General features: G+C 39.2%; 1 protein-coding gene, 1 non-coding gene and 2 pseudogenes across 2 annotated transcripts; 3 read left to right on the top strand and 1 right to left on the bottom strand.

Moving 5' to 3' along the window:
* Positions 1 to 6,944, top strand: part of LOC144318226 (E3 ubiquitin-protein ligase RNFT1 pseudogene) — a 10,893-nt pseudogene extending 3,949 nt beyond the window's left edge.
* Positions 6,945 to 37,997: 31,053 nt separating this feature from the next.
* Positions 37,998 to 123,209, bottom strand: GIPC2 (GIPC PDZ domain containing family member 2). The gene is given in 7 exon segments (XM_077905148.1): positions 37,998 to 41,893; positions 52,526 to 52,607; positions 58,139 to 58,245; positions 77,174 to 77,354; positions 88,570 to 88,755; positions 122,932 to 123,096; positions 123,099 to 123,209. Coding segments are annotated over 7 exon segments (963 nt in total). The 5' UTR covers positions 123,195 to 123,209; the 3' UTR covers positions 37,998 to 41,747.
* LOC144319806 (U6 spliceosomal RNA) lies at positions 85,628 to 85,734 on the top strand. The gene has a single exon (XR_013385518.1). It is a non-coding gene; the product is annotated as a U6 spliceosomal RNA (small nuclear RNA).
* LOC144318006 (ubiquitin-conjugating enzyme E2 C pseudogene) lies at positions 92,573 to 92,980 on the top strand (annotated as a pseudogene).
* Positions 123,210 to 144,179: the final 20,970 nt, after the last annotated feature.

The raw sequence follows: 144,179 nt of genomic DNA, 5'->3' as shown, positions 1-144,179 counted from the left end.
CAGAAGCTTCAGAAAATATAGAGGAGGAAAGAAAGGGAAAAAGCCATCTACATGTATAAATAATAAGTGTGTTCATGTGCAAAATGCTACATTAGAATCTTCTGCATTTATCGGTGTAGACATCCACAGAATCATTTTGAATTGCTGCATCATTTCTAATTTTACAGCCATATCCTTTTAATCAACCCCATGTTTTTGGATATCCAAATTCTATCTTGCTGTTGTTCTTATTTCTTGGGGGTGTCAGGAAGCCCTGGCTCAATACTAACATCAGTAGGGAGGAATCAGACAGATAGAAAGCAAAATATCAGCCTTATTTTTTTATAGAAGTTGGACGGAAGACGTGGATCAGGTGTGCAGCCCATGAGATTCCTAACACAGTATCTGGAGTTAAAGAGTTTCCTAGACAGGCACAGGTAGAGGGAAAACTTCCCCAGGGCGGGAAGGCCTTCCCTATAAAGGCTGCACTTGGCGGGAAGCCTATGAAGGCCAACGCTCTGCAGGCCGGATGATCCCTGACCATGACCAAACCAGTTGCTCCTTCTCCCCTGGGGCCATGTGCCGTGCAAGAGGGGCTAGAAGTATCCCAGAAGCTGCCGTCCCTCCACACAGAAGTCAGGCCAAAGCAGATGCCCCAGCCAATGCCCTTTCAAACACAAGGCTGTGACAAATATGCTTAAATGTATGCCATTCTGCATTTATCCTTTTTTTTTTTTTCTTAGAATAAATTCCTAGAAGTGAGATTCCCAAGTCAAAGCTAAAAGCATTTTTAAAGCCTTTCACACATACCATCGGATTGCAGGGAAGACTACAGATTTACCCTCCCAACAGCAAAGGATGAAAATGCCCACATCTTCACACCCTTTGCTACGGAGATAGATTAAAATGGTGTCTCACGACTGTTCTGGTTTGCGTTTTGTTACTAATAAAGCTAACATCTTTCCATATATTTATTGGCCATTTTTACTTTTTCTTTTCTGACTCCTTTGATATGCCCTTTGCCCATTTCTTTAGTGAGACTTTCATATTCTTATTCATTTGTAAGATGCAAAAATATTTAAACAAGTCACTCTTCTTAATCTTACAATTGTGATGCACTGGATAGCAGTTAGAGTCATAAGCCTAACAAAGCATGATACTGATTTTGAGAGTGATCATTTGCATATTTATTAAAACGTTTCCTTATATCAAAGCAAGAACTTATTTGAGGGACAGGTTTTTGGAAAAGGTCAACATCTATAGCCCATAGAAGTGCTTAGATTTAATATCCTCTGATATTTAGTCTATGCACTGACATTTTTATTTCAAACTTTAAGAAACTTAATAATTATTGATCCAGAAAATTTTTTAAGATTTTTGTATTTATTTATTCATGAGATACAGAGAGAGAGAGAGAGAGAGAGAGAGAGAGGCAGAGACACAGGCAGAAGGAGAAGCAGGCTCCATGTGGGGAGCCCGACGCGAGACTCCATCCTAGGACTCCAGGATCATGTCCTGGGCTGAAAGCAGGTGCTAAATTTCTGAGCCACCCAGGGATCCCCTGATCCAGAAATTTAAAATTTTTTAAAAAATTCTTGGGGTGCCTGGTGGCTCAGTTGGTTAAGCATCTGCCTTTGACTCAGGTCATGATCCCAGGATCCTGGAATCGAGCCCCACATGGGGTTCCCTGCTCAGTGGGGAGTCTGCTTCTCCCTCTGCCCCTACCCCTGCTTGTGCTCTCTCATTCTCTGTGTCTAATAAATATTTATAAATAATAAAAATTTTAAAAATTAATTTTAGAATTTATAACAGATGTACTTCATATCAAGCAAGCATATCATATCAAGCATATTCAGCACATGGAAATTTGAAATTTTAAAGGAAAGAAACCCTCAGAGTATTACTTGTTCTCTTTATTAAAAGATTGCCATCAAAAACGCCAGGCATAATCTAATGACTGAGGCAAGATTCACTGTTAAAATTATTGAACTCGGACGCTTAGGTGGCTGTCAGTTAAGCATCTGACTTTGGCTCAGGGGATAATCTCGAGGTCCTGGAATTAAGCACTCCCCTAGGGCTCTGTGCTCAATGGTGAGTCTGCTACTTCTCCCTCCACCCCTCCCCCTACTTATGCTCTAGGTCTAATAAATAAATAAAATCTATTAAAAAAAAAAAAAGATTGAACTCATACAGACATTTTAGAATTAACAGGTATTTCCCAGGATTTTGGTCCATAGTTTGCCAAGGATAACTACTATATGCTTTTAGGTAATACAATTAACCACTGACAGAATATTTTTTAAAGAACTTTTAATATTTTGTTATTCAAATTCCAGTCAGGGGGCACCTGGGAGGCTCAATCAGTTATGGTTAAACATCAGACTCTTTTTTTTTTTTTCTGTGATTTCAAAGAGAAACATCAGACTCTTGGGCAGCCTGGGTGGCTCAGTGGTTTAGTGCCACCGTCAGCCCAGGGCATCATCCTGAAGACCTGGGATTGAGTCCCACATCAGGTTCCCTGCATGGAGCCTGCTTCTCCCTCTGCCTGTGTCTCTGCCTCTCTCTCTCTCTCTCTCTCTCTCTCATGAATAAATAAATAAAATCTTTAAAAAAAAATCGGACTTTAGATTTTGCTCAGGTCATGATCTCAGGGTTGTGGGATCAAGTCCTTCATAGGGCTCCATACTCAGCCACTCAGCACAGAGTCTGCTTATCCCTCTCCCTCTGTTCCTCCCCCACTCGAGCATACCCACACTCTCTCTCTAAAATAAATAAATAAATAAATAAATAAATAAATAAATAAATAAATCTGTTTTAAAACTTCCATTTAATTAATATCCAGTGTATATTAGTTTTAGGTGTGCCATATGGTGATTCAACATTTTCATACATCACCTGGTGCTCATCACAAGTGTATTCCTTAATCCCCATCACCTATTTTACCAATACCCCCACCCACCTCTCCTCTGATAACCATCAGTTTGTTCTCTGTAGTTAAGAGTCTGTTTTTTGGATCACTTCTCTCTTTTCTACCCCCTTTATTCATTTGTTTTGTTCCTTCAATTCCACATGAGTGACACCATATGGTATTTGACTTTCTCTAACTTATTTAACTTAGCTTAATGCTCTCTAGCTCCATGTTGTTGCAAGTGGCAAGATTTCATTCTTTTTATGGCTGAATAATATTCCATCATATATATACACCATGTCTTCTTTGTCCTTTCATCAATCAATGGACACTTGGGCTGCTTCCATAAATTGACTATTGTAGATAATGTAGCTATAAACATTGGGGTGCATGTATCCCTTTGAAATAGTATTTTTGTATTCTTTGCGTAAATAACCAGTAGCATGATTACTGGATCATAGGGTAGAGCTATTTTTAACTATTTTGAGGAAACTTCATACTGTTTTCCACAGTGGCTATACCAGCTTGTATTCCTATCAATAGCACCAGAGGGTTCCCCTTTCACCAATTTCTTGCCAACACCTGTTGTTTCCTGTGTTGTTGATTTTAGCCATTCTGACAGGTACTGAGGTGATATCTCATTGAAGTTTTGTTTTGTATTTCCCTGATGATGAGTGATGTTGAGCATCTTTGAGTGCATCTGTTGGCCATCTGTATGTCTTCTTTGGGAAAATGTCTATTTATATCTTCTGCCCATTTTTTAATTGGATTATTCATTTTGGGGTGTTACATTTTATAAGTTCTTTATAGATTCTGGATACTAATCTTTAAAAGATATGTCACTTGCAAATATCTTCTCCCACTCCATAGGTCGCCTTTTAGTTTTGTTAATGATTTCCTTCACTGTGCAAAAGCTTTTTATTTTGATGAAGCTCTAATAGTTTATTTTTGCCTTTTTTCCCCTTGCCTCAGGAGACGTATCTAGAAAGAAGTTGCACAGCTGATGTCAAAAAGGTTACTGCCCATGTTCTCCTCTAGGATATTTATGGTTTCAGGTCTCACATTTAGGTCTTCCATCCATTTTGATTTATTTTTGTGCATGGTATAAGAGAGTGGTCTGGTTTCATTCTTGTACATGTTGCTGTCCAGTTTTCCCAACACCATTTGTTGAATAGGCTCTTTTACTCACTGGATATTCTTTTCTGCTTTGTCAAAGATTAATTGGCCAGATAGTTGTGGATTTCAATGTCTTTGTAAGAGGTCTGAAAGTAATGGATATTGAGCAAATGGTAGTAAACAATGCCTTAACCAAAAAATGTCCTTAGTCATTCTTTGTGTTAAGAAACTTTCCATTATTTTTTTTTAATTTCAAGTCTTAACAGCAATATATATACTTTGAAATCTACCAACTCACTAAATTTTGGAATTCTAAAATTCTTGCTGTTATGCATTGTCCCAAAATACCCCATCATCTTTATATTTCTCCATAAAGTGTAACAATGCCTGCTAGACATCCCCATCATTCAATATTCATCGACTCAATAAACATTTTTAAGAATCTGCTAACAAACATTCTTAAAAACTTAGTGCTACATTAGGAGCTAAGGATACAAAGACAGGCAAAACAGTTCCTACCCTCAAGGAAAATGTGGTCTAGAGTTTACAGTCCAGCAGGGGAGAGAATCTATAATTTATAGTGGGAGAGACAGAGAAAAAGAATCCACTGTGGTACAATCAAGCACTGACACTGAGATAGCTCAAGGGAACCATCACTAATGGAGGCTGAAGGAATCAGAGGAGGCTGCCGGAAGGGAGTGATGAGTCACTGAGTCCTGGAGAATGAGCAGGTTCTAGTCAGAGGAAGAGAAAAAGGGTGAATCAGGTAATATGTGGAGGTACAGAAGCATGATGCATCACAATGAAGAGAACTAGTAGTATAGGAGTTAGGTTCGGATAAAGCATAGCGTGGGGGTGGGCCCTGCAATGGTGAGAGATTGTCCTATAGAAGGAATATTACATCTTTACATCTCAGTGAACGCTGACAAAAGTTGATGAGGAAAGGGCTGTTCTCATCCTCCTCCCCCATTTCACAGTTAAAGAAATAGAAGCCCAGGAAGATTAAGTGACCCACCCAAGGTCATATATTGTAGAAGTGGCTACCATAAAATTTCAACTTAGAAATTCTGATTCCAGGGCCTAGGCTCATCCACTAGTCATGAATGGATTTTATGCTACACTAAGGAATTTAAATTTTATCCTTTGTGGACACTTTCAGCAGATACCCCTCAAGCTCTGACTTGTCTACCACGCAGGTGCTTCAGAAGGACTGCTTAGTTACCTGCCTGCTTCACCAGCTCTCCTCTCCTCTCCTCTCCTCTCCTCTCCTCTCCTCTCTTCTCCTCTCCCCCCTCATCTCTCTCCTTTCTCTCTACCTTATTCTCCAGCTTCAGGCCCTGATTCCAAGAGGCTTTTTTGTAGCAGTTGAAAAGATTAGTCTGAAATTTATATAGAACTAAAAAGAACATATAATTGTCAAAACAGCTTTAGAAAAGAAAAAAGTTGGAGGACTTATGCTATTTGATGTCAAGATTTGTTATAAAAGAATCTATAACAGAGCCATAAAGATGGACACCCAAATTACACAGGGACAAAATATGTAGTATACTTGCCTGGGATAACTTGGCAAGCAGAGCACATGCCCGCTGAGACTGTAACTCTGGGGCAAGTGCTTGGCAGGAAAATAATTGTGGGTTCATTTTTACTTTGTATGTCAGGCAAAGTATTATAAGAAATGAACTCAGGAAACAATTAGCCAGTTTGCAAGCAGAAACTGAGGGTCCGGAAATTGGGGGCCTGACTAGGAAGGCCATATGAAAGCTACTAGAGCCCAAATTTTAAGACAATTACAAAAAAAAAATTGAACACAAAAGCCCATTAAAAAACCTAGCTTTGTTCCTGCCATTGCGGCTAACAAAGTTAGTTGTGTTGGGACTTGGGGGTGAAGGTCCTGACTGAAGACATAGGATTATCTCCCACTGTCCCTGATACCAATGTGAAACTTCCAACCACCCATCATCATTAGAGGAAACACAGTCCTGATGCAAAGGAATGTGGATCAGAGAAAAGGTATTCAAGGGCCATGCCACTCTCTGAACCGTGGACAGTGCAGCAGCATCAATCTCCCAAAGTGCTCATGCAACAAGATGGACAGAAAAAGGGCCTTGCTCTTGTTCTTGAAATGTTCATATCCAGGTGAACTTCATCCCTAAAGGATGTGCTGAAAATCCATGCTCCAGAAATATATGTAACTTCTCTTGGAACTGGGCTTCTAACAACTTTTATGTATGCCAACAAAAGCACTGTAAATCAGGCTTTTTCTAAGAAAAAGTGCCCAAAGGTTCAGTATGCTTGGTTACTAGTATTCTTGGCAGCATCTTCTGTTCTCTTTCATTTTCAGTCACTTTATTACAACTTAATCTTTGTAAATCCTACTTTGGGTCATTGGAGCTTCTGGGAAGTACTTTGGATTATTGGAATTACAGTCTTCATTCTGAAAGTCTTTTTCATAGGCTTGAAATGCCTTATTTTATTGGTACCTTCTTTTATGATGCCTTTTAAATCCAAGGATTACTGATATGCATTCTTAGAAGAATTGTGTCAGCATAAATGAATTTTGTTCCCATATCTATTTGGTTCTATTACCTTATTAACTACAGGGAGTCTGGCAATATAACTAGAGTCTTGGGATAATAGTAGCTTTTTTCTCCTTCATTCTCAAGTTTTTGGATTTTCTTTTGAAAATCTGAGGCCTTTCAGACAAGTTTTTGTGAATATTTTTTACATGACCAACCTACAAAGCGACTTATTAAGATGATATTTGACCAACATGTCAAGCAGAACTTCGTAAGATTATTTTTCCCATCTGTCAGTATATATTTTCCAAAGAGTGCATTACCTCATGGTTTCACCAAGAGAATGTCCACTGGTCAGAACTGTGATTTCAGACCACGTTACCAAACGGAAAGGTAAGGCTATTTCATCATACATTCAAATATAATCAGGTCCTATGAGCTATGAAGACTACAAGATATTAATTGCAGTTGGTTACAATGACTATTGCTAAAGTCATTGGGATAGACTTCAGCACTAAAAATTAAGAAAAACGTTTCCAGGGACACTTGAATGGTTCAGTCAGTTAAGCATCTGACTCTTGCTTTAGGCTCAGGTCATGATCTCAGGGTCATGAGATGGAACCCCAAATCCAGTGGGGAGTCCACCTGAGATTCTCTCTCTTCCTCTCCCTCCACTCCTCCCCACTATGTGCTCTCTCTCCGAAATAAATAAATAAATCTTTTTAAAAAATGTTTCCACGAACAAGGGGTGATAGAAAGGAAGGTGGGTGGGGGGTGGGGGTGACAGGGTGATGGGCACTGAGGGGGGCACTTGATGGGATGAGCACTGGGTGCTATTCTATATGTTGGCAAATTGAACACCAATAAAAAATAAAAATAAATAAATAAATAAAAGTATAAAAAATGTTTCCAAACATTTTTGGAGCACTAGAATTAGATTTAAGTATTTCATTTACTCAATTCAAATGAATGAAAGAATACTGTTCTTAAAAATACATAATATTCAACCTAATATCTACATCAACATTTATCCTATCCTAATTACTTGACATACTATTGCAGTATAAAACTGTAAATGCATTTTCTTACTAATGTTATTAAAAACTGAACAACTAAATAGAATTAGTGGTTTCAGATGAATTCAGGTATTCTTTTCTTTTTTTAAAGATTTTATTTATTTATTCATGAAAGACACATAGAGAAAAAAGAGGCAGAGAAAACAGGCAGACAGAGAAGCAGGCTCCATGCAGAGAGCCCGATGCAGGACTCGATCCCAGGACCCCAGCACCACGCCCTGGGCCAAAGACAGGTACCAAACCACTGAACTCCCCAGGAATCCCCAGGTATTCTTTTCTGACAATGTTTCAAAATGAGGAATATTTTCTATAATAAAATATATCTTTCTCCAAAATCTCAAAACTTCTTAAATTTTTCATATAATTTTTACTTGTAATAAGATTTTCTAAGTAAATATTAATTTACTGAGGATAAGTTTTAATATTAATTACTCTTTGAAATATGATTATCAATAAAAATAATATAAATTGTTTGAAATGTTCAGTGTTATTACAAAGATTACATTAATGGAATAGCCTCCACCCAAACCTATTGGCCTCAAGGTAACCACCATTAAATTGAGAAGGAAGGGCATGGCGACAAGAAAGTAAATAAGTAAGACTTGAGAAGGACATCTAAGCAAAACTTTGGATATATTTATTGGCATCTGGAACTAAGTAGACCCTACCAGATCAAAAGCCTTCTAAGTTTCTGAGTGAATTGTACTGCCAGATAAACATAATCCCAACCTGAAAAAAGCCTCAGATTATTTGAGCAGTAAAACAATCATTAGGACCTCACACATACACAAGCAGGAAGCAGGCTGTGCGAGTTGTATAGCCCTCGAGAAAAATATGCTCTGAAATGTCCTCTTCAGGTGTGGCCATGGAAAACAGGACATAGAAGACCCTCCCAGAGGATGTACCAAGGGCCTAGACAAGGGAGTTCCACCAGGAGGACAAAATTAGAATTAAGGAATTCCCTACCCCACCTTATGAAAACAGAATACCTTCACAATGCCTGTTCAGGATTTCATATATACTAGCAACTAGAAATTGCTGAGTGTCTTCCGTTCTTCTGTTTTCCAAAAGAGAGCTTCGACAGCAGAGGGGAGAGGGCATTTTGGTGTTTTGCATTATCCTGTCCCTGATTCACGACTGTACCTTGAACAGGAGAAAGGATGAATAACCTTTTCATTGACAGATCACCACGAGAGGCCCCATCCTGAACCCATGTCCATCATCTGATGATCTGAACTTCATGCCACTTCAATGATTTCATAGGTCTTTGGGTTGCCTCCTATGAGAAATAGGAATGGTCTATGAAAGAAAAGAGAAATGGAATAATTTGCTACCAGAAGGAAGGACTGGAGGATACTGGTTGGCAAGTCATCAAAAACCATTTCCTTTTTCTCCTGGGACACTGCTAGCTTATGCTTACCAATCTCCCTTGTGGCTAGACATGGCCATGTGTCAATTCTGACCAATAAAACGTGACAAGTAACATCTGTGGCTTCCAGGCCTGGCCTCTTTGGCCCCCTGACTCATGATCCTCATGCCTTTTGCTGCCAGCAGGCTAGACTGGAGATGATAAGGACAACCTTGGGAGTCATGGTATGAACATGGTGGGGGAGGGGGTTGCCCAGGATAGAAGAAACTTGGATGCCTGAACACATGTGGAGAAAGGACACCCTTTGTACTCTACGCTTACCTGAGCAAAAATAAATATACATTAATCCTATTAAGCCCCTGAGGTTGAGAAGTTTACTAATATACATACAGCAGAAGGAACAGCACAAAGATAGGAGGATTGAAAAAAATGACAGAGCCTGAGGAGGCTGAGGGCTTCTCTTTAGCTAAAATGCAGGCACATGAAGGAGAACAGCAAGAAACAAGAAGATCCTTTGAGCATATTGCTATGGGCCTTAGATGTCATACATTTATGATATAATGTCATTTATGAAGTCCATAAAACATGGACTTCATTCTGTAGAAATGGAGACGACCCCAAGTGGAGATATATATATATATATATATATATATATATATATATATATATATATATATATATATATCTTCTGTTTTAAATTTTTAGAGTGAATGCTGCCAGTAATCTGTCTTTTCTGAGGTAACTGAGAATCCAAATCTTTCACACACTGCTGCCCCCCAAAATTGAGAATATAAAATATATCACCAAGCTGACAACAGCTCTTCTAGTCTGTTAAAAACGGCAACTCCTATCAAAATGGATCCTGCCAAGTTCAGTGAGGAAATCGAGAATCAATAACCTTCAGAGGAAAAAGTCAACTTTCAAAATCTGCTTCTTTATGAAAGTAAAGGGGAGGGCGGACAGAGAAGGAGGGAGAAGTCTTTCCAGGTAATGAATGATACTCCCACAGCAAAACAAAACTTAGGATGGGATTCAATCAATTCCACATGTACTAAGCTCCTTCCATGTGGCAGGTGTCCTGCTAGGTGTCTACAATAAAAAGATAAATGACTCACAGAATAATACAATTAGTAGGCATATAAACATTAACCATATACATTAGTACACATGCTATGAGAAAAATAAGATCCAACAGAACTACAGGGCTTGGGGAAGAATCAAGGGTCACAGAACTTTCTTAGCCTCATATAAAGATTCTTTTTTTTTTTTTTAAGATTTTATTTATTCATGAGAGACACAGAGAGAGAGACAGAGACACAGGCAGAGGAAGAAGCAGGCTCCCTGTGGGGAACCTGATGTGGGACTCGATCCCAGGACCCCGGGATCACGCCCTGAGCCAAAGGCAGATGCTCAACCATTGAGCCACCCAGGTGCCCCTGAAGATCCTTCTTGATGAGACTCAACCTACCATTGCGGACTGAAATTTCAGTATTTTTTTTCACCCAGTCACTCTCATAGCTATCCTCCACCTTCCCACCTCCATACCTTGCCTTCTGCCTCAAATCTCTACCTGATCCACTGCTTCCACTGCTGGCCACTGTGTGAGGTGCTGCTATCTCTATTCATGAAGCCTTCCCTGGTTCCAGTGGGGTGGGTTCTCCCCCTTTTCAGAGTCCCCTCCCCGCCCCCCCGCCATGCCCTCTGTCTCTCAGGTTACCACTCTGCTTTGCATCGTAGCTGTTTTCTGACTGCTGCTCTTGTCTGATCTCACCTAAACTATAAGCCCCCTGAGGACCAGCAGTGTTGCTGGTATATATAGTACCTCGTATGTACACAATGGATGTTCAATAAGTATTATCTGAATATCAGAATTTTAAACCCAAAACCCACTCCCTGCAGATGCTGCCCCTGCACACCCCAGCAATCACTGCATTCTTTGGTCCAGAGCTAAACTGTGGGGTATACGGTGTTTTCTCATGGGAGGAGAACAGTCTTGAAAGGTTCAGTGAGGACAAATAGAGGAAATAAAAATAGCACTTATACCCCTGGTTCTAACTAGTGCCTAGTTATGTCACAAAAATTAAGATTGTCCAATGGGCCAAAATTTTTGCTTACTGATTAGGAGGGATTGAAATCTCCAACTTTTCTTTATGGTAAAACAATCTTTTATAGAAGAATCTCTATTAACTTTTAAAATGTCATGTCGGCATTTTCTCCCAAAACAATCCAAAGAGGAGAAAGCGGTTGCCTCCCTTTCTAATATCAATACCATTAGCAAATGGTATTGACATGAGGACAACTGGAAATATTGACTGTCTATAATATTCCCACACTGGTACCGTAAGAGAGCTGGAAGCTAAAATATGGGGACAAATCAGCACTATTCAGGATGGAATGGTCAAAGCCAAAAGTAGAAAAGATCAATGTCTATAAGATATTGAAGTATACTTAATGTGTTCACTAAGACCTGGAATGTAATAAAGGAAACATGCTTATTGTTTAAGTGGGGACAAATTTAGAGTAAATAGAAATATGTATAAGTTTTTTTTAAGATTTTATTTATTTATTCATGAGAGACACAGAGAGAGAGGCAGAGACATAGGCAGTGGGAGATTCTAATGAAATCTTTGCTTCTGTGTTTGCTTTTTCTTTTTGTTTTAAGAATTTTTTTTTTAAGTAATCTCCACATCCAGAGTAGAGCTCAAACTCACAATCCCCAAGAGTTGCATGCTCTACCGTCTGAGCCAGCCAGGTACTCCTGTATTTGCTTTTTTTTTTTTTTTTTCCTTTCCTCCTTTTTTGAGAAGTATTTTTTAATTTATTTATTTTTTACATTTTTTTATTTAAATTCAATTCACCAACATATAGTATAACACCCAGTATTTGCTTTCTAATGAGCTGACTCTGTGTCCACATGATTGCTGTGCCTATTCACTCAGATGGAGTACTGGAATTGGGAGGATCTCAAGGCGCTTTTCTCAGATGTAAAGCTCTGGACCCTGTGTTAATTTAGGCCAGACGTTCTAGTCTTGCTCTGAAAGCTTTGAGACAAGAGCTTTGTTGAACGGGAGCTTTACCAACTTTTATGGTTTATGAAACTTTTGGATTTCTTCCCAGGACATGTACTATACAAAGTGAAAAAGATTTTAGATAACCCTATATATATCTATGAAAGAATTCTCGTGGCTTTGAAGAATGTCTGACCTCTGATTGCATTGGAATTCCCATAATGCTGTACCTAAAGTAAAGCTGACTTTGCATTTCTAATCAGAACTGAGATTGACATAAATCCTAGTGTGTGTGTGTTTCAAAAAAAGATTTTTAAAGCTGAAAAGCAAAGCCCAAATATTTGAAGGTAGAAAGATTAGAAAGGAGAATTGGAAATGAAGATTCTTTTTTCCTAAGTAACCTAGAGAAGTTACTAGCTTTTTAAGAAAAATATAAAATTTTAAAAAAAGGTCAGGTAGGTGGGGGTGTAGTGGATATTTTTAAATGACTAAGGTTTGATATGTTTTATTGCCACAAGGAAGAATGTAAGTATTTCTTGAACTAAGTAAGCATATCAGGTCTTGGGAATGTGCCTTCATGTAAATCCTATTCCTTGGATAATCCAAAGAGGTCTTGGAATCTCAGCCTTTTTACCTAATAAGCCTATAACCAAACCACATCACATGCTTGGATAGCACATGCCCTTCTTTTTTCTTTTATTCCCTTCCGCTAAATTACTTTTCTCCAAATATCTTTCTTTTTTAACTTCAAAAGATTATTGAGCACCTATTATGCAAGGCCTGTATTACACGTCATGGTGGGTGGAGGGGGAGACATAAAGAGAGTATTCCTGCCCTAGGGAACCCTAATAGTGAGACCTAGCCCTGACCCTAGCCCTAATGCTGATTTCTGCACAGCAAGAGGTAGGACTCACTGTTGGTTCTAGATATCTTTCTCATAGCTCTGAAGATTTTTTTTTAAACCAGGCATTCTATTAATTGTTGTTTGTAATTTTGTCACTTCCTGATTTAAATCACCCTTTCTGCCTCCTGAGAACTTGTTTCCCTGACTGAGCCTTTCTTCCCCCTTATCTTTATCTCTGTAGTAAGTATGCAAAATAATAAAATTTACTTAAGTAAGATTTTTACCAGAAAGGAACTTAATTCTGAAAGCATTAATTTTGAATATGTGTTTTATTAAGTTTAGGAGCTCCCTGAGGACATAGCAATTGAAAGTCTACATTTAAAATCTAATTGAAAGCTTAAAAATAAGAGATACAAATGTAAATTATATCCCTAATTGCTATAAAGGGAATTGTGGATTCTTAAGTATTTGAGAGACTAAAAAGTACTTCTATTAAATTCCAGAATAATAAAGTATGTAAATTATAAAGGTACTTTAAGGATAAGAAAGGGTTGACAGAAAGTTCATTTTGAATTTAATTGTGATGGTTAATTTTATGTGTCAATGTGATCAGGCCACAGGGTGCCCAGAATTTGGTCAAACATTATTTTGAGTGTTTCTGCAAAGGTATTTTTTGATGAGATTAACATTTTAAGAGGTAAAGCTGGTTGCCTTCTATAATGTGGGTATCATCCAATGAGTCAAAGGTCTAAATAGAATAACAAGATTGATTTTCCCTGGAGTAAGAGGAAAAAATCTCCAGTAGCCGGACTTTGGCCTTCAGACTTCATCTGGACCATCAGCTTTTCTGGGCTTGCACCTGTTTCGGACTGGAACTACACTGTTGTCTCTCTTGGATTTCAAGATCACTGCAGATTTAGACTTGTCACCCTCCATACTTATGTGAACCAATCCCTATAATCTGTGTGTGTGTGTGTGTGTGTACACACACATCCTACTGGTTCTGTTTCTCTGGAGAACCCTGATACAGTAAAGTACATAAAATTTGCCAATTATATGCTTATTTTAGCACTTTGCACGGTGTAGATGTCCAATAAGTAGCTAATTATTATGCTTACAGCTTTCACAGCCAAAAAGATTTGGACTCTGGCTCTGCTATTTATTAGCTGTATGACCTTGGTCAATTCTGTGCCTCGATTTCTTCATCTTTAATATTAGGATAATAATGTTCACTTCCATGTAAGATTGTTATGTGGATTAAAGAAGATAGAGCAAGGAACGGAAAGCAGAAGGTTTCCTGTTTCCTGTGACCAGCATTTCTATTTATTAAACAGTACATGGAACTGGGATGTGGTCTGTAGGTGCTTTCAGAAAAGACAAGTGGCCTACGTGGCATTTCAGGGTTCCCCAGTGGACCCCGTTCAGCTTTCCCTCTGAAAAGCTTTTTCAGAGGGATCCTCTGTCAGCTTTTTCTCTGGTAAAGCTAACAACCTCATGTTCCTCTTGGCTTCCGTCATAACAGACCAGTACTCCGAAAACAGTGGGTCTGAACTCCTGTAGTGTATTTTTTTTTAATGGAAGACTTTTCTTTTCATTATTCCATTAACAGGGAAACACATAATGATGAAAAGCTTCTAAGTAGGGCACCTGGATGGCTCAGTGGTGGAGCATCTGCCTTTGGCTCAGGTCATAGTCCTGGGGTCCTGGGACCAAGTGCCTGCTTCTCTCTCTTCCTATGTCTCTATCTCTCTCTGTGTGTCTCTCATGAATAAATAAAATCGAAAGAAAGGAAGGAAGAAAGAAAGAAAGAAAGAAAGAAAGAAAGAAAGAAAGAAAGAAAGAAGGGAGGGAGGGAGGGAGGGAGGGAGGAAGGAAGGAAGGAAGGAAGGAAGGAAGGAAGGAAGGAAGGAAGGAAGGAAAAAGAGAGAGAGAGAAAGAAAGAAAGAAAGAAAGAAAGAAAGAAAGAAAGAAAGAAAGAAAGAAAGAAAGAAAGAAGAAAGAAAGAAAATCTTCTAGGGATTCAGGAACACTTTTAAGTGAATTTACGTAAGAAACTCAGATACTGCCCAAGGCCTCCACACCAGATTACATTAGGCTTGAGCTCCATTGTAGGGCCTGTAACAGGCACAGTGCTGCTCCTGTTTCCTTGAATTTCCCACTCTTTAATTCCTCAGGCATCCCTTTGTTTCCATTATTTGGCTATTTGGGATGAGCCCTGGGTCAAATCCAGAAGTTCAACCTCTTGACCATTTGCCACAAAAAAGTTTAACCATACAGAGTTTTATGAATGTGGTAATTTTCAAGAAAATCTGGGAGGTTCCTTTACTTGCTACACAGCCTACACCATCTTGCTGGCTCTGCCCTCTGTTTTCTGCTCAGGGCCTTTCAAAGTCCGTACTGTTGCCAGGATCCTTCCCAATGGTCATGTGCCCTGCCTCCATGAGTAGAGTTTTCCCTCCCTCTGACAGCTCTTCTCACAAGAGAGTGTCCCTACCAGATCAGCCTGCCTCGCTTTCCCCACCTGACATTTTGTTATTCGTCACTAAAAACATCTTTGTGGTTGTGTCATATGGTCATACATATGTGTTAGGCATATTGTTTATACAATACACAGATAGGGCTTGCAGTGTGTGTGTATTTAAGGTCTCCCTGGACTAATTACAGTGGCCAAGGGGCCCCAGCACCCAACAGACTGGGGACCACTGTCACAAACATCTACTATTAATATTTTATGGAGATAGTGCCCAAGGATTTATTTATATTTTCATTCTTATCTGCTCTTGTTTCTTAAAAAAAAAAAAAAAAAAAGAAAAGAAAAGAAAAGAAAAAAAACTAAATATATTCTGCTTAAAAAAAAACTTGTGGGACACCTGGATGGCTCAGCTGGTTGAGCGGCTGCCTTGGGCTCAGGTCATGATCCCAGGGTGCTCAGATCAAGTCCTGCATTGGGCTCCCTGCATAGAGCCTGCTTCTCTCTATCTCTGCCTCTCTCTGTCTCCCATAAATAAATAAATAAAATATTTTTTAAAAAAGAATGGAGGTGTGGTCAGAGAAGAATGAAAATTATTAACCCAAGTGTTAAAAGTCACACATTAATTTTTTAATCACTCTTATGAAATTATAGAATCTCTAGGATAGGAGAAGGTGTTAATATATGATCTAGAGTTCAGATAAAACACTGCATCAGACATATGACTACCCATACTTTACTAATTCAATTCTTATGCTTTGTGAAATGTATTTGGAAACAAGCAAAAAAAAAAAAAAAAAACGAACTTACTACTTTTTAAGTTATTGGCAATTTTACTTGCAAAAAAACAAAAAAAAAAATTTACTTGCAGCTTGAATTTAAAAAGAATGGCCTGCCAAAGGCCAATAAAGTATGAAATATTTAGCAAGATGGTTATTTAAATTTTTTAAGTTTTAACTATTTTTAGACTGATTTTAGACAACAGAGAAAAAGGCAAGATTAAAAATTGTAAGGAAGAAGGCTGAAAAAACTTTGTGTACGACTTCTGTATTAAATGTGAAAACATAGGGGATCCCTGGGTGGCTCAGTGGTTTAGCACCTGCCTTTGGCCCAGGGCATGATTCTGAAGTCCCAGGATTGAGTCCCATGTCAGGCTCCTGGCATGGAGCCTGCTTCTCCCTCTGCCTGTGTCTCTGCCTCTCTCTCTTTCTATGTCTATCGTGAATACATAAATAAAATCTTTAAAAAATAATAAAAATAAATGTGAAAACATGGTCATGACATATGTCCCTGCTGCTTCTAGTGCCCACAATAGGATCTCTCTCCTACTGACATAGGTCAGCTGCTTGATCCTTCAAGTTCTGCTAAGGCCAACAAATACAGTATTTTATTATAACATTTCTCCATTTCTTTACAATAGCTATATTTCAAACAATGACTTGCTTTTCCCCTGCAGTCCAACTAAGGCTTTGTTTAAATGAGGAGGTCATAGATGTTTAACACTTCTTAAACTTATTTCCACTAGACAGTCACTGGGTTCAATTATCTCAGCTTTTTTGTTTAACACTGGACAGAAATGGCCCTGATGAGATCTTTTGGAGAATAATGTGCTGTTTGCCCAGGAGAACTAGCTTTAAAAATTATGACCCCCTTTAGCTCTGAAAATTTATCACTTATGTCTCTGCAATAAAGCACAGCATGAAACAAAACACAAATGCTATCCATATAACCTAGATTTTCTGGGATAATCGAAATTTCATGTATTAAAATATAGTATTAAGTGTCAATAGAGGTTTGGTTAAATAATTTGTAATATATCATACAATGAGCAACTATATAGACATTTAAAAGATGTGTGGAAGAATAAGAAATGGAAAACATAATATGTGTTTAGGTTAGAAACTAGATTATAAAACATTATTAAAGTATTGTCCCAATTTTGTAGAGGAGACAAAGGAGAGGAGAGGACCAAAAACCGTACACCAAAATAATAATTATAGTTCTATTGGGATGATAAATTTATGTGTGATTTTTACTTTTTCTTTGAACTTTTCCATATTTGCTAACTTTTCTTTAGAAAATGTTGTCTTATTGAATAGCTTAAAAATAATTGTAAAAAGAAAACACAGTCACTATTATCCAGTCACTAAAAGATATCCAAAACAGTAAAAGTTGCAGTACTTTCTATTATCTTAAGATCTGCATCTTTTCCATGATCTTTGAATTTATTCCTGCCCCTTCTTTCTAATTAAATTTGTATTACTTTCTAATGCTATGTAACAACTTACCCCCAAACTAAGAAGTTTGCAACAATCCACATTTACTATCTCACAGTTTCTGTGGGTCATGAGTGTGGGCACCGCTTATCTGGATCCTGTGCTTCATGGTCTCTCAGTCAAGGGGCTGGCCCAGGATCTAGTCTCATCTGAAGGTTCAACTGGGAAAGCATCAACTTGCCAAGCTCATTCCGTGCTTGTGGGCAGCACCCAGTTCCTCACAGGCTGTTGGGCTAAAGGCCTCATTACCTTGCTGGCTGTTGGCCAGAGATTTCTTATTTCCTTGTCACATGTGCCTCTCCCACACTGCAGCTTACTTCATCAAAGTATGCATGCCAAGAAGACAACAAAAAGGATCTTCTAGCAAGATGGAAGTCACATATTTTGTAACTAAATCACAGAAATGACAGTGCACATCTTTGCCATAGCTGTTGCTTAGAACCAAGTTATTAAGTCCAGCCCCCACTCAGGGAGAGATTATACAAGGACATGAATACCAATAGGTGGGAATCATTGAAAATCAACTTAGAAGTCTGCTACCACATTATTCTAATTAACCTGTTTGCAGTTTCTCTAATATACCTTAGAATCAGTTCTCTCAAATATCTTCCTTCACAGACTATAAATTTATAAAAATATAACAAAAATCAAGTTTTCTCTTTTACAACTTAAGGTTCTTAGAGAAAATTTAAAAATCATATTTTTCTAATGATAAATTCATGGATTTTTTTTGTATGTGTTTGTCTTTCAGGGATTTTATATTCCTTTAACAGGAAAAAGAAAAACTCTATCACCATGTTATTTATAATACTGATAAGCTATTTTAAAAACCTCAATTTTCAGTGTATATAAATTATGACACGGTGATCAGAAGGAGAAATACTTAATTATTAGGACCATGTTGTGGAAAAATATTAATGACATTAGAAACACCTAGAAGGTGATATGGGATTGAGCCCTATATCAAGCTCCCCACTCAGCAGGGAGTCTGCTTCTCCCTCTGTCTGCTGCTCCCCCTGCTTGTACCACCCCCGTCTCTCTCTCTCTCTCCCTGTCAAATAAATAAATAAAATCTTAAAAAAAAGAAATGTAAAAAACACCTTCTATATTGTTAAATTAAAAAAATCAAGATCTAAAGCAATATAGAGAGCATGATCACAATTATTAAAATATATAAGTAAACACATTGGAATACTACTGGAAGTATGTACAATAAAATGTTAATGATGTTTATCTTTGAACATTAAAATCTCATTATTTTCCCTTTACAATATTTTCAGAATCTGAATATTTTATTAATGAATTTTATATTTATTAAACATTATTTAAAAGTAATAGTGTTTTCTTCTTCCCTCTCAACAAAGCAAACCCCAAAATTAATGTTTATTCCTAGTATTCAATACATGTGACCAATAGTATCCACTAATTCCTAACAGAATCTTTGAATAATCCTATAATATCAATCCTTATAATACCAAATTTTGAAACTCAAGTAATATAGATTTTTTTGAGAGAGAGAGAACAGGGTGGGTTGAGGCAGAGGGAGAGAGAAAGAGAAAATTTTTTTAAGATTTTTATTTATTTGAGGGCAGCCCAGGTGGCTCAGTGGTTTAGCGCCACGTTCAGCCCAGGGTGTGATCCTAGAGACGCAGGATCGAGTCCCACATCGGTCTCGCTGCATGGAGCCTGCTTCTCTCTCTGCCTGTCTCTCTCTCTCTCTCTCTCTCTGTGTGTGTGTGTGTGTGTGTGTGTGTCTCATGAATAAATAAATAAAATCTTTTTTAAAAAATTTTTTATTTATTTGAGAGACAGTTCAGACAATGTGAGTAGGGGAAGGGACGGAGGTGGAGGGAGGGAGAGAGAGAACCTCAAGCAGACTCTGCATTGAGCACAAAGCCCCAGCACAGGGCTCAATCTCATTACCCTGAGATCATAACCTGAGCTGAAAGCAATAGTCAGATGCTTAACCAATTGAGCCACCCAGGTGCCCCTGGGAGAGGGAGAATCAGAGCAGGCTGTGCCCAGTGAGGAACCCTACAAGGGGCTCAATATTGCAACCCTGAGACTGTGACCTGAGCTCAATCAACAGTTAGATACTTAACCAACTGAGGTGCCCTTCAAATAATATAGATTTTAAAAGTTGTAGAATACTGAAAAAGTTACAATGATCTTACACAGTAGAGAGAATGTTATCTGTTAATACTAAGAACAAAAAGGACAATAAATACTCTAGAATTCTTATGGATTAAATCTCTGGAGCATCAGGTAAGTGGAGTACAAATTAATATAGCTCTCAAACAAAATTTTTTCATGTACTATTTGAGTGTCTACTGTGTGCAAGCAGATACCTCTATAGCTCTATATTCAATTTGCTAGCTCAGAAACATAAAATCCAAGTTACATAAGAATTTTCTTGTTTGCTATATTAAATAATTTTAAATGTCTAACAATATATCCTAATTCAATTATTGAATGTATGTTCCTACCTAAAACTTTTGATAGAAGTTATTTGCTTTTCAATTTTAAATAAACCAGCCTTCTTCCTTTTTTGTCACTTTATGGGAAGCAGACCAAAAAATTAAAACAGAAAGCCCACTCATCACCTAGAGAACACTGTCAAATTCCAAATTCAGTTCCTCCACAACTTCAAACAGATCTGATTCATTTGCTTAAAAAATTCTTTTTAGGGGCGCCTGGGTGGCTAATCAGTTAAGCATTGGCCTTCGGCACAGGTCATAATCCCAGGGTCCTGGGATTGAGCCCCATGTGGGGCTCCCTGCTTCTCCATCTCCCTTTGCCACTCCTCCTGCTTGTGCTCTTTCTCTGTCAAATAAATAAATAAATTCTTTTTTTAATTTTTTTTTAATTTTTTAAGGTGCTAAATAGAAAATGAAGAAAAAAAATTAAAAGAGAAACCTCCCAAAGCTCTATGAGGACAAAGTTAACCATGTCAAATGTCCAACCAATCTTTCATAAATATTATCAGTTTTATTATATCTCTTATGACATTTTTATATAGCCACTGACTTCTTTTTAAATAATGTTCCTTTTCTAACTATATAAATATTACATAATCATTGTTAAGATTTGGAAAATAGACAAAGGTACAAGAAAGAACAACAAAATCACTCACACTTGTATTACCCAGAGTTTACTATTATTATTATTTATATTATTACCTTTGTTTTATATTTTTGCTCTCTGTAGCAACTTTTTTCTAGATATGTCTCCTGAGGCAAGAGAAACAAAAGCAAAAATAAACTATTGGGACTTCATCATAGAAGGAAACAATTAACAAAACTAAAAGGCAGCCTATGGAATGGGAGAAGATATTTGCAAATAACATATCTGTTAAAGAGTTAGTATCCAAAATTTATAAAGACCGTATAAAACTCAACACCCAAAAAACATATAATCCAATTTAAAAATTGACAGAAGACATGAATAGACATTTATCCAAAGAAGACATACAGACACATGAAAAGATGCTCAACATCACTCATCATCAGGAAAATACAAATCAAAACCACTGTGAGATACTATCTCACACCTGTTAGAATGGCTAAAATTAATGACACAAGAAACAACAGGTATTGGCAAGGACATGGAGAAAGGGGTACCTTCTTGTACTGTTGATGGGAATGCAAACTGGTACAGCCACTGTGGAAAACAGTCTGGAGGTTTCTTAAAAATTAAAAATAGAACTACCCTATGACCCAGCAATTCCACAACTGGGGGTTTACCCAATGAATACAAAATCACTAATTCAAAGGGATACATGCACCCCAACATGTAACAGCATTATCTACAATAGCCAAGATATGGAAGCAGCCCAAACATCCATCGATTAATGAATGGATAAAAAAGATGTGGTGTATACACACAATGGAATATTATTCAGCCATAAAAGAGAATGAAATCCTGCCATTTGCAACAACATGGATGGACCTAGAGAGTATTATGCTAAGCAAAATAAGAGAAAGACAAATACCAGAGACGGAGGAGCAGGGTCCTCACCCCACCCAGCCCCACCAACTTACCTGAATAACTTTCAAACCATCCTGAAAACCTACAAATTTGACCTGAAATTTAAAGAGAGAACAGCTGGAACGCTACAGAAAGAAGGGTTTTCACTTCTAACAAGGTTGGAAGGCGGAAAAAAAGAAAATAAAAAAGAATCCAGTGGGGAGGTCCTAACAACAAGGGTTAATGAGGCAGAAGAAAGAGTGAGTGGCATAGAAGAGAAATTGATGGCAAGGAAGGAAATTGGGGAAAAAAGAGAAAAACAAAAGACCATGAGGAAAGGTTAAGGGAAATAAATGACAGCCTCAGAAGGAAAAAATCTACATTTAATTGGGGTTCCAGAGGGCGCCGAAAGGGACAGAGGACCAGAAAGTGTATTTGAACGAATCTTAGCTGAGAACTTCCCTAATTTGGAGAGGGAAACAGGCATTCAGATCCAAGAGATAGAGAGGTTCCCACCCCCCCTAAAATCAATAAAAACTGTTCAACACCTCAACATTTAATAGTGAAACTTGCAAATTCCAAAGATAAAGAGAAAATCCTTAAAGCAGCAAGAGACAAGAGATTCCTAACTTATATGGGGAGAAGCATTAGACTAAGAGCAGACCTCTCCACAGAGACCAGGCAGGCCAGAAAGGGCTGGCAGGATATATTCAGGGTCCTAAATGAGAAGAACATGCAGCCAAGAATACTTTATCCAGCAAAGCTCTCATTCAGAATAGAAGGAGAGATAAAGAGCTTCCAAAATAGGCAGAAACTGAAAGAATTTGTGACCAACAAACCCGCTCTGCAAGAAAATATTAAGGGGGACCCTGTAAAAGAAAAACGAAGCCCAAAGAAATAATCCACAAAACAGGGACTGAATAAATATTACAATGACACTAAATTCATATCCTTCAATAGTAACTCTGAATGTGAATGAGCTAAATGATCCCATCAAAAGACACAGGGTTTCAGATTGGATAAAAAAGCAAGACCCATCTATTTGCTGTCTACAAGAGACTCATTTTAGACCTAAGGACACCTTAGATTTCAGACCTTTTCCAGCCTGAAAATGAAAGGTTGGAGAACCATTTACCATTCAAATGGTCCTCAAAAGAAAGCTGGGGTAGCAATCCTCATATCAGATAAATTAAAGTTTATCCCAAAGACTGCAGTAAGAGATGAAGAGGGACACCAGATCATACTTAAAGGGTCTATACAACAAGAAGACCTAAGAATCATGCATATTTATGCCCCTAATGTGGGAGCTGCTAAGTATATCAATTAATAACCAAAGTAAAGACATACTTAGATAATAATACATTAATAGTAAGAGACTTCAACATGGCGCTTTCTTTAAATGACAGATCTTCTAGCACAACATCACCAAAGAATCAAGGGCTTTAAATGATACACTGGACCAAATGGATTTCCCAGATATATACAGAACTTTCCATCTGAACGCAACTGAATACACATTCTTCTCAAGCGCACATAGAACTTTCTCCAGAATAGACCACATACAGGTCTCAACCAATACAAATCAGGTCATAAATCAGGTCTCAACTGATACAATAGATTGGGATTGTCCCCTGCATATTTCCAGACCACAGTGCTTTGAAACTAGAACTCAATCACAAGAAGAAATTTGGAAGAAACTCAAACATGTGGAGGTTAAAGAGCATCCTACTAAAAGATGAATGAATCAACCAGGAAATTAGAAAAGAATTTAAAAGATTCATGAAAACTAATGAAAATGAAGATACAACTATTCAAAATCTTTGGGATACAGCAAAAGCTGTTCTAAGAGGGAAGTACATCTCAATACAAGCCTCCCTCAAAAAATAGGAAAAAACTCAAATACACAAGCTAACCTCGCACCTAAAGGAACTGGAGAAAGAACAGCAAATAAAACCTACACCAAGCAGAAGAAGAGAGATAATAAAGATTCGAGCAGAACTCAATGAAATAGAGACCAGAAGAACTGTAGAACAGCAACAAAACCAGGAGTTGGTGCTTTGAAAGAATTAATAAGATTGACAAACCATTAGCCAGCCTTATTAAAAAGAAAAAAAGACTCAAATTAATAAAATCATGAATGAAAAAGGAGAGATCACAACCAATACCAAGGAAATACAAATGATTTTAAAAATGTATTATGAGCAGCTATACGCCAATAAATTAGGCAATTTAGGAGAAATGGAGCATTTCTGGAAAACCACAAATTACCAAAACTGAAACAGGAAGAAATAGAAAAACTGAATAGGCCAATAACCAGGGAGGAAATTGAAGCAGTCATCAAAAACCTCCCAAGACACAAAAGTTAAGGGCCAGATGGCTTCCCAGGGAACTCTATCAAAGGTTTAAAGAAGAAACAATACCTATTCTACTAAAGCTGTTCCAAAGGATAGAAAAGGACAAAATACTGCCAAACTCATTTTATGAGGTCAGCATCACCTTAATTCCAAAACCAGACATAGACCCCACCAAAAAAGGAGACTTTAGACCAATATCCCTGATGAACACTGATGCCAAAATTCTCAACAAGATACTAGCCCAATAGGATCCAACCGTACATTAAGAAGATTATTCACCATGACCAAGTGGTGATCCCCAGGATGCAAGGTTGGTTCAACACTCATAAAACAATCAATGGGATAGATCATACCAACAAGAGAAAAGACAAGAACCATATGATCCTCTCAATAGATGCAGAGAAAGCATTTGACAAAATATACCATCCATTCCTGATCAACTCTTCAGAGTGTAGGGATAGAGGGAACATTCCTCAGCATCTTAAAAGCCATCTACAAAAAGCCCACAGCAAATATCATTCTCCATGGGGAAGCACTGGGAGCCTTTCCCCTAAGATCAGGAACAAGACAGGGATGTCCACTCTCACCATTGCTATTCAACATGGTACTAGAAGTCCTAGCCTCAGCAATCAGGCAACAAAAAGAAATAAAAGGCATTCGAATTGGCAGAGAAGAAGTCAAACTCTCCTTCTTCACAGATGACATGATACTCTACATAGAAAACCCAAAAGTCTCCACCCCAAGATTGCTAGAACTCATACAGCAATTCGGCAGTGTGGCAGGATACAAAATCAATGCCCAGAAGTCAGTGGCATTTCTATACACTAACAATGAGACTGAAGAAAGGGAAATTAAGGAGTCAATCCCATTTACAATTGCACCCAAAAGCACCTAGGAATAAACCTAACCAAAGTGGTAAAGGATCTATACCCTAAAAACTACAGAACACTTCTGAAAGAAATTGAGGAAGACACAAAGAGATGGAAAAATATTCCATGCTCATGGATCGGAAGAATTAATACTGTGAAAGTGTCAATGCTACCCAGGGCAATTTACACACTCAATGCAATCCATATCAAAATACCATGGACTTTCTTCAGAGAGTTGGAACAAATCATCTTAAGATTTGTGTGGAATCAGAAAAGACCTCGAATAGCTAGGGGAATATTGAAAAAGAAAACCAGAGCCGAGGGCATCACAATGCCGGATTTCAGGTTGTACTACAAAGCTGTGATAATCAAGACAGTGTGGTCCTGGCACAAAAACAGACACATAGATCCATGGAACAGAATAGAGAACCCAGAAATGGGCCCTCAACTCTATGGTCAACTAATATTTGACAAAATAGGAAAGAATATCCACTGGAAAAAGGACAGTCTCTTCAATAAATGGTGCTGGGAAAATTGGACAGCCACGTGCAGAAGAATGAAACTAGACCATTCTCTTACACCAGACACAAAGATAAACTCAAAATGGATGAAAGATCTAAATGTGAGACAAGAATCCATCAAAATCCTAGAGGAGAACACAGGCAACACCCTTTTTGAACTTGGCCACAGCAACTTCTTGCAAGATACATCTGTGAAGGCAAGGGAAACAAAAGCAAAAATGAACTATTGGGACTTCATCAAGATAAAAAAAACTTCTGCCTGGCAAAAGAAACAGTCAACAAAACTAAAAGACAACCTTCAGAATGGGAGAAGATATTTGCAAATGACCTATCAGATAAAGGGCTAGTATCCAAGATCTATCAAGAACTTATTAAACTCAACACCCAAGAAACAAACAATTCAGTCATGAAATGGGCAGAAGACATGAACAGAAATTTCTCCAAGAAAGACATACACATGGCCAACAAGCACATGAGAAAATTCTCCACATCACTTGCCATCAGGGATATACATCAAAACCACAATGAGATACCACCTCACACCAGTGAGAATGTGGAAAATTAACAAGACAGGAAACAACAAATGCTGGAGACGATGTGGAGGGAATGCACTGTTGGTGGGAATGTGAACTGGTGCAGCCACTCCGGAAAACTGTGTGGAGATTCTCACAGAGTTAAAAATTAGGGCTACCCTATGACCCAGCAATTTCACTACTGGGGATTTACCCCAAAGATACAGATGCAGTGAAAAACCAAGACACCTGCACCCCAATGTTTATAGCAGCAATGTCCACAATAGCCAAATTATGGTAGAAGCCACAATGTCCTTTGACAGATGAATGGATAAAGAAGATGTGGTCTATACATACGCTGGAATATTCCTCAGCCATTAGAAACGACAAATACCCTCCATTTGCTTCGACATGGATAGAACTGGAGGGTATTATGCTGAGGGAAGTAAGTCAATCAGAGAAGGACAAACATATGGTTTCACTCATATGGGGAATATATAAATTAATGAAAGGGATTACAGGGGAAAGGAGAGAAAATGAGTGGAAAAAATCAGAGAGGGAGATAACAAAACATGAGAGACTCCTAACTCTGGGAAATGAACACGGAGTAGTGGAAGGGAAGGTGAGGGGGGCAGTATGGGTGACTGGGTGATGGGCACTGACGGGGGCACTTGATGGGATGAGCACTGGGTATTATACTATATGTTGGCAAATCGAACTCCAATAAAAAAATATACCAAAAAAAAAGACAAATACCATATAATTTCACTCATATTTGGAATTTAAGAAACAAAACAAATGCACAAAGCAAGAATGAGAGAGACACAAACCAAGAAACAGACTTTTAACTGTAGAGAACAAACTAACAGTTACAGTGGGGGTGGGTGCCGAGGGGCTGGGTGAAATAGGTGATAGGTGTTAAGGAGTGCACCTGTTGTGATGAACACCAGGTATTGTATGGAATTGTTGAGTCACTGTATTGTACACCTGAAACTAATATAACACTGTATTTTAACTGGAATTAAAACAAAAACTTAAGCTAAAATATGTATTTTTTAACAAAATGGATCCTGTTGAATATAAAGTTATGTGCCCTCCCTTTTAAATAAACATTTTATATTTTCTCATGACATTGCCTTTTGAATACAGTCTTTTAATGATATCCCATCTTTGTATCTAAATCTCTGTTCAAGTTCAAATCTTACCAAGTTTTGTACCAGCATTATGCTACACTTGTAACTGATAAAAATTTTAGCATGTCTCTATGCTCTGCAGTAGTTTCTATAAAATAGAAATTATCTTTTTCTAAAACAAAAAAAAAAACTCGCTTTTCTGTCTGCACAGAGTCATTTAGTAGGTGAAGAAAATTCCTCCAAAGTTATTGGACTATTCAGGTTTTCCACTCACATTGAATCAATCTGGGTAATTTCGTTTTCAGGAAATTATATATTTTATCTATGGTAGAAATTCCTTCTCAAGTAGAGATTGTTGCTGAATGTGCTGTTTTTCTTCCACATTCTTCAAGATCTAAATGGGAAGGTAGGAGAGGGCAAATCAGGCACTTCTAACCAGCTCCTATCTATTCAGAAACTCTCCACCAGGTTGTGAAAACTCTGCCTGGAGGTATAATAATAAATTAATTATTAAATATTTACTGTGTTCCAGATTATACGCTAAGCAACTTAGGTATATTATCTAATGTAATCCTTACAACAACCTCACAACAAGTATTATTATTCCCATTTAATACATGAAGAAACAGAATGTTAGAGAAGTAATTTATCCAACCTATAAGTGGTGGAGCTAGTCTAGCATCCAAGTCTATAAGACTTCAACCCATTTCCTTCTGGAATATTTCATTATGCAATATTGTCTCCTGTTATGAGCCATTTTCCTCTACTGTTCTTTAATATGTTGCTTAATTTGATATCTTTACAAGTATTAACTATTTCTCTATGTTACAGATGGTGAAAGAATCTGAACTGGAAAAGAAGGAAAAAGAATCTGATGCTATTAGATCCAAAAGATTCACCACCATGTTGCAAGAAGGATAGGCTTAGAAAACCCCAGACTTTTCTAAAAACTGAAAATGTTATACATTCTAAACATTTTCTAGCCAAAATTAAATTCTAAGTGCAGGGCTTGTTTGTAGCACATTAAAAGATATAATAATTATATTTTCTTTTTTTTTTTTTAATTTTTATTTATTTATGATAGTCACAGAGAGAGAGAGGCAGAGACACAGGCAGAGGGAGAAGCAGGCTCCATGCACCGGGAGCCTGACGTGAGATTTGATCCCGGGTCTCCAGGATCGCGCCCTGGGCCAAAGGCAGGCGCCAAACCGCTGCGCCACCCAGGGATCCCTAATGATTATATTTTCACTCACCTTTGTATCTCAGAGCCAAGAGATTTCCAGCAGCATGAACTTCTCAGTGTTGGGAACATTTAAAACATTAATCATCTACAATTTTTTCTAAAAATTGATTTATTCATTCTAGAGACAGAGGGGGAGAGAGAGAGAGGGAAGAGGGGCAGAAGGAGAGGGAGAGAGAATTTCAAGCAGACACTGTGTCAAGTGTGGAGCCAGACACAGGGCTGATCTCATGACTCTGAGACCAGGACCTGAGCCAAAATCAAGAGTCAGATGCTTAACCAATTGGGGCACCCAGTGCCCCAATTATCTACAATTTTTAAAGCAAAAGTAAAAATACATATTATGAGAATGGCTGACCTAGTACCTCAACAACCAATCAGGGATGGAATTATACTAATTAAGAGCCAGTGACTAAAATAATTATAGGAGAATAAGTATTCACTTAGATCAGTACTTAGCACAAATAAAAGAAAAATCACTACAGTTTAACATTGCTTATAAATCCAATTTGGAAAGAAATATGTAATTCATTGAAAAAATGCTTTACATAGACAAGAGGGAGGCAAAAAAGCCGTTTGCTCATTTAGATCCATTAACAGTCTATTAGTTCCTTAATATGATTTGTCTATATCCTTTGCACTGAATTACTATAATAATGAAGTAAGACTAATAAAATTCTTTCAAGGGAACTGCCGTTTGTGTAGGAACAAAGGATTTTTTTAAAGGAGAAAGAAAACTGGAATATTCCAATCACTCAGTAAGAAAAGTAAAATATGAATGAAATAAAAACACAGTGGATAGTTGCCCCCTGAGTCCCAGACTAATAAACAGCCATGAAATAAGCTATATCACCAAAGAGAAATGCAGAGAAAGGAGTGTACCACCAAGTTCCCTCACGCAAAACAACTCAACAATTAATCTACAAAACTCACTTTTACTTCATGTCTTTAAGAACAAAACCTTCGAACAGATTATTTTGTCTTAAGGTAATGGGACCTGTTGGGTGGTTTTATCCCGTATCAAATATTTCACCAACTTTCACAGAAACCTCAACATAAGATGTTAGCTATTTCTTATTCATTAAACTACTGATTTTATTTTTTAAAGACAAGATAGATTTTTTTAAAAAATAGTTTACCAATCTATGTAAATATTTTTCTGGCTATCTGCTTGCTATGCATCATGTCAAAAAAGGCTGGCTGTTTTTTTACCAATTAGGAAAGTAAGTTGTACTGCTTAAATAGAAGTCTGATTTAAATATAGACTATTGGTGGGGACACCTGGGTGGCTCAGTGGTTGAGCGTCTGCCTTCCTCCCAGAGTGCGATCCTGGAGACCCAGGATCGAGTCCCACATCAGGCTCCCTGCATGGAGCCTGCTTCTCCCTCTGTCTGTGTCTCTGCCTCTCTCTTGTGTGTCTCTCATGGATAAATAAATAAAAGGAAGGAAGGAAGGAAGGAAGGAAGGAAGGAAGGAAGGAAGGAAGGAAGGAAGGAAGGAAGGAAGGAAGGAAGACAATTGGTAAAAGCAAATATCGTGGATTGGCTTGCTCAACATCCATTCCAATCTTATTGTGTTATCCTTCTGACTCTATAATGGATGGAGAACTTTCTCCCCGTGAGTCCCTTGCAGCTACAGATTCTGAATATGATTCAAGTTCTGCCAAGCACATGCACTCAGGATTTGAATTCAAAAGCAGGTTACCTGTAAGAGCGGCAGGGCATGTGGCATCATTTATGCTGGTGCAGATACAGCAGAGGTGGTATGGTCCTAGAGTTGTTACAGGTTTAGCAGAAATAGCTTCTGACCATGGCAGCGGCTCCATGAGCAACCCAGTTGGGGAGCAAGGCTTTGGGAATTCATTCTTGTGTCTGCCTCCAACGCTTAGAGACTTCTCTTGAGTTCTAACAATTCTGGGGCCTATCTTATAACCTACATTACATCACTTTCTGCCTAAAACAGCAGATTGTGTTCTCTGCAACTGAATCCTGACTAATAGGATGATTTACATAAAACTCAACTTAGAGAGACCCAGGGACAATGAGAGGTCCCAGGTCATCAATCAGGAGAGGCACACTCTCTTCAAGGCAATTGAGACTGAAGCTCAAAGTGGAGATTGTGCCCTTGAAGAGATGAACCACAACCCTCCAGATCTGCAGAAAATGAGGCACATAGATGAATGTCAATCAGAGACATGGTCTTTCACAGGCTAGTGAAATCCAAGTCCAACATTTGGTTTGGATATTTGGTTCCAACAATGTGGAACATGCCATATTAATAAAACACTGTGGACAGCGGAAATAAACAGAAGTGCAAAAATGAGCCACAAATCAGCTATGTTAAGGAATCTAACAATAGATGAATGGCTGACATTCACCACCTAATTGTCTGTGCTTTTCCTAGAATCAATTACTAAGCTTCAGAGATTATGAAATCCTTATTATCCAAAGCAACATGAAGAATTCGGACATTTAAAATAAGACTTATGCTTATAACAGGACTTTTCAGGAAGTCTAATAAAGGGAAATTCTCTAGAAGCCACAGATTCCTTCCAACTTCCCCTTTGCTTTTTGACATCTCTGCTATTCCCTGTGAGCCTCTATTTTATTGTGGCCAGTTATAAAGCCCAGATAAAATATTTTGAATTGAGGGTGTTGATTTGTGATTCAGCTGCTTCTTTCATGGGCAGCTCTACTTCATACAGCAGCAGGAAATCATTCATACAGACCCTGGACCTGAATTGACAAGTATGGTCTAAGTAAGCAATTTTATATTATTATAATTATAGGAAAATTTACAATTCCAGCTTTAAAAACTCTTGTTTCTAACAAATGTCACTTAACTACAGCCAATAGGGACGCCTGGGTGGCTCAGCGGTTGAGCGTCTGTCTGCCTTTGGCTCAAGGTGTGATCCCAAATTCCGAGGATCTAGTCCTGCATGACGCTTCTTGCATGGAACCTGCTTCTCCTCCCTCTGCCTGTGTCTCTGCCTCTCTTTCTGTGTCTCTCATGAATAAATAAAATCTTTTAAAAATAATAATAATAACTATAGCTAATGAGTGTCCCGAATGACATCAGTTGATGTCATTGATAGGATTGTCATTGATAGGATGTCATTGATAGGATATACAATTAATAAGGGGTAAATATCCTGTGATAAGTACAAAGTACTGTACCTCACAAGTATTGGCAAATTACTTAAATGTAAAAAACATTAGAAAGAAGAAAAGTTTGTTCAAATGACAGCTGTTGAAACAGTCGTATATGAATCAATACCTGGCCAGGTTCTATCCTACTGGAAAGAAGACTTTTTCATGAGGTGAGTCATCCACACAATATTAATTGCTAAATGCAAAGAAGCTCAACCTGCTTTATTGATTCAGGCAAAAAAACAAATTTACAATTAACTGTTTGCTTGAACCTAGTTTAAAAGTTTTGAAGTCATAAATACGCTTTAAAGTTTTAAATGTGCCTATTTAATTTTATGCTTGGTATGAAGCTGTCTATAACTTTCACAGGATATTAACCATAATCACCTTCTACAAAAAAATAATAATAATAATCACCTTCTACAGTACTTCGGTGCTCAGTCATTTCTTCGCCTCTCAGATCTAGAGGAGCCTTGGTTGGTTTTGTACAATTAGTCATTTGCTCTCAACACTCCTCCAGACCACATCATATAATCCCCAGGGTTCTGAGGCGAAGCTATCCAGGTATCAAAGACACTTCCAAAGGTTATCCTTAGTGAAGTCACAAATGAGCTCAAAAATCAGGCTGGACAAGTCAGAACAGGTACAAGAAGAATATTAAAATCCCTGACTTGGCATTGAGGGTTGCAGAAAAGGCAGATAGACTAGCGGAAGCCACAAGGGAGGCAATGCCACCTACTGGTCAGAACGTGAATTTTTTTTAATTACCTAGTAAATGTCCTTCTGCCATCAGGTGACAGGATGGCAGAGAGCTGGGAGGTCTCCTTCTAAGCTCTAGATCACCTGGAGGAATATTTCTGGAAGCTAATTAATTTATTTTAAAAGAATACACTAAGGTTACTAACATTGTTTATAAAAAAAAGTCAGAAAGGAGAGTCGCAACACAGCCCACAGAATTTTACAATGTTCAGTACTGAAATGTCACCTATCTCTATCTCAGTCAGTACACCCTCTTCAGAATTTCCTTGGACTGCATTTTCCTTCTAAAGAAGGCTCAACAGAGGGCTTAGACTCACACCCCTCAGATCCAAACCTCAGCTGGTATCAACAGTGGATGCTTAACTGAGTCACACAGGCGCCCTATCCTTGGGCCTCATTTAAAAAGGAATTCAAAAAAAATAAAATAAAATAAAATAAAATAAATAAAAAAATAAAAAGGAATTCAATAAACCTGTTCCAATTACAAATGTATATTTGATCCTCTGGAAAGGTACATGATTGATTTCATTTTTTTTAAATTACCACAGTTACAAAAGTCTTACTTTGGGTTTAATATTGAGGGAAGCTTCACAAATATTCATCAACTCATAAGTTAATATGTTGAAACCGATCACTCGTATGTATAGAAAAGAACTGAGTAGGGAATATATTCAAGGAATTTATAATCATCTCTGTAAACTCACCCCTTTGGCATACAAATTATAATTTCTGCCCAGAAATGGACCTTCTGAGCAAAATAACTTTCCAATTCATTTCTCAGAACTCAAGTATCTCAATCTTAAAAATGGTTAATTATGAGATTCCATGCTCCATGAAACCTCAATATTTTCATACAGTAAATGGTACACAGAGCATTTGATAACTAGCTGCTACTTTTTTTAAATTTGTTTAATGACATTTTTTTAAAAACTAAAGAACATAGTAATCACCCCTTAGTAGTTTTCTGAAACATAAGTAATAATGATTCCAAAAGCAAAATGCCCACAACCCAAGTCAAAACAATTAAACCGGGACATCACTCTAATCAGATTCGAAGGATTTCTAAGGCCAGAAATAGTCTAAGAAATGGTCAAGAACTTTCTTAATCTTTTTTTCTTTAGTTACACCAGCAAAAACTTATTATGCCAGTAACTAAGATTTTTTTTTTAAATTCAGACTTAACCATTACCAGTTATAATTTTTTTAATGTAAAGAACAACTAAAATCTTTTAGCATATGGTTTCTAACCTAAAATCTGTCACTTAATCATTTAAGTCCCCTTCTGGGCCTGAGCTCTGAGTATCTGAGTAGCTATTCCCTTACTCAGGCAGCTAACTGAATCCATAACCTTATTCTCCAGGCTTTAATCCACTCACAGTTTTCTTCAGTTGAGTGACTCAGAACATTGCTCTGTAAAGTATTAACAGGATCAATTTGAGAGAGAGCTTAGGACCTAAACCTGAGTTCAAATCCTGTCATTGCCACTAGCCAAACCTGTGCCTCAGAGCAAGTTGAATTTCTCTAGGCCTATTTCATCTTAAAAAAAAAAAAAAAGACTTTTATTTACTTATTCATGAGAGACAGAGACATAGGCAGAGGGAGAAGCAGGCTCCTCGCAGAGAGCCCAATACAAGACTCAATCCTGGACCTCAGGATCACGCCCTGAGCCAAAGGCAGAGGCTTAACCACTGAGCCACCCAGGCGTTCCTATTTCTTCATCTTTAAAATGAAAATAAGCATTACCTTCCTCAGAGAGTTGCTGAAGATTACGTGAATTGATCTACTTCCAGCAACTGAGCACACAGTAGGCACTCAACAGATATTCGTTGAAGTTCCTCATTAACAATTATTTTGTTAGTATTTTTTTAAAGATTTTATTTATTTATTCATGAGAGATGATATATAGAGAGAGAAGCAGAGACACAGGCAGAGGGAGAAGCAGGCTCCACACAGGGAGCCTGACGTGGGACTCGATCCCGGGACTCCAGGATCACACCCTGGGCCGAAGGCAGGCGCTAAACCGCTGAGCCACCCAGGGATCCCCTGTTAGTGTTTAATATATACCAGGTTCCATGCCAAGTGCTCAGGATATAACAGTGAGAGATATAAACAATCCCACCCCCCTCCCCAAGAAACTGATATTCCAATGGGGAATATGGAAAAAAAAAACTAATAAAATAATTTAAAATAATGCTGAGTTAGGATGGAAACAAATAAGGGCTGAAATTAAGGTCAAAAATATCTTCACCAAAGAAGTGGCATTTATATTAATAACTAAAGGATGACAAGGACCTGGCCATGCAAATCAGAGGAAGGGTGTTCATGGCAGAGAAAAAAAGTGAAAAAACTCTAAGGAAGAACTTGGAAGTGAAAAACAAGTTCAATGTAACGAGAGCACAGAGTTAGGAGGAGTCTGGTGATGATGTGGGTAGGGCTTTGGAGGCCACTGTAAAGCTTGAAGGGGAGTGGTATGATCCCATTAGCATGTAGCAAAATGCCCATGTCTCCGTCAAAGGTCTCATGCTGGTTCAGTTCAGCTTTCCAAGTGCAAAAGCAAAGGTTACCCCCAATATTCCACTAGACATGTGCAAGGGACCACCTCTCTTTTCTAAAGTTTATATGTAGGTCATTTCATTGCCCAAACAAACAAACAAAAAAAGGAGCCAAGATGATGGCATCTACAGGAATAAGCCAGAGGTTTGGGTTGATGTGGTAACTCTCCTTCTAGAAAATAATAAGCAAAACTGTGGACAAAAATCCTCACCACACATTGATGATAGAAACAAATAAGGCATGGGAAGTGCTATGAAGGCTGGTGGGCTCTGTTCAATGACTCAAGCGTCCACAAGGGTACTCAAGCGTCAAACACCTCCTCTCACTGTGGGTCTCACTGCCTTTGCAATGAAACACCAGGAATCTTTGGAAGGCTCTTGTTCCTGTTAGTCTAAACACTCCATATAGCCATAATGAGCCTGCAGGAAAACAAGGCACAATCTTCTTCTGTTTGGAGCTTTAAAGACATCTCTCTCCCTTTCCCAAACACACACACATACACACACACACACACACACACACACACACACACACACACCATAAAACCTTTAATCTCTGTGAGCCCTTTAGCAGAAGCTGAATCACCAAACCTAGTGCCCCTTCCCTCAAAGACAAAAACAAGCATAAGGTCAAGCCCCTCCAAAGGAAAAAAAAAAATGAGGCCCTGACATTTTCAAGAAAGCTGAACATTCATGTACTGTACAATGTTTTCAGAGCACTCCCATTACCAGGTAAAACCTAAATTGGAGGAGGGCAGGAGTGGAAGATGGGAGAGCAGTGCAGAGCCTGAAGCAGCAGCCCGGATGGAAATGAGGTATGGATTTAACAGGTGACAGCGAAACTAGAAACAAGTAGATATTTGGGAGATGTTTTCAGAGACACAACAAAAAGGACTTGCTGCTGAATTAGATGCAGTAGTTGAAGAAAGAACAGTGAGGTGAATTATGATGCCACTTCCTGTCAAAGAAAATTGAGGAAAATAAGACTTTAAAAAAATTTTAGGGGCACCTGTGTGGTTCAGTCAAGTGAGCATCCAACTCTTGATTTCAGCTCAGGACATGATCTCAAGGCCATGAGATCAAGCCCCACATCAGGCTCCTCACTGGGAATAGAGACTGCTTAAGATTTTCTTTCTCTCCTTCTGTACCTCTCCCTGACCCCGACCCCAAAAATTTAAGTTTCATCCTGGACATGCTAAAGTTCTGACACACAAGCGGAGACGTCAAGGAAGCAGTTGAGTATCTGAGTATAGAGCTCAGAAGAGATCCAAACTGGAGATATATATTTGGGAGTTGTAACTATAAAGATACTAAAAGCCATGGGAAGAGATGAGTCATCTAAGAAGACAGAGTTGGGGACAGAACCCATGTCTGAGGCCTGAGGAACCCCATGGATGGAGGATGGTGGAGAAGAGCAAGCCAGGAAGGGATGAATGGAGAGGAGGGAAGGACATTGCAGGAAGATGGCTGCCATGTTCCCATTTTCCCCTTCCCAAAGCTAACATATCTCATGGTTCTTCCACCATTCTTTAACTTCAAAGGATTTTATTTTATTTTTCTCCAGTGCCACTGCAGAAGAGAAAGCTTTCTCTTTACTTTATGGGGAAGAAAGAGTTTGGTTTTTTTCATGTTTATATTTCTACTTACTTCTTACTGGAAAGCTATAAAAATAAAATTTAAATTATATCAAATTATTTTTATAATAATATCTGAATGAAGGGGTAGAAATTCTAACATAGAGAAACCACTTTTTCACAGCTAAATTAATTCATCAGGTCTACACTTTTTTAATCACATTATTTCCAACGTATTTTTAGATGACACATAAGGAATGAAGCATGAATCATATTCACTCGACCCCCTACATGAAGGAACCTCACTAAGAGAAAAATTCAGATGGAGACTTGAAGCAGCATTTTTACAAGCTTGGCTTCTCCATAATCAAAACCACAGTATCCCCTGAGGCTACTCCCATTGAAAGAGATTAATTTTATCATGCATGTCAATTCCACTCTAAAAACCATCCTCTAAGAGGATCCTCATCTACAAAACTAGAAGAGAATACCTAATAAGGGCAGGATAAATAGCCAATATTTATTTGTATCAATGGTAAACATCAAATATTGCCTGCAGAGGTAAAACTGTCACATGGATTAATCCATAATGCACCCATTGGGAAGTCTACTTCTCCAAGAACAAATCCTTCTAGCATACCAATTTACATTTAGAAAATCATCCACTTGGTGAAGTTAAAAGAAATCTTACTATCTTATATTGCTTCTTCCCATACTATTTTACATCCATTTTAACACTTACCTAATCATATTAGCTCTTTTAGGCTTCAGTCTACCTCGACAGATGGTGAGTTCTTGAAGTCATATCTATTGTTCCTGCCCAGTGCTAGTCCTGATTGTCGAGGACCTCTAAGTGAAAGTCTATGATTCACTTCCATTGGAATCATCTGGAAGATGTCAAAATGCAGATTCCTGGACCCCTTCCCCCAAAACATACGGAATTAGAGTATTTTTAAGAATTTCTAACAGCTCTTATAGGGCCTTCAAAATGTATCAAGGAGATAATGAATCCAAAAGGCATAACCACGTAAGAGCTATGGGCTGATATTTCTTCTACTTACACTATTGTTTGGAAACTACTGCCAATAAATTTGGTTAAATAAAGAAGAAAATCACTCTCGGTAAACCTCTATTTTATAAACAGAAACAGCTTATGACTATTTTACCTTACAATACCCTGGCAGTACATCTCCCATGTGTTTTTACTGAATCAAAGTACATAATTTTGGAATTTTAAGACTAAGAGACCTTAGAGGTTACACCTCATACAAAATACACTGAGAAAAAATATATACCGAAGATGTATTAAAAACATAAAGAGGGATCCCTGGGTGGCGCAGCGGTTTGGCGCCTGCCTTTGGCCCGGGGCGCGATCCTGGAGACCCGGGATCAAATCCCACGTCGGGTTCCCAGTGCATGGAGCCTGCTTCTCCCTCTGCCTGTGTCTCTGCCTCTCTCTCTCTCTCTCTCTGTGACTATCATGAATAAATAAATAAAATCTTAATAAAATAAAATAAAATAAAATAAAATAATAAAATAAAATAAACATAAAGAGTAGGGCACCAGGGTGACTTAGTTAAGTGTCTGCCTTCCGCTCCAGTCATGATCAAACCCCAGGTTGGGCTCCCTGCTCAGCGGGGAGCCTACTTTTCCCTCTCCCTCTGGCCCTCCCCTGTTCCCTGCTCCCCATTCATGAGCTCTCTCTCAAATAAATAAATAAATAACCTTTAAAAATTTTTTTAAAAAGGCCTAAACAATTACATGTGTTATCCCTTGAATCATTTATTTAAACAAAACTAAAAAGTCTAACATTTAAAACCTCAAATCTTTATTTTTTCATGATAAAAACATCATTTTTTTCATGAAAAGTTTATTTTAAGAAGCGGTATTTTAAATATTATAAATTATACCTTTAAAATAATTCACTCTTTAATCAATACATAAACATTTGTACATCTATAAGTAGAAATACAGTACATAAATTTTAAATAAAATATAAGTTATAATTTCACAAATTAATAAATTTCCAAAATTCAATCTCAAAAAACATTTTAAAGTATATGCTGATTTACAAAAGACAAAAGTTTTTTTCCCCAAAAAACACAGAATATTTTATCTGCATATAGTCAATACCATTGCATAGCACAAACAGTTCAAAATACAAAGTGTTTATTTAAAACTATCAGAAAACTTTTTTAATTTCTCTTTGTCATTGATTTAAACATATCTATGGCTATACTTAAGTTTTATAGAGTCTTAATGTCTCAAATTGAAATTAAAGATGTCATATTCAATTTTTACCCTCTCAGCAGATATTAGCCATGAGTCATTTCTTAGAACTAGGTTTCCAGGTAATAAGTAGGGACAGGCTGTGCCATTTGTACACTTCACAATCTTAGAAACATTTTATAACCATGATATGATAGTATAAGGACCTGTAATTACTCTGATGTCCCTTTCAATCTGTGTCAAGAAGATAATAAATGTACGTTTTACACAGAACACTAATTCTTGGGGCTGAAAGCTGAACAGCACCTCTTATCTCTTTATTCACTCATAGCCTGAGGAAAATACAAGACTGTCCTTCTAACTCATCACCTCCACCAGAATAATAACAATGTTATTGTTATCCATATATTTTTAGATTTATCAGAGGGTGAAAAGAGTCATTATATGATCGATCTTTTACACCTTTGGCAGATAACTGTGCCTTATTGAAAAGAACCATTATTTTGAAAACTGTATTTGCAGATGAAATTCATTTTGCTACTATGCCAGATAGGCAATGATAACTGAAGGACACCAGAAAGGTTCTCTCTAGACTTGATGAAGGTCTAGCAATAACATAGACCTAAAGAAGGTGTGCTTTACTCGGAAAATCTCTATTTATTAAAGTTATGGGGGGAAATACAGCAAATTAATCATTTGGCAAAATTATCTCTCATTATCTGTTCACATTACAATATAGGATATAGCAGCCCCAATTAGAGGTTAACTGTTTATTGCTTTTATAACAGAATTCTTTTTAAAAGAGATTCACATCTTATAATTATATAATTCTTTTTTTTTGAAACATCACAGAAACCCAAAATGTACATATTTGTAATCATCAGAAAGTGTACATGATCAGGAGCAAGCTGTGTTCAAGGCCCCAGCGAGCCCAACACTCGGTCACCACCTGCATCCTCTGCCACAAAGAAAACACAGTGTGATCTTAGTGGCTCCTGAGAGATGCAGTTTTGCATGGAGGAAAATCAAGAATAAAATAATCTTCCACTGGAGGAGAAAACTAAACAAAAGAAAACAACAGAAGTGTTCTGGAAAAGTTTAGTGGTAACGATGAAATAGCATCACTATTTCATTTAAATGAAAAGAAAAAAAGACTGGTCTTAGCACAGTAGGAGAAGGGCAGCCCACACTGTAGACAGTGACCACTAAAACGAGACTCTGATCTTTTTGTGCACTGAGAGTTACCAAAACGTACAAAGTTCACACACAAATATACATCCAGGTTAGGGAAGAAGATGACATAAAGAAACTATCCTTGTCAACAGCTTAGCAATAGAAGTGAGAGATAAAGACATTTCAAGGAAACACCTAGCGTTTTAAAGTACCTGTGCCCAGTTAAAATGATGATAACTACCAATTAACTCAACAAACGAGTCACCGCTATACATGGACATTGTTACCTTGCACATCAAAATTCTAGAAAAATCACAGTGAGCACAACTCACTTTGTGAATATGAGATTCCATAAATCACAGGAAATCAGTGTCAATCTCCCTGCATGTCCTAAACAGACGGAGAAACAGACATCCATCAACAATAAGCAGTGACTCATCATTTCAAATCTAACATCTAGTACCAAGAAATTTTGTTTAAATTAAAGTGCTCCTATGGACCTCAACTTTCCCATCTTTAAAAATATCAACTCTTTCTTTGTGTATCCTTCTGAGAGGTGTTGTTAAGAATTACTAGATATCTTAAAATAAAAATTTTGAATTTTTTAAAAACTAAAAAAAAAAAAAATTAAAAAGATATTTGGAGAGCTCCAAAAGAAATCCATGAGAAAAGTAACAACAAATTACAGCCTGAACTAGGTCCAATTTTCAAATGATGGGCAAGTCCGTTAATACAATCCATGTTCCATAAACTCCTCTAGTTACGCATTAGTGACTAAAACAGGGCTTCTGTACAGGTCTCAGATTAATGAGACAGAGTATCTGCTTCAAAGCATTAAACTTAATGTGAAAGAAGAGTGATGTCAGTAAAAGTAAAGTTGCACCAGAAAACAACAGTTATCTAAGCATTAACTCAGCATGAAAAGGGAATTACTTCTGATTTCCTGGAATACAACTCTCTCGGGTTATTATTTCTGATTACCATGGCAGCACACAGCATTTTCCATCTAACGCTTTAGAAGAATGCTTGGTCACACCATCCTCTGCCTTATTAAATGATCTATGTTGAAACCATTCATTTCCATTCTCTTACATCCATAAAATGTCAAAAAAGAGAGATAAGACAGTCATTTGCCCTCAATTTTCTCAATAATGTAAGGTTTTAGAGAAAGTATGTTAGAACTCTAAAATAATAGACTAATATATTTTCTCAATTCCTCCCATCATCCTTTATTTCCACTGGGGGAAATCGATTTCTGATTGTATCTCCTCTAAAGTTTAGGGGGCTTAAAAGCGTTGCTCTTTCACCCCCCAAAAAATGTTCTCAAACATAGTTATTTTCTGAGTAAATATCTTTCAAAAGAAAACTTCTACAAAGACTATAAAAACCTTCCCTGGAGGGCTTATAAAGGGTAACATAAAAGTGGTATCAGTGAAAAGAGAAATAATGGTCTAAGAACTGCTTTAAAAAAATCAAATATAAGAGGTTTCTACCCTTCTTCCACACAAGCAAACACATACACAGTACAATTGATTTTAACAAATTTTTAAAAGTATTTACAAAGACGCAAAAAATAAAAGTCAATGAATCCTTGTTCTATGATTAAAGAAAGTAGGCCATAGATGTCAAGAGGCTATAGGAATCTTCTTCTCCTTATTCAGTGGATTGAAAAAAACAATGCTTTCTAGACCCATAGTAGGCATAATTCAAACTTCATTTCCTGAACATATCAGGCTGGTATAACAAAATGAAGATGTTAGGAGGGAAATCATACTCTAATCCCAGTTTCACTGCATTGAGATTTTGAAAACGAGCTACAGAGCTATTGCAATCAGCTACTTATATGTGGAAAGGAAAATATGGATGTTAGTGAGGAGCAAAACTTCTCTAGAAATATTCCCTAAAACTTACTTTAAAAAGATCCTTAAATGAGTATTAAAATTGGTCATAATTTAGGTGATTTATCTCAAGCATACCACATCTGCAACTGCATTTAAAAGGGACCCAGAAACCAAAATTATATTTCAAAGAATGTATTCCATACACATAATACCAAACCAATCTGTAACAGTGTCTAAAAACAGATCTCATGGATTTTTTTTTTTAAAAGGAAGAACGGTTCATTTCTCCAGAGACGGATCATCCACGTCATAATCATTCTCGTTTCGCATCACTGATGGCTCCCCAAACATCAAAGACAAATTCGTCGGGGAATGCAAAGTCTCCAAGAGTTTCGTCAAGTGCCACAGCAAATTCATCTGGATTAACCTTGTCCTTTCCAGCTTCAAACATCGTGGTAGCTATCAAAAACAATTTTTAAAAATTAATGATACATGAGACAGCATCAGGGAATTGAGAAAAATGGCACTAGGAAAAATTACTTCCTAAATTTAACATGCATAGATATACTTCTAGTACATGTTATAATAATAACATACTATCGTATGTCAGGGTAGCAAATACATTTTTAAACAATCTGCTCACTGCACCCAGATTTGCTACCCCAGCCTCTTCTCCGCCTTGGAGCCGGTCAGTCAGGAACTACTGCTATTCCTCAGGGTGGAATGAGAGCTCCTAAGAGAAAACCCTATGGCTAAGTCAGGAAAGTCAGTACATCATCCCTCCTCCACCTGCCCAGTCACTAGCTCCCTCTGCCCCCTCTACCAGTACCCCACTCCCAGCTATGAGGGAACCTTGCTAGCACTCCTCGCCCCTCCAAAGTAAAGGATAACAGTTTGCAATGGGAAAATCAAGCTAGAGAGAAGAGGAAGGTATCTGTCCACTCATGGAATCCAGGTAACTTTTCCTGAGCCCCTTTCTAGTTTGAGATAGAAAGTGAAAGTGGTGCCCTTGTTCTGTTTTTCTAGTAAGTTGCCCGAGCCCCAGCTCTCATGTCTGGGGATCTGGTCTCTTCAGGACTACACATTCTCATGGGACCTGACCTAACTGGCTGGGAACCCATGAGGCTTGGCTGGGTTTTTTTCTCAGCCCCTTCTAAGCACCAGCAACCAGAAAAAGACAGTGTGGATGTGATCTGGAACTTGGGTGAAGAACCCCCAGGTAAAAAAAGAAACACCAAAGCTCAGTATCTCCTTTCCTCCCAGGTTAAGGTTGAACAAATCAACAGTTGTAGGATTTCTCTAAATGAGCCAAAGAGGTCTGGTCTTTCGGCTAAAATCTCCTAGGGCTCGTAAGAGCATCTGAGAACTGTGCCTTGTCTCAAGCAGCTCTGTACTACCACAGGCTAAAGGGAAAGGAGGAGATGTGGCCCAAAGAGAGGCACCATAGTCAGAGCAGAAGTGGGATGTGGCTGGAGTGACTTGATGCAGGGATCAAAGCTCTAGTAAGGTGAAGGAGGCTTCCACATGGCCAAACAACCTGCTGCAGGATGAAGAGTCTGGATACGGTAAGGAGAGCACGGGGACTGGGGCCGAAGGGAGAAGACAGCAGCTACAATGATGAGAGATTGGTTACATACCTGGGGACTGATCACATAAGTACATTTATTAAGAATACTATGAACCAGGTTTGTCACTGCCAGAGAAAGTTAAATGGGAAGGGAGAAAATGAGAATGAACCCTGCAGAATTAGAATTGAAGGGATCAGTGGAGATATCTTTCAATACAGAGAGATTAAACACTAGGTAAATACATGCACATACACATTCCTCAGTCCACTGTAGGGGCCTGGGAGCAGGGACGCGCACACAGCAATGAGCACACAAAGCCCCAGATCTTGGCTCTTAAACACCATTCTCCACTAAGAAGAATCAGAGTTCTCAGGAGAAATGGCTGATTCCAGGGCTAGAGAAGGCAAAGTAAAATATGACCAAGAACATCTCATCTTCTGCCAGAAAGTAAGAAACGGTCAAAAAATGGTGGGAACATGTAAAAAGACACAGAAGTTAAGGTGAAAGAGCTCCCACTGACCAAATCAGGATAATTTTTTTAAGATTTTATTTATTTATTCATGAGAGACACAAAGAAAGAGGCAGAGACATAGGCAGAGGGAGAAGCAAGGAGCCTGATGCAGGACTGGATCCCAGGACCCCAGGATCACGACCTGAGCCGAAGGCAGACGCTCAACCGTGGAGCCATCCGGGTTGAGCCATCCCCTGCAAATCAGGGATAATTTAAGCAACAAATTAAGTAGTGATAGTAATAGATTATAAGCCCATTGAAGAAAAAAAGGAAAAAGAAAGAAACCATGAATCCATAATGGAATGATTGAACAACAAATGGACAGAAGGAGAGAAGGTAGGTAAGATCATAAACAACAGGATATTTACATAGTTTCAAAATCTCTCTCCACCAAATACTTACTACAAAGAGAATAACTTCATAGTGGAGACAACTAGCAAATACCACTTTAAGTCATCAACACGAACAATATTAAAAATAGAACAAATCAAATTCTATGCCTCCCACTAAGATGTAATGAAAAAAACACAGCATCATATCTGATATTTCTGCCAGGGATATCACCTAAAGGTAATTCTTAAAAAAAATTAGACAAACCAGAATTGAGGGACATTCTATAAAATAACAGCTCGTATGCATCAAGGTCACTAAAATCAAGAGTGGAAAACCATTCCAAATTGATATAAATAAAAGTAACAGATGATTTCGAACATGCTCTTCTGCTATAATGGATATTAGGATATTAAGCAAAACTTAACATATGAATATTAGCTAACAGTAATGTATCAATATTAATTTCATGATTCCTGGCTATATTGTGTTTAGATAGAATATCTTTGTTCATAGGAAATATGCGCTAAAGTATTTGGGGGCAACTAATACCATAAGTTTATTCCCAAGGGAGTAATTATTTCCCAAGGGAAAAAAGGTTTTGTACTGTATTTATAACCTTTCTCAAGGTTTAAAATTGCTTCAAAAATACTTATAAAAAGCAAGTGAGGAGAAATTTGGGACCCCTGGGTGCCTCAGTGGTTGAGCTCAGGTCGTGATCCTGGGGTCCTAGGGATCAAGTTCTGCACGGGGCTCCCTGCAGGGAGCCTGCTTCTCCCTCTGACGATGTCTCTGCCTCTATGTCTCTGATTAATAAGTAAATAAAATCTTAAAAAAAAAGTGAAGAGGAATTGTATCTCTTCTCATCATTGTCCCCCTCACTCTTACCTTGCCTCAGGCCTCAGCCCTGACTCAAAAATCTTTTGCATTTACAGTCAATCCAGAAACTAACAATAGGAAGAAGGACCTTCTGCTCCAGCCAAAGGATTTGGAAATATATGAAAAATATATGAAACTTTTACATATATTTTAAATGTCACGCCAGTGCTAGCCAGGATATTAGGAAGCAAACATTCACATACACAGGCTTGACTTCATAAATTTGGCTTTTGAAAAACAATTTGGCAACCAGTACAATCAAAATCCTTATGAATGTTCACATCATAGAGCACCTGGGTGGTTCAGTCAGTTGAGCGTCCGCCTCTTGATTTCAGCTCAGGTCATGATCTCAGGGTCGTGGGATGGGGCTCCCGCATCCAGCTCTGTGCTCAGCAGGGAGTCTGCTTGAGATTCTCTCTCCCCTCTGCCTTTGCCTCTCCCCACCCCATGCTCACTCTAAAATAATACATCTTTTTTTAAAACATTCACATCCTTATCTAACATTTTCCACTTCTGGGAGTCTATACCTTTTTTCTTCCAGTCCCATTGAGATATAATTGACATATATCACTATATAAGTTTAAGATGTACAGTATAATGACCTGACTTACATATAGTCTGAAATAATTACAATAAGTTAACACTCATCACCTCATATAAATATTTTTAAAAAGGGAAAAAATTTTCCTTATGATGAGAACTTCCAGGATTTACTTTTTTTTAAGAATTTATTTATTTGACAGAGAGAGAGAGAAAGCGCACACGCAGGGGGAGCAGCAGAGGGAGAAGGAGAACCAGGCTCCCCTCGGAACAGGGAGCCTGATGCGGGGCTCTACCCCAGGACTCTGGGATCATGACCTGAGCCAAAGGCAGGCGCTTAAATGACTGAGCCACCTAGGCACCCAGGACTTATTCTCTTAATAGCGTTCCTATACACCAAACATCCTGGTTAACTACAGTTATTATGCTGTATACTATATCCCTAGTACTCAATTATCTTATAACTGGAATTTTATACCTTTTGACCACCTTCTCCAATTCCCACTCCCCTCTCCCTGTCTCTAGTAACCACAAATGTAGTCTCTTTTTCTAGGAGTATGAGAGAGGATTTTTTGGGGGGTAGGGGTGCTTTTTTTGTGCTGAGCAAGGAGTCTGCTCCACATATAAGTAGGATCATACACTATGTGTCTTTCTCTGTATGATTGTTTCACTTAGCATAATGCCTCAAGATCCATCCATGTCGCCCAAATGGCAGGATTTCCTCCTTTTTTACAGCTGAACATATATATGGTACATATATACCACAGCTTCTTTATCCATGTCTTGACAACTGCCTTAGGTTGTTGGCTACTGTGAATAATGCTGCTATGAACATGCGAGTCCAGACATCTCTTCAACACAGTGTTTTTATTTCCTTTGGTTATAAGGGAATCTAATTTTTCTTTAAATCTTAAAAACAGAAAAGAAGTTAACATAAAAATGGACGTAACAGTATTAAATACAAAACCTAAGATGCAGAATCATTACCAATAAATTAGATGAAAATTTTTTTTAAGATTGTATTTATTTATTCATGAGAGACAGAGAAAGGCAGAGAGACATAGGCAGAGAGAGAAGCAGGCTCCCTTCGGGGAGCCTAATGCGGGACTCAATCCCAGGACCCCGGGATCACACCCTGAGCCAAAGGCAGATGCTCACCCACTGAGCCACTCAGGTGTCCCTAGATGAAATATTTAATGAAATATTTTGAAATCATTTGAAACAATATGAATAACTAATAAACTGAGGAAATCTTTTAATATTTAGTGAGAAAGTAGTATATAAATTTTATATTACAATCATAGCTGTTTCTACAAAAATCTCTAAATAGGATGGATAAGTGGAGAAGTAGGTGATGAAGAGATTATAGTAAAATATTAAGAGAATCTTTCAACTCTATTATATGTTTGAAAATTATTGTAATAAAATATTAGAAAGAGAAACCTCCACACAGACAATGGAAAAAGGCTTAAAATATAGTAGACATGTTCACTTGGAGACAAAGTTTCTGGTTTTTAAGTTAATCAAAAAAAGAGGGAAGCTGTCCTCGGTGTGCATTTTCACACAAGGAGATAAGAAGCCAAGGGCTCAGGAAACAGTACTCTGTTGATATTCCTCAAAAACCCAGACACTGGGACCCCTGGGTGGCTCAGCGGTTTAGTGCCTTCCTTTGGCCCAGGGCGTGATCCTGGAGTCCCAGGATCGAGTCCCATGTTGGGCTCCCTGCATGGGGCCTGCTTCTCCTTCTGCCTGTGTCTCTGCCTCTCTCTCTCTCTCTCTCTCTCTCTCTCTCTCTGTGTCTCTCATAAATAAATAAATAAAATCTTTAAAAAATAAAATAAAATAAATAAATAAAATAAAATAAACCCAGATGCCTGGGTTTATGAGGAAACCTGCCTGTGATCCTCCTCTCCCTATTTCCAACAACTCTCAGGTAACGCCAGTCCCCAGACCACACTTTTAAGTGCTAAGGTCTCACTGTGCATATTTAACATTGCTCTGTATTGTCATTATTTTCATCTATATATTTCTCTCCCTATTAATAGAATAAACTCCCAACAGATCTTGAATAGCCTACTCAGTCCTTTACGCCCATGGGAACGAGCTCAGTGTCTTATGCATACTGGTAGATGCCCAGGAGGCGGCTTTGTAATTACACTTTAATAATCTTTACACTGACAGGATTAACATGCATTGGAGAATGCAAACCCCAGAGCCTGGTCCTGCAGCCTGGCTGTGAAAGGAGAGTAACTCAAACTTAAAGGTAAGTACTGCCTCACTAGGACACGAGTTCAGAATTTTGCTAAGTCTACCCTTTTAAATATTTCTCATGGACTCTATAGAGAGCACTTGTTGAGACAGCTACCTAGAGATTATTCTAACACATGGGTGCTATACAATCTGGTTGAAGAAGAAATAAGATGCACATGGAAGGTATAAGAAAATCTGCAGACCATTCAGAAGCAGAAACTAACAGTACAGACGAATGATGCTCTTAAATGCTGGAGGGAATCAGATGTTCACTGATGGACAGGGAAAGCCAATCTCTCCCTCACACACATACACGTACCTACTGCCCTCTAAGAAATAACCTGGTACATGGCTGGGTGGTACCTCAGGAAGCTCAGCAGCATCGTCCCGTGCACTGAGCCCAGGACAATACATTCCAGACCTTGCCTACTCTGACTTGCAATTTCTGGCTTGAGTTCCTTAGTTATAAAATGAGAAACAAGGATGGTCTAAGGTGCCCAAACCACAACCTCACAATCCAAACTGCATAATCTCACTCATGCGCTCGTGCTGACACAGAGAAAAGGAGAACTTCCATACTCACGACAGTCCCAGAGTGGGTCAGTCCTCCAGGTAGAAGTCCTCCCTCTACCACCACTACCATTATTACTAGTAATAATTATTAGTGATCATTGATAAAAATAATAGCTGTACCTATTATTTATGATGTGACAGGAACTTTATACATATTATTCAATTGAATGTGTTGGCCACCCAGTAAGACTTTTATTATACCCTTTTCACAAAGATGTGGAAATTAAGGCTCAAAGTTTAATGATTTGTCCAAGGGCTAAATCTTCAAACTAATGAAGTTAGGACCCATACTCCCTGTGAATTCACTATTTTTGTGCCTCTCAACACACAGTCAGTCAACAAACATTTACCAAATATTTACTTTAGGAGAAATACTGTAGTAGGAGCAATATAGTATCTGCCCTCAAAGAACCCTTGGTCTGGTAGAAGTAACAAAAATACCAATTAGGCAGCTTCATTATGGGATTAGAAATACTATATGTAACAGTGTGCCATAAATCTTTAAAAAAAAAAAAAACAGTAATTTGCCATATGAATTTTTAAAGAAATTAAGAATGGCACATGCACTAAAACATTAAAACATGTACGAATTTTTGCTAAGTTGAACATTCTTAGGGGAGAAGTAAATGTGAATGATTTTATCCTTTTTGTTTAAAGACTTTATCTCTGATTTAAGAGGAAAACAAAATGAAACTTTAGCAAATTGAAGAACTTTTTGTAAAATTATATCACGTTAATATGACAGCTACTAAAATACTTCTTCACCTATAGTAGATCTGCAATACACTGCAATAATATTTAACACCCAAATGCAATCTGGCAAAAAATAATAAATAAATAAATTTTTTAAAAGTCCACTTAAAGAATTGTTATACCACATATGGCAGCTAAGTGCTGACCTCTAGTGTCCACCTTGAAAATATCTTTATATCATTACCAGAACTAAACCACTTTTACGTCATTTATTAACAAACTTATTTTGGTGAATTAGGTCTATTTATATTTCCCACTAAATTTTTAAATACTTAAACAGAACTTTTAAAGCATAAGATACTACTGCAGATGAAAAATCTGGGTATTAACGATCCCAGAATTGAATCTTGGTTTGTTAGCTGACTTGAGGCAAGTTACTAAACTTCTCTGTTTTCAAATCTATAACATGACAAGTAGCAGGATTAAATAAAGATTAGTCCTAAACATTGTTAACCATTAAATCTGTAGTTGTATCTCCTTCCAAGGGAGGTCTTTAGCACTTATTTCTCTAAGACTTTTCATAAATAATCTATTTCAAGCAACTCAGACATGAGTCAAACATCAAAAATATGACCAATGTTGAATATGGTTTTTTTGTTAATGAAAATCTATTTCCAAAATCATTGGCTTTATCTGAGAAGGATGACTTTCTATCCTATTCACTGTTTGGAATTCACCAAAGAAAGAAAATCTTCCTAAGAAATGTAATTATCTCATTAAAACAACATTATTGTATTCTTTAAAGGAGCTAAAAAAGATTTTATAGTAAAAAATTACTTAGAATCTATCATTCAAATTTCTTTTCCAAACATTTCTGGATCTCTTAAGTAAATTAGAAATCCTAAAATTTTGACGTGGCTAGGATGATCTCCAAACTCCTAAACTGGTATCATCAGGACACTTATAGTTCTATACATATAATTTACACATTTGCCTTAAATTTTCATGAGGAAACTTATATGATACAACTTTTTTTTCTGATACAACTTTTCATTAAGTTAGGTCAATCTCATACAAGATGTTACAGGACTCAAAATCTTCCAGAATCCATTTTTCCCCATGGATAACATTCCAAGGCACATATGTTGGCATTAGGTCAGTTGAAAAGCCATAGTTCACAGCTTACCTTTACAACCAAAGAAAGCACTGTCACCTCCAGGGTTACTTCCTAAACTCATTTCAGTTATTTTCCTATTTCAAGTGGTAAATACATCCCAATGCTTTGTGATGATAGTGTTTTGGTTTTAGTCATTTTATGGTCATATTCCTTTTTTTCACTCTTTAATGTAAATTTATATTAACAACTCCAGAATAACATGATTTCACTGCAATCTGCCTTAAGACTTAACATTTCTGAAAGCTAAGAACACTGAGAATAAAAACAAGCAAATATATTCATCTGTTGAATCAGTGTCACATTTGTGATTTATATTTCATGCTAATCAGATCTGAAATTCCTAATTTAACAATGGTTGATATTTTTCAAATAATTACTTTCATTAAACTTTACCTCCCTAGATGACTGATCACATTGCTAATCACGTCTAATGATAATGGCTTTCCATGTCATTGGAGGAATTTGCTACAGATGATTAATTAACTTTACAATGGGATTACGAATTAATTTACAAAGAATTTGTGAGGAATGTTTAGTGCTCTGAATTTGTCAGAGTGGGAGAAATGGATTCCCAAAGAACTACTTCTTAATTCATTTAGAATTACTCCACTGTCCATTGTTCTTCTATGTATACTTGTATATATTTAATAACAAAAGAACTAATTTATTTAACTATTCCAAATTTATACTTAATTAACTATAAGACCTATACCCAAAATTAAGTTCTAATGACTGTTTTAAGTTCTTCCCTTTGAAGTATGGTTCTCCTTGAGTTCATCAAGATCGCACATGGATAGGCTAGTTTCTCAAATGTGTAATATTCAGTTACACTGTTTGAGAACTTCTCAACTAGAGGTATATGTTATTTTTCCAACCAATACTGCCTAACCTGAGTTTAAGAGCACTGCCATTCAGAAATTCCTTTTGCTTTCATTTGCATCATTTTCACAGGCCCACCTCACTTATGCAAATCTGTTTTTCCAAACACGAATGAGTTGAGGAGAAAAATTCTAAAACAATGGCTTTCTATAGGATAATCTCAGCTTTAACTTCTTGTCTGTGTGGAGCAAGTATCCATTACATGCAAATTTTATATTTCGAATCAAGAAAATATAAAAAGGAAAGGAAAAAAGTATTAATTTTTCTTCAATTACAGGCAGCACCTGTATGTCCCTCACAGAAATTTTATTTTAAAAGTTCAGACAAAAATAAATAAATTAATTAATTAATTAATGTTCAGACAACCAAGAAAAACACAAGAATAGACTCTATAAGAAAAAAAAAGGAAGAATGAGCGGAAATAGAAAAGGAATAATGATTTTCAAATATCCTACCTGGGCCAGAGTAAAATACTTAACCTGGTAGCAGGGAAACAAAACAGTCCAAGTCTTTGGCTTAAAAAAATGTATTGAGTACCTAATCCAAACACACACACTCTATGCACACACACGGATGCATGCAGACACAAACCCACCGTGACAGTGCACTGTTACTCTCCCCACCCAGCATCCATCTGCCCTTCTCAAGGGCACTTTTTTCTGACTTCTCTGTGGGAGGCACCAGGACTTTTCACCAGCTCAGCCCTAGTATTTCAGTCACTCTTGGCTTCAGAGGTAGAGCATTTGACCCAGACCTAACCATCCCCCAGCCTCAGTGATTGGCTCCAGGAGCCAATCAGACCAGTCAGAGTCAATCCTAAGCATTTTGTTTGAATGACGTGGAAAAGGCCCTCTCCTTTTCCCATCACACTTGACAGCAAAGTGTAGAGGATGGAGCCAATGGCCATCAATTTGGCTCCGTGAGGGAGGGCCTGAAGATACCAGGGGACATTGCAGAGGCCTAAAGTACAGCCTGAATGGAAAGAAGAGAAACCACATCCTGATGACAGCATGGGAACTCTGTATCTAGCCATTTTTGAACACATGATCTACCTCTGAACTTTTCAATTATAAGAACCAAAACATTTCCCCTCTTTTATCATGTCAGTTGAAATTTGGTTGCTATTGTTTCGTTATTTGCAAGTGACAAATCAAGAACCTGACATCCTAATGGCGACATGAGAAATATCCCGAAATTCAACTGCTCAACTGCCCTTATCAATCACACAACAGATGCCTCCTTTTCCTTCCTATTTCTGATTCATTGCTCCCAGGGTCTCATTAATCCTATAAGGGCACGTAACTTCAATATCATAACATGTAACTTAATCAATGTAGATCTGATGTATCAAATACATTTCATAGGTGTCATTTACAAAATTTGTTCAGATGTAATCCTTAAATCCATAAACAAGCCTATGAAGAAAAGCTATTCTTATTATAGTTTATACTCTGTAGATTAAAAACTGAAGTTTAGAAAAGTTGACTTGACTCACAGCTAGTAAATGGTAAGGGCAAGGTCTTTTCATTATTCTTTTATTATCTCTATTTTCATTATGCTTTTCTCATCACTCTACACATAGTTTTTATCTTGAAAAGTATCATTGGGTATAAATGCAAGCAAGACATAAAGAAGCACTAAATTCCATCAAATTAAGAAATATAAGACTTTTAAAAATAGTATAATCTTACCTAAATCAGTATCTTGGATTCCCATATACAATTCAAGAAGACCATCAATCTTTTCAATTGCTTTTGTTTTTACTTCAGAGGGCTTTATCAAAGAAAAGAAAAATAAGATATTATTTTTACTTGAAACCTCCTGAATGTTAAGCCTAAGGATAAAGGAAAATCTGGCAAGGAGCCATTTCAGGGTTGTGTACATCAGCTCATTTGAATGGAAATAGATGTACAATGTGCTCTGTAACTCAATACAAATCAATACGGTAAATACTTATTTTTAGTGTCAGCTTTAAGTGCTACAGATTCAAAGAAGAAGAGTGAGAACACAGTCTCCAGGTAGCTAACAATCTAGAAGAGGAAACAAAAGTATGAAAACAGATAATAAGAAAAAATTTTAAAGGATATGAAGAGCCATCACCGGCAAAGTAAGTTTAAATCTCTTAAGAGTCACTGAAGACTTGAGAAAAAGACTTAAAAACTGTGTTTTCATGGGGCAGCTGGGTGGCTCAGTTGTTGAGCTTCTGCCTTTGGCTCAGGTCATGCTCCTGGGGTCCTGGGATCAAGTCCTGCATCAGGATCCCTGCAGGGAGCCTGCCTCTCCCCTCTGCCTGTGTCCCTGCCTCTCTGTGTGTGTGTCTATCATGAATAAATAAACTGGTGGAAGATAAGCAGGAGAAGACAGTACAAATAGAAATATTGCAACAAGGGTGGCTGGCTCACCTACTTGGTGGAGCCTGGGGCTCTTACTCTCAGGGTTGTGAGTTTGAGCCCCACATTGGGCATAGAAATTACCTAAAATAAAATCTTTAAAAAAAAAAGTATCACAATTGATACACAAAGTCTATGTGAGGTCACAGAGTCTGATAAAGAGTATAGCCAGACAGGACTAGATCTTAAGGGGTCTTATGTACCATGAAAAGGGCTTTGGCCTTCATCATGTAGATGAAGGGTCTCCAAACCTTTGAAGGGATCACCCTACTGGTAAAATATATCTGAACATATACTTTTATTACTTATTTTTTATTTAATTTTCATATATAGTATATATATGTAATTTTCTAGGCCCAAGACGGAGGGAGCCACACTGTCCAAGGTGTCATGTTATCTAATTTTCTTGTCCCTGTAAACACTCTGCTTAATAGAAACACAGTATAACCTAGTCAGCCAATATCCAAACATAAGCCAATTCTGGGACTTCTTACCCCAAACAAGATTCAGTATGTGGCCCCAGCCAATCGAAAAATTTCTATTTTTCTGTTACTTGTTCTTTAATCTTTATCCTGTCAAGTTTCTTGACTTCTACCTTTTGCAATTCTCTGAAAGGGGATTGTCCACTTCTTGAGTAAAGTTTGTATCATGTAAATTGTCTCCTTTAATGATTTTAATTCTAATAATATTTTATTATATTTTTATTTTTTGAAGTAAGTTCTATGCCCAACATGGGGCTTGAACTCACAACCCTGAGATCAAGAATTGCATGCTCTATTGAATGAGCCAGCCAGGCACCCTTTCTTTAATCATTTTTAACAGCATGTATCTTTCATAGATTACACACATCTATTACCATATTAATATATACATTATAAAAACATACAAAAATAGAAATGTTATAAGGATGAAATGATGAAACAATCATTTTGTTGTTATTTTTAATATTTTATTAATTTGAGAGAGACAGCAGAGGGGGAGATAAAGGGACAAGCAGATTCCCTGCTGAGCTTGGAGCCCACCACGGGGCTTGAACTCACAACCCTGAGCTCATGATTGGAGCAGAAATCAAGAGTCAGATGCTCAACCAACTGAGCCACTCACTTGCCCCAACCACCACTTTTAAGTAATTTTTGTGCATTAACGGTACCAAAATATTTCGTTCTTCCTAAAACAATTATTAAAGGTTTCAGTGATAAAACATGATTGGATACATTTTATTATTCTTTGAAAATCTTGGCTTAATGTTGGTAAAGTCTGGTTCTACATTCAGTTTATTTCAATACTTGTTTTTAAATGGCTGAAAAAAAATTACCTAGCTGAAAAAAAAATTACCCAAAGATGTGAAATAATCAACTATCGGTACAAATGTAGAATTCAAGATTAAACTGTAAGAAACTCATAATACTTTTAATGCTGCTATAAATAAATATATGTTGCTTTGTGTTCTCCAAACTTATTAGGAATATCCCTTTTATTATGAATATCAATTTTTATTTCCTTGAGAACATTATTACAACTTTCTCATGTTCTTACTTATATGAACTAAGCCTTAAAAACAGTAACAGTTATGACATACCACTCTTGCCTTCTTTATGGTGTATTTTGGATGTACTGTGTCAAGCAACAGGCTCTTGATCTCATCACCTTTTCTCTACTCACATTCTGACTGCCTGGGTTCGGCTCTCATTTTCTGGTATTTGGAGAAGTTTTCTAATTTTTGTCTCTGCCTGCAATCTTCACCCTCTCAAATATACCCTGCTCAACAATCCATCCACTAGAATCCAAGGGATTTTTCTAAAATGTAAAATTATGTTGTTCTCCTCACAATTCTTAAATGGCTCCCGCATTCCCACAGACTTTTCACGTTCTGACCCTGGTCTCCTCACCCCCAGCAGGTCCCACCAGCACCCCACACTCAAATCCCAAGGTCCCCAAGCCCATTGTTGTTTCAAGCCTAGAACACTCTTTTTCCCATCTTTAACCAACTCAATCATTTCTTCAGGAAATATATTCCACCCCCCACCCGTCCCTCTCTCCCCATCCCTGACAGCAACTGATTAGCCCTCTTCTGTGACACTAAACCTATTCCCTGGTTTTCAACAGCTTCTTTCAACACCTCTCCCCCTTCCCTTCAAGGAGAAATAAGGTCTTTATTCATTTTTGTATCACCAACCTGGACTGCACCTGTCTCAAGAAACACATACTGAATAATTTTATGAGGTATGCAGGTGAAATATCTTCCACAGTTTTCAGAATGTGTGCTGGGTTGTAAGGGGGGGTGATTTGTTTCCAATCTATAAATCCTTTAGATGATAAGTCATTTGCACCAAATTTAATAAAAGTACCAAACTAGCTTTTTCTTTTTTTTTTTTTTTAGCTTTTTCTTTTTATTACGAGCTACTTTCAATTACCCTATTTAATGAAACAGGCTATGCAAATAGGAATCGAATTTTAGATGTTTATCCTCAAATGAATCTTTCTTACTTCCCCAGATAGATCTTCAGCTGCTCTTTTTCATCCCGGCACCTTATGCATAGCAGGTGCTCAACACAAATGAATTATGTTAACTATTCGAAGGTGACCCCCCTCCCCCCACCCCAAGCAACATAGAGTTTTCCTGCTGCCTCTGCCTGCTTTGTAAGCAGTTTTAAGATCTGGCCTTTGTTCCTCACAGCCTAGACTGGAAAGCAGTTGTCATTCTCCTGGCTTTCCCTGCCAGCCTCCTCATTATTCTTCCATTCTCTTCCAGATTCCTTTCTTCCACTCCAGTTTGTTCATTCACCTAATAAACACTTCCTGGTCTGCAGCAATATGCCTGCGAGTGTGCAGGACACTAGGAAAGTTAAAGACTCAGAATGACCAGATGTCACTGCCCTGAGTTTTTCACATACCTCACCCTATCTCATTTGCAAAATGCTTCTGGTTCCCCCAGGTCTCTTCCTTGTCATTTGCATCCACATCAATCCTTGCACTCACTACCCAGTACCAAGGTACCGAACTCAGAATCTTCCTCTGGATTCCCCTGAACCGACAACATCCTGGATGACTCGAACATTCAAAAGCATAACCTTGGCCTCATGGTTCCTTGAGTGTCTGCTCCAACAAACCACCCCCATGACTGACCTGGACATCATCACCCAGCAAGCTCTGGGATCCCATTCTGTGAACACAGCTTCCTAACTGTTCACCTGTCTCACTCGTCTGCTCTTCAAACACATGGGGAATCCTAGAACAATATGAACACACAACTAGCCCCCTGCCTGCAGGAGCTCCCCAGCCTCAGACACATGCCTGACCTCCCCTCTGCCTACAGGAGGACTTCATTATCTCTGTCTTCACTGGATGAGCAGACCACCACTTGCCACCTTGAGTCCTTATCCCTGCCTCTCTTCACCCCTGCTGTTCTCTCCTCCCTCCATTTCTCTCCTCTCCTTTCGGTATTTTTCACTCAAAGACTGACTGAGTCTATCAGCAAAACCCTACTCTTTGGGACCTCTCGGTGGCTCAGCGGTTGAGCGTCTGCCCTCGGCCCAGGTCATGATCCTGGAGGCCCAGGTCATGATCCTGGGGACCCAGGATCGAGTCCCACATCGGGCTCCCTGCATGGAGCCTGCTTCTCCCTCTGCCTGTGTCTCTGCCTCTCTTTCTCTCTCTTTCTCTCTCTCTCTGTATCTCTCATGAGTAAATGAATAAAGTCTTAAAAAAAAAAAGAAAGAAAGAAAAATGTTGAAGCCTTAAAAAAAAAAATCCTACTCTTCTCAAGTTTAAATGCATCATTTATTAATTAATTCAGCAAAGATCTGAACTCCTTTGATGTGTCAGGTACTGTTCTAGGCGCTGGGGTAGCAGCAGTGAACAAAACACATGAGCAAAGGAACTAAACAGATAGGCAAGAAACAAAGATACAATGTGTCCTGTAGTGCTTAGGGCTCTAAAGATAACTAAGGGCAAGGAAGATTGGGCAGGAGGAGGGGTGATAGGAGTTGCTCTTCATGCAAGATACTCAAAGAAGGCCTTTTAGATAAGGTGATATGTGGACAGAAACATGAAGAAGTCAGGAGAGTGAGCCATGCCCATAAATGGGCAAGGCATTCAGGGAGAGGTGAGAGCAACACAGAGACCCTGAAGTGTGATGCATCTGGAGTATATGAGGACAGCCAGGAGACCCATGTGGCTGAAGCAGGGAGAGCCAGGAGGAGAGCGGTGGGAAACAAGAGCAGAGAAGAAGTGCAGAGTCAAATCACACTGGTCAATCTGAGGGCTTTAGTTTTTATTCTAAGTGGCATGGAAAACCCCTAGAGTCTCTGGAACAGAAGAGGAACCACCTGTGTTTTTAATTCTGGCTGTTGTGCCGAGCAGAGAGGGAAAGAGGGCAAGGGTGAACATGGAAGACTTAATACAAGGTAACTGCAATATTCAGGATAAGTTGTAGGTACCCTGGGACAGAGTAATAAGGGCACGGGTAGTGAGAAGTTGCTGGATTCTGGTCTATTAGGGAGGTAGATCCACCAGGGCTTGCTAGTGGGAGGGACATGGGACATGAAAGAGAAGAGTCAAAGATGACTGTAAAATGTTTTATCATGAATAATGATATTTATTAGTATGAATAATAATATTTAAGTTTTCAAGCCAGTCCAGATATCTACAGACTCTAGCAAATGCTGTCTGCAGGTAGCTGAAGATGGCTATAGATGGCAATTTCTTCTCTTACACTTACTTTCTACATTTCTTTCTTAAATGCTTTCAATAATTTTCCTACCGTTTAAGTAGGCAATGAATTAAAGTCCATGCTTTAATTAGAGTATGTGGTATTTTGTTTAACTTTGTGGCTTTACCTTTATTTCCAGCTCTAATGAACATGAGTAGCCACACATTTCCAAGCAGAATGAGAATTAAAGAAACATAACCTACCATTTCTTCCACGGTGGCAGGACCCTTTGATCTCAGGCGAAGTGTCCCTCTTTCGGTACCAATTTTTTCTGCTGATGACTTTCCAGGCTTAGACCTTGGTCCTATTTCTGTAAACAAACAACGGAGGGAGAAAGGTGTGTATATTCAGAAAGAATTTCAACAGACTGCTATAAAAGCAAATGTAGTTTCTATCATAAAACTATATACACAATTAGGGATCTGATGGGAAATACGCCTTCTTATACAATTTCCTAAACAAAATAAATTCACCTACCATCATTATTCTTATATTCTACACATAGTGTGGCTACAAAAAGAAAACGGAAATATTTGAAGTGTACAGTTGGGAAAGACTGGAAGTTGTAAGGAATAAAAAATAAAACAGCTTTATTATAAGAAAAAAGGGGTCTAAGTAACAGAGGAGCAGAGGCAGAGGTTTAGCCAGACTTCTACATGATGCTCTATATACGGAATCTCAGTTAATACTCCTATCAACCCATGAGATGAGTTACAGCCCTCATTTTACAGAAAAGGAAACAGAACGCAGTAAGGAGCAGAGCTGGGGTTCAAACCCAGGTCTTGTGACCCCAAAGTTTAGATGCTTTCCCCAATGACATTCCAACACCACACCTCTTACAAGCACAAGGCATATATTCAGTGGTGTCACACTGAGAGAAGCAGGATTCTACAAAGGCTAGGAACAAGTTTCAAGGAAGGAATTCCCCTCAGAAGGCAGGCAAGCAAACAGTGAGCAAAAAATCCAAGGAAAACCACTGCTTTCCTTAGGCTTGATGTGTCTTATTTTTCTTTTGCTTTTCCTATGCACCAAGAGTCACTCCTTTCCCAATACCAAGCAGTATCATAAATGAGTGAAAGGGTAGGGTGGGGCCTGAGGATAACTCCAAGGTACATGCCCTCTCTAGGCCACTCCAATAACTTAACTGCCCTGTGGAAATGCGCGGCATAGCTGAATCAACTGGTTTGAAAAGAAACTAGATACTCAGAGTTCTCTATGAATCTCCTCATTTTTAAGTTTTGTCAATTAAGCCAAACTCATAAAAACAACATACTGGCAAAAGTAAAAGATCTGTGGATCCGATTCTAGTCACAGGCTACCAATTTACAACTTTGCAAATATCCCGCGAGTACCCTTGGCTGAGGACCCTATATGACAGCAGTTTGGGACAAGGGACAGAGGTGGGGGCAGGGAGAGGCCATACCAAGAACTGGAGATATCAGAGCTCCAATGAGGAACTACAGGACATGCAAGTAGGTTGTGAGGTCTATACAATGCTCTCAAGACAGACATCAAGTGGACTGCAGAAATGGATTCTAATTGACTTAGAATCTAGAATAATTCCTATCAGCAAGTACTGTTTTGCTATTGGGAATCTACTACCTATGTGATTAGGATTTTATATATTAATTTTAACCCACATCTTGGGACATGATCACTAAAACATAAAACAAGTCTTTTTCTGAGAATGAAATTAAAAATTATCATGCAATAAAGAGACCAGTTCTCCCAAGCAAAAGCCTATAAATGGTGGCTGAAGAAGCTAATGCTAATCATGGTGACCAGAGAGATTCTCCAAGACTAGAGCTTTATCAGCAAGTCTATAGCATTTGCCTTATCAGTCATGCTGGCTCTGTCTGGGGGAAGAATGAATTAATGAATTCATACTGGCTCTGTCTGAGGGAAGAATGAATTAAAACTCTCAGCACAAAAAAAAAAAAAAAAAACAACAACAACAACAAAAAAAAAAAAACCCTCTCAGCACAGAGTTTCCAAAAGAGTGCCCAAAGAGAAAGATGAAGTCAGTCTGTCATCAGCACCACCCTGCAACGTGTTCCCAGCTCTGAGTCACATACAGACCTAAAGTGCTCAAGATAGTCTCAGCCTTGGGCACCTGTGTGGGTCAGTCTGTTAAGCGTCTGCCTTCAGCTCGGGTCGTGATTCCAGGGTCCTGGGATTAAGTGTTCGGGTCCCTACTAAGCAAGGATTTTGCTTCTCTCTCTCCCCACTCATTCATTCGTTCATTCATTCATTCATTCTCTCTCTCTCTCCTCTTCTATCTCAAATAAATAACTAAAATCTTTAAAAAATAATAATAAAAAGGGGTGGCTCAGGTGTTTAGCCTGAAAGCTCAGCAGTTTAGCACTGCCTTCAGCCCAGGGTGTGATCCTGGAGACCCAGGATCGAGTCTCACGTCGGGCTTCCTGGATGGAGCCTACTTCTCCCTCTGCCTGTGTCTCTGCCTCTCTCTCTCTTTCTCCGTGTCTCTCATGAGTAAATAAATAAAATCTTTTAAAAAATAATTTAATTTAAAAGTTTAAAGTTTTTAAATAAAATAATAAATAAATAAATAACATTTTTAAAAATTAAAAATAATAAATAAATAAAATAAAATAAATTTTTAAAAATAAAATAAAATAAAAATGAAGCCTGGGTGGCTCAGTTAGTTAAGCATCTGCGTTTGGCTCACATCATGATCTTAGAGTCCTGGGGTCGAGTCCCACATCAGGCTCCTTGCTTAGTAAAGAGTCTGTTTAACCCTCTTCCTCTGCCTCTCTCCCCTAGTTGTTCTCTCTCTCACCCTCCGCCCCACCCCCACACTCTCTTATGCACAAATTAAATTTTCAAAAAGACAGTCTCAGCTTAATGATACTAACCTTCAAGATAAACAACCTCACACCTCCCACTCCATCTACCACACGTGTGTGCGCACACACACCCCAGTGTGATTTCACCAAGCAGCCTACTCAGTATAATCTGTCTTCCCATATAAATTTCCTACCGGACAGTAAATGCATTGCTCAGCTAACACATGTGTTTTGGTCTACCAGACACTTACATTTCTAATTGTAAAGTACTACACTAGCATTCTGACTTAACAAGTCTCTTAGAAGTTTAGTGAGTATGATATAACCTTAGAAAATGGAACAACTCTGGAGACAGCAAAAAAATTAAAAGTTTCTAAGATTTACAAAGCTAAAGACTCTGAAATGTGGGAACTTTATCAAGGGATTGTCATCCATGCTGGAGAAGTCAGCCAGCCCCCCTAGATGATGTCTCTATCTTACCTTGCTCTTACTTGCAACACTAGTAGCTAAAAGGGAAAAATGTAGGTAGAATGGAAGATTTTTTTAATAAGCTTTATTTTTTAAAGCAATTGTAGGTTCACAGCAAAACTTCAGACAGATATCCCATATGCCTCCTGCCCCCACAATGTACAGCCTCCCCCATCATCATCATCCACCACCACAGTGTACATTTGTTACAATCAACAGACCTACACTGACACATCACTGCTTAAAGTCTATGGTTTACATTAGGGTTCACTCTTGGTGAATCCACATTCTGTGGATTTGGAAAATTTAATGACATATATCCACCATTACAGTAGCATAGAGAGTAGTTTCACTGTCCTAAAAATCCTATGTGCTTTGCCAATTCACCCCAGATTTTTTTTAAGTCATTATTTGTCAAACTGTTATCCATGAGAATAGTCATCTCAAAGCCAACCACTTGGTGGCACCAAAAGTTAAAATTTAAGTTCTGGCTTGTCCCGGCCACCAGAAAGGCAGCCTTTCAGCTGAGGAAACAGAAGCCATGTTTCCCTATGATCCTATGACTCAGGGACCTAAATCAACCAGTTTATATATGAAAACAGGCAGGATGGTCCTGTTCACCCACTGGGGCCGGGGGAGGGGCGGAGGGGCGGTGGGGAGGACAAGTTCTGTGCTTCCGCGATGAATGTTTTAATGTGGAGAATGTTTCTTATCTGGCCTACTTTTGGTTGTGCTGGCCCTAAGCATGTCTAACCAACCAGGCCAAGAGCCCTAAATCAGTCCCTTCACTTCCTATGAACAAGTTTATATGAGGCCTCTCTTGGGGCTGAGGAGAGGGATGCAGTTCCAGCCCGCAGCTAGCTGGAGTCACTAGATTCAGGGTTCCTCACTCCTGTGAAGCACACAGACTATCCACCTGCAGCAGGTCTCATAGGACACAGGACACTCACAGCTTGTGTGTGCACAGCTGCTCCCACTGTTGAGTAGATGGCACCAAAAAGCAGTCACATTTGTTCCCAAGTTCCTTTTGTGGCAATTGTATCTGTTACTCTAATTATGTAATTTAATTTAAAAGTACGTGCCCTGATGAAGTTAGTGTGAACCAAGGAGTTATTATGGCTAGGAAAAGTAGGTTAACTGCTTTGGAAAGATTCCATGAGGGCAAGATACAAAAAAAAAAAAAAAATTAGGTGTGGGCAAGACAACACTAGATTAGGAAAAATATCTTTAAACATTCAGCATTTCACGTATCTAGTTTTTTAAAATGAAACAGAACCTATAAGCATGCATTAAGGTTGTAATTATATAGGACTTTACAGAACTCCAATTTGTGTCCTCCACTCAAAGAAAGTGGTTTTTACATTAAAAAAAAAAAAAAATAGTAAGGAAGCCTGGGTAGCTCAGTGGCTGAGCATCTGCCTTTGGCTTAGGTTGTGATCCTGGGATCCTGGGATCGAGGCCCACATTGGGCTCCCCACAGCAAGCCTGCTTCTCCTTCTGCCTATGTCTCTGCCTCTGTGTGTCTCTCATGAATAAATAAAATCTTTTTTAAAAAATAGTAAAAGAATATACAGGTTTTAAAATGAGACATTTATATACACTTGTATCACTCTTTATGATACTCCATTTTAAGTGGTATTTTCAATAAACAGACCAACCTCCAGTCTCTGCTATACCATGAAGGTCAAGTGGAGAAAATGGGAAACAGAGAAGACAGAAAAAGGTCTGTCTCTAGTCCCACCCCCACCTCTAGAGAAATAAGAGGGGCTGACAGAAACCAAAGCCCTATTTTCAGAATAAACACATATAATATGACTAGATCCCCAACTGAGAGAGTGACACAGTGGGGGAAATGAGCATTCTCCTCACTTCTAACAGCACAAAGTCTGTTCTGGTCCCATGAGGGCCCTCACTGGGTAGTAGAACAGGGATCATCCCTTTCCTGAGCAGAGACAGAGCCATGATTTCAACAGGAGGTGGGTATAGACAGACACAGCTACATCCAACACTTGCTCAGTGAACAAGACGGACTTCAGAATCAGAAAACCTGAGTTTAAACCCCAGCTCTGTTTGCAAATTGTGTGAACTTGAAGAGAATAAACTCTCATCCATAAAATGTGAAAAACACCAAAATATGATGCTGTTTTAAACATTTACGTGGCTCATGTATAAAATGCGCTCAGCCCAGCAGCCTGGTTCATATCAAAGAATGCTTCTGCTGGCACATTTCAACGTGGAGAGAAGAAATCTGCTCCTTTCAAACTCCCCATCAGAAATATTTGCGATAGTTTTCCGAGAATGTTCAGAAATTTGTCACCTCGGATATAGAGGTCTCTTTTTGGCTCTATCTTTTCCATGAAACTATGATTCCCAACCCCCTACAACACACACACACACACACACACACACACACACACACACACACCTTCAGTTTACAGGAGGGTGGAGACAACACATGACCCTCCCATTGCTCTACTCAGATTCTCCAAAGTGGCTGAATTTAAACCCAAGCCCTCAGGGCAGCCATGTGGCTCAGTGGCTGAGCATCTGCCTTTAGCTCAGGTCGTGATCCTGGGGTCATGGAATCGAGTCCCTCATCAGGCTCCCTGCATGGAGCCTGCTTCTCCCTCTGCCTATGTCTCTGCCTCTCTCTGTGTATGTCTCTCATGAATAAATAAATAAAATCTTTTAAAAAATAAATAAATAAACCCAACCCCTCATGGGGGCACTCAGCAGTGGAGGCCCTCCATCACACTCATTGTCTTCTCAGACCCATCAGTCATTTGAGGATCACTGTGGTTCAGGAGAAGGGGGCCACTCCCAGCTTCAGGGATGGGAAACCTGATGGATTCCCTTCACCACAAGTGACTATTTCAGAGGTGGCCATGTGAGTGAAATTAGAATGAACCTAAGGACTTCTGCTAGAAATTCTGAGACAAGGACTCTCCTTTTCTGTTCTACATGAATAAGGAAGCACACAGTCCCAATAGTTGTAGTTGCTGACGCCCATCTTGGGACACAGGGTCAAGCTAACCTTAACATGATATGTGAATAATGAAGCTGATGCCTCAGCAGCAGAGCAAAAAGAAAGAGTAAGAAACTGAGTCCTGATCACATTATACAAGCCCTACATGGAGTTTTGCTAATGCCAGCATCACTCAAGGACGCTTGATTCAGAAGATTCCCTTTTCTGTGCAAGCCAGTTTGGTAAGGTCTTCTACAGTCTCCAACTACAAGACATCTCACAACACAGAATTTTGTTTAAGCAGTGAAGCGATTTCTATAGAGGCCTTCCAGTGCTTGGACATACACGAATGGAACTGTCTCTAAACACCACTCAAACGCTCCCTACCCTACGTCTAGCCCCCTACACACACACACACACACACACACACACACAAACACACACTTCTCAGAACAGCTGACCTAAAACCTAGCTTGTGCCCCAGGATCTAAAATGTTAACTGCACATTTTCTTCTTTTCCACGTGCCCTTCCTCTCATCAACATCTCTCAGACGCCTTTAGAATAGCCATGAGTTTTTGTTTGTTTGTTTAATTCAGCTGGTAGGACGTTGGGGCAGATAAAAAAAAGAAGTGGATGCCACATGTACAAGGCGTCAGTTGTCCTTTGGATCAAAAGGGCTGGCAACACGCGAACCAACCCCACAAAACACACACATAAGCAGCTGCTCTTAACTGTTCCTTTGATGAGACTGAACGGTGCATGACGTTTATGGGAAGTGGAGTAACTGTGACCCAAATCTTGTTCTTCAGTTAAGATGTCATTGCAGAAAAACTCAGCCATTTTTATGACTCCTTGAAATCACAGGCAAAAGTTAATGTGCACCTCTGGGAAGAAGGTCTGTAGCTTTAATCCAGAGGAGACCGTGTTACAAAAAAAGATTATGAACCTCGGGATGCCTATATGAAAGCAAAAATGTTTTAATTACTGGCTAAAATAGTTTTACCCTTTCATAAACTTATTTTATATTAAAAATAAATAAATAAAATAAAAATGAACTTATTTTATTCCACATGATTTTATCATAAGAGTTCAAGAAATCAAGAGTCATTGTTCACTTGTATTATTGGTTTACTGTTACATATTTTTATATCAGCCTTCAAAAAGGTATGAAAAGTACTTACAAAAACAATCTTAAAGAGGTGATACAATGGAATTATACCCTATTTCTAACACAGAACCATTTATAATATTAAAGAAAACTGCTTAAAATGAGAATAATCATATAGGTAAAAACTATAAAGCCACTAAAAGTAGATGATTCAGTTTCTCTACTTCCTAGCCTAGAAACGCTAGCCTCTTTTTATAAATAATTATTTTCTGGTTATGAAAGTGAGTATGTTCATTTTATATTGAAAATGCAAAAAAAAAAAAAAAAAAAAAAAGAAAGTGTCACCTGGGTGGCTCAGGGGTTGAGCTTTTGCCTTTGGCTCAGGGCATGATCCCCGAGTCCTGGGATCGAGTCCCACATCGCACTCCCTGTGAGGAGCCTGCTTCTCCCTCTGCCTGTGTCTCTGCCTCTCTCTCTCTGTCCCTCATGAATAAATAAATAAAATCTTTAAAGAATACATAAATTAAAAAAAGAATACATAAATAAAAAAATAAAAATAAATTAAAAATAAAAACGCAAAAAAAATACAGGAAGCCTAGAGAAAGAACTCACTCATAACTCACCTAAACAACTATTAAATGTCAGTATACCTATACCATAAGTCATTTTTCTTCTACATTTAAAAGATTGTTTTTACAGAAATGGGGTATTACCACACGTTGTTTTATAATCTGCCTTTTCACTTCATATGCCATCTTCCATACACAAAAGGAATAATCTCTTACCACAGTTTTGAGCACAATGTGTTAGACCCATTTTCCTATAATTACATGACAACTCCCATTGTACAAATACTCAGGCAAAATATGTGTTATTGACATAATTGCTGTTTCTCTAATAAGTTATATTATGTTCATCCTATTGAGCCATATTAGGGAAGCCACTTGTATATTGTAGCATCATTTTTGCCCCCCTTCCTCCTACACTGCTATTGCAAAGCTTAAGAACAGTTGAAAACTGTTACCCGTCTTCTATTCACGGTTGTCACTAATTCCAAATGCTCCTGAAACATTATAGTTCTAAGAAACCAATCACTGCCTTAAGGTAAGCGTCTTGGGAAACATAGATTACAAAATTCTTAGTCTTACGGATTATAGTTCCACTTTTCTCACCTAATTAAAAACGTCAGCCTTTAATAAATTTTCTTTTTAACGACACTTTCTCAACTAGAATAGGAAGAGTGCATGTTTAGCCTGGGTCTTTATTCGGCTGGGGTTTTACACTGAAGACACATTTATCAATTACAGTCAGTATTCATCTAACACACCTGCCACACTCCACAAAAAAGAACTTCACTCTTCATTTATCTCCTCCCACAGGATCTTTGTGGTAAATGCCACACCGGCATCTAGCTGGATAGAAGGGCTGAGCAAACTGGGACATTAAAAGATGACAAAGTGGCACGTTCTACCCCCAAAATTCATCATTGTGAACACTTTAAACCTTTGCCAAAAAATACATGAGAGTCACCTGGGTGGCTCAGCGGTTGAACACCGGCCTTCGGCCCAGGGTGTGGTCCTGGAGATCCAGGATCGAGTCCTGCGTTGGGCTCCCTGCAGGGAGCCTGCTTCTCCCTCTGCCTGTGTCTCTGCCTCTCTCTCTGTATGTCTCTCATGAATAAATAAGTAAAATATTTTTAAAAAATACATGAAAGAGAGTGCCACTGTCAGACAAAATATCTAGAACTGAACATCTCTCCCTGACTTTCCCACAAACAATTTCTACCTCTAAACCACCTCGTTTCTAATCACTCTTCTCATAGAGGCTCCAAGGATAGACATCTTGGGAGTGACATTTGCTTTTTCTGAACTTTCCCTTCTCTCTTCTCCTTTGAGCATCAGTCCACCCCCTAACCACCATTTCTGCCTTGGCAATATTACTCAGGCTTTTTTCTCTACTTCAAATGCCTGCAGCTGCCCCCGACCCCAGCCCTTCTCACTCACTCAGGTATGGCTACAGCAGCCTCCTACAGTTTCTCCTCTATAAAATACGGCCACGTTGTATTTCCAGGCTTAGTTCCCCCAAATCTATTTTATCATGTCATCCTTCAGTTATAATACCTCAATGACTCCATATTATCCTCAAAAACAAGCTCAGAGGGGCATCTGGGTGGCTCAGCAGTTGAGTATCTGCCTTGGGTTCAAGTCATGATCCCAGAGTCCTGGGATCAAGACCCGCAGGGGCTCCCCGCAGGGAGCCTGCTTCTGCCTCTGCCTGTGTCTCTGCCTCTCTCATGAATAACTAAATAAAATCTTTAAAAACAAACAAACAAGCTCAGATTCCCCCACCTAGTTTTCAGAGCTCTTCTTAGAAGAGCCCAACTATCCCATCCCCCCCTACCAACCTCCCCTCTAGCAGCCCTCAGTCTGTTTATAGCTTAGAGTCTCCCATGATTTGTCTCCCTCCTGTTTTCATCAGGAGGGCACTTGAAGTGATAAGTGCTGGGTGTTGTATGCAACTGATGAATCACTGGATTCTACCTCTGAAACTAATAATACAGTATTTGTTAATTAAATTGAGTTTAAATTTAAAAATCCAAAACAAAAAAAACAAAAAAAGAAGAAGAAGAAGAACCCAGAAACTGCTTTTGCGACCTGATTTGCTGCAATTCCTACAAGCCTGGGCTCTTCACAGTCCTAAACACTTTCCGTAGAAAACCCTCCTTGTCTATACTTTTCTTTCCATCTGCTAAGCTCAAGTTCAAATGCAATCTTCTCTAGGAAATTTTCTCACCTAGTCCAGCTTACTCATCTTTCCCTTCTCTGAACACCAATTTAAATTTCTGAAATGAATTTAAAATTTTAATCCATAATTCTGGGTATAAGAAATGTCAGGTTGAACCAGACTTGGAGCCCCCTACTCCAGAAGCTTGGTGAGAAACCAACTCTTAGTTTTCTAGGTAAGTCTGTCTTCCCCTCTGAGGATCAAGAGGGCTAATGTGCTCAGTCCAACACAAACTCTACCCTGAAACTCTATTGTCCAAGTCAGTGGGTCCACTTGCAGCCCAAGCCCAGGATACAGGGTGTTCTGCGCCTAGATTGATTGCAAGGCCACAGTTCTTAAGATTCTAATACCCTATGCAACTCCTTCAAGTGTCCTGTCACTTCTCATGGTGAGTGGCATGGAAATAGCATACTGGTCCCTGATTCTATTGGGACCTACCAAAAACCATGGATTTCTCTTTGGGGAAGTTCTTCTTCCCAATCTTACCATTTCTCCCAGCCCCCATCACTCTCTAAGCTTTAGAACCTTCACAGTCACGGACGAGTCAGCTCTCAGCTGAACTGCACTTTGTTTGAATCCATATCACAGCACATGTCACAGTTCATGCTGTATTCTAGAGAGGCAGTAACTACACTGGGAAGAACACAAGCCTCAGGAGCAAACAGGAATGAGGTACTGTACTTGCACTTCCCGTCCACCACTGGGTGACCTCAGTAAGGCATTTAACTGCCCAAAGTTTCAGTTTACTTATCTGAAAAACCCTCTCAGGAATGGCATGCGGATTAAACCAGGCCATAAGAGTAGTCCTATTAGGAATGACTTTCATTTGCGTAGCACTACATGGCAAGCACTATTTTATGTGCTTTACATACATTAACTCATTTAATCCTCACAGTACTTTATGGATAAGTAAACAGGAACAGAGGGAGTAAGTGGCCCAAAAATCACATAGGTAATAAGCAGCAAAGACAGGAATTACACCCAAGCAATTTGCCTCAGAGTCTATGTTCTTTATTGCTTCTTAGAAGCATTCAGTAAATGGTAGCTATTACTACCATTAATAGAATTATTTGATTCTTAATGTATCCACCTCCTCATATAAATTGCAAGCTCCTTGAGGACAGCAAACACGGACTTGTCCAATAATAATTGTTAGAGAGCTGGCTCTGAAAGTTCACTGCATGTGTTAGAAGCCTGCCTCCATCATGGACACACTAGCTGGCCCTATAAACCTTGAACAAATCGCTTAATCTTTTAGCATGGTTGAAAGGATTAAGTGATTTGCTACTTAGAAAGTACTTAGAAAAGTGAATGGCAGGCAGTTACTATAAAGATATATGGATATATCTCATTATTTGATATGAGATGTAATATCATCTGTCTTTCCAAGATCTGGAACCATACCAGAGTTCCCAAAAAAAACTTGCTAACCAACTCACCTGCATTGCTTTCCATGTTTCACGTGGGTTTGTCTTGGGTTTTTTGTTTGTTTGTTTGTTTAATATTTGTTTATTTGAGAAGGAGTGAAAGCATGAGCAGGGAGAGGAACAAAGGGAGAAGCAGACTCCCTACTGAACAGGGAACCCAATTTGGGGGTGGGGGGCGTGCTCAATCCCAGGACCCTGGGATCATGACCTAAACCCAAGGCAGATGCTTAATCATCTGAGCCCACCCAGAAGACATTGAGTTTTTCTTGTTTCTAAAATTACTCCTTACAGGAAGGCTATACCTTCATCATAATAATAATACTTTTATTGAACACTTACTATGTGTCAGGAACTATGACTTTTTTCATGTGTTTAATCATTTAATCCTCAATGTGATAAATATTATTCATTATCTTCACTTTTTATATGAGGAAACCAAGCTACAGAAAGCGTAATTCATCTAATGCCACATTATCACACAGCCCATATATGACAGTCTCTATACTTAACTACTTGGCCTTTCTTCATCTTTAGTAACTTCTATCCTATTCCCCAGTATATTTTGTAGAATTAGGTATACATGAAAAGGCACCAAAAGCATTTGTTGGTTGAAACTTTCTCACTAGAAGTAGCATGAAAAATAGACTTTTCAAATACTTAAAAAAAAATACTTTCTATCTAAAAAGTCATCTAAAACTTAAAAGCCAAAGTTTCTCTCTTAATATCAAATAGACTTAGTCTTTGAAAATGAGTACATCAGTGAAGCTGAATCACAGAGATGAGGTCCGAGTTTTCCAACTGTGAATGACTCAAAGGACTCAGACGTACTTCACATACTGAACATCCTATTCTGATAGACACATAGCACAGAAATGAAGCCTCTAAAAGAAGACATAGCCCAGAGATCTATTACAAAATCTAGCCCCAAAATAAAGACTATCAATACTTTAGGAGGTAAACTTTTTCTTTCAACTCCCTGATTTTGGAAACTATTTACAAAAACATTTCAGGCTCCCTTCTACAAACGTCTTTCCATAAAGGGCAACAATTACAAATTCAAGAACTTCTCCAGGATAAATACAAACTCATCCAAGGAAAACAATCTAAGTTTTACAGATTTAACAGTTATTTTTCTGCAATTAAAAGGCATCACAGGAAACAAATCAGTTGAACTAGTCTGGTCCTAGAGCCAGTTAAGAAGAGTGGGCTTTCATAGCCTTGGGAAAGTCTGGTTTACAGGGCAAACCCTGCAGGGTTGAGCTCATTGTGGAGACATGTTCCTTTTCATTGGCAAAAAGGGAAAGGAAGTGAGCCATGCCCTAAAAAAAATACCACCAGAGACATTCCACCCGATACTTGATAAGGACTGGGAAGGCTGCCATCAACTCATGGCTAAAAGGAGGAGAATTTGGATCAGAAAGCAACTGACCAAGAGAAACCATGTTAGGCATGGGAGAGATTTCTCAAACTACAAATTTTTAACAAGGGAACCATTTAAACTAGCAGCTTCCAATTTTTTATTTTTTGCTATGACCCACAGTGAGAAATACACACATATCATAACACAATTATACACACACATATACATATATATACCTGAGACACAAATATAGAAAAACGCATGTAACTGATATGTACAATATAACCTATCCTTACTAGGCACAAAGCACCACAAAGTTTTTGATTCTATTCTACTCCCTGTTCTAAACACACTGGATGAAAATAGTGTGAGACCCACTAGATGAAAAATAGTGAGACCCACTAGATGAAAAATAGTGACTTAAACTCTGATCAACACAGGAGAATTTGAGGTTATGTTTTAAAGAAGCCACTATTTCTCCCTCAGAAAAAGGAGCACCTGCTCTTGTGACAAGTAATGGGTTCTTGAATGCTTTGGAAAAGGCCATCCAGAGTCTGTCTCTTCCATATCTGGCCTTTCCTTGCTTTGCTGGCTCCTCCTCTTTCTACTCCCTAAATGCTGGGCTCCCCCTACAGCTCTCTGGTCTTTTTCTTACTACTCTCAGTGATCAGATTTCCACAGCTTCAAAATATCCCATTCCCTAGGCTCCCGTTCTTAACACGTGTCTACCTCTTACACATTGCCAGCTGAATTCTCCCACAGGTTTCAAACTTATCAGGCCTAAAATCATACTGTAAGTACAGTCTCTCTTCTCTAAGTCCTTACCCAAATCTATTTCTCTTCCTATTTTCCTCATGTTAAAGAAAGTCACTACATTCCATTTCTCATGCAAAGCCACAAATCTGTGGGTCATCATCTGCAATCTTTTTTCTTTAACCTCTACATTCATTGAGTTTCCAGGTCTACCTTCTTAATATACAGTGGTATGCAGGTAAATGTTTAACCATCAGCTCTCCAGGCTAAAAATTAAAATCCAAACTTGCACCACAGCCATTTTCAAGCCACCAACATGATGTCACTAACACGGAGTTTGGGAGAAATGTGCACAAGTGGCTCCAGCGCACCACTGTCTAGTCCTTAGAACTATTTCTCACCTCCATACCTACCAGAACTGCCTTCATCCAGGATTTCATCTTCTCTCTCCTTAACCTATACAACATAATCTTCATGGTATTCCTTGACCACACTAGCTTATAAATCACCACCCCCATTTGATACAGTCTCCAAACTGTCTAAAAGCCATGTCTCATCATGTTACTCCCCTGCTTAAGCCCCTTCATTGCCCACTCTTTATCTTCACATAGAAGGCTCTTGATAATGTGGTCTCTACTGACCCTTGAGAACTTTCATCTCTTGCCACACAACCACCTAGAACCTCCATTCCAATCATACAGACATACATGGTATTCTCAAACATAGGATGCTGCTCTATACCTCTACATCTTTGCTTATTCTATTTCTACTCCCTAGGACAATCTTCCCTAATTTGTTCACAGATTACATCTTGTTTTAAGATTCAGCTCAAATCTTTTATCCAGGAAGCTTTTCCTCAACTCCTTAGGTAGACTTGATATCGCCCATTTTTATGCCTCTAGTACATGTTAGCACCTCTAACTCTCTTTGTTGAATTCATCTCCTCCCACTAGATAGGAATTTCCTGAAGGCAAGAACAATATCTTATTCATGTGATATACCAAGCAGGTAGTATGGTGATGGAATACAGTGGATGCTCAAGAAACTATTATTATCCCAGCAACTCATAGTCTAACACAGCATGTACTAACTGCTCAAATACCTGCTGAATGAAAACATCAGTATGTGCCTGCCATCTACCCAAGACCAAAGGACAGCTAAGATATTCCACCAATACCTTCTAGATTATTAGGGCACTCATATTGTCTCAAAGAATTTGCACTGTAATTTTTCTTTAAGCCTATTGGCTTCTGTGTTCCTTTCCTAGAACTGTCACAAAGGACCACCCAGCTTAAACAAAAGACATCTATTTCCTCAGTTCTGAGGAAGTTGGAGATCAGGCCATTACCAGGATTGCTTTCTCCTAAGACCTCTCTTCTTGATCTATAGAGGTCTTCATGGTCACATGGCATTCTCCTGCTATGTGCATTTGTGTCCCAATTTTCTCCTCTTAGATCAGTCACATTGGCTCAGGGCCCACCCTAATGATCTCATTTTAACTTAATTGCCTCCTTAAAGACCTTATCTCCAAATACAGTCACATTCTGAGCTAATGGAGATTAGGACAGCAACACATGAATTTTAGAGGGACACAATTCAGTCAATAACAGTCTTCTGCTAAACTGTGAGCTCCTCAAAAGGAGGGGCTGTAGCTTAGTCTTCTTTCTTAGTATCTACCGTACCTAATGGAGTACCTCAAACACGGAAGATTCTCAATAAATTATTTGTGGGAAACATAAATGAAGGACCTTCCCAGAAGTATAGTCCAAATCTGGATTGCTGTCCTTTCCAAATCTAGTGGCCAGCACCATGAAGAATGTGGCTTTTACTCTTTCCCTTGAAAGCTTGATGCAGCCTGGCTGGCCCAGAAGGTAGAACATGCAACTCTTGATCTCAGAGTTGTAAGTTCAAGTCCCACATTGGGTGTAGTGACTACTTAAAATCTTTATTAAAAAAAAAAAAAAAAAGCTCTATGCTATCATGAGCTCTAGAGTACACTGCCAAACTGCCATTCACACAGCACCCAACACCAATAGACTGACAGTATCATGCATGGATAGAATCAGATTCAAAGTCAAGATAAAACCAGGGATTCCTGGGTGGCTCAGCAGTTTGGCGCCTGCCTTCAGCCCAAGGTGTGATCCTGGAGTCCCAGGATCGAGTCCCATCGTTGGGCTCCTTGCATGGGGCCTGCTTCTCCCTCTGCCTATGTCTCTGCCTCTTTCTTTCTCTCTCTCTCTGTGTGTGTGTGTGGGGGGGGGGGGGGTCATGAATAAAATCTTAAAAAAAAAAAATAAAAGTCAAGATAAAACCAGCTAATGGCAAAACGGACATCTGCTACTTTTTTCCCTATCCAAAAGGAAACTTCTCCCTCACTGTTCTGCAGGATTTGGGTGGGCCTATTAACCATGTAGCCTGTCTCCCCACTATCAAGATGGGACATAACCTAATGTTTCCCCCGCTCTCCCAGGAATTTGAATCCTGAGTGGAGTAACATGAAGATAGGAAATAACTAGAGAGAGTTAATTAGGCCAGTTCCATGAGAGGTGTCTGGTTCATACATACCTGAAATGGCCTTAGTTCCTGACCTTCCCAAGGCATTACTGACACAGTCTTTTTTTCTGAGACCTACTTGATAGTCTTCCCCCCAAAAAATAAATAAAAAAGCCTTTTCATTAAACTAGAAAGTGTCTATTCTATGGTTCTCAAAGAATCTTGGCACATATAATGGCCCCCAGAAGTGGGATGTGAATATTGGTGGATCTAAAATATGAAAATGGGAGGGGGATCCCTGGGTGGCGCAGCAGTTTAGCGCCTGCCTTTGGCCCAGGGCATGATCCTGGAGACCCAGGATCGAATCCCACGTCAGGCTCCCGGTGCATGGAGCCTGCTTCTCCCTCTGCCTGTGTCTCTGCCTCTCTCTCTCTCTCTGTGACTATCATAAAAAAAAAAAAAAAAAAAAAAAAAAGAAAGAAAAGAAAAGAAAATGGGAGCAGGCTGTAAAGATTTCCTTATCCATGGCTGAAAGTTGTGTTCATCATCCTTGTTATACCATTGCAAAGTAACCAACTACACTCCTTCTTGCATTTTAGTACACAGTCTACATGACTCCCCGCAGGGTAAATCTTTAGGGAAGTTGGTAAGGAAATGTCAAAATACTAGACTGTATGGCTATTTCAACAGCTTTTAGTAAAATCCTAGAAATGACTTCATTTCAGCATAGGTAGCCTGATTGCAGAAATCAGAACATTCTGCTTCACCTATATTGACCCTTTTCTCCTAGGAACCCAAGACAACAAAGTCAGATAATTATGAAGGACTATGAATTTGAATCAATTCATCAATGACAATGCTAAAAGACACAGGAAAGAAGGAAACAGGAAAACATGAGATTAGAACAAAGAGATCTGGGGGAAACTAGATCCCTATTTCTAAGAGAAATCCCCAAGCCCAAAATCAAGTATCAACTCAGAGTGGAAAATGCATATAGTCCAGCAGATTTAAGTTAGGTTAAGCTGTCATAGGAACTTTAGAAGATAACAACTTATCATTGCTCCAAAATCAATTTCCACATATCCTAACCCACAGCACCACCAGCATTTGGGATGCTAAAGTAATAGACCCCCACTAGGAAAATCCTACCCAGTGTCCTTCTCAAATGTGTACAGAGAATTCACATGAGGCAACAAGGAGCAGGTTCAAAAGCAGCCAGGCACATAAGGCAGTGCAGTACACCAGCCAGTTACACATGTGTCTCAGGTACTGAAGGAAAAAAATCCAACCACAGAGCAATAATAGCTAAATGCAATGAAATATGTAACATCCAAGACTAACAACAACCAAGCATCCAAGTTAAAGTGTATCGCAACTTTCTATAAAGATACAGGGACAGGGGGAATCCCTGGGTAGCTCAGCTGTTTAGCGCCAGCCTTCCATCCAGGGCGTGATCCTGGGGACCGGGGATCGAGTCCCACGTCGGGCTCCCTGCATGGAGCCTGCTTCTCCCTCTGCCTGTGTGTGTGTGTGTGTGTGTGTGTGTGTGTGTGTGTGTGTCTATGTTTCTCATGAATAAATAAATCTTAAAAAAAAATACAGGGACAATAGGTAAAAATAGGAAAAAGTTAACTCTGGAAAACAGATTTTGTGGTGGTGATCTAAGGTGGAAAAATACTATACCCCTTGAGTTGTACTGAGAGAATGACTGATTTACAAAGAGTCTAAATCAAATAAAAATATCTCAAACTGCTTACATCCTATCCATTTCTATGTTATAATACCCAGGGAGTTGGTTAGCAAACGAAGCCACTTCAAAAGGAATGCTGGATAGAAACCTGAGTGCTGCCCACCTTCTTCTGTGATGGGGGGGGGGGGGGGGCGGTTAAAGCTGGGTTGTACACCATTCAGAATCACAGCATCTAGTATTGCTTCCAGGAGCAGCAGTGGCATAAGGCATTCTTCCTCCCCCTTCCTCATGCCACCCAGTATTTTGTTTTGGGTTTTTTTAATTCCAATATAGTTAACATACAGTGTTACATTAGCTCCAGGTGTGCAATATAGTGATTCAACAATTCTATACATTGCTCAGCTCAAGGCATTCTTTTCTCACATCTTCTATTGAACTCTTTCTCCCACAAGTAATATAACCTACACTGTATTTCTATAAATGGCACAGAAATCACTTGGAAGCAGAGAATTTCCATTTCCATATGGCTAGTATCTGTCGCTTACTTGCTAAGAGAGGGGAAATGTAATTCCCCAGATCCATTGCAGTCCCCCACCATTTTTATTAACTGCCCTGAGAAAACAACTATTAGAGACCAATTGTAAGGAGTATTTATGTACTGTGAGCAAAGGAAAGAACATAAGTTGGGTGGGGTCATGGATGAGTAAGGGCAGCCTAGAATGATTCTGCTGAAGATATTTCAACACTGATGAACACTAGGCCGTCATTTGGCTTATTAAAATAGTGCTGGGTAGTGAGAGAGAAGCTGGCACATTTTCCTATAGATGAGATGGCCCTGGGGGGTTGAACAGTTGGGAAACAGCTGCCATGGCTAAAACCAAGCAAGTACAGATGTCACACCAAAGTGGAAGTAATTTCATACCATCTCATGCTGCCAAATTCAAAATGCCAATGGAGGAAAGGGATTGAAGGAAGTCTTTAAAATAGACTAGATAACTATTTTAAATACCGATTCTTTGTGTAACTAAAGTTGTTGCTGCTGAAGTCCATGAACAATAGATATTGTGGCTTAGAGAGCTTAATCAAGAATTTTACTGCTCAGCAAGATGATTATAATACAATGTGATCTTCTTGGAGTTTGGAACAGCCACAGAGTCACTAGACATTAGACTTTGTAACTCCAAAGGTCTTTCAGAAATGTCCTTTTAGACAACTTTTTTCTCCTTGAAGAGTTGTTGCCCTTGACAACAGTGCTATCATTCCCTATATCCTTAATGGATATACTGTAACACATGGCATCACATCTAAGTATTTACTACCCTTAGAAAGACGAGCCACGGGAGAAAACACTTCACACACATACACACCCATACCCGACTTACCAAATGCCTTCTTGGGTTCTATTAACTTCAAGGTAAAGGATTCATCTTTTTTTAATTCCTTTAATTTTTTTGCAATATCATAGTGACGCCACCCAACGATATTTTCTCCATTTATGGATTCAATATGATCCCCCACACAGATTGTTTTAATGGAGTCAATTAGGCTGCCATCTTTAATTCTCTGAAAGAAAGAAAATTAAGGATAACACATAATACAGAGTGGAACTGCATAACATTACTTTTTGTGCTCCTGAGACATTATATATAATACACTGACATGTTAACAATGCAGCTTAATGCCCAGTTAAAGATGAAAAGACCAAGCAACAAAGGACAACCATCTTACCTCATTCAGAGTTCTGCTCCATCGGTCATCATACCTCCTCTGAGAAACTTCTGACATCCCCTGGGGTACTCCTCCAGGACTGATCAAGGTGTCACTCTCATGTTTTTATAGTAGGTTTTGCTACATATCCTGAGCTCTAAGCTGAGCACTTTACATTTGCCATCTCATTTAATTTTAACAACCTTTATGAAAGTCTCATGTCATAGAGCAGAAAAATTGAAGCTTGGGAAAATCAAGTAATTTGCCAGTTCAGCATACTATAGTACAATTGTCCATTCACCTCTCAGTCTCCATTACTGAACTGCAATATCCTTAGAGACAGAGATGGTGTTATTCACCATCATATGCTCTGTGTCTAGCACAGTACTACACAGTGAAGTCCCTCCAAAAATTATTGTTGAATCATTTCAAAACGAAACCCATTACATAAGAGTAGAGCTTCAGCTTTTTTTACAAACTACATTTTTAAACCTCAGTTACAAATGTAATGATTTAAGAATTGGTACAACGTCAGCTAAGAACATTGGTAACTAATAAGGAAGCCAGTAAGAGTGATTTTATACTATCATTTTTCATTTTATATATTTTAAGTCAAGAGAACTTAAGACTCACAGGAAATTTTCACATTGGTCTTTCTTAAATTTATCTTACTTCTATACAAAAATCTGTAGTGCAGAGTCTCAAAAGGAGACCGAAGACTCCCTAAGATAGTATTAATATTTTATGGAAGGATTTTAGGGCTGGGGGCCCAGAAAACCCCACACAGATAACAGCCTTGCAAGTTCAGTTCTTCCACAGTAGTGAGGAACGGGGCAAAAGGAAGGCCACTCGGCCTCATGAGTCACAAATCCTTCCTAGGAGTGGAAGGATAGAAATATTAGGGGCCGCTAAATGTATAATAAAAGCATGTGCATTCCCCACTCTTACCAGGTGGAGGAATAACATCTTTTTTTAAGACTTTATTTATTTATTCATGAAAGACAACAGAGAGAAAAAGAGGCAGAGACACGGGCAGAGGGAGAAGCAGGCTCCATGCAGGGAGCCTGATGTGGGACTCGATGCCGGGTCTCCAGGATCACGCCCTGAGCCAAAGGCAGACAGACGCTCAACCACTGAGCCACCCAGGCATCCCGGAATAACATCATTTGAATCAGCAGGGTGACCACTGTGGCTAAGAGTGAAGATGAAAACTGAGCTCATGTACCCCAGCATCTCCACAATGTCACAAAAAAAAAAAAAGAAAAAAAGAAGGAAAGAAAATAGTAAAAGACTATTCTGGAAAGGTTGGGCTTTAAGTTTTATTACTATATATCAAAACTCACAGTAGGTTTCTTTTTTACTCCCATATTTTAAGATATTCCTATATTCATTATAGTAGTAACTATTCATACGCTTTATGCAAATGAAATAATGCCAATTCAGAGATCATTATCATTACAAAAAGTGAATTATAAAAAATGAGAGAAATTTCATAATCTGACTGGCAGTTTTATTAGGAGTCCATATTAGCATTATAAGTTAACAGAATTAAGAGTAACTATAACAAAAAAAAAAAAAAAGAGTAACTATAACATACCACCTAGTGCAACTGGAGTTTCTAAAGGGTCACAGAAAAATAAGCAAGATTTAAAAGAAGAGCAGGGGCAGCCTGGGTGGCTCAATGGTTTAGCGCCGCCTTCAGCCCGGGGTATGATCCTGGAGACCTGGGATCGAGTACCGAGTACCGCCTCGGGCTCCCTGCATGGAGCCTGCTTCTCCCTCTGCCTGTGTCTCTGCCTCTCTCTCTCTCTCTCTCTCTCTCTCTCTCTCTCTGTGTGTGTGTGTGTGTGTGTATGTGTGTCTGTCTCATGAATAAATAAATAAAATCTTTAAAAAAAAAAGAAGGGTAGAATCTAAAGAAACAAAAAAAAACTATTAAATACCCATCCCTAAGCCATTTGAGAATGTGAACATCTATACATAACTTTTACTTCCTTAATTTTTATTCTAATTTATCTCTTAATACCTTCTGATCCTATTTTTTTTCTTTTGATCAACAACAGCATACAAATTTCAGTGTCCCTCCACATATTTTTAAGACTTGTCACAATTTTATTAAAAATAAGCATTGTATAAAATTAATTAAATGTAAAACTTTACGGGGTACATGGCTGTGTCAGAAAAATACGCAGCTCTTGATCTTGGAGTCGTGAGTTCAAGCCCCATATGGGGAGTAGAGATTACTTAAATAAAACTTTTTCTAAAAAATGAAAAACTTTATAGACACAGGTATAAATCTTACCAGTAAAGGTCAGAGTAACAAAAATCTAGGTTGTCCTGGATCTGTGAATAGAAGAGTGTCCAGACAGAAGGAAGAAAGGCAGCTACCAGAAGTCAGAACAAGTTGCAAGGCAAGGATCCAGGCAGTCAAGAAAAAAGTCAAAGCATAGGTCAGAAGCATCAGATAAGGATCTAGGATGAATAATAGGAAAATCAGTTTAAGAAACTTGAACCTCATAAGGGGAATCAGATGCAGAAGCAAAGGGCACACTTGGGTGGTTCAGTTGGTTAAGCGTCTGACTCTTGTTTTTGGCTCAGGTACTGATCTCAAGATTGTGGGATCAAACCCCATGTTGGGCTCTGCGCTCAGCTCAGAGTTTGCTTCAGAGCCTCCCTACCTCTCTTTCTCATTTTTTCTCTTTCAAATAAATAAATAAAATCTTAAAAAAAAAAAAAGATACAGACGCAAAGTAGAAGACACTGATTATATATGATGTGGGTTACTTAAGCCTTAGCCTCTTAAGTCATAGAGTAAAGAATGAGGTAGCCATTGAGACAAGTTTCTAGAATCTATTCTTTGATAATCATAACATGATAGAGATTAATAGTATTGCTTAAAGTGCCACTCAATTGCAAAGGACTGGATAAAAAATAAGTTATCAGTTCTAGGCTTATATTTACTGAGTCACTTAGTATCATTATCTAGGACACTTAGAACTTTGTCTCATCTGGCTTTAGATGATGATATTGCAAAATGCAGAGAAGACAATTTTTTTAAATGAGATTTACTACATTATTCAACTTAGAAGCTCCCAACCATTTCAGACCATTATTATAGTATTTTCCATTATTTCGTTGCATATAATCCAGAACTCAGTCTGCTCATCACAGATATCAGCAGAAACTTGAGGGCAGCACACCGCTCTCCACAAAGCTTAGGCATCAGATTTAAGGTTGTTTGAGCCACATGCCCTGCTGCCATAGTCAGCAACTCTGGGATGTGTGCTGCTGATCCTCCCAACACTGTTTGTTCTCAAACCTCATTCATAAAAAAGTAACATTCATAACAACTGTAAACAGTTAATTCATTTAGTCTTCAAAACAAGCCTCATTCTATTAACAGAGGGGGATATTTGATATACAGTGATTACATGGCTCAATCAAAAGAATACAACAAACAACAGAATTGGGATTCAACCAGAGGTGGTACCAACATGGTATGGCATGATCCTAAATTATGACGAAACCTAAAATACCACCCATCCCTTTATATAAATGTTTGCCAACTCATGTTAAATCATTCTAGAAATTTCTGGCTTTAAGTACACTCTGAATTTTCTGATTAGGTTATTTATATACTCTGATTCTGGAAAACTGACGCTTATAAAATCTAAAATCATAAATGTTTAAAGTCTGTTGTCTCTTCACCTGAAAAGTTTTATCTGTGAGAACCATGCAGTACTTTCTTTTAATTCAAAAGTTTTCGAATCACATAGATATTTTAACTTCCACATAGAAGAGAGATCATACGGTATAGGTGTTTCTCTGGTATTTCCCTTAGCATAAAGCCCTTAAGGTCCATCCATATTGCCACAAATGGGAAGATTTCATTCTTTTATACAGCTAATACTCCACTCTGTGTGTCTGTGTGTGCGTGTGTGTGTGTGTGTGTGTGTGTACACACATCTTTATCCATTCATCAGTGGATGGGCACTTAGGTTGTTTCTACAGCTTGACTATTGTAAACAATGCTGCAAGGAACACCATATACAAATACACAGTGCATTTGTCTTTTTTTTTTTTTTTTTTTTTTTTTTAAGATTTTATTTTAGGGCAGCCCCGGTGGCTCAGCAGTTTAGCGCCACCTTCAGCCCAGGGTGTGATCCTGGAGTCCCACGTCAGGCTCCCTGCATGGAGCCTGCTTCTTTCTCTGCCTGTGTCTCTGCCTCTCCCTCTGTCTCTGTGTCTCTCATGAATAAATAAAATCTTTATTTAAAAAAAAAAAAGATTTTATTTATTTTAGAGAGAGAGAGCAGGGTGAGGAGCAGAGGGAGAGGGACAAGCAGACTGCACTGAGCGCAAAGCCACACATAGGGGCTCTATCCCACTACCCTGAGATCATGACCTGAGCCAAAATCAAAAGTCAGAAGCTTAACCGACTGAGCCACCCAGGTGCCCTTGGTACATTGAGCTTTCTGAATTAGTATTTTCATTTTCTTCATATAAATACCCAGAAGTGGAATTGCTGAATTTTATGGTAGTTCTATTTTTAATTTTTTGAGGAAACTCCATATTGTCTTCCCTTCCTTTTTTTTTTTTTTTTTTTTGAGAGCATGGTATTATCTTTACTTATAATATTTAAAGTATTCACATTGCTTTCCTTTAGTGATAGGTTCTAGATGTATGTTTTTTGTTTTTTCTTTCAGATTTTATTTATTTATTCATGAGAGACACAGAAAAGAGAGGCAGAGACACAGGCAGAGGAGAAGCAGGCTCCACGCAGGGAGCCTGATGTAGGACTCGATCCCAAGACTCCAGGATCACGCCCTGCACCGAAGGCAGGTGCTCAACACTGAGCCACCCAGGCATTCCTCGATATACATGTTTTTAAGTCAGCCTTGGATTTCATGCAATACTGGGTGAAAAGAAAATTGGGATATTTATTCAGGTTAAAAATCAAGATAAAATGGCATCTGATCTAAATATATGTATATAAAATGAAAAAAATAAATATATGTATATAAGAATTTTTGTCAGCATTATTTAGATGAGTGCATTATTTTTTTCCATATTGTTTTCCATAATGGTTGTACCAGTTTACGCTCCTACCAACAGTGCACAAGGTTTTGCTTTTTTCCACATCCTCACCAACATTTGTTATTTCTAGTCTTTTTGATAATAGCCATTCTAACAGGTGCAAGGTAGTAGCTCATTGTGGTTTTGATTTGCATTTCCCTGATCATTAATAACTTAGAACATCTTTTCATGTACCTGTTAACCATCTGTAGGCCTTATCTGGAAAAATGTCTCATCAGATCTTCTGTCCATTTTTTTTAAAACAGGGTGTATTCTTGTTTGATATAGTCCCACTTTTTACTTTGATTTTGCTTTTATTTTCAGGTTCAAAAATCATAACCAAAATCTGTGTCGGTAAGCTTACTGCCTTGCTTTTCTTCTAGGAGTTTTGTGGTTTCAGTTTTAAAATTAAGTCTTTTATCCATTCTGGATTAACTTCTGTGTATGGTATGAGATAATGGTCCAGTTTCACTCTTTTCCATGTGGCTATCCAATTCTTCCAGCACCATTTTTTGAATAGAGTGTCCCTTCCCCATTGTGTATTCTTGGTTCCTTTGTTATAAATTGGCCATATATGCAGGAGTTTATTTCTGTGCTCTCTATTCTGGCCCATTGATCAGTGCTTATTTTTATGCCAATACCACAGTTTTAATTATCACAGTTTTGTAATATACCTTGAAATCAAGCAGTGTGACACCTCCAGCTTTGTTCTTCTCAACCTTGTTTGGCTATTCAGGGTCTCCTATGGTTGTTTCCATATAAATTTTAGGACTATTTGTTCTATTTCTATGAAAAATATCATTGAATTTTGATATAGATTGTAGTGCTTCTGTAATATTACTTTGGGTAGTATGGACATGTTAACAATATTGATTCTTCCAATCCATGAGCATGGAATATCCTTTCATTTGTTTGTCTTCAATTTCTTACATTAACATCTTGTAGTTTTCAATATGCTGTTCTCCTCCCTGGTTAAATTTATTCCTCGGTACTTTATTCTTTTTGATGCAATTGGAAATGGAATTGTTTTAATTTTTCCAATACATTTCTATATGCTAATAATGAACTAAGATTTTTGCATATTAGTTTTATATTCTTCAACTTTACTGAATTAGTTCTAACAGTTTTCTGGATAGTCTTTAGAGTTTCTTGTATATGCCATCTTCAAACAGTAACCATTTTACTTCTTCCTCTCCAGTTTGGATACCTTTTATTTTATTTTTCTTGCCTAATTGCTCTGGCTGGAGATTCCAATACTGTGTTGAATAGAAGTGGCAAGAGTGGGCATCTTTGCCGTGTTCCTGATCTTACTGGTGGAAAGCTGAAAGCTTTTCCTGTAAGTATGATGTTAGCTGTGGGCTTATCCTATAGAACCTTTATTATGTTGAAATTTGTTTCCTCTAAACCCACTTTGTTGAAAGTTTTTACCATAAATGGATGTTGAATTCTATCAAATGTTTTTTCTGCATCTACTGAAATAACCATAATTTTTATCCTTCACTTTGTTAATGTAATATATCATATTGATTTGTGAATGTTGAACCATCCCTGCAATAAAACTCCACTTGGTCATGAGGTATGACCCTTTTAATGTATTGCTGAAGATTATTGCTAATGTTTTGTTGAGGATTTTTGCATTTATGTTATTAGGAATGCTGGCTCTTCTTGTGGCATTCCTGTCTGGTTTTGGTATCACGGTAATGCTGGCTTCATAAAATGGGTTTGGAAGAATTTATTCTTCTAATTTTTGGAAGAATTTGAAAAGGATTGGTATTTATTCTTCTCTTTGAATGGATGGTAAAATTTGCCAGTGAAGCCATTTGGTCCTAAACTTTTGTTGTTAGAAAGTTTTTCATTACTGTCAAGAAGATTAAATCCATCTGTTCAGATTTTTTATTTCATCATCAGTCTTGGTGGGTTGTAGGTTTCGAGGAATTTACCCATTTCTTATGCATTGTCCAATATGTTAGGTATAACTGCTCATAGTAGTCTTTTATGATCCTCTGCATTTCTATGGTATCCAGTGTAACATCTCTTCCATTTCTGATTTTCTTTGAGTCCTTTTTGGTGAGTCTAGCTAAATGTCTGTCAGTTGTTTTTCAAAAAACCAGCTCTTAGTTTCATTGATAGTTTCTACTGTCTTTTTGGCCTCTCCCCTTTTTTTTTTTTTTTTTTTTTTGAGAGTGGGGTATGCTAGAGGGCAGAGGGGGGGAGGAGAGAGAGAGAGAGAGAATCACAAGCTGGGCCTCTGACATGGGACTTGATCTCACAACCCTGAGATCATGGCCTGAACTGAAATCAAGAGTGAGATGTTTAACTGACTGAGCCACCCAGGTGCCCCAGTCTCAATTTTTGCTCTAATCTTTGTTATTTCCTTCCTTCTACTCACTCTGGGCTGCATTTGTTCTTTTTCTAGTTTCTTGAGGTATAAAGTTAGGTTGAGACTTGTTTCTTGAGATAGGTATTTATCTCTATGACCTTCCTCTTCTTGAAACTGCTTTTGGGGGCACCTGGGTGGCTCAGTCTGTTGAGCACTGGATCCTTGATTTTGACAATGGCCTGATCTTGGGGTCATAAGTTCAAGCCCCACATTGGGCTCCACATTGGGGATGGAACCTACTTTTTTAAAAAAAGGTGAGAGACCAAAAAAAGCATGGAGCCCAGGACACTTGGGTGGTTCAGTCAATTAAGCATCTGCCTTCAGGTCATGATCTGGGGGTCCTGGGATCCAGCCCTGCATCCAGCTCCCTGCTCAGCTGGGAGTCTGCTTCTCACTCTCTCTCAAATGAATAAATTTTAAAAATCTAAAAAAAAAAAAAAAAAAAGTATGAGCCCGACACAGGGCTTGGTCCCAGGATCTTGAGATCATGCCTGATTGACTGAGCTACCCAGGTGCCCCAGCCCCCTGTACTTCTAAAGCCCATGCTCCTATGCATCACAGTGCACTACCTACTTAATCATGGAACCCTTCCTCCTTACCTTTGTCTGAATCTATATCACACTGTCCTGCTCTAAACTACTCTAACTTCTAGCCACCACTGAAAGGATACCAAGTACTCACTTCAGCAGCACATACACTAAAATTGGAACCATACAGAAAAGATTAACACAGTCCCTGAACAAGAATGACATACAAACTCTTGGAATGTTTCATTTCTTTTTCTGCTTATCTTGGCAAAAATAAGCACTGAAAGGGTGAGCCAGAAATTAATGAAAATGATTACTTATAAGGAGTGGGAAAAATGAGTAATGGGATAGAGGACCGGGGGAAAGAGTGACAGATCTCTGAATGTCTTTTAATACAGTTTTAACTTTTGAATTGTGTTAATATTTTATGTATTCAGAAAAAATTAAACAAAGATGAGGGGGGAAAACTCAATTCAAAGAGAAGCAAATGGATTCAACAGTATTTCAAATAAATAATAACACCTAGTGGGGAAAGGGGCAGGAAAGACCTATTCCAAGTAACCTCTGAATAGGATACTTTGTTTATACATGTACATTTAGTTTAAAGAAGATATAAAGTAAATGATAAAATAATATTAAACTAATGTCCATATGGCAGTTTTATTAATATTAGATTTTCTGAAGTTCACAATTGTATTATAGTTATGTAGAGAAAAACCCTATGCTTAGTAACTACATTCTGAAATAGTAAGGGCTAAATGGGCATAATACATACAATCCACTTTTTCAAATAGTTCAGAAAAGTTTTATGTATTTGTATATATGTTTATACACACATATACATATGCATAAGATTACAAAATAGCAAATGTGGCAAATGATAAAAACTGGAAGAAATGGGTAAAGGGTGTTATGGAAATCCTCTGTATTATTATAATCTTTCAATAAGTTTGAAATTATCCCCCTCAATTTTTAAAAAGTCATATTAACCATGTACACAATAGGATATTCATTTCTCTTCTAAGTTGAATTATCTATCAGCAGTTTGACTTATGCTTCACTTTCTTTTTTGCCATCATGTTCTGTCTCCACAGGACTACTAACTAGTACAGAGGCAGGCACACATTCAAGGAGACATTAAAAAACTAAGGAAAGAAAGAACACAAGCTCTGAACATCAGAGTTTAGATCTTAAAAATCCACACATGCTTGCAAAACTCCTAAGCTCTTCCCTGCTGACATTAGAAAGGCATTGCTGCATGTGCCTCATGTCCTGAGCTTCCCCCAGATAATCCCACATGACTTTCCCAACTCACGATTTTCCATTTGATCACCCACTCAACCTTCAGCACAGTCATATCTTTTGCAGAGCTAAAAATAGCCATTCTATCAAATGGGAAGTTAAATAAAGTACTATTTACAGTTAAGAAGACAGCTTTCCTAAGATATTTTTTATGACAATGGATCAGCAAAACAAATATTTGGACAAAATGAAAATATGAAACATGCTCTGTTTATGAAGTTTATAACTAATTCTTAGTGAAGTGGATAGGAATGTCTGCTCTGGAGTCCGATCCCTTGAATTCAAATCCTGAATTTTTCAGCTACCTACCTCTGAAGCAAGCTACTTAACCCTCGCTGATACTGTTTCTACATCTGCAGAATAGAGGTTAATAATAGTGCCTACCCACAGGTGAATCTCCCACACGTCATATTGAGCAAAAGAAGCCAGAAACAATAGAGTACGTAATATATGATTCTACTTAATGAAGTTCAAGAACAAGCAAAACTATGGTGATAGAGGTCAGAATAGTGGCTACCTTTGTGGAGGGAAGCATATTGACTGGAAAGAGGTAAAGGGAGACTTCTGGGTGGTAGAAATGAAGTTTCCTCTTGCTCTGGGTGGTGGTTACACATGTAAGAGTACAGTAAGCTATACATTAAAATTTTGTTATACATCAACAAGAAAAAACATAGTATCAAATATAATTGTGAGGATTAAGTGAGAAAATGTATGTAAAGTGCCTAGTACATGAAAAGCATTCAATATAAGTCAGCTGTTACACAATTGCTTAATAGAACTGTTTAAGAGATGGGACGCCCGGGGGGCTCAACAGTTGAGCGTCTGCCTTTGGCCCAGGGCATGACCCCGGGATCCAGAATGAGTCCTACATCAGGCTACTTGTAGGGAGCCTGCTTCCCACTCAGCCTCAGTCTCTGTCTCTGTCTCTCTTTCTCACTGTGTCTCTCATGAATAAATAAATAAATTAAAAAAAAATAACTGTTTAAGAGATGAGTCTACTTTTCTTTTTACCATTCCTTGGTTCTTAGCTTTCAACACTATTCCAAACATCTCTTGTCTTTGCAGCTCTATACTGCTTTCTTTGTATCTAAATAATTATATAGTTTAAACATGTACAAAAATGTTGAAAAACATTTTTTAAGAAGTAAATAAGTTTCAAAAAATGTGTAAACTTGTGGTGCCTGGGTGGCTTGGTAGAGCATGCAACTCTTGATCTCAGGGTAGTGAGTTCGAGCCCTACACTGAGCATAGAGATTACTTATTTTTTTAAAACATTTATATAGGGATCCCTGGGTGGCACAGTGGTTTAGCGCCTGCCTTTGGCCCAGGGCCCGATCCTGGAGACCCAGGATCGAGTCTCACGTCGGGCTCCCGGTGCATGGAGCCTGTTTCTCCCTCTGCCTATGTCTCTGCCTCTCTCTCTCTCTCTGTGTGTGACTATCATAAATAAAAAATAATAATAATAATAAAAGAAAATAAATAAATAAATAAAACATTTATATATATATGCTACAGACCTATAAGAGCTCACATGGATAATGAGTGGGCACCAAGACCAGGCTTTCCTTTTCAGTAAGTTTTAAATTTTAGAGGAAGTCTAAAGTGAAAGAAAGAAATTCAAGGAAAGGGTAAACAGAAAATGAGGTTTTGAAACATTCTTTAAATGAAATCTTATCAAACCGTCCCTGCTAAGCCAGCTTTCACTCAGAAGATCATTTCTTTGACCTGGTAGCCTTTCTTAAATATTACCCTCAGTTAGGTCATGTAGTTATTTTTTAAAACTTACCTTTATAAAAGCATAGCCAATACCATTATCTGTAATAGTGAGACCAAGTGAATCCTCAGATTTATATACTTCCACTTCTTTTTGGATCCCTTTCACATGGGCAAATATGAAATCTTCAAGGCCTAGATGTGATCCTAAGAGTTTTTCCATATCAACTTTAGGTGTGTTTAAAGTGCAATATAAGATCTGTAAGGAAGAAAGAAATAGGTTAGTTCAGTTTCCATCAGGAAAACATTCTGGTCATTAGTTTATTTAAAATTTAGTCCTCAATTTATTATATAAGAAGTTTTATCATTAAGATTAGGTAATATATACTATTTCCTATAGACAAGACTCTGTACTAAACAATTTATAGCCATGATCTTATTTAATCCTCACAATGACTTTATAAATACATTATCACCTCCAAATCACAGATGAGGAAATTAAGGCTAATAAAAGGAAGTAATTTGCCTACAGTCACAAAGCCAGTATTTGTCAAAAGCAAGATTCTGAGTTCAGATCATATCAACCTTGAAGTGATTTAAACACCTACATTACCTGCCATTTACAAAGCTAAACCCAAAAGTTGTGTATCCAAAGGCAAGGCTAGGCCATGTACACCACAATGAAAATATAGGCACAATGAAAATATATAAGACTATTTTTGAAAACTGGTAATTTTTTTAAATGAGGAAAATTTTTTATCTTGCATTATGGTACTTTGAGAAAAGCAAATTAATGAATGAAGTACTAAAATGAAGAGGTCTAAAACAGACCTTAAAGACTCATTAATCTAATCCCTTAATTTTCAAGATAAAGGAACTGAGGTCTGGAGAGGTTAATGCAATATGGTCAAATTCACCTGATGGTAGAAACAGCATGAAAAACCAGAATAGTGAACAGTTGTATAGGGATTTTTAAGAGACTTATGCCACCAAGTCTTCACTGAACTACATTCTCCTTCAAAAATTGGATTCAGGGACATCTGGGGGGCTCAGTTAAGCATCTGCCTTTGACTCAGGTCGTGATGGCAGGGTTCTGGGATCCAGTCCTGCGTCGGGCTCCCTGCTCAGTTGGGGAGTCTGCTTCTCCCTCTCCCTGCATGTTCTCTCTCCCTCTCCCTCTCTCTCTCAAATAAATAAATAAAATCTTTCCTAAAAAATAGGATTCATTTCCTAAAATCTGCAGTGCAACTCTTAAGTTTGTCCACCATAATCTGAGTAATTTCTGGGACCCAAATAAAAAACTATAGAACAGGAAAAGGAGGGTTGAAAACACATCATTGGGTCAAAAATTAAGTTCAACAAGCATCTGTTGAGTACATACATCCCAAAGAAAAACATTTTTAAAAAGCTGTTTTACACCAAAATGGCTAAATGAAATTTTTTTCCTCTATTACCAAGTAATTTTGCCATAGATGTTGTCAGCCCTTCCTCCAAACCTGAGCCTTGCTTCAGTTCTCACCTTCAACCCTCTCTCTCTATCCCTGGGTTTCCACCATTCCTGATTCCCACCAGAACTTAAGCCTTAATGCACCCATAAGCCTCATGAAGTTCAGAAATGGCACAACTACTACTTATTAAATGGCTCTTTGGGATGGATGCTTGTGTGGCTCAGTGGTTGAGCATCTACCTTCGATTCAGGTCGTGATCCCAGAGTCCAAGAATTAAGTCCCACATCAGGCTCCCCGCAGGAAGCCTGCTTCTTCCTCTGCCTGTCTCTGCCTCTCTCTCTGTTTCTCTCATGAATAAATAAAATCTTTTAAAAAATAAAAAAATTAATGGCTCTTTAAGCCCCATCACAATGTGTCTGAATTAGAAGAGCTCTCTCTGTTCTACAGCTAAAAGGCCCAGCATGGTCAGCAAACTCTGATCAAATCTCAGAAGTGTATGAAAGGAGCTAGTGATGAGGACAAGAGGCAACTGGGTACCAAAGAATAAAGGCTTAAAGAAAAACTGCTCTCCCCACCCTTTTCCTTTTTCAACTGTGGTGAGCTGTGCTAACTGGTGGATCTTTGATTTACCCTTTGTTTTCCTCGGCAGGGCATAATATATTTGGCTTTTCCATTATAAGTTTTTGCAAATACAGTACTAGCATAAAAATTGTATTATTCACGGGGGAGTTTTGGCTTCAATTCCTTATTCTAATTGTAAATCAATGGTATAATTAGCCCACTGACAAAAATCATTAATAGTGTGGGTATAGGGGCAAGGGAATATGCATAGTAAACAGCTTTTCTGGTTTCTTTTCTCGAAAATGATAGAAAGTAGAAGAAACAGTTTTGCTTTATACTGTTTTAAACAGTGAATATGTTAATGGTGTTCACAGTGGATCCCAAACACCATTGATATAAAAGCAACTTATCAGTTAAGAACTGAAACACTACAACATAATGATGATGTAACAGGGCAAGAGAAAAGCCCCAAAAAGGAAATCCCACACAAAGTGGACTTCTAGTCACTAAGCCCTTTCCTTTCCTTCAATTTTTCACGTTTCACTGCAGAGCAAATATTCGATTTCCTGTAGGTCTGACCCTTTTTCATTGTGCTTCCTCTCCTGCAGAATAACGTTCCATTCCAGACAGCCGAAAGTTTGCAGGCAAGGCATCATTTTTTTTTTTTTTTCTGGAAGGACCAGAGCTAGTTATGGAGCTCCACAAGAAGTTGTGTTGAAAACCCGCAGGAATGTAATGGTCACTGAGAGATAGAGTGCAAGCCCTCTGTAACAGTGAGCAACTAAAACTCCCTGACTTCGGGTCAGTTCTCCATGGGAGAATAAAAACCTAACACTTATATGATCTCAACGCACAACTATCAGCAAATATATCTGTAAGTATATGATAAAGGGCTAGAAATTCAAACACATCCTCGCTGAAAAATAAGGAAGTGATATAGCACTTTCTGAATGCGGCAACATTCTTGCTCATCCATCCATCCACCAATTATCTATTAAATATCTTTTTGCCAAGTTCTGTGCTGCACAGAGATGGACAGTGGTACAACAAGGAAATCCCAGGCTCGTCTACTCCACTGAGGTATAGTAAGGCAACATGAGTCAACTGGAATAGATCAAAAGCCATGAACATTTAAACCAAAAGGAACCTCAAATACACATCTTGAGCTTTCCTACCTTCATTCGTACATTCCCCTCAACCAAACTCTAAAATGCCTGCCCGCCCATTCCACCCCTATGCCTTTGCCTATTGAGACTATGGGCAAATGTGACTGACCAGGTGGAATCAATCTCTCCATTTTGCCCACATCATTTAAGTCTAATACCTCATTCAAGTGTCTGAGTCACCTTGCTTTGAAGTCCTATTGGTTTAATACGTGTATTTGTCATTCTCACTCTGAGAAGATAGCTTAGTTCTCTTCCTCCTACAATGTCTAAGAAGCACCCTGCTCAGTTTGTATGAGTGGTGTTTACAGCACATGTTCACTTACTTCAGTTGATAGAATATACACGTATACTAGGTCTTATTATCCTCATTTTGCAGATGAGAAAGTTCTGACCTTATCCAATTAACACAGCTAGTAAATGTTTACTATCAGGATAGAAAAAAAAAATGATGCACTGTTCAGGTCATATCAGTCACTAAGAAATACTTGCTTCCACTGTAAGCATACTAGATAAAGAACAGTAAAACATACTATTTAACATTTTTTATACCTTCTGGTGAACAAACTAAATCAAAAGAAAGTAAACTCATGGCTAGGTATCCTATATTATAAGGTGAGTCATCCATTAGATAAAACTTTCCTGATGCTTTTTACTATAAAATGAAATCCTTAACATCTTTTGAGGTATCCATATTTAGTGCTTTACTACCAATCATTGCCCATTTTTATAAGATAAATGGAATATTCTAGTTGCAGCTGTGCTCTCCAAGTCTCTGTCTCCCTGACCAAACACCAGATGGCCTCCCAGACCTGCCACCCAACTGCTGCCAGCCATCACCACCCACAAAGGAGCCGCGCAAGAAGGTGCTGCACAGGGCCCCAAGAGGCTACATCAGGAGTTGATGACCCTTATGACCTCTTCTTCTGCCTTACCTGAATCTGCCAACCTTCCTAATGGGCGGGGACAATCCATGCAGCACCTGGCACAGTACATAAAAACCTGAGAAGTTCTCCTTAGAGTTTGCCAGTGGTCCCTGCTACAACTTGCCCACAGTGAAGTTCCTCACACACTCTGCTATCACCCCAATGTTACACCCAGGGTAACATCTGTCTAGACATCCTGAAGGACAAGTGGTCTGTCCTGTAAGACGTCAGGACCATCCTGTCGTCCATCCCAAACCTGCTAGGAGAACCCAACACCGATAGTCCTTTGAACACGCATGCCACAGAGCTCTGGAAAATCCCCACAAGCCTTTAAGAAATGTCTGCAAGAAACCTACTCAAAGCAGATCTCCAGCCAAGAACCCTGACTGTCTAGTTTCTCTTCTAGTGTTGTCTTTTTTTCCCTTTGCTTCATTTCTATAGAGAAGTCTGTAGCTTAAGCTGCAGTGTCATTTTTGTTTTGTTTCTGTTTTTTAAGTCTGATTGAGCCCTTGTGATGAATATGTTAAATACACTGGGTTTTAAAAAAGATAAATAGAATATTCATGACTATTTTCTAAAGCAGCTGTACCCAGCAGATATGTAACAAGTCACATAATTTTAAATTTTCTAATAGTTGCATTAACAAAAGTAAAAATAGATATTAATTTATTCAAATTATATAACCCATATATTTCAAAAATATGATCAATATGAAAATTGAGATAAATAAAAATCTTCAAAAAAATTTTAATGTAAACTCTTCATGAGAGGCAGAGACATGACCTAAGCCAAAAGCAGACTCAACCACTGAGCCACCCAGGTGCCCTACATTTTTTAAGATCTTATTCAGCTTGAGGCAGCCCAGGTGGCTCAGCAGTTTAAGCACCGCCTTCAGCCCAGGGCGCAATCCTGAAGTCCCAGGATCAAGTCCCACGTCGGGCTCCCTGCATGGAGCCTGCTTCTCCCTCTGCCTGTCTCTCTGCCTCTCTCTCCTCTCTCTCTCTCTCTCTCTCTGTGTGTGTGTCTCATGAATAAATAAATTAAAATCTTAAAAAAAAAATAAAGATCTTATTCAGCTTGAACCAGCCAGAGTGTCCAGTACCCATATTTGGCTACTAACTACCAAACTGAGCAGCTCAGTTCTAGAATCTCCGGTCTTTATCAGTTTTATACTTTATACTTTTCCCATCTCCATACATCTGTACATGGCATTTCCTTGGCCAAAAAATGCATAGCTAAAATCCAACTTCTAAATCCAGTCTATGTCAAAATCTTCCCCAACCAATAAAGTCTACTACATTTTCTATTATCATCATCCTAAGCTAACTTTTTTTTAATATTTTGAAGTAATCTCTATACCCAATGTGGGGCTCAAACTCATGACCCCAAGATCAAGAGTTGTATGCTCCACCACCTTGGCCAGCCAGGTGCCCCTAACATCATTTCTTTATCTTCTACACACCTATTAAATTTAATAGGTCTTTTGTAGGACTCACCATATGTGGCTTTGTAAATTTTTAGTAGGTAAGGATTTATTTTATTGTCTTATTTGTCTTATTGTGTGCCTATATACTTGTGCCCTATCTATAGGGAAAGATGGATTACTTGTAGAAAGCTATTGCCCTTTGGGGCCTGATGGTGGAGATCCCTAAGTTGCCATTGTGCTTGATCTACAGTATACACTCCCCTTTCCCCCAAAAGTTTGTTTTGGACACTTCTCTTTCCCCATCTTAATCCATATGAAAACTAGGGTAGGAGTGACCCTATCCTCAGTTCCATGGGGAATGAATCATGATTAGGCTTAACTGATGACCAATTCATTCATTATCCAATTTAGGCCAACAAGATCCAGGAAATAATTTATTAGGATTTCTGGGAAAGAATCTTCTCTTTTCCATAGAAGCTACTGTAAAGATGGCACTCACACATACTCTCTCTCTAAATAATGTGAAATCTAAAGCTACACAGCCTCAATGCAAACACTAGATGAGTGACCTGGGGGACATGGATAAGGGAGAGCCTCTGGATCCAGCCTTCCCAAAGACAGTCAGTAGTGGACACTGGAAGTCATTCCACTCTTTTCTTCTCTTAACATACGTTCATGTGTTGGGTATCTATACCTCCTGTGTACTTTGGAGGAAAAGGACTCATATCCCCTATTCTAGGCATGAGATATAAACTAGTCCAGGTGGTAATTTAGGAGAGGCAGGTATCCCAATCCTGGCCAACTAGACATGGAAGGAAGATGCCCAAGAATGTCCTGGAAAATAGTTCTTTCACTCTTAATAAACGTGCTTAAATACAATTTCCTCCTTCCCCTGGATGTTGCCTTATCTGTACATGGTCTGGGAACTACCCCTCTCATCTTACTACCAACAGAGGACGAGTTCACTGCCAAGAAAGACAAAGTAAAGAGTTGGAGTAAACCTAGATCCCTGGCATTGGTGAGTTGCTCTGTTCAACCCTGGAGCCCACTCTACCCCTTTTATATAAAATAATTATTTTGGACAATTTTAGCAAGTAGTTTTACATTATTTGCAGCTGAAAATATCCTGATACACAATCCTATCCCAGAATATTTAGTTACACAAGCCAATAATTTCACCAACATATTCTAGGTTATTTTTCAACTAAAAAAATTCCTGAAAGAATCACTCAAATATTTTGAATATTTATAATTCTTCAGTTTTAAAAGTTCTTTCAACCTACTATTTCATTTCATCCTTAAACTCAGTAAGGCAGATAGCGAATTGTGTTTAACGCACTGAGGTACTCTGCATCCTTATTGTAATTTCATGTCCTATTCTTCTATCAAAAATTTCAGGCACAGAAAAGTGGCTCCCCCTTCCAATAGGAGCAAAAAATAAAAAGGTAGGGCATGCCTGGATGGCTCAGTTGGTTAAGTGTTTGACTCTTGATTTTGGCTCAGGTCATGATTTCACGGTTGTGAGATTGGGCTCCATGCTGTGTGTAAAACCTGCTTAAGATTCTCTCTCCCTCTGCCCCTACCCACCCCCCGTGTGTGTGTGTGTGTGTGTGTGTGTGTGTGTGTGTGTGTGTTAAAAAAAAACAGTGAATTAAGAGGTAAGAGAACTGAGGTGCTGATTGATTGGCTGGCTGAGCTGGAAGAGGATGCAATTCTTGATCTCAGTGTCATGAGTTCAAGCCCCACACTAGGAAAGATTATTTTAAGATTTTATTTATTTATTTACTTACTTATTTGACAGAGACAGAGTGAGCAACTGAGCACAAGCAAGGAGAGTGGGAGGGAGGAGAAGCAGGCTCCCCATTAAGCAGAGAGCCTGATGTGGGGCTCAATCTCAGGACCCTAGGATCATGACCTGAGCCTAAGGCAGACACTTAACTAAGCCACACAAGCACCCAAGATTTTTATTTAAAAAATAAAAAAAGAAGAAGAAGAAGTAAGAGACTTGGATCTAGTCCCGATTCCATACTCTCAGTGAGCTCAGTCAAGTCATTTGACCTCCACAGTCCTCATGTACATCATGGCATTATTAAAGCTTGGTCTACATCATCCAGTTGTTATAAAAATTTCAATAAGAGACTATATATAAAGTATGTTTTAAACTAAAAAGCTCTTTTTGAAGTTATTATTATTCCTGGAATATAAGTGCTTCTTGAACAGTAATATTTACACCTATGCTTAAAAGCTGCTTAAATTGCAAGAGTTTTCCTAAAGAGATCAGATTTTGCTCCTTTTTAATATAACCACCAAGATGGGCTTCATTTTCTCCCATAAATTACATTATGGGAGGCAACTCCATTGTTGAAGAATAACTCGTGGACAGTGTTCTTACCATGCATTATATTTGAATTGCTATCTTCCAGTTCTCATCATGTGGTTATGACTATTCACCCTTAAAACTTAATATGGTTACAATGATAAGTCTGAAGGACTAGAGTCATTAGTATAAATTAATATTGCTTTTTCTCTCCATTATATACTTTACAATGTGCTTTGTGAATAAGGTTAAATCATTTGTCGTTTGTGTTTCAAAAGATATTCTGGCCCATAAAGAGGTCACAAATCTCTCCAAAAACACATCAAATGCATTTAAAAAAAAAAAATCCAGGAAGTCCATTTCCAACTTTCTTTTGTTTAATGCCTTCCTTAAACAGGAACTGACTTGGCCAAAGATTCCATGTGTCCCAAAGCCCTCTGAAAGAAATTATGGGCTTGTGTAGTTGGCATTACATTATTTGTGGGTGTGATTTTAAATATAAGCAACTGGAATGTAACCTCTTGGGGTTATTTAAAGTAGCAGTATTAATAAATATTTTAATGCAACTACTTTCTTCTCAACCTACCCCAAGAATTTTGCTAACTTTTTATGTTTTCTATAATAAACATTATAGAAATATCAATGTTATTATAGAAAAAGTATATAATAACAAATCTAGGGGCGCCTGAGTGGTTCAGTGGTTTAGCACCACCTTCGACTCAGGTTGTGATCCTGAGACCCGGGATTTAGTCCCATGTCAGGCTCCCTGCATGGAGCCTGCTTCTCCCTCTGCCTGTGTCCCAGCCTCTCTGTGTGTGTGTCTCTCATGAATAAATAAAATATATTCTTTAAAAAAAAAAAAAACCTAATAATTAACTACACCATGTTTCCCCCCCCCCCCAGTAGTGGCCTTAAGTTATCTCTACACCCAACATGGGGCTCAAACTCATGACTCTGAGATCAAGAGTCATGTGCTCTACAGAATGAGCCAGCCAGGTACCTCAACTAAACTATACTTTCATCAGGAGTTAATACCTTATCTTTATGCATAAGAACACCACTTGGATTGTTTCCTTTGTTAATGACTGTGGCATTATCTGGGTTGTTCTCATGCTCTAAGTCTCAAAGACTTTTTACTCAATAAGAGAAAAAAAGATAATTTTATCTCCACCTAGTTAATTGCTCTTGAAACAGCAGGAATTAAACTAAGAAACTAAGAACAAAATAATTATGAGGGGAAAAAAAATAATTATGAGGGGCATGGTAGGTTACCCACTTGCCCTAAGTGTCTGAACAGAAGGGAGTAGCTCTAGCCAAGCCAGTGACAAAGCTGTTACTCATTACCCTTCTGGGGTACCAGGCTGGCTCAGTCAGTAGAGCATGACTCTTGATCTCAGAGTTGTGAGTTCAAGCCCCATCTTAGGCACAGAGCCTACTAAAAATTAACAACTTTTTAAAAGCCCTGAGTTTCTTATGCTACATGGTTCCCAAAAAATATGTGGTAAATATATTGTACCAAATAACTTCTAAAACTCAAATAATTCTTCAATTATAGTCATAAACTGGAGCACCTGCTCATCCCTCTCAGCTGTACACAGTTTGAATACTGGCTCCCACTTCCAGGAAAGTAGTGGGAAAGTGAAGCAACTGAGAAGATAAGTCTGAAAGAATGGAAAAATAAAATCAAAATTACAGGTCCAAGAAACATGATGTACATCAGGTGCTTTCACAAATTACTTCCTTTATTGCCTACAGTAATTCTAGGTGAGAGGTGTTATATTAGCACCACCATTACCCCCACACACACTTTTTTTATAACAGATTAAAAAATAAAGACTTACAAATGGCACCATTTGCAACAATATGGATGGACCTTGGGAGCATTATACTAAGTGAAATAAATCTGACCAAGAAAGTCAAATACTCACTTATATGTAGAATCTAAAAAAACAAACCTCAAAGATACAGAATAGATTGGTGGCTGCCAGCAGGGAGGAAGGGGGGGGCACACGGACAGGGTAGGCAAAATAGGTGAAGGTAGTCAAACCTACAAACTTCCAGTTATAAAATAAACAAGTCCTGGGGAGGCGATGTACAGTATGACAACTATAGTTAATACTGTATTGTATATTTGAAAGTTGCTAAGAAAGATCTTATAAGTTCTCATCACAAGAAATTATAACTGTGTTGGTTGATGTTAACGGGATATTGTGGTGATCATTTCTTAATATATACAAATATTGAATCATTATACTGTAACCTGAAACTAGCAATATATATATTACATCTCAAAAGAGGAAAGAAGAAAGAAAGAAAGAAAAGAAAGAAAAGAAAGAAGAAAGAAAAGAAAAGAAAAAAGAAAAGAAAAGAAAAGAAAAGAAAAGAAAAGAAAAGAAAAGAAAAGAAAAGAAAAGAAAAGAAAGAAAGAAAGAAAGAAAGAATGGGCTTAGAGCCCGCTCTAAGTAGTAGTATTTGGTGCAAATAAGATTCCAACTCTGGATGTCCAAGTTCTTTTCCCTACAATGTTACCTCTCTTAACATCTAATATCTGCAGAGAGAGACACACATAAGTTACTGATCACTTCCTAAGGCATTAGTTCAACTAATCCTTGTGAGTCAGGTCATGAGGGCAGGCATCAATCACTACACCCTGTGCGGAGAGGAGAAAACCAGCTCAGACCCATTAATGATTTATCTAAGATCACATAAGCTTATGAATGACAAAACAAGAATTCAAACTTCTGGACTTTTTCTAACCCATGATGCTATAACTGTGATGTAAACATAAATTCAGCTTTGAATTTAAAACAAAGAAAAAAATTAAAAAATAAAATTAAATAAAAATAAATTAAAAAATAAAAAACAAAGGCAGAAACTACACAGTTTTTGCTCTACACAGAGTCAAATAATACTGTTTATCTAATAAACCACTCACTTCCTAAAAGGAGTTAAAATAGATTGCAAAAGGGAGCTATTTGTAAGTGGACTTTAAAAATCAAATGTATTAGATGATTAGTAAATATCAAAATACTAACACATTGTTTGATTTACTTTTATTATAGAATTATAGTGATTTACAATTTTAAAATTATTTCTTCCAGTTAAAAAAATCTTGAAACTGACTAGTGCATTTGTTTCTTTGTATTATAAAGTCACTTAAAATCTCAAGCCAATTATTTTCCCAGCATAATACGTGTACTAAATTTTTAAGATTTGTTTTTAAAATATAAATTATATATTTATATATATATATAGTGCCCCTACCTTCACCTTATCAACAACTACAGTCATCTAGAAACAAGTTTCACTTGCAAAAGATAAAACTGGCAACAAGACAGATATTTAGAAACCTGATACTGTATGTTCTATTTAGACCTTCATGAGGATATTGTACAAAGCCCTGCCTCGAACTGTGTAGAACTTTCTATAAATGATTCACGTCTAAATTAGCTGCCCTGGGTCAGCAGTGGCCAGTCTTAAATAAAAGGTGAATCATCCTTTGTACTCTTCCTTCTTCAGTACAACCACTTTTTTAGTGAGCAAAATAATAGGACAAAAATAATTTCATCCAAAAAAGGGGGGGCAGATTTATATTTGTTAATCTACCAAATGACTTCCCACAGTAACCAAGAGAACATTTTCTATTGCTAATGAAAGCTAAGCAAAGCAACTATGTGTCCGAGAACGTCAGAATTCTCAAAGCAATTCTTGAAACATAAGGTTAAAAGGATAGGGATGGTTTCAGTCTTGCCTTTGTGGACATTACAGAAACACTAAGCCGAGTAAGATAAATCAAATGTGTATAGCTATATATATCATCCTTTTCCACAATATTCTTCCAGTCAGAACTTTATCCTAGTCTAATAATGCTGCACGGTTACGTGCCAACTTTAAAGACATCATAAATCACTGCGATTCCCCTGGTCAGGTGCTGTCTCAAATTTTCCAGCTTTCTAAACCTACTTATCTTCTTTAAAGCCTCCTCTTATTTGACACCCAAAATGGAAAAGAACATAAAAAGACAAAGAAACTATAACAAGGAGACATTTTACATCTAAGAACAAGGTAGTAGGGTGGCTTGTGAAATTTTATAAATTATATTAACGGAGAGATTTAGGATTCAAATTTCTAGTTTACCAAATACACAAATACAATGTATAAAAGATGGCCATTATATCCTAAAAGGGCCCCTAATAAAAATGTTTAAATGTGCTCATCATATCAGCCCAGGCAGCAGACAAAAGCCTGACGATGAAATGGGTACAAGCATGTGGTATTTAAAAACCATCCAAATAGGGGCACCTGGCTGGTTCTGTTGGTAGAGCATCCAACTCTTGGTCTTGGGGTTGTGAGCGTGAGCCCTACATTGGGTGCATATTACTTAAAAAAAATACTAAAAAACAAAAACCACCCAAATGGATCATGGAAAGCAAGCATCATGAGCCACTGAGGAGTCAAGTGGGAGGGACAGGGGAAGGTGGTCTATTCTTTACTATTTTCTAGAACAGAAATTCTGAAAGAGATGAGCACTTCATGAAAAAAGTGGGCCATTTGAGGAACTATAAACATCTTGACAGAAAAAGGTTGAAACTGATCTTTATTCTAAACTAGGGCACCTGAAAAGGCAGGAAAATGTACAAGGTGATAAAGTGAGTGGTGACAGAAGAAAATGTGCTGCAGGGTTCCCTAGATGAGAGGCCGCAAAGGAGGAGGGCAAGGCAAACTCAGGGACCACCTCAGACACTTAGATTGTTCGTTGCAACATTTCAGAAACATCGAAAGAAAAAAACAAAAACTCCTATGGGTAGGGCCAGTGTGACACAAGTAAGGGCAGCCCTGAATTTGGAGTGTGAGTGCGTGTGTGTGTGTGTGTGTGTGTGTGTGTGTAGACTGTTCTAGGCTCAGGTTGCTTAATTCTGAACCATCTCCCACCCCAGAAATAGAGAGCCCCAAGAACAGAGACTGGGAAGAGGTGGAAAGGAGCTGCCAAGACCAGAATTATGTCACAGGCTCAGAGACACTTAGGCACAACCCTGGCTGGAGGACTCTCCCCTCTGCTTGCAGTGGCTGACGACTAGTTCCTGCACCCCTGGCTCTACGGAGCATCTTCCCCCCACCCCGCTGGCCAACATTACTGCCATTCCTACCTATAAAACCCCTGGGACTGGAGCAAGCAGAACAGTTAAAAGGGGAGAACCCAGCAGGGTCAGGAGGCTTCCCGAAGAAGCTGGCAGGCTACCACAGGGTTCCGTCCTCGACTCCCAGGAATGTGTCACCACGCCAGAGCCAGGACGAGCAGTACCAGCATCTCCTGGCTCCAGGCCTGGTGCTGACGCTGCGTCCTCACTATCTGCTTCTATTTTTGTAACCACACTATCCTCTCCCCACCCCCTCCCCAAATGGCTATAATTCAAAAACGTCCTTACTGCCCAGGAAACCAGATTGTATTTTGTTGGTGTTTAATTGGTAAATGTATGAAACTTTCTCACATATTTTTCTTCTTCTTCTTCTTTTTTTTTTTTTAGGAGGCAATTTGGTTACAGTTAGGCCGACTCCAGATTCCAGTTTACCACCGTTGTCCCAGAGTTTTGTTTTTTGAGTAGGCTGCCTGCCCAATGTGGGGCTTGAACTCACAACCCTATGATCAAGAATCTTATGCTCTACCAACTGTGCCAGCCAGGCACCCTCCCACCATCCCATCATTCCACCACCCCACTAGGGTAGTTCTTAACACCATCCCTGTCACTCTCTGAAGTGTCTGGATTTGGGGTATAAATTATACGGCCATCTATTTATAATACGCCTTCTACTAAGCTGATCAAATAAGCATATTTCCATTTCAGAATGGCATGGCTAAAGACAGCATGAGATAAAAGGAAAAACATAAATTTGGACGTTGAGGTAAAACAGTAGTAGAGTTCTTCCTCTATCTTTCAACATTTAAGTAATTTCCCCAAAAGCTTCTTGGAAGCAAGTATCAGTGTCTAGGACTTAAGCACAATTTAGATCCTAGGAGACTTGAGTGTGGGGAGAGTTGAAAATGAGCTCTGCATGTTCAATGAGAGAAGAGAGTAAAATATAATTATATGCGGAGACAAATTCTGTCGCAGGTATTCTCTATGTCTAGAAACGGGCCACAAAGAAATATGGATTTTATTAATGAGTTATTTTTGGCACACGAGAAATAAACATTGACAAGTACAATGCAAAGCAATTCTGAATAAATTGGTATATTTAATATTTCTCAAGTTTATTTTATTTTTTTAAGATTTTATTTATTTATTCATGAGAGACACAGAGAGAGAGAGAGAGAGGCAGAGACATAGGCAGAGGGAGAAGCAGGCTCCATGCAGGGAGCCGATGTGGGACTCGATCCCAGGTCTCCAGGATCACACCCCAGGCCATAGGCGGTGCTAAACTGCTGCACCACTGGGGCTACCCTATTTCTCAAGTTTAGCTGAGATCTTCAATTTTGTTTATTTAAATCGTTTATTAGGTTTATACTAAACTTTACTGAAGAAACCCTCATTGAAAAGGTCTAGATTAGTTACTATAACACAGAATTCCACACTGAGATAACTTAGTTTGAGGATCACATATAGGGATACACTTTTAAATGTCTTTTCCTTATGTGGGGGGGATTTGGCCAAGGGTAGGAGAATGAAAACTGTACAGATCTAGAAGAGAAAAATAAAGGGGGAAAATGCAAAAAAAAAAAAAAAAAAGTATCCAGAGTTGAAAAAACAAAAAAAAAGCATCTTGTTCAAGGAAAAGAAAGAAGGGAACTAACATTTATTGAATCATTATTCTAGATACTGAACATGCTATTTCATTCAATTCTTACAATAAATTCCATAAAGCAAATATCATTTGTATGTTTTCCCAGTGAGAAAAAAAAAATGGGCTAGAAGGTGGTATCTCTAGGATTGAAACACAGGGCATGCCACTCTCCCTGAAATCCCACTCCCCACAGCAAACTGACCTGAAAGCCTTTCTATCATGCCACCCTGACTCCCCACGTGTCATAGAACGCTGTGAACCTGTCAAATAGCCACAGCAACATGTGTTACTTTGAGATATTATAAAAGTCTAAAACATCACAAATTTAACAAATCAATGATATACTCCACTCTGTTTAATTACAATCCCATAAGATTAATCCTAAAATTGAACATATAAGGTCTTTCTGCTTCTTGCTTTCCCTTCTTGCTTTCCTTTACTACCCAACTTTACAGTGTAGAGCAAGTACTTAATTTCAAGCAACTGGTTTATAAAGCAACGTTGGGGCGTGGGGGGTTGGCCTCTAATGAAAAAAAATGAAATTTTGTGGAGGCTTTTCTGATTGTTAGAATGACTGTGTGACACCACTGGCATTTGGGAGACAGGGGACGATGCAGGGATATTGTATGAACTCTAACACAGAAGCCCAGCTCAGTGAAGGACTGTGTGGCATACCATATGATTTTCAAATGTCCTACCAGATATTCACACTGGGAAGAGGAAAACAAAAGGATTTATTTAAGCCTAAACCCTAGCTGTGTTATAAAGTATTTTTGGTTATCAATTTCCTGGGTTGTGATTACCATGTAAATCAAGGAAAAGACTTGCCTGTCTATGCAGAGCAATTACCAACAATGGTTTACCATTTTAAAAAATCAAGCCACTCATGAGAATAACTATTCAGGTTATGTTTTATGTTGAAAGTTCAAATATTGGGATGTCTGGGTGGCTCAGCGGTTTAGCATCTGTCTTTGGCTCAGGGCGTGATCCCAGAGTCCCGGGATCGAGTCCCACATTGGGCTCCCTGCATGGAGCCTGCTTCTCCCTCTGCCTGTGTCTCTGCCTCTCTCTGTGTCTTTCATGAATAAATATTTTTTTAATAAAAGAAAATTCAAATATCAATCTGCTATTGTTGTTATAGTAATTCTACAAACATCTACAAATATTATTTATCTCTTATTTCTTTACAAGCCAACAACATTCAGTTGAATATGGTCTTACTCTTTAAATCTAAAGTTATTCACTACAAGTAGGTACAACCACCTAATTGTGTCATTAGGTCATCTAAGATATTTTTCCCATTTGAAAATCCATATTTGTTTCTAATATTAGAGTTAAGGGGCATCTGTGTGGCTCAGTCAATTAAGCGTCTGATTCTTGATTTCGGCTCAGGTCATGATCTCAAGGTCATAAGATCAAGCCCTCCAAGGGGCTCCATGCTCAGCGGGGAGTCTGCTGGAGATTCTCTCTCTCCCTCAGTCCCTCCCCCCCCCCCCCAGCGTGTACCCATGCACTCTCTATAAATAAAAAACAATATTAGACTTAAGGAATATTTTTTTCAATTATGTATATAGTTAAATGTTTATTTCAGTATAATAAACATGCTGTTACTTTGAGCCCAACAAGCCTAGGAACCACTTGTGTAAAGGAAAATGTATGGGCTTTCAGGCCAGACAAACCTAAGGTCAAACACCTCCCTTTAGACTGCATGACTTGAATAATTTACTTTTGCTCTGAGCGCCAGTTGCCCCATCAATAGACCGTAGTCATTTCTGGGGCTTTGGGTAGGAACTGTGGTTTCAGAGAAGATGGTGTGGGTTAAGTGGTAAGGGTAGATATTCAACAACAGTTCCCTTCCTCTTAGTTCAAGATACCTTTCCCTTTCCCCACTCACCTCCACATAAAGACAGGAAAATTAAGAGAGGAAGGGGGAAGTATAAAGAAAACAGAAGAATGGGAGTAACAGAAATCATGACCAGCACCTAACACCTAACCACACCCGGAGCTGGGGTTTCTAAGATGAGCAAAGAAGGACAGTTCTTTTTTCTTTTTTCCTTTTTTTTTTTTTTTTTTTTTAAGATTTGATCTATTCATGAGAGACACAGAGAGAAGCAGAGTATCAAATGTGAGAAGCTGCAAGAGGTTAAGATCCTGGCCCTGAATCGTGAAGGATACAGTGTTAATGCCAATCACAGAAACTGCTACTATTATTAGTGTCCTATGTGGATATGTGAATTGTTTCAAAAATAGATACAGATTTATCATTTCCTCAACCCTGTTACTGTGTATCCCTTTAAGGCCACATAAAGTTAACACTGCAATTTAAGAATCTGTGACTTTTACAGATGGAGGATCTACAGGACCATCCTGGATTTTATCCATTGAAGAAAAAATGAGGGGTGCCTGGCTGGCTCAGTCAGTAGAGCAAGGACTTGATCTCATGGGTCATGAGTTCAAGCCGCATGCTGGGGAGAGAGTTTACTTAATAAAATATTAATAAAAATAATAGTAGTGGAAGGAGGAGGAGGAGGAGGGGAAGAGAGAAGAGGAAGAGAAGGAAAAGAAGAATTGAAACTGTTCCTATATATGTGCTTGAACTCCAGGGAGATTTTTTTTTTTTTTAAGATTTTATTTATTTATTCATGAGAGATACACAGAGAGAGAGAGAGGCAGAGGAAGAAGCAGGCTCCATGCAGGGAGCCCGATGTGGGACTCGATCCCAGGACTCCAGGCTCACGCCCTGGGCCGAAGGCAGGCGCTAAACCACTGAGCCACCCAGGGATCCCCAGATTTTTTTTTTTTAATAGAATAGCAAAAAGTTTCTAAATGCTTGAGTTCTTAATCCTCTTAACCACAATTTATGGATGGCCATAAGTTTCTAAAAACAAATATTCTATTACTGATAAGGTCTAAGTCCCTTCTTACCTTTCACGTATCTATAGTAACCACAAGACCTCCTTGCTGTTAATCATGCCCAAGCTTCAACTTCCTAGTCTGCCTTTTAAGCATCAAAACCTCAGAATACTCTGTGCACCCAAAACAGCAGGGCTGGGGGTTTTGGTTTTGTTTTGTTTTAGGGCTGGGGTTCCTAAGATGTGCGAGGAAGGCCAGTTTTTTGTTTTTTGTTTTTAAGATCTGATCTATTCATGAGACACACACACAGAGAGAGGCAGAGACACAGGCAGAGGGAGAAGCAGGCTCCCTGCGGGGACCCCAATGCGGGACTCGATCCCAGGACCCCGGGATCATGCCCTAAGCCAAAGGCAGATGCTCAACCACTGAGCCACCCAGGCGTCCCAGGCCAGTTCTTTTAGATCCCAATCCAGAGAAGCAGTGACAGTCATCCCACCTTGGTTGTCTTCCTCTGTTGTCTAACTCAGCAAGAAACTAGCCCAACAGTATTTATTCACTTCTATTTTAATAAGTAGTTTGAAGGAACAACTTTAGTCACCTCAGGTGATGGGCATTTCTCATAAGGAGACACGGGGAAGCAAAGAACACACAGGAAACCTTTCAAAAGACACACAGACTTCTTAGAAGTTATTTAAAACTTGACTCATCACCATTAAAGACACAATATCAGCTCTCCTGGCAAGAAGGACCCTCTGAACCTTTCTTATGTCGCATCTTTGCTTCTGCTACACCTGCTGTAGAGAACAGATATATAGTAGCTTAAAAGTGAAAGGGGAGGGGGCCTCTAGGGAGCTCAGTCAGCTAAGCATCAGACTTTTTTAAAAGACTTTATGATTATTATGTATTTGACAGACTGAGAGTGCAAGACAGCACAGGCAGGTGCAGTGGCAGACAGAGGAGAGGGAGCCCAATGCTCATCTTGATCCCAGCACCACCCCCCCAATCATGACCCAAGCCAAAGGCAGATGCTTAACCGACCCAGTGAACCAGGCGCCCCAAGCATTAGACTCTTGATCTCAACTCAGGTCTTGATCTCATAGTTGTGAGTCCAAGCCCTACATTGGGCTCTATGCCCAGCATAGAATCTACTTTAAAAAAAATTTTTTTTTAATAAATAGTAATTCTATGATTTGGGGGCACCTGTGTGGCTCAGTCAGTTAAGCGTCGAACTCTTGATTTCCGCCTAGGTCATGATCTCAGGGTTGTGAGATCGAGCCCTGCACTGTGCGTGGAGCCTGCTTAAGATCCTCTCTTCCAGAGCACCTGGGTGGCTCAGTGGTTGGGCATCTGCCTCTGGCTCAGGGCGTGACCCCGGGGTCCTGGGATCGAGTCCCACATCAGGCTCCCTACAAGAAGCCTGCTTCTCCTTCAGCCTGTGTCTCTGCCTCTCTCTCTGTGTCTCTCATGAATAAAATCTTAAAAATAAAAATAAAAATAGGGATCCCTGGGTGGCGCAGCAGTTTGGCGCCTGCCTTTGGCCCGGGGCGTGATCCTGGAGACCCGGGATCAAATCCCACGTCGGGCTCCCGGTGCATGGAGCCTGGTTCTCCCTCTGCCTGTGTCTCTGCCTCTCTCTCTCTCTGTGTGTGACTATCATAAATAAATTAATTAATTAAAAAAAATAAAATAAAAATAAAAATAAAGATCCTCTCTTCCCCTCCCCTGACCACACAGGTATACACATATGTGCTCTCCCAAAAAAAAAAAAAAAAAAAAAAAAAAAGTGAAAGGAGATGTTTATAACTCAGAGATGTGCATGTACTTTCACACATACAGACTTAAAAAATTCATACCGTATTTTTCTGGAAGGATGGTCAAGAAAGTGACCACAACAGACGCTTCTGAAGAAAGGTTAAGGAATGGTGGTTCAGAGTGACCCACTTTTTTTTTCCTAATTTTTTATCATGTGCATCTATTATTTTTCAATTAAATTAAAAATCAGTTTTATTTTAAGATTTTTTTAAAGTAATCTCTACACCCAGTTTGGGGCTCAAGCCCACAACCATGACATGAGAAGTTGCAGGCTCCACTGGTTGAGGCAGCCAGGGATCTCTAAAAAGTGGTTTTAAATAATATCATTTACTATGTAGCTGCACCATGGACTTCTGCTTTACAGAGAATAATTTCTGCTAGTAGATTCAGTCTACTAGAATGAAACAAAAGAGACCACTTTCCTTTGGTCAAACCTTATGGATACTCTTAACTGAGAGCCAACAGGTGGATGGGAAGAGGATGACCTGAGAGGTAGGGTGTAATTAATAACACTAAGAGGAAGTCAAGAGACTAGATATGTTGTATTAGTTATCAGTTCGTATGATCTATTCCTATCAGTTATCCAAACAGTTTTGAGGCAAATACAAAAGAAGTCTGGGGGGTGCCTGGGTGGCTCAGCAGTTGAGCATCTACCTTTGGCTCAGGGTGTGATCCCAGGGTCCTGAAATCGAGTCCCACATTGGGCTCCCTGCAGGAGTCCGCCTCTCCCTCTGCCTGTGTCTCTGCCTCTCTCTCTGGCTGTGTCTCTCATGAATAAATAAATAAAAATTAAAAAAAAAAGAACTTGTGTGATACCACCATCCCAAATTTCCAAGCAACATATTTGGTGTCACAAAAGCAGAAAATACACCCTGACGTCTAAAATTTTATTTCAAGTTTATATTACTGCACCTTACTGAATCATATACATGGAATCCTGTTTTCCAAAACTGAGTTCAAAACACTTTTTTATTTATTTGAGAGGTGGCACTATTAGTGTTTCTGTCTTGTGCTCTCTGTCCAGAATTTCTTTAACGAGAAGGAAATGATCTCTAAATGATCATTTAAATAGACCAGTGTCCCTACAATTTCAAGGATTTCTGTAGTCCAACCACTTGCAAAGCAGACAGAACATTTGCTGTTCTGTTTAGCATTTTAGAAGTGTAAAAAATAAAAAAAAATAATAAAATTTTAAAAGCCTCTGTTTGGCGTCTTATTTTTAGCTTCATTACTGTACTTTGCTATGTAGCTAGAGTTTTGCATTTAAGGAATCCAAAATTATATGCTAGGTATACACACTGAGTAGGAAACGTATACATAACTCAATACTCTGGGGACCCTGCCATAACTTTTATAGCCAGATTCCATCTCACCTTTCTTTGATCTCTGCCTACCTTATCCCCATCTGTATATTTGGTATCTTCATTCTCCACCTTGTATTATCAGCACACGTCTGTTTGTCCTAGTTGGCCTTGTTACCACCACACCTATACATTGTTACCTCCAGGAGATGGGCATTTAGTAACCTTTGTGTGTATTTTAATACCTTGTACATAAAGATGACACTCCTATTTTTAATTGAGTACACACGCTGTGGAGAAACATTCAAGCTGAAAAGTACTTTGGATCTCATTTAACCCAGTGGTTCCCAAATACCTATCTACCAATAACAGATGGCAGGCCAGCTGCCCAGGGATACCAGCAACTCAAAAAAAAAAAAAAAAAAAAATCACAATATTTAGGCCCTAGCCCAAATCCATAGAGGTGGTTCTTTTAAAAGGGTGCCAAGTGATTCTGGGATGCAACCAGGTTTGGGAACCACTGCTCTAGTCTACCCAGCCCATATTACATATGAAGAAACTGAAGCCCAATGAGATGAAAGACTTCTCCAAAGTTGAATAGCAAAGTGAACAGAACAGCAAAAAGGTCAGCAGAAGACGATGAAAGTGGTGCCTGAGTTGTTCAGAATGAAATAAAAGATAAGCATTAACTAGATTATCATCATAGAGAACCTTTCTACCACTAAATACAAAAACTGATGAATAGCTTTTTTATTTAAAAAAATGTAATTTTTTTAAGTATGTACTTTAGAATATTGGCCTAATGAGTACACTGTAGAGGGAAAGGGGTGGGGGAAGTGTTGCACAGTCAAATAAATGTAGAGAAGGAAAAACATCAAGCTTTTTAAATTTTTAGTGGACTTCTTAGAGCCTTTAACGTGTAATTATGATTATACATGTCCCAAAGTTATCTGACAACTGAAGGCATTTTCTATATTACTTCAAGAGATTAATATTTGTTGGAACACATTTTTAGAAAATTCTAGTTTAACCAGATACTAGATAAGTTTCTTATCTTTGAACTGAACTCAACTGGAGGAAGGGGCTATGTATTTTTCACCTTTATGTTCCCAAAGTCAAGCACAATACTGGACTCATAGTAAGTGCTCAGGTAAGTAGACTCCTTCTGCAAAAATTGGTTAAAAGTTGTCAGGCATGGGTTGTTTAGTTGATAGGTAAACAGGTTAAAAAGTTGGAATACAATAAAGCCCCACACAACTTCAGAATTATAAAAAACATTTGATAAATACCTGGTATTGATATATACGTTTACATAAATTATTTCACTTATACTTTGCAGTCTTTTATGGTGGCTACTATCAACCCTATTTTACAGATAAGAAAAAGAGCAGCCAGTAAGTTACCCAAAGTCTCACAGATAATAAGTGGCACCCTCAAACACTGAGCTATATTGTTAGTCAATGCTTCTAGACAGAAACTTTAAGAGTATAGACACAAAGGATGACAACCTCACAGAGGGTTGTCCAGATAAAAGTATATATATATGCTTGTATTTTCATCCTGTTAACAAAGCTTCTAGGTCCTTTTTTCTTAAAATGCAAGAAATATGTAAAAAAGAACCCTACTTTGTAAGAGCTCAGAGAATAGTCCAACAAATGCCCAATGTACTCAATCTGGCTGGTATTGGTCATTGACTCAAGAATGAGTCAATGACCTATCCATCTCACGGATAGGATGGAGGAGTCAAGAATGACCTATCCATCTCATAGGCAGGAGGACAAGAATATAGCTCCAAAAAGGCAAAGATTATGATCTGCTTGTGCTCATTTAAGTATCTCAAGATTTGGAGCAGTGACTGGTAAAGTCAATAAGCAAAAAGTCTTGGGTGGCCCAGTGGCTCAGCAGTTTAGCGCCGCCTTCAGCCCAGAGTCTGATCCTGGAGACCCGGGATCGAGTACCACATCGGGCTCCCTGTGTGGACCCTGCTTCTCCCTCTGCCTGTGTCTCTGCCTCTCTCTTTGTATGTCTCTCATTAATAAATAAATAAAATCTTTTAAAAAAAAAAAGTCTTCTAATGAGATTGAACAGGCCTAATATGTAAGTCTTCCATTTTAAAACTATTATAATTAATTTCTTGCTATAAATTCATAACATGTACAAATGATAAAAAATATACATTTTTACATGATAAACACCTCTCATTAAAGAGCATCAATCTTTTCCCATACTTGGTTCTCTATTTACACAGCAGGAAGAAGTCTCTCCCCAACAGTTTCCTTTGAAGAATTAAAATTCTTGCTAGCATTCCAATGTAGGAAGGAGTCCATCTAGCTCTGCCAAGTGTATGGCTAGCAGGATTTATCTGGGATAAAGGGTCCCCAAATAGTTCTAGCCATATATTCATAGAGCCATATTCTATATGGCTATAGAGCTGTATAGATAACAGAAACAGAACACAGAAGGGGCTTTTCAAAATGGGCTAGATTCTATCCCAGGAAGAATCCTGAAACCATTCCAAAAGGTAAAAATTTACCTATTTTCCATGTGGATTCTATTAGTTCAAGCAGTAAAAATTTTAACTAAACTTTTGATTGGAGTGGAGGAGGGAGGAGACACTGGGAATCAAACCTCATCTGCTTAAGCCTTAAAGATACAACTATCAATTTACAAGACATACAATGACGGGATGATAAGCTACACAACAGGGATGCAATTAGCAAAATACACATAGAAAAACTATACAGAATAAATTATCTGGCTTCTTCAACAAATACATTGGAAAGGGGAAAAAAAACAGACATTAAAAACGACTCAAAAGACATTTAAAAGCAGCCAAAATCAGATTATGGTGTTTAGGAAAGCACATTTGGGGGCTAAAACTTTTTTTTTTTTTTTTTTTTTTTAAGGTTTAATTATAGTAAGTCAGGATAGTGGTGACTTATGGGAGACAGATGGAAAGAGATATTTTGAAGGTTCTGGGTTGGCTGACAAGGACTATCTTCTGACATGAGTGTGGTTACAAGGATGTTCAATGTATCCATGAAATTGTACTTTTGTTTTATGTGCCTTGTCTTTTGCTCTATATTTAATTTAAAAGTTTTTAAATGGGGATTTAAAAATTATTGACAAGCATTGATTATTGTTGAAGCTAGGCGCCTGGGAGGTATCACACTATTTTCTTTTGCATGTATTTAAGTTTTCCACAACAAAAAGTTAAAAAATGAAAAAGAAAAAAATGTGCTGCATACTAACTACTAGTACCTGCCTAGAGCAGCTCTCAATCTTACGGAAAGGATAGGCAGGAAATGAACAGTTATCATTCAGTCTAAGACTTAGGAAGCTCAGAGGAGAGGTAGGGAACCTTGTGAGGGTGCAGATGGGGGGAAGCTCTGGGTTGTTGATTCCTGAGTGTGATTAAAAGTTCTTTAATTAAACAAGGAGGCTCTTAGCCTGACGTGGTTCTAATACCTCAGCAGCCTTACATAAGCAAACCAAAATCTAAACTGAAAAAATGCCTCAGGGTTAAGAATACAAAAATCTACAGATAAACAATCGCAAACAGTGAACTAGGCTTTCCTAAAAAAGGCAAATAAAAATTTGCTTTGCTTTGTTTCCACATCTCCTCTATAAAACCTTGCCTCTAGCTCCTGTCTGTGGAACACTCCTAATCACTTCTGGTTTGACACTACTCAATTCCAATCGATTCTGCTCAAATAAACTCAAGATTTTTAACATGCCTCAGTTTATCTTTTAACACAGTTAACAGAGAGAAAGAAGGGGAAAGACTCTCAGGTACAGGGAAGAACAATGCATAAATATGGGGGGGTGGGGGTGGCAGGTGTTAGGCAGGGGGGCACCTGGCTGGCTTAGTTGGTAAAGCATGCAACTCTTGATCTCAGGGTTGTGAGTTCAAACCCCATGTTGGGTGTAAAGCTTACTTTAAAAATATATGTGCTTTAAAAAGTCATAGGGAACTGAAAATAGTTGCATAGTCTGGACATGCCATGGAAGATAGCTACGATGCTGCTAATTAACGAAGTCTTCAGGGGATCCCTGGGTGGCTCAGCGGTTTAGCACCTGCCTTCAGCCCAGGGCCTGATCCTGGGGTCCTGGGATCGAGTCCCACGTCGGGCTCCCTGCATGGAGCCTGCTTCTCCCTCTGCCTGTGTCTCTGCCTCTCTCTCTCTCTCTCTCTCTCTCTCATCATGAATAAATAAGTAAAATCGAAAGAAGAAAGAAAGAAAAGAAAGAAAGAAAGAAAGAAAGAAAGAAAGAAAAGAAAGAAAAGAAAGAAAGAAAGAAAAGAAAGAAAGAAAGAAAAGAAAGAAAAGAAAGAAAAGAAAGAAAAGAAAGAAAGGTCTTCAGAATACTTGTCATGCCCATAAACCTCGCATTTGCCAGCAGAGAAGTAGGGAGAGAGAGACAGGCTGAAATGGAAGGTGAAGGACAGACTTGTTTTTGGTTTACCAAAGTCTAAAGCTACTGCTTTCACCTGGACAGCATGAATGATTCTACAGTTGTCCATGGAACCTGACTACCCAGCTGCAGAGACTGTCCTGAGCTTCTTCACCTCCCTGTATATCCTAATATAAACAAATATATACATAAAAACTGCCTAAGGTAATCTGAATGGCTCCATCTCCTGCCATCTGAGAGACCCTTTCATGTCCACTCAGGATGGGAGTGGTGGGAGTGAAGGCAAAGGACCAGCCTTCACCTCTGAAGGAGCAGGCTAGGAGAGTGGTTGCCTAGTCTAGATTCGATGTAATGTCCACTCTCTCTCCCTACTTCTCTTCTTGACTGATTAATGCCTCTCAGCCTTTGGTTTTGCTCCTTTGGGGTTCTTATTATTTATTCTTTTTAAAAAACATTTTATTTATTCATGAGAGACATACAGAGAGAGGCAGAGGCACAGGCAGAGGGAGAAGCAGGCTCCCTGCAGGGAGCCCAATGTGGTGCTCAATCCCAGGACCCCAGGATCATGACCTGAGCCAAAGGCAGATGCTCAACCACTGAGCCACCCAGGAGTCCCTCCTTTAGGGTTCTTTTGCCTCATCTCTGTGTTTTTGTTACCTATTTATTGTGCCCCATTCTGTCTCAAATTCAGACTCCCTGAAAGTGAGTCTCTATGCTGGCAAGTCTATATAGAACAGATGGGACAGGACCTGCGAATCTGTGAACTAGGGGCTCATCTCTGGTCCAGCCTGTAGGGCACATGGTACAAAGGCAGGTCAATGGTAGTTAAGGAGTCCTGTTGGAGAGTTTTGTGGGCATGACAGGTATTCTGAAGACTTCTTTAATTAGGGGCATGGTAACTATCTTCCAATAGTTGCATGTCCAGACTACGCAACTATTTTCAGTTCCCTATGACTTTTTAAAGCACATTTATTTTTTTAAGTAAGCTTTACACCCAACATGGGGTTTGAACTCACAACCTTAAGATCAAGAGTTGCATGCTCTACCAACTATATTTCCTCACAAGGAAGACTTCTTGGAGAAGTGACAGTTGAGACTGGAGAGTTGAATAGGAGATATCAGAAATGAGAACAGCATGGGGTACCTAGGTGCCTAAGTCAGTTAAACATCTGATTCTTGATCTCAGGGTCATGAGTTCAAAACCCATGTTGGACTCCACCCTAGGTGTTGAGTCTACTTAAAAAAGAGAGAAGGCAGCCCAGGTGGCTCAGTGGTTCAGCGCTGCCTTCGGCCCAGGGCCTGATCCTGGAGACCCGGGATCGAGTCCCATGTCAGGTTCCCTGCATGCAGCCTGCTTCTCCCTCTGCCTCTCTCTCTCTCTCTCTGCATAAATAAATAAATAAATAAATAAATAAATAAATAAATAAATAAAGAGAGAGAGAGAGAGAGAGAACAGCTGAGAAAGGCATCAAGAAATGAACAGTTAAGTATTCTGGAATAGAGAGGAAATGGTTAGGAGAGAAGCCTGGAGCCGTAGACACAGGACAGGACTCAATAGGGAGGAAGGAATAGGAGGCATTTAGCTGATGGAGGTTATTTGTAAGTGCTTTTGTCTGAATACTTGTGCTTCCCCTTCAAAATCAAATGTTGAATCCCCAAAGGGGACAGCATTAATCCTTTGCTTGAGGCCTTTGGAAGTTGCTTAAACTTTAAGGGTAGACCCTGTGAATGGGATTAGTTCCTTATCAGAGGTTCCAGAAAGATGACTAGCCCCTCCCCACCATGTGGGGACATAGCAAGAAAGTGCCAGCAATGAACCAGGAAGGGGGCCCTCACCAGGTGTCATGCACCAGCCTCTAGAACTGTAAGCAATCAATTTGTGTTGTTTAAAAGTTACCCAGACAAGGGACGCCTGGGTGGCTGAGTGTCTGCCTTTGGCCCAGGGCATGGTTCCGGGATCCTAGATCAAGCCCCGCACCAGGCTCCTTACAGGGAGCCTGCTTCTACCTCTGCCTGCCTCTCTCTCTCTCTCTCTCTCTCTCATGAGTAAATAAATAAATAAAATCTTAAAAAAAAAAAAGCTACCCAATGATATGGTTATTGTAGCCAACAAGGAATAAGAAAGGAAGTAACTGGGAGCCCTGAACGTTTCTAATAGGTAAAATTAGGCCATTAAAATATTAAAATAGAAGGTGGGCAGGATCAGAAAAATCATATTCAGGGTGCCTCTTTAGACTCAGCATTGTAATAATCCAGCAGTAACAACTGTCAATGCCTTCTAGGCAAAGACCACCAAGATTTCTCACCTCCAGCTTGTTCCTTGCATCAAAGGAGACAGCATGCCATGGGGAACCATAGAAGGGTCTCAATAAGAGGCTAGAAAGGATTTGGGTTCATTTTAGGGAATTTGGGAGCAGGTGCAAGGAAATACAGGTTTGTTCTGCATAGGGTGCCATCAGGAGGTGGGACAATTTTAGGACTATCTTAGTAAACCTATCTCTAAGGTGGGAGAAGTTATTAAAACTAAAGCTATGATTACTAAAGGAGCAGCAATCATTTGTATTAGTCATGTGGTACGGGATGGGGCAGGGGGACATCTGGTCATTTTTGTGGTTTGAACAATGTTCAAGTTTTGGTTTCTGTCTGGACAGGATTACAGAGTAGTTTTGTTTGTTTGTTTGTTTGTTTGTTTGTTTTTTAAGTTTTTAAGGGCAGCCCGGGTGGCTCAGCGGTTGAGCACCGCCTTCAGCCCAGGGCGGGATCCTGGAGACCCAGGATTGAGTCCCACATCGGGCTTCCTGCATGGAGCCTGCTTCTCCCTCTGCTTGTGTCTCTGCCTCTCTCTGTGTGTCTCTCATGAATAAATAAATAAAATCTTCTAAAAATATTTTATTTAAGTTTTACTTAAGTAATCTCTACACCCAATGTGGGGCTCAAACTCACAACCCTGAGATCAAGAGTTGCATGCTCTTCCAACTGAGCCAGACAGGTGCTCCCAGAGTAGTCTTATTTCTGACTTGACCCATCAGTTACAGAAGAGTCTTAACCAATTTTGATGTTCTGTGAAATCATTTATGCCCAAAAGGAGAATGCCAAGGCCTACCTGTGACTGTCAAGCCAGCTCCCAGATGGCAGGGGCTGCTTTTCACATTCTTACACTCTATTTAGTTCTATTGGGCTTGCTTCATAGTCTTCACAACTCAATGGTAAAACTCACGCTGGATCCCCAAATTCCTTTATTTTATGTATTTGTTGTTGTTCCTAGGAAGGACCATATGCCAGTCAGTGAACATCATTTTGCTCTAGTCTTCCTGGATTTCCCATTTGTGAAACAGAAAGACACAGTTCCATTTGCCAGTTATCTGCATTGCTAGGAAATGATAAAGTCTGCAGTGCAGTTTATATTCTCCAGAAGTGCCACATAAATACAGAATATTGACTTTCACAAGAGCTCAGCACTGATGCCAGCAACTTGAAAAAAAAAAAAAAAGGAAGCAGTTTCTGGGAAGCTTTACAAGGCAGCTCCCCATACACAAATTCAGCTAGGAAGCAATTCTGCTTCTAAACAGAACCTCCAACTTCATAATTTCTGGAATTCTTAGAGACACAAGAATTGCATACAAACAAATCTTAGCTTCCCAGTGTCCTACTTCACCCTCTTTTGCCCCACCTCCTTCAAGGTATGAGTGATGCCCCTCACTCCTACCTCCATCAAAAGCTAGTCTTTCTTCACACTGCAGTAGGAAAAGTTAACATCTACATAAGATATTACCAGTACTAAAGCTGCATACTAAAGCTATAGGATTTAATATGAAGATTCTTTTATTTGGGACGCCTGGGTGGCTCAGCAGTTGAGCATCTGCCTTTGGCTCAGGGCATGATCCTGGATTCCTGGGATCGAGTCCCACAGTGAGCTCCTTGCATGGAGCCTGCTCCTCCCTCTGCCTGTGTCTCTGTCTCTCATGAATAAATAAAATCTTAAAAAAAAAAAAAAGATTCTTTTATTCAATGACTATTTGAGTTCCAATTATGTTTTAGGTACAGCTCTAGGCCCTTTGGGACTATATTCGTAAACAAAAAGACAAACTCCTTGCCTTTGCAGAGCTTATATTCTACTACATGGGAGAGGAAAAAGACAAATAATTTAAATATGCATAGGATGTTAGTAGGCTACGGAGGAAAATTAAGTGAAGAGGGTAATTTTAAGTGGGATGATCAGTACAAGCCTCACTGAGGTGGTGACATTTGAGTAGACTTGAAGAAGGAACAATGTTCTGCAGGAAGGGGTTCTGGTAAAGACAACAGCCCTAAGGCTCCAGAGTTCAAGGAATAAGCTAGGAGGCCAGACTGGCTGGAGAAAGAATAATGATGTTAGAGAGGTAACAGGGCGTGTAGCTCATCATAAGATTTTGGCTTTTACCGTCAGTGAGATGGCAAGCTATCAGAGAGTTTCGATCAGATAGAGGAAATACAGGATATGTTTCACTGGAGACAGCAACTTTGGAGATTTGCTAGAAAAGAGAAATAGGGTAACAGCAGGAAATGGGCAGGTGAAAAGGGAAGGTTTGTTGAGAGAAGTAACAGCATAATTGTTATTTATAAAATGTTGTATATAAAGCTTGAAACTAAAATCACAATTCTCAAAATTAAAATCTGATCTTCCCAAGAACACTGCTTTGTTAGACTGCTTTATGTACTGAGAAAGAAAAGACTATATTTGTTTGACCCGTTCATTCAATGAACTATTTGGTATTTTATAGAAAGAGACAGATCGACAGGTAGAAATATAGATACATATGAACAAATGCAACGAACTCAAAGGAAATAATTTCTGAAATCTATAAAGAAACTGAGCTTTCAGTTCCTGGGCATGTAAAGTATGTAACTACAAAATTGATTTCCTTAAAAGCGTGTTTGAATTACCTTTTTCTACAATCTTTCCACACAATAAAGAAAACATGTCATGCCACAAACTACTGCCAAACAATCACAGTGGTCAAATACTCAAAATGCCCCTTCAACAAATTTTATGACCAAAGCTCAAGAGTTTAACGACCAACTCCTTTAGATAACCTGAATATTTTAAAAGATAGTATTAAACGTTTTGTAAAAGTGTCCCTGCATTTATAGAAGTTAACTGCTCTTTTAAGCAAGATTTACTTTTTTCTTTTTACTGCTCATTTAGCTGTTTAGAAAAAAAATATCAGCTCAAAGAGATTTCTGCATAATTGGCCATCTGTTTCAAGGTAATGATCACAGACTGCACCCTGAAAGTGATTCACAGCTTAGATTCATAGTTTCCTTAGCTTCCTCCTTCAGGGACCTTGAAATACGTGAAATCCAAATTAGAATCACCACAGTATTTTTTCTTTTTTTTTCTTTCTTTCTTTTTTTTTTTTTAACCACAGTATTTTTTTGAGGCAATATTTCTGTGGTGGGGTCTGAGGCTTTCATTGAAAAGACCCTGTTTAAAAAAAAAAAAAGTTTTTCTGGGTTTGTATTTGAAGTTTGAATGCAGTTACCAAGAACCTCTTAGCTGCTATGTAATGGCCATGGAACCAGGAACCCTGTATTCAAATCCTGTCTCTGCCCAATTCCAGCTCAGTGACCCTGAGCAAGCTGCTTAACTTCTCAGAGCCTCACTTAGCTTTATAAAATGAAAAGAACCCTTACCTCAGTGCTCCGGTGAGGCTGGAACACCGCGCTAGATGGACTGACTTACATGCCCAGCACAGCCATGGGCACATTATGAGCTCCCACTAAATCTGCCACACCTGAAATCAGGTCAGGCCAAGTCCTTCCCTCCCCCTCCCCTTAGTAAAGGAAGTTCAACTCTTCATGCAGAGCTATTTATAACCTTTATAGCCACCTCTCTATAAAAAAAAAAGGCAGGGCTTCTGAGCTAACGATCTATTGAACCTATTAAGGGAGAGGATGGGATTTTTCTTTTGCTTCCACTGACAGCTCACAATTCCCTTTGCTGGGCGAGTGAGACTAGAAATGGGATCTCACCACAGTGCATTTTAATAAGTTACTTGTTTCAAAATTAACTACTGAGATACTCAGGACATACTCTACTATGATGACCAATACTTTATCCTGGATATACTTAACTATTTTTTTAAAGATTTTATTTATTTATTCATGAGAGACACAGAGGCAGAGACACAGGCAGAGAGAGAAGCAGGCTCCCTGCGGGGAGCCCGATTCGAGACTCGATCCCAGGACCCCGGGGATCACCACCTGAGCTAAAGGCAGCTGCTCAACCACTGAGCCACCCAGGAGTCCCAACTATTCTTAATCCAAAGAGAAAACTCACATTAATGTTGGGTATATGCATAAGTAAACAGATATATATGTTTGGAGTTATAAAAAATACATGAACCTTGATACAGCAGGATTATGTTATCTTGGAATTTCTATCTCCTAATTCAGTGTGTTGGAAACTGAAAACACTGACAATGGCTGCCAAAGGTATCACAGACACCCTGGAAAACTTGGGAAGCAATACAAAATAGAAGTTCATGGAATTTGGAGTCAGGGAAAGCAAAAAAATACATAAATAAATAAACAAATACACCTGGGTTTAAACCAGGCTCTGCTACTCACTATGTAATTTTGAAAAGTTTGTGAACCTCAAAGCCCATTTCCTCTCTGAAGCAGTGATATCAATAATATTTTTTCAGGAATTAAGTGGATTGAATAAAGTCCCACACGCCATGGCTTCAGAATGAGGAAAGCTATTAATGCAAAGCATCTAAATCTGGAGCCGTTGGTTACAGGAGAAACATTTCAAGTTGTCAGTTAAGTATGCTAACAAACTCCCTTAGCTTAGAAACCAGAAGATCCAAGTTTAAATAACATCCCAGATTTTTTCTTGCTAGTTATGTGACCTTGGCCAAGGCCCAATCCCTTTGTGCCTCAGCTCCTCACTTAACTGTTAGATATTAGTAATACAAGTTACAATTTGTGAGGCAGGACCATGTACCATGCAATCTGATAAGTTTATATATGAACTCCCGTCTTCACAACCCTTCAAGGTAGATGTTCTCGTCTGGGTTCGTTTTTGTTTTGTTTTGTTTTGTTTTGTTTGTTTCTTGAAGATTTGTATTTTCATGGAATGCCCACATCCAATATGGGTCTCGAACTCGCCACCCTGAAATCAAGAGTCACAGGCTCTACCAACTGAGCCAGCCAGGCACCCCCTTTCTTGTCCGTTTTATATTTGTCTGAAAATGAGGGAAGTTAAACTTGTTCAAGACCCCACAGCCAGTGGGTAGAACCTGGACTCCCATCCAGGCTTAGCGTCTCCAAATGCTTTCCTTAGGTCCCCAATGAACTACACGCCACCTGCCTCTCCTAGAGGAAAGGACGTTATTCCTGTGAAAGTGCTTTTTGAATCGAAACGCCCATATGAACGTGAATTATTGTTACTTCTCTAGGTCAATATAAATAATTCACAAAATGCGGTTGTGCTTTGCTCCTCAGTGCCTGGGAACCCTGAAAGAACAAAAGGTTACGCTTCAGGCTCTCGTTCATCTCCCCTTGGAATTTTGCCGTGACCTCAATTTTACTTGAACAGGCCTGAAAAACAACATTAAAGATCAGAAACCCAAAGGCAGCTCTGTGCCCTCCCCGCAGTCCAGGGCAGCATCTCCTGCTTTTCCTTGAAAGGTGGACGAAATATTTCCTCGGGCCAACTTCTCTTAGGCTGGCAGGTCGCGGGGGAAAGCGTAGATGGAGCAGCCCCATAAACAGCCACAAAACTAGCGCTTTCCAGACCGCACCGCGCAGGCACGCAGGCAGCCAATCTAATGAGAAGTTCAGCCCCTTTTGACAGGAAAGGGGGTAAAACTCAGAGCCGATTTTCCCCCTGAATGTTTTGTCAGCGAATCCCACGGTGCTAGCTCTACCTCTCTCCAGTCTTAGTCCTGCCCCCGCGGTGTAGACAACTTCCCGGGAACTCAACCAAAGGGATGCTGGAGCTCGGCGCGGACAAGCCACCTGCGGGGCTACGGACTCGGACTCCGCGATCCCGGCCTAAATCCCGGAGATGCTCGCCCCCCACCCCCCCACCCCCCCACCCCCCCACCCCCCCACCCCCCCGCTGAGGAGGGAGAGTAAAGTCCAGGAGAAGTGGCGGCTGCTACGAGCCCCGCCGGGTCCCCACTCCCGGGAGGCGCTCCGGCCCGGAAGGCACACGCGTGTGCAGGAGGAAGAAAGGCCGCCCCCGGCTCCCCGGAGGACAGGCCCAGGGAACGCGGCTCCCGGTCCCGGGCTCAGCCTTCCGCTCCCCCGAGGCCTCCCGCTCCCCCCGGGCGCCGTGGGCGGGCTCCGCGCGCCAGCACCCCTGCGCCTCGGCCCGTGGTAGCGCCGCCCGTGGGAGAGGAGGGGGGCGCGCCGGAGGGGAGGGGAGGAGGGGGGGAGGGGGGGAGCGGGCACGGAGGGGAGAGGAGGGGAGAGGAGGGAGGGGAAAGGAGGGGAGGGGAGGGGAGACAAGGGAGAGGGGGCCGGGAGGGGAGAGGAGGGAAGGGAAGGGGAGGGAGGGGAGGGGAGGGGGCGCGGGCACGAAGGGGCGCGCGTCGAAGCGAAGGGGAACGGAGGGGTGCGCATGGGGGGAGGGGGCGCGGGAATGGAGGGGCGCGAGCCGGAGGGGAGGGGAGGGGAGAGGAGGGGAGGCAGGGGAGGGAGGGGGAGAGGAGGGGAGGGAGAGAGAGAGAGGAGGGGAGGGGAGAGGAAAGGAGAGGGGGAGGGGGAGAGTAGGGGAGGGAGGGGAGAGGAAAGGAGAGGGGGAGGAGGAGAGTAGGTGAGGGAGGGGAGGGGAGGCAGGGGAGAGAGAGGAGGGGGAGGGGAGGGAGGGGGAGAGGAGGGAAGGAAGAGGAGGAGGGAGAGAGGAGGGGAGGGGAGAGGAAAGGAGAGGGGGAGGGGGAGAGTAGAGGAAGGAGGGGAGGGGAGGCAGGGGAGAGAGAGGAGGGGGAGGGGAGGGAGGGGGAGAGGAGGGAAGGAAGAGGAGAGGAGGGAGAGAGGAGGGGAGGGGAGAGGAAAGGAGAGGGGGAGGGGGAGAGTAGGGGAGGGAGGGGAGGCAGGGGAGAGAGAGGAGGGGAGGGGGCGCGGGGTGGGGGTGCTGGGAGGGGAGGAGAGAGGAGGGGAGGGAGAGGAAGGGAGGAGGGGAGAGGAGGGGGCCCCGGGAGGGGAAGGGAGAGGAGGGGAGAGAGAGGAGGGGAGGGAGGGGAGGGGGTGCGGGGAGGAGGCGCCGGGAGGGGAGAGGAGGGGAGGGGAGAGAAGTGGAGGGGGCGCGGGCACGGAGGGGAGAGCAGGGGAGTGGAGGGGAGGGAGGGAGGGAGGGGGCGCGGGCACGGAGGGGCGCGCGCCGGAGGGGCGGGGAGGGGCGGGAGGGGCGCGCGGGGCTGGGGCGGCGCACCTGGCGCTCACCTCGGCGGCGGCGATGTCGAACACGGCGGCGATCTTGGCGTAGAGCTCCTGGATGTTGGCGAAGTCCTCCACGCGGCCCGTGGGGCTGCCGTGGGCCAGCTGCGTGTGGAAGACCAGCCTGCGCGGGGCGGCCGGGGGCGCCGGGGGGGCGGGGGGGCCGAGGGGCCGCCGCCGCCGCCCGCGCCCACCGGCTCGACCTTCACGAGCCGGGCGGCCTCCTTGGGCTTATTGCCCCGCAGCCTCCGCCGCAGCCCCAGGGGCATCTCGCCGGGCCGAGGGGGCCACCTGCGCGCCCGCCGCCGCCTCTGCCGCTGCCGCCGCGGACTTTGCGCTGGGCCGGGGCTCGGGCAGGTGACAGCCGCCGCTCGGCCAATGGAGAGGTGCCCCCCCCCCCCCCCCCCGGGAGCGGCACCTGCAGCGCCGCGGCCACCTGCCTCCGGGAGCGCGGCGGGGCGGGAGGCTGGGCCCGTTCCAGCCTCCAGCTCCCGGGCTCCCCTCCCCACTTTTTTTTTTTTTTAATGGCCCGATTTCCGTCGGAGCCCTGAGATGCTGAAGCTGCCGAACCACACGTCTTCGAATCCAAGCACCCCGGCCCCTCCGGTGCTTTTCACGCGCCGAGGAAGGCGCCCCGGGGCCGGGCCCTGGGGACGGGATCCAAGGGGAGGCCCGGGACTCGGCCTCCCCGCGGAGCGCAGGGCCCCGTTGGAAGGGGAAGGGAAGGGGAAGGGGCTGGTGCGCGCTCAGGCCACAGCCAAACGCTCTAAGCCTCGGGGACCCTGCTTACTTCGTCCCTGGGCACTGTTGGCCCCCGGAGGCTCAGTGCTCTCCCCAAGTCCTGCGCGCCACCCGCGCCCACCTGGGCCCCTGCCGGGGACTCTCCTGCCCCTTAACCTACGGAGCAGATTGAAGCCCTTCTGTGCCAGGTGTCAGTTCCCCCCAATTCCCCGCCCCTCCGAGTAACTCCACTCCCCTCTGGTCTCCAAACTCCTAAGAAATCTCTTCCTTATATTTTTGACCCTTGCACTTGATCTCTGCGCCCTTCTGCGAACTTTTTTTTTTTTTTTTTTCCAATTCCAGTATAATTAACGTATAGTGTTATGTGTCAGGTACAACATGGTGATTGAACGACTCTTAGGATCTCTATTTCTAAGCTACTTGCTAAGTCCTGTCCTGCTCTCCATCCTGTGCCACTCACTGGTGGTCGGAAGCCCAAGTCCTTTCCACGGTTTCCAAGGCCTACCTTTGCAGTAGCCTGGAGCTAGCTACATCCTCACAACAAAGCAAAAATAATCTCGACTGCTAGGTTGCTTTTCCTCACTTTCCCCTTTGCTCTTAAGTCTGCCCGTGATCAGACTTTGCCCCCACACGCCACTGAAATTGCTTGTACTCTGATCACTTCTTAAACATCAGATATGATTAACTCTTTTCAATCTTTATCTTACTTGACCTTTTAGAGTATCTGACTGCACATTGACCATCTTATTCTTAAAACATGCCTCTGTTTTGACTTACCTCTCACGCTCCTTGCTAACTGCTACTTTCCAGGAACTGTTTGCTCTAAGGCTGTTATTTTTCTTGGCCATCTTTTTTTACTCTACGTGCTTTCCCTGAATGACCACATCTGTTCTCTTGGTTTCGTAGATATTGTTGACCTCCAAATTTATATCTGCAGCTCAGTCTACCACAAAGGGAAGCAGGAGCCTCAAAGTGGGATTTTACAAACTCATCCTTTAACTCAAAGCATCTTTTTTTTTAACTCTTGATTTCAGAAATAGGATAATGTACTCAGTAACACAAACCAGACATCCTTGACTCATCACACCAAACTTTTTTTCCTTTTCCCCCATTCTCACATCAGTTCAGTTCTGAAAATCCATGTTTCTCAAATTAAGGTTAGCAGATGTCCTGAAGGAGAGAGGGGATCTATTAATTCTTTAGGTTAATTTTAATATTTTTGTTTTATGTTTTGTTCTATGGCTGAAAATTTAGTATAAACATATTCCAGTTCATGTGGGCTTTAGAAATTAATATAAACATAGTCTATTTCATACTCCCTGAAAATGGAATATTGCTACATGATCTCAGGACCTGAATTTGCCTCTGTGGTTTATGATTGCTATAGCAACAAATAATATTACTTTCTTTTATGCTGGGAAAAGAGTGGAGAAAACCTAGTGTGTAAGGATGCATTCCCATCAAGTGAAAACCAAATAACTTCGTAATATGTTGTATGAATAGAGAGCTCACGGAAGTTTGATTAAAGAAAAGTAGGAAGAGAAGTGAGTCACCATGGGATATATGGCCAGTCCATTCTCCATATCCAAGCACTGTGGGGGAAAACAAGAGGGTGTGATATTAAGAAAAGCTTCACAGAATGCTTTTAAGCCATTTCAAATAAAATATCAAGCAGAGCAAAAGTGTTGGATAGGAAGGTTGGGTTCTACAGCCTTTGAGTTCCCTTTAATTTCTAAATCCATCTTTGCCTAGAAAGAGGCCTACATTAACTTCACCTTCATGTAGAATCTCACTTAAGGAACCAGCTATATTAGCCAGAGTCCCAGGAGAAAACAGATGGTACACTCAAATTAAGAATATTTGGTGATGGTATGACAAAGGGACTGTGCAGGTGGTGGTCAAGATATACTCATGACACATAGTATTGTATCCCAGGACCATTTCTATCCCAAAGTCCAAAGTGGTGAGGAATGAAAAAGTTCCATAGACAAAAACATCTTGAGAGGACCTGTGACATTTGTTTGAAGGAAGCCTCTAAACAGAGGCAATCTAGAAGAAAAACAGCTGAGGAAATGAATAGCCTGACCCAGTATCCTTAGATCAGTGCTCCAGCCCTCCTTCAGTTGCACAAAACCATACAAGGTACGGAGTCCACAGAGTCAAGGAGCCATGGCCACCTAGAACTCACCCTGTCCCTTGTGGACCATGCTCTGGATACCCAGGATCCTGGATTTCTCTGCCAAAGTGGCCCCAAGGCTCCTTGCAGGAACTATGTAGGCTTTCCTAGGGTACAGGCAGTCCTCATTGCTGGTGGGCAACAACTCTTGCCTGAGGATAGTCAAGGAGCAGCTCTTTGCTGAGAAAAGTCAGTGGGAGGAGGCAAAACTAGGTAAGAATATAATAGGTAGCCTGCAGGCAGAGACCTGTTTCTCCCACGTTCCTACTTTCTAGTATAGAACTCTGATGAACGAGGAACTCTAAATTTATACTTCACCTTTCAAATCATTATGAAAATATATTGATTAAAATAGATGGACAATGGGATGCCTGGGTGGTGCAGTCAGTTAAGTGTCCAACTCTTGGTTTCAGCCCAGGTCATGATCTCAGGGTCACGGGATTGAGCCCCACATAGGGCTCCACACTCAGCATGGAGTCTGCTTGAGATTCTCTCTCCCTCTCCCTGCCCTTTCTTATTGTGCTCACTCTCTCTAAAATAAATAAGTAGATCTTTTTTAAAAAATAAAAGGATAGAACATATATTATTTGGCAATTTGTTTTTTAAGCAATTAGTTTTCAATGATTAAGACATAGTATCCTGGCCTCCATTTGTACTCTTGCCCTAGGCCCACATATGTGCCTTCCCTGACCTCATTCTCCTCCTTCCTTCAGATCACCTTTTCAGGGTCAACACTAAACCAGATCCCAGAGGGAAAAAAGACTCTGTTGATAGGCCTAGGCTGCAAATGCCACCAGGAAAAACTAAAAAAGATAAAAGCCAATCTCAAGAGACTGGCACTTCAGCCCCACCTAATCCCTCATTTTTCCTGAATTCCTAAAGTACAATCTAATGTTCTAGAAATAGTTCTTTACAGGGAGTTTTATATTTGCATATATGCTTTTTCACATATGGTAAATTGTCTACCTACCACACAGTTCCTTGATGGTAGAAACCATGTTTCATATTCCTCTTTAGTATCCTCTCCAGATTCTTACATATTGTTATGTATATAATAGATATGAGTAAATATGACTGATAAAAGAAATTGACCTTTCTTACTACCTAAAATAAATGAATTAACTTCAATTACTCAATTGTATAAAGTCTGCGCTTTACAGCTAGGCTTACCGTTCAACCCAGGGTATTGATCAAGGTATTTCCACTCAGTAGCACTTGGCGTTTCTCACAGCTTGAAAGTATCAACTATAAAATCAAATATGAATGAGTCATTAAAAAATTCTAAGATTAAATTAATGCAACCTTCAATGTCTGCCAAAAGCAATAATATTAATTTGTTTATAAGAAAACACGTAGTCATCAAATGAATCATAAGATAAATTTACTAAATTGTTTTTCTCAGCAAATATAGCTTCTAACTGCAACGTGTACGATTAGGTATGCTGAGGAAATATACGCTGTCCACCCCTCCCCCAACAACTTCCCCTCCCCCATCCTAGTTATCTATGTATCCAGTAAGCAAATACTTGAGAGAAAATAAACATAGGATTTGTTAAGCCATATGCAGTTTTCCCTGGAACTAAAGATAGCATGTTTTATAGTTGCATGGCAACAATGAACAACTGAAGATGACAAATGGGCCAGGAAATAACTCTTATTTAGCTGAAATTCAAGTAAATTTTGTTAGGAATAATTGGAAACAGAGAATTAGAAAGTGGGAAGAGGAAAAAGAGGTAAAGTGATATAGTGGGAAGAATAAAGTTAGTAATCAATAATAAAGTAAGTGTTCACTGAGCACCTACTGTGTGTCTGGCTTAATGCTCTGTATTTTTTTATGAAGGGAAGTTGGTCATATATTTTTCTAGTGATTGTTAGTTGTTTCTCATACATTAACTTGGAACTCACAAACTGGTTAAATAAGTTAATGTCAATTAATACCTTAAGTAAACACCGTGTCCCTGAGACCCACAGAATAAGACTCAGAGTTCAAATATACATATATTTCACTTCTCTCAGAGCCACCTCAAAACAATGAGAAGGAAATCAGCGGTCTCAGTGAATTTATGAAAGATAAATACTGGGGCACCTGGTGGCTCAGTCATTTACGCATCTCCCTTGGGCTCAGGTCATGATCTCAGGGTCCTGAGATCAAGCCCCCTACTGGGCTCCTTGCTCAGCTCCTGGAGCCTGCTTCTCCCTCTCCCTCTGCCCCTCCCTCCCACTCATGTGTGCACACTCTCTCTCAAATAAATAAAATCTTTTTAAAAAATTAAATTAATCGGGGATCCCTGGGTAGCTCAGCAGTTCAGTGCCTGCCTTTGGCCCAGGGCATGATCCTGGAGTCCTGGGATTGAGTCCTGCAACAGGCTCCCTGCATGGAGCCTGCTTCTCCCTCTGCCCATCTCTCTGCCTCTCTCTCTCTCTCTCTCTATGTCTATCATGAATAAATAAATAAAATCTTAAAAAAAAATAAATTAAAAGAAAGATAAATGCCTGAGGGATTCACAGGAGGAGTTAATATCCTTAAAGGGGCTTTAAGAATATCAGTAGGACTAACCACAGTGGGTACTTAGTATGCATATGAATTATGAGTGAAGGAGGAGTTATCTAAAATGCAAATGTCCAGGGGGTCCCTGGGTGGCTCAGTGGTTTAGCTCCTGCCTTCGGCCCAGGGTGTGATCATGGAGACCATGGAGACCCCCGGGATCAAGTCCCACGTCGGGCTCCCTGCATGGAGCCTGCTTCTCCCTCTACCTGTGTCTCTGCCTCTCTCTCTCTCTTTGTGTGTTTTCCTCATGAATAAATGGATAAAATCTTTTTAAAAAATAAAAATAAAAAATAAATTAAATAAAATGCAAATGTCCAGCCCCATCCTAAGATATTCTGATTCATCTGGGATAGGCTCTAGCAATCCATATTTTCTTATATCCACCCCCAGGTAATTCTGATACAGGTAATCTGCAGAGCATATTCTATGAGTAGTTGGCAGTAGACATTACACCCTGGACAAACTGGGCAACATAAAGGAGTATAAAGATAAGGCCATTCTAGGTGGGTACGTGATTATAAATTCTTTCAGTATGGTCATGTTTCCTATATGTGATCAAACATAATTCTTTGTTTAGAGGCCTTTGTTTATTGATTTTTACTATTTCGCAGTAAGGTTTCCTTACACAAGTACGATGATGAACGAGAATGTGCACTCAGTAGCTCAGTATTTTACATACAGTATCTCACCCAGGGATACTTGGAAGAAGCCCTATGGCATGGAGTCCAAATTACTCTGCATCACCAAGGTTATGATAAATAAAACAGTAAAAAAAAAAAAAAAAGCAAGAACAGATGTGAACGGTAAGCTAACTTAACAAATTCTATAATAACATACATATGGAAGAGCTGCATGGAGCTTAGAAAGCAGCCACATTCAAAAGTCATGTATTTTACTCATTTGAGAACTGTATACAAAACTGAAAATAGTGGGAGTAATTAGCTGACATACAAGCCTCGATGACTCGGAGTTGGGCAAATAAGTTCCTTCATACAAACCCAAAATAGTAGATAGAGTAAAACATTTTCAGAATGTTTTAGGCAATAACCTAAATAATCTTTTGAAAATTATCACAGTAATTTTAAGGTCGAGAGATAGTAAAGACAAAAGATATAATTTCCCTAAGGAAGAATATCTCACATAAGGGTAGAAATTCTGGAATAATTGTATTACATATCAAAAATATGAATGCTACAATCCATTCGCTGGTGGAAAATGTGAAAGGTTGTCAGCACCTGAGAGTCATTAGCTGATGATGAGATAATTGTCTCCAACTGTTCCATTTTAAACTTACACATGTAAGTGATAGTTTCTCAAACATGGCCAAGCATTTTTCATTTTGTTCTTTGGTTTTATTGGAAAAATTATACTAGTAAGTATTAGCCAAATATTTTGCCGCATTTGTTCGTTAAACTTAGAACAGTGAATTTACCCAGAAAGTTTTTTAAATTAAGAATTTGATCTGTAAACTAATCATTATAACTTCAGTAGTTTAAGATAACATGATTCAGGTTTTGCTATACATTTTAGTAGACACAGGGCTGAATTTTATGTCTGCCACACAGAATGCAGAGAATGTTGATTAGTATAGCATAGATATAACCTGAAAATCCTAGTGGAATGTTTAAGTGGGCATCCTGTTTTCCATTTTCCTTTCAAAAGTCAAGTAAACAAAAATGGTGAGTTTGTGTTTTTAAAATGAACAAGATCAGCCATAAGGGGACATCCTACGGAGATGATATAATGTCCTATACTTTCCACAACTGTTATAAATCAGGGAAGCTGTTCAGAATGCCAATTAAGTGCATGAGTTTTGCATTAAGAGAACTGATTGAAGTCAATGCTATTCTATAATAGTGGTTGACAATCATTTGGGGCAAATCTTTTCATCTCTCGGCTAAATTTTCAAGCTTAAAGATATTATTCCTTAAAAAAAAAAAGATATTATTCCTTAAGGTAAATAAGAGGGTTACACGAAATAACATCTATAGATGAAGTAGCATTGTACTCAGCACATAGTAAATAATCAAGAAAGTTATTATTACACAAAAGATATTCATAATGAAAATGAATGACATACTGTAAGATCTTGTAGTATCTTCTGAATTAAATGTGCTCTGTGTTTGATAAGTTTTCATATGCCATATTTCATTGCAGTCAGACTTTGAAAATAGGCTATCTGAACATGGTGTATTTAATTTATTCAAAATAATCAGAACATTTCATTCCAAACATTTTGTATTAAAAGTTGCTTGAAATTGTGAAGTTATAAGAGAAACATTTAAAACACTTGCAATTCAGTCATTTTAAAGTGTAATAGGAAATTACACATTTGCTGATCAGTTTTATCTGCTCATTAAATCAAATCCTGAACATTTACTTAGCAAATGAGTATTTCAGATTATAAACTATGCCAGAAAGTAACCAAACGATCTATCTTTGTGATATGTTTAATATTTAATTCAAAATAGTCTGCTTCTGGAGTGCCTGGCTGGCTCAGTTGGAAGAGCGTGGGACTCTTGATCTCAGGGTCATAAGTTCAAGCTCCTCGTTGGGTGTAGAGATTATTTAAATAAATATTTTTAAAAAATAGTCTACTTCTTCCAAATTACTTCTAGAATAAATAAACGTAATTTATCCTGTTTAAAAACATTTTGCATTATTTGCCTTCTTGGGCATCTTTTTAAAATAAAAATATTAATAAATTTTATAAAATGTTTACTATTGGGATCCCTGGGTGGCGCAGCGGTTTAGCGCCTGCCTTTGGCCCAGGGCGCGATCCTGGAGACCCGGGATCGAATCCCACGTCGGGCTCCCGGTGCATGGAGCCTGCTTCTCCCTCTGCCTGTGTCTCTGCCTCTCTCTCTCTCACTGTGTGCCTATCATAAATAAATAAAAAAATAAATAAATAAAATAAAATGTTTACTATTGAGTCCCACCTCCCTGGGATAGAAACCCCCATGTGGCTCCCTGCTCAGCAGGGTGGGGAAGAGCCTGCTACTTCCTCTCCCCCTGTCTCCCTATCCTTCTGCCTCCTGCTCCCCCTGCTTGTGCTCTCTCTGTCAAGTAAAATCTTTAAGAAAAAAGAAAAGAAAAAGATCGATTCCAGATTATATATGGTCTTGAGTAGGAGGAAGAAGTTGGAATTTTGTGAGCAACTGATAACAAGCAATAATGTGGTTAATGCAGAACACCAGACCAGCAGCGAGGAAACTGAGTCTAAGCTCTACCACTAATTAGTTTGTGGGCATCCCATTTAACAGCTGTGGACACCACTTTCCTCATTGGTGTTTTTGTTTTTAAACAGAACTGAGGGGGGGATCCCTGGGTGGCGCAGTGGTTTAGCGCCTGCCTTTGACCCAGGGCGCGATCCTGGAGACCCGGGATCGAATCCCACGTCAGGCTCCCGGTGCATGGAGCCTGCTTGTGTCTCTGCCTCTCTCTCTCTCTCTCTCTCTCTCTCTCTCTGTGTCTATCATGAATAAATAAATAAAATCTTTAAAAAAAAAAAAGAACTGAGGGGCACCTGGGTGGCTCAGTTGGTTAAGCATCTGCCTCTGGCTCAGGTCATGAGCTTGGAGTCCTGGGATGAAGCCCCACATTGGGCTCTCTGCTCAGCAGGGAGGGTGCTTTTCCTTCTCCCTTTGCTCCTTCCCTCTCACTCTGTTCCTCCCCAGCTCATGCTCACTCATTCTCTCTCTCAAATAAAGAAATAAAATCTTAAAAATAAAACAGAACTGAGAGTTGGATGGAACCACCTTAGATTCCTTTAAATAAAAAAGTTATATAATTCTAAAAATAAATGATATAATTCTATGATTCAATATAAAACTATGGGACTGCTTTAACTTTTTATCAGTCTGCATCATTTAAAAGGTGAAAATGTATTATTCCTACTTAAACAGAAAATTTGAAAATTTACCATCCTTGTGGTCATTAAAACGATGATTCAGTTTTGTCAATATGTTTCAAGTCTGTAACGGACTTCTTTTCTGGGAATTAAATACATTCCCCCAAAGAAAGTTTATCCCATCCTCTGCCATGATAGCACTTTCTTCTCTGCCAGGATCTCAAATGCTTTGGAAAGGTCCAGCGTGCCATAAGAATTCAAGGCAAAATGTTTAGGCATAGTATCTGGCATTTTTTAAAATAAGTTTTTGAAATTATTTTCTCCTTCCTTCCCATTTCTATTGCTAACTTTAACTCAAGCCCTCATAATCTCAACACAATTTTTTTGATTTGTCTTTCACCTGGTCTCATTTCTCCTGTGCTATATCTTTCTTATCCATCTCCCATACCTCTTGATATGCCATGATCTTAGCAAACTTAAATCTGATTGTATTACTTTCCTGCTTAAAACTGTTTCTTTTCTGTTGCTAATAGGAGTAGTTCTCAAAGTGCGGTCTCCAGACCGAGACTATGAGCATCACCTAGGAACTTTTTATACATGCAGATTCTCGGGTCCCTTTCCAAAACCACCATCCATGGTTTAACAAGCTCTCCAGGTGACTCTGATTCACCCTAACTTTGGGAACCACTGACTTACAGGATAAAATACAACTATCTTAGGCCAGTTCCCCCCCCACCTATCCCCCTGCCTATCCCAAATCAAAACCTGTATTTTAGGTCTGTTAGAGCACTGGCAGCTTCCTAAATACTACTGCCCTTTGCTCATGGTAGTCTTAGAAAGCTCTTTCCCAACATGACAGCCTGAAAAATTCCCTTTTCAAAATTCAGCTTCAAACTACAATGGAATATTGTAGCAGATATAGAAAGATGGAGCCTCTGATAAATCCCAATAGGAGAATCATAGGCAAAGCCCTATGATTTTAGAGTAAAGGCATGCTCTCTGCTGCCAACAACCATTTTATCTTTGAAAAGCAACTTCTGACCTACTGACAGAAGCTGATGGAGACTCATCACCTGATTGTGGGACACCAGGTGATTATGCAACCTGAGCTACTCCTCATGCATTGAATGTTACTTGGTCAACCAAGTCATAAAGTTGAATCATGTACTTCATTAAGGGAATTAATAGAATGATGCATTCCATTAAGTATAAATGACATGGCAAGACTGGGGCCAAGTAAAGACTAGTTATAAAGCAGGAAAACACACAGGCCTGGATCTGCACAGTACGCTGGCACCAGCCAGAAGTGGAAAGCTACAACATTACAACCTACTCAGGATGGCCCTGAAAGACGTGGTGAAGGGAAATCCACCCCCCACCCCTTCCGTGTGAAGAACTTTGGACAGTTTGGTTGTCCACTTTGTTTTTTTGTGTTTTTTTTTTTCTTAAAGATTTTATTTATTCATGAGAGACACAGAGAGAGAGAAAGAGAGAGGCTGCATGGAGCCTGATGTGGGACTCGATTCCTGGACTCCAGGATCACGCCCTGGGCCAAAGGCAGGCGCTAAACCGCTGAGCCACCCAGGGATCCCTGGTTGTCCACTTTGCATGGAAAGAAAATTGTCTGGCCTCTATTTACTTTGGCCACATTCCCCTAGTTACTCCAGCTGATAACGTAAATTGACAAAGGGCCTACAACCAGGGCCCCAGTTCAATGAGTTTAAGGACTTGGGAGGAGCCTAAAGGCACAGAACCCTAGGCACTGCGTACATGCTATTATTGATCATTCTGGTTTGCTGCTTATTCATTAGGCAACTCCTTTGTCAGAGTTTTACCTTTAAATTCTTAGTAAGAAGCACATTGGGAGAAGTAATTCACCAGCCCAAAAGCTTTGAAGGGAAGGAGAAAAAGCAATGGCTACCCAAGGACTACCAGTCTACATTTGTTTTCATCAACATCTCTTGACACGAAGGCTTTGCCTTGTCCTGGTAACACTCTGCAATGATCAGTGTCTGCAACCTGGGCTGTTGCCTCCAATTTTGGGTGTAAAGCTGTGAGTGATGTCTGTTACAGGGTAATGCTGGAGAAAAGCAAGAGCAGACTTGAGAAACTTTCCTCCAATGAGTGCTCTCACTGTTGCCTCACCAGCCTGCCATCTCTTAACCCCGACAAATGAGTTAGTTCAGCACAGCCTAACTAGCTCTAGATTTCCTCTAGGGTTGATTAGCAGCTCTTGCTGCTTTCCTGTCCTGGCCAAGAAATAGAAACCTCTCAAATCCTCGTGAATTTAATGCCTGGCATAGTTTGCTCTTAAATGTTTAATATTGAATGAATAAATCCTGGCACTAAGGCCTGAAATAAGGATTTTAAGTCCACTTTTAAATGAAAAGATGCTATCTATGACTAATAATAGCTAATATTTGCTATTGAGCCAGATAGGTTATTTCTTTAAATGAGGTAATATATGTAATAAATGAAACAATTATGATTTCCTTTTGTGTTCTGAGTGGGGAAATAAGCATTCCTCTTTACAATAATAACATGTAATTTAAGTGCTCACTATGTGCGATAGTTTTGTGTCAGCAGCTTGACTGGCCTAAGGGGTGCCTACATAGCTAGTAAAACATTTTTCCTGGGTGTGTCTGTGAAGGAATTTTTGAAAGAGATTAGCATTTGATTCAGTCAGCTAAATAGAGATCTGCCCTCACCAGTGTGGGTGGGCATCATCCAATCTGTTCAGGGCAACAATGGAACAAAAGGCAAAGGAAGGGCAAATTGCTGTCTCTCTAAGCTGAGATATCCATCTTTTCCTGCTCTGGGGGTCATCAGAACTCTTGGTTCTAGAGCTTTCAGACTCTAGGACTTATACCAGCAGCCCCCCGGCTGTGTTCTCAGACCTTTGGAGTTAAACTGAATTACATCACTGGCTTTCCTGGTTCTTCAGCTTAATAAATTTATCTATCTATCTATCTACCTATGTAAACATTTTAAAAAATTTATTCATGAGAGACACAGAAAGAGAGGCAAAGACATAAGCAGAGGGAGAAGCAGGCTCCCTCTGGGGAGCCCAATGTGGGACTGGATCCCAGGACCCCGGGATCACACCCTGTGCCAAAGGCAGATGGTCAACCACTGAGCCACCCAGACATCCCTATCTCTGTATTCTTGTTGTTCTCTGGAGAGCCCTAACACACTATGTATAAGAATTTACCTAACAAGGCTAATATCTTCCAAATATACTTAATGAGCTAATAAATATTCGTTTTTTTTTTTCTGGGAAAAGATTTTTGTTTTTCTAAAAATATTTTTTCATGACTTTGGAAATTATATATACACATACACACCACTTAATGCAAATTAATTTTCTGATCATTTCTAATATTTTTAAAGAATGGTTATTAGACAATTTCTTGGCTGCTGCTTTAAAGTTATATGTATGTGGCCCATTTATTTATATCCCAGAAGCACACCCTGAACTGAAATAGCAGTAATAAAGAGGACACTTACCCAAAGGTCTATGAACTCCAACAGCCTACAAGTAAAAACTATGTATAACCTCCTCAAACATCGAGATTACATTTAATGCTTACAAATGAAAACCACTGAATACAACAACTTGGGAAACATTTCCCTACATTATTTTTGTGGTCACTGATGATTATTACCCTAAAATTGTGAAAATAGAATTCAATCAGACACACGTAATGGTATTTTATTTTCTCATATACAGTCCTGAAATGGTTGTGATGCTGGCAAACAGAATGGAATTTTAAATTCGCTTTTAAAGTTTAAAGCAAATTTTAAAAAAATTTAAATAAAATTGTGCTCCATTTATCTTCCTTTAATCAGAGCAAAGCAACACACCAGGATTAAGCTCATTCAAATCTGTTCTGAACTAATATTATAAATATATTCAATGAGAAATTTAAGACATTTCCATTTCTTACTAAAATCTGTTTCTTATACCTGTCTATATGTAAGATTTTTATAATAAAGTCTTCGGTTGGAGTGCCTGGGTGGCTCAGTCAGTTAAGCATGCCTTCAGCTCAGGTCACGATCCTCTAGGGCTCCCTACTTAGGAAGCCTGCTTCTCCTTCTCCCACTCCGCTGCTTGTGCTCTCTCTTTCTCTCTGTGTCAAACAAATAAATCTTTTAAAAAATAAATTAAATAAAGTCTTTGGTTTTTAGATTTAATTTTTTTAAATGTTACGAACTAATAAAATGTATTACCAAAATAATGTATAAGCAGAATTCGAAGGAAATCTGAATGTCGTCATAGCTGATATGGGCCTTTAATATAATAAATTAATAGAAATTACATTGCTATCTGTATAATTATCTTAAGATCTCAGGGAGGGAAGAGAATGAACTCTGTAAGTTAATTAAAATAAGGATGCCTGGGTGGCTCAGCAGTTGAGGGCCTTTAGCTCAGGGTGTGATTCCGGGGTCAGGGATCCAGTCCCACATCAGGCTCCCTGCATGGAGCCTGCTTCTCCCTCTGCCTATGTCTCTGTGTCTCTCTCTGTGTCTCTCATGATTAAATAAATAAAATCTTTTTTAAAAATAAGTTAATTAAAATAAATAGTGGTCTTTTATTTTGTCTCATGATCAAGAAAAGACAATATTTACTACTATTTCAACAATTAAATAATGAGAAAAACCTTCCAGTCAATAGTTTAAAAGTGAATTTAATAAAAATAGGGGGTCTAGCTGGCTCAGTCAGTAGAGCATAAGACTCTTGATCTCAGGGTCATGAATCTGAGCCCCAAGTTGGATGGGGAGACTACTTATATAAATAAAAAAATAAAATAATTAAATAAATTTAAGTAAAAATAAAAGTGAATTTAAACAATCTGACAAGTTTAAATTTTGGCAATCATTTATACCCTTAGAAGTATACCTAGGAGTGCTTTTCAAACTGTTATTTCACAAATGTAAATAATGAAATAAATGTATTGGGGTACTATAAAAAATTTTAAGGAACTAGAATAAAATAGAAAATCTGGGTCATTCCATCTAGATAGGGTAGATGATGTTTTATGAAACTTTGTATATGTATATGAAATTATTTTTATAGGTCAAAAGTCAGCTGATATATTGCTATTTTTAGAGATCAAAAAATTGAATATAACTTCATATGGTTCAAACTAATACACACAAAAATTCACACCAAATGCAAGCAATGTATATTTTCTGGCAAAGAGTAAAAAATAAAATGATACTATACATTACATAGTTCTAGAAAATAGCCTAGTATTTGAGAATTTTTATTTCCTTTGAATTAGTTTTATTTATGAAATTTTTTATTGTTTTTATTTTTTTAATATTTTATTTATTTATTCATGAGAGACACACAGAGAGAGAGGCAGAGGGGCAAGCAGGCTCCATGCAGGGAGCCTGAGGTGGGAATCGATCTTGGGTCTCCAGGATCATGCCCTGGACTGAAGGCAGTGCTAAACCGCTGAGCCACCCAGGCTGCCCTATTTTTTTTTTCCTATTCATTTTTTTAAAATTTTTATTTATTTATGATAGTCATAGAGAGAGAGAGAGGGGCAGAGACACAGGCAGAGGGAGAAGCAGGCTCCATGAACCAGGAGCCCGATGTGGGATTCGATCCCAGGTCTCCAGGATCGCGCCCTGGGCCAAAGGCAGGCGCCAAACCGCTGTGCCACCCAGGGATCCCTCCTATTCATTTTTTTAAATATGTTATAATGTGGGTTGATATTTGAAAATGAATTCTAACAAGCTTATTAATAGATATTTTAAAGTTTCTAAACTACTATGATTATTATTCGTAGTAACAACTTTGAGAAAAAAATGGGGTTAAGTGAAGAATAATCAAGAGGTGGGCAAACTAATTTTCTAATTTTGTTCCCTGTGAAATTCTTTAAAACCATATTAATCCTATAAATAGTTTAAATTTTGAGCATAATGAAACAATAAATTACCTAATTTAAATTCTCTGCATCATATACTGTGATTTGTTAAAATTATAAAGGGCATACATTATTCTTTTCCATCCTAACACTCTAACTAGTACTAGTCCTAGGATTAGTACCAGTACTTTATTCTTTTAGGAAACTTGCAGGACCTTCTAAGGTTGTCAACGATACAAATGAACTTCTGTCCCATGAGTTAAAAGAAAAAAATACTAGATTCTAGTGAATTACATCTATGATATAATCACTTAAGGCAGTTTCATCTGCAAGAGGATAGACCTCATCTAGTGTCGTCATCTAACAACAGTCATCAAAATCACAACTTTGATGACTTTTTTAATCTGTGATTTAAAAAAAATCACACATTTTTTCATTTAAAAAATTAAAAAAAATTTTTAAGTCACAATTAATACAATACTTTAAACAAGGGTCACTGTAAACACTTTATGGCTATAAATACAGTATGTGCTCCTTGGAGAAAATATTCTAAATTTGAAAATGAAGATACAAGCAATAGTTACCCTTAACCCTAGTATCTTGAGAACATTGCTTTTAAATGTTTTGGTTTGTTTTCTTCCAGCCTCTTTTCTATAGATACATCATAATGTAAAAAAATTAAATTAAAAAAAAGTATTTCTAATTTTAAAATTTCGACTCCCTGTAAAATAAATAAGCAGTTTTTTTAATTTGTTTCAGAGGTAGAATTTAGTGATTCATCAGTTTCATATAACATCTAGTGCTCATTACATCAAGTGCTCTCCATAAATATGCAACTTTAGGGCAGCCGGAGTGGCTCAGTGTGGTTTAGTGCTACCTTCAGCCCAGGGCCTGATCCTGGAGACCTGGGATTGAGTCCCATGTCAGGCTCCCTGCATGGAGCCTGCTTCTCCCTCTGCCTGTGTCTCTGTGTCTCTATGAATAAATAAATAAAATCTTTAAAAAAATATGCAACTTTAAAATAAAATTTAGAAGTCATCGTTCCTTAATATTCCTTGCTTGGAATACAATATTTTCAAGTTACCTAAGACTTAGAAAGCATTTTGTTTTGTTTTGTTTAAGATTTTTATTCATGAGAGACAGACAGGCAGAGACACAGGCAGAGGGAGAAGCAGGCTCCATGCAGGGAACCCAATGTGGGACTCGATCCCAGGTCTCCAGGATCAGGCCCTGGGCTGAAGGTGGCACTAAACGACTGAGCCACCCTGGCTGCCCCAAAAGCATCTTATTATTTTATTTATTTTTAAAATTTTAAGCAGGATCCATGCCCAACATGGGACTTGAACTAATGACTCTCAGAGAATCACATGCTCTACCAGCTGAGCCAGTGAGGCGTCCCTAGAGATCATCTTATTAAACTTTTTAATTTTACCAATAGGAAAAAGCTAAGGCAATAAAGTTAAACCACCTGACCAAGGTCATAAATGTTAGTTATTGGTAAAACCTGATGCCTAGTAGTATTCTTTCCAATCTTACTTTGCCTTCAATCTTAAGTGGGTCATATTTTAAATAGGCCACCCTCTAGTACTGTATTATTATGTACTTTAATTATTTCAGCTTATACTTCAAGAGTGAGCAAAACATTACTCATAAAAAAGGAATGAAGATACATTGATCTTCTTTCTCCAAAATCATTTGTTAAAACACATTGGTAGTAGTTTAGGCATTTTGATAATTGCACAAATATGAACAACTAAAAAATACTAGAAGCAATATATCTATCACCCATGCAAGAAACAATTTTTTTTATCTGTCAAGGTTTAAACTGTGTGAGGCACAACTATGAGACAGCATGAGAAGTTATGCAGACTACTCCCCAGTGAAACTAATGAAAAAAAAATTAACGCCTATTCAAAGTCTCTGGAAATGATTCTAAAGGCATACAACAAATGAGAAGGATTTATTCAATAAAATCTATTAAATTCTCACAGTGAGAATCTGTGGTGTTTGGCCAAGACGCAATCTATCCTCCTTTCTATCTCAGGGAGATGGAAACTCCACTAGAGATTGCCACAGCCAAAGATATCCCTGTTTCTCCAATCTGAAGAATTACAATCCACTCAAAGGATTATTTTCCTGGGAAGGGCAGGACCTCAGCATTTCTGATCCAGCCCCAGCTACCTGCTGCTAGTCTAAATTCTAGTGAATGTGAAGGAGAGTTGGGGGACTCCCTTCTTCCACCATCATGCCCCCCTTCTTGGGACAGAGGATCTACCTTGTGGACAGCATTACTGAAAATACTGGAGCCCTCAGTGCCCTTAAACTGACTCAAGGGGCAGGGTTTCCATGCTGGGAGAGACAAACTGAAGAGACATGGGGCTACTCCCAAATTGCCCTCCTTCCATTCCAGGACTCAACTTCTAAACCAGAGGTGTCACTCAAAAAAAGCATCATTGTTCCTACCCTTTCCCCAACCCCAGCACAGTTTGCCAGAGAAAGAAGAGGAAAAAGACAAATGGGAGGAGCCCTCCAGGGGTCAGAACATATCTGAAACAAAATTTCAGAACTATCCCTTCAAAGGAGCCCTACTTTGATTTAATCAGTTTGTGGAGCAATATATGACCCAAGGGCATTGTTGAAAACAATAGAATATCAGTCAGCAATTAGTGTAGTTTAACAGCTGGGTGTGGTCAGGGAAAGAGAGCGAACCTTGCCAAAAACACTGTTATCCCAGGGTACTGTGGGCATACCCAAGCCTGCCCTCTGAAGAGCAACATCAGAGGCTTCACTTTATGGAGGAAATCAACTTCGCTGAAATAATTCAGCCAGTGACCAAACAAGTAAATAACAAGTCCTAGAGGAGGGTGGGAACTAATACCCAGAGTTGCTATATTATCTAAAACACGTAATACTCAACAACAAAATCACAAGACATGCAAAGAAATGGAAAGTATGACCCACACATCAAGGAAAAAAGAGGGCAAAAGAAACTGCCTCTGAAGAAACCAGATGTTGGATTAAATAGACAAAAACTTGGAAGTTCAAAGAACAACAACAAAAAAGGAAACCATGATTAAGGGAAAATATGATGACAATGTCTCATCAAATAAAGAGTATCAATAAAGAGAAATTATAAGAAAGAACCAAATGGGAAGTTCTAGAGCTGAAAGGACAATAAGTAAAATGATAGATTGATGAAATTATGCAAATCCAAAGAATTGAGAGAAAAAGAATGAAGAAAAATGAACAGAACCTCAGAGAATAGCGGAACACCAGTAAGCATACCAATATATGCGAAACTGGAGTACCAGAAAGAGGAGAGAGAAAAAAAGCAGCAGAAAAAATATTTGAAGAAATAATGGCTGGAAACTTCCCAAATTAATTGAAAAACATTAAATATCAACAAACTCAATATAGGTAAGTTCAGAGTTCAGAATACAAATGCTAAAAGCCAGGGCAGCCTGGGGTGTGGGCTCAGCATTTTAGCGCCGCCTTCAGCCCAGGGCGTGATCCTGGAGACCTGGGATCAAAGCCCACATCAGGCTCCTACATGGAGCCTGCTTCTCCTTCTGCCTGTGTCTCTGCCTCTCTCTCTCTCTCTGTGTGTCTCTTATGAATAAATAAAATCTTTAAAAAAAAATTGCTAAAAGCCAAAGACAAGGGGATAATTTTGAAAGTAGCAGGAGATAAATGACTAATCATTATTTACAAAGGAACCCCAATAAAACTGGCTAACTTATAACCTGAAATAATGAAGCCAGAGACAGTGGGATAACATATTCAAAGTGCTCAAAGAAAAAAATCTGGCAACCAAGAAACTTGAATCTAGGAAGGCTATCTTTCAAAAATGAAGGCAAAATAAAGATATTCCCAGATAAACAAAATCCAAATGAATTCATTAAGCAGACTCACCTTACAATAAATACTGTTAGAAGTTCTTCAGGCTGTAAGCAAGTAGCCCAGGTTAGTAATTCAAATCCACAAGAGCAAACAAAGAGTGCTGGCAAAGGTAATTATGTAAAAGATAAAAGATATAAAAGATAGTCTAAATGCAGATTTCTTCTTCTTAACTGATTTAAAAAGCAATTGTATAAAACAAGGTATATGTAATGTACTTTGTGACTATCACACATAGAAATATACTATTTGCAAGAACACTACAAAGGAGGTGAGTGAGAATAATGATGTATTAGAGAAATTATAAATACTAAACCAACCTTGCACATCTAGAGTAAATCCCATTTGGTCATTATGTATACTCTTTTCAAATTTCATGAGAATAAATTTATATAACCCAACAATTAATCTTTAAATAATACTAAGGCCCCATTATCAGTTCAGGGTTCAAATTTCAACTTCTAAAAGTCTCCTCCAAAACTTACACATTGGATACTCTGGAAAAGATATAGAACTATTCCTTTTTGTTGTTAAGTAGCCCCAACTTGGGGATCAAACTCTCGACCTTGAGATCAAGACCTGAGCTGAGATCAAGAGTCAGACACTTCATGAGTGAGTCACCCAGGTGCCCCTAAACCAATTCCTGCTGTGTAATTAATCCTCTAAAGTTGGCTGTGCCTATTTTCATGATTGCTTTAATAACTAAGGGAGAGTAATTTATAAAAACCACAGTAAAATAGAATTTCTCCTTCTTGAGAGGGTTGTTTCTGAAACCATTGTGGAAGGGAAAGGATTAGCTGAGGAATTTAAGTCGTTGTGGGAAAAAAAATACTTTTACGCACAACCCTAAGAAGGTAGTTCTTAGGTTCACTAAAATTAAGATTGTCTTAAATAAGGAGAAGGGCACCTGGGTCGTTCAGTCAGTTGAGCATCTGACTTTGGCTCAGGTCATGATCTTGGAGTCCTGGGATCCCACCCCAAGTTGGGCTCTGTGCTCAGTGGGGAGTCTGCTTTTCCCTCTCTCTGCCCCTCCTCCCACTTGTGCGCACACACACACTCTCAAATAAATAAAATCTTTTTTTAAATGAATAAAATAGAGAGTAATAGCCTATATATTTAATGAGCAATAAATATATGGTTTACCATTCCTTGCTCATTAGAAACCTTTCAGAATCTTCCACTTTCATTTTACATTTGTTTTTGCTCTGTTAGACCTACTAGGCACATTAAGAAGACAAGAAGAAAAGAAGCCTAACCTCATTCTAAATGTTTAATACTTTTCACGTTTTCTGATTCTTAGTTAAATTCCATCTCTTGAACCCAGTCCAAGAGATGTAAAATATATAGTTGGTTTAAAATATTGTGTAACATTTAACTTATTTAAAAATGTAATTATTTCCCAACCTCTTCTCTAATACAGAACCTCCTATTATGACTTAATACTACTTTCTGTCCAATTTTTTATATTCATCTCAGTATCATCCCTTTAACAGAAACAGGAAAGCAGTTCTTTGTTTCTGGTTTTATTTCTCATCTTTAAGGCTGTATCCAAAATTTCTTACTTTCCTCTGCCCTTTCCTCTCCCTTTTTTTTCTCCAATCTCCAGTTTCTTCTTTTTAAAATTATCTCTATATAAGACAGGAGGCCTGGCTGGGCTTAGTCAGTAAAGCTTGCAACTCTTGATCTTGGGGTCATAAGTTAGAGCCCCATGTATGGCACAGAGTTTACTTAAAATAAGAAAAAACAATTAAAAACCATTCTCCCTATAAGAATAGCTCAAGAACTGCATTCATACAAACCAAAAAGTTCTAAAAGCTACAAAGATGTACCCATCAATGTTTAGTTTGGGAGGGATTACTATATCTGCAAATGATTGTAGAGCTTCTATACATACTGTACTCATTACAAATTTTTCTCAATGAAGTTTTTTTCTTCCTCCCCTCCTCTTCCTCCTTTCAATACCTCTCTCCCCTCTCTCTCTCTTTACAATGACATAATATCACATATAATGGATAGTAATGTTTTTACCTGGAAAAATATTAGTTTAATTTATATTATTTATCTAAAAGCTCAGATGTGGCCTTGAAGTATTTTGAGAATAACACTGGCATACATTTTTTTAAAAATAATGATGGATACATTTCAATTCTGAGCTCTGAATTCTCT

This window comes from Canis aureus, chromosome 8, assembly GCF_053574225.1.
Source record: "Canis aureus isolate CA01 chromosome 8, VMU_Caureus_v.1.0, whole genome shotgun sequence".
Lineage (NCBI taxonomy): Eukaryota > Metazoa > Chordata > Mammalia > Carnivora > Canidae > Canis > Canis aureus.
Note: the sequence above shows the minus strand (reverse complement) of the source record. Positions and strands in the feature narration are given on the sequence as shown.